This window comes from Ammospiza caudacuta, chromosome 2 (assembly GCF_027887145.1).
Source record: "Ammospiza caudacuta isolate bAmmCau1 chromosome 2, bAmmCau1.pri, whole genome shotgun sequence".
In the NCBI taxonomy this organism is placed as follows: domain Eukaryota; kingdom Metazoa; phylum Chordata; class Aves; order Passeriformes; family Passerellidae; genus Ammospiza; species Ammospiza caudacuta.
Genome location: NC_080594.1, coordinates 31,250,639 through 31,392,697, shown reverse-complemented (window position 1 = coordinate 31,392,697; position 142,059 = coordinate 31,250,639). Strand labels below are relative to the sequence as shown.

Sequence of the window (142,059 nt, the reverse complement as noted above, 5' to 3'; positions counted from 1 at the left end):
AAGGTCAGAGCCAGAACAGAGTTAAATAGATCCTTTTGGACTCTTCACTACTGAGCCTTGAGAAAGTGTAGTGATGGGAAAGCAGTGTTAGCCTGCCCTGATCTTGGGCCTCCCAAGATCCACAGACTTGGACTCATGGATTGTGGCACCTGTTGGGGAATGTGTGGCAAAGGGGGATTGCCAAAAGGAGACACCATGTTCTGAAGAGAGGTGGTAGTACATGTTAAAAGGTAATGAAAGCCCTACTGATCCTGTGCCAGCATATTTAGCTGTGTCATTACACTTCATGGTGCTGTGTATGAAGTTGCTGTACTGTAAACTGAGTTAATCCTGTGCTCTGGCAGCTCATAACCACGCTATGCCTGTGGCATTGGTCATGAAGGATTGCAGTCTTACATGACTGAGTTAGTAAAACGTGGGAAGGGGGTTCTACACTGTGCAGTTGGTTGGTTGGTTGTTTTGGGGTTTTCTAAATAGCAGTATTTAGTTAATTATAGTGAGTTAATTCAGAAAGAAATATTTAATTTTCCAAAACATAAAGCTGAGGACTGAGCGTCTCCAGATTTGTGCTGAGACCTGTATTTATTTGTTAGGGATCTGAAGAAGAGAACTGCCATGCAAGAGCTTGATGATGACAGATTTTCTAAAATTAGTCAAGACTAGAGAAGCAGAGTGGATGGAGACAGACTGATTGGAACCAAACTCAGTGTAGACAAGCCTAAGGTAATGTCCTCTGGAAAGAATAAGTATATTCAAAAATTGTCCCTGGTTTTAAATATACTGTAGTGGATAAGGAAAGAATATGTTATAACTGTACATATTTATGTAGTTTTACAAAACTTTTTGTCAGTGTAACAGCTGCATTAGAGCACTAAGATGAAAAATTAAGGTACACAATTACTGCTGCTTCCTGAGTTGGCATAAAATGTTTTCTGTGGTGCTTTTTAAACAGATTGATTTCTGCAAAGGTCCCACAGTATGTACCTTGAGAGAAGCTAACACTGTCCTCATGAAGACTCTGAAAATCTTTATTACTTGCATATCTAGTTTCTACCTGTACCTCTTTTTCACTAGCAAAGATAGATGCATATATTCAAAAGACAACTCAGAGTTTCAAGGTCTCTTTACACTTCTGATACTCAAATCACCTAATATATAGAGTTGCCATTCAACACACCTTCTCTGCAGTGGAAGGAAAATAGGAGCATTCATGGGAGAAGTTGACACCAACAGGTGATTTTGGTTTGTTACTTAAACTGTTCTGAGCAATCTTTCCAAAACTGTTAGATTCTTTTTCAGAAAATCATGTAAGTAGAGCAAGAAAACAAACTTCAATAGAGCCTTTTCTTGGAGGTGAGGATTTAAGGCGTTACATATTTAGCTGTGTTTCAAGCAAATTCACTATTTTGCCTCTTTTTCAACACTACATTGGGGGTTTTTCCTTTCCTTTCCCCTGTCAGTCAAACAAGTCTTATTTGCCTGAGCTATTTCCTAACAGTAAGGAAATATACTTTTTTTTTCATCTTCAGAAAGGTTAAACTTGTGTAAAATGAGTATATTAACCTACTGATGGTTGACTAAGCTTTTCATTTTAGTTGTTCCTGTGGAGGAATTCTCAAAATAACATATGTTTGCCCAGTGAAATAATCTTGATTTCATTAACAAGCACGATCTTTAGAATCCCTTGAGAGAAGACAACAAATGTAGATGTTTGCAGGTATCTGTTGCCTATTTCAGTTTTCTTAGAGCATGTTTTTTTCTGCAAAGTTAACCATCTTGGCACTCAGGTGGTTTAGCTGAGTTTGAAGCAATGAGTTGATTCCAAGCTACTCTCTCCTCTTCTACCTCCCTGTTTCCCTTTGGGAATGTCTTATAAGCACCCATTCTGTATAGGGTTCTGTGGCAATGTTTACTAAGGAATGCAGTTGAGTTGGAATAGCTGTTTAGGGAAAAATTGTTGGAGAAGACGTGATGCTTTATGTTTCATAGTTATTTGTTTCACAAAAATTTGTTTCACATAGTTATTTGTTTCACACAAACTCTAGTGCTGGGGATTTAATGTTTGTTTGCAGCAAAATAGGTGCACTCCTGAAACACATTTTCATCTTTGTTTTTTTCCGAATCACATCCTCTAAGACTTCTCTGTGATGTCAGCTGAAGTGCAGTTGGTGGGGAGTTTCTGCAGAAGCACACTCCCCATCCCAGCTGCAGAGTGGTAGAGACATGCCCTGTGTTATTGTGGGAAGTCACTGTAAGGTGTTCTTCCAGGACAGAGTGAGAAAAAGATCCAAATATATATTTCCTAATTGAAGTAAAAAGAGTCAAAAGGTGGAGAGGTATCCTTACCCTGTGCTGTGTAGCTCACTGAAGAAAAGGAAGCAGAAACAATGATCCTTTATTTAGAAGGTATCAGTAATTTGTGCCTTAGACTCAAAATCTCCTCTTTTGCATTGCTGTATGTTAGTGCTCCTGGCCCACTGCAGATCCCAACCACTACATGTGTGTCAGACATAGCATCTCCTGGTAAGACTCACTCACCTTTAGAGATAAAACATCAACTCCACAGTGAATTAGTTGCAAAAATCTAACAAAAACATTTATACACTTGAGACATTCATTTTTCCAGCTGGTTGTTCCTAGGAAGTCATGATATCACATAGTGAATCTCAGCTCTGTGCTTTCGGTTTAGAGCACAGGGTTTACTGAGAATTTTAGATTCAAGAACAACGTTTTCTGCAGCAGAGATTCCAAATGATGGTTGGCCCCATAAATTAACTCTGGGACTGCTCCAGCATACGTCCCTGCCTCAAATAGTTGAAGTGCGTGGATATTGTACATTATACTGGAATTTAATTGTAACTCTTAAAGATGATACTTAGTTTTCAAACACCATGACCTGGCTTCTCAGATTCCCCAGAAGGCTTTCTGCATAGTTCTGATTCAGTGTGTGTTTATCTACAACCAGTTCAAGCACAGCTCCTTTGCAGGATTATTGCTGCATCCATTAAAGACTAGAGAATTTATCAAAATGAGCTGAAAGTCATTTCACTGAAGGACAGTGAAATGGGATCCTTGGGGACTGACCTGCATCTAAATGTTTTGGGAACCGTAGGTTAGCAAAGGAAGTGTTTTCTTATCCTTGGTTAGGGCCATTATGATCCTGCCAACAGTGTAGCAGTAAATACTGCTGATGAAAGTGTGTTCTTTCAGCAGTCCAGCTTGGTTAGATTTACGTTCAGAACAAGGGATGGATCTTTCACCATTTTGATCTATGCATTTAAGCTCCTGGATGCTGCCTACCTTTTTTTTTTTTTTATGACTGGTGGACTGCTGCACAGAGAAATAGTCTAGCAAGTTGGTGGAGGAAACCTAGTGGAAAAGGGGTTTTGTTCAGGAAATATATTGTCTGTTCTTGACAGGAAAACAAAACCCCTCTTTCTGCTGTGTTGGACTGTCTAATTTCCTTTTAATTATTTGATCTGTTCATTCTTTCTAGGTAAATTCAACAGTAGCTGCAAGAAGAATGTCAATGTATTGTGTAGTCAAAAGCCTTGAAAGGACCCATACATCTCTCATCTTTTCTAAAGTCTCTTACATAGTGGGGCTTTACTGTTAGCATCAGCCAGTTTTGCGAAAAATGCTGCAGCAAAACTGTAGTCATATGTGACATTAATTTATGTGCTTAAAGCTTTGGTGTTTTGGTTTGGATTTTTTTTTGCTCACTCAGCTGTGACAGAAGACTTACTAAATATTGAATTCCCAATGAAGCTTTTTATCACACAGTTCTGTCCAGATGACAGCTGAAGTAATGGAAAATTCTCTTTAATATCACAAAAGATTCTGCTCTGATTCTGTCTTTTCTGTTATTCTGTTGGTTGTGCTAATGGTCATATAGTGGAAAGTTTGACATGTAAGTATTTATTGTGTGTCAATAAGAAATAATTTTACCTGCAACAGTCCCATATTGTTATGAAAATGGAAGATTCACTGATCATTTCACTTGTAGGCAGCTGCCTCGGTGTCACAATTATTTTATATAAAACCAAATGCCAACCTCCTGCACAGGTAAAGTAAATAGTTTAACACCTGGGAAGATGTTCTGCCACTGTTGTAAATTCCTGTCACAGAACACCATGACTGAAGATGAGATTATCCACTGCAGGAGTGGGCTCGTGCTGCCTGTGGACATAAAATTAAGCACTGAGCTTAACGTCTGTTGTGCTGTCGTGCTCTCAGCATTCCAGCATGGCTGTGAGATGGGAGCAGAGCAAATCTGTGCCACACCAGAAGGCTCAATCAGTTCCAGATGTGCTGCATTTGCTCTATGTGCAAGATGAAATGTCAAGACAAGAGTTGCAGAACAAAAATCCTTAAAAGTTATTAAATGTTTGGAAGTAACAGCATGCTTGTAAAGCTTGGCTTATAAAGCCTGTGATAGCATGGTCTTAGCCTCACTCATAGAGCTGACAGGAGCAGTCACACAGCTGAGTGTGATGGTGGCATAAGGTAAGCCATCTGCTTCCTCAGTACAATAGTGTAAAGACAGTGTGAGTCTAATTTGAGGGGTTACTGGATTAACCCTCACAGGTGGGAAATAATAGCTTATGGCAGAGCAAGGTAGTACCACATCTCTCTTGTGTCCTGAACCATTCTGAAACCAGATGCTCACAGCTCAGGTGGGGACACAGAGCATGGAGAAGATGCTGTATGGACAGTGTCACTTGTCCCACGTGCTGTTGTATCTATGACTCTGCAATTCCTCCAGTTTCAGTTTGGCGTGACTTTATTGTCATCCACCAATGTGAAATGATGTTCACATGCTGATAAAATCAATGGAACTTTGGTTTAAACACTGGATGTATGTTCTCTACTATCTTTGGTGAAAAGTTCTTTCCTGATGCCCCAGGATTTATAGAAAGAAGTCATTAAGGCAGATAAGAAGAAACTTACCAAAACAAGGCTACTTTCTGGCATTATCCAGAGTTTCTGGTGTAGGTGGTTTCTGGCTTCATTCACCCTGTTTACCTTCATGCTTCATCCCCTAAGCCACATCTTTCTCTGAGTAAAGTAAAACCTGTATGTTCAATGTTGTGAGACTGACTTTTTATTGTGACTGGGAACAGTTTGTCAAATATATTTGAAGAGTCTCTTCGTTTGCTGAATGAATAACAAAGATTTCAATAAGTGCCTCTTGAGTGTTTAAACCAAGAAATAAATATGAGTGGGTTGGGGTTTGCTCTGCCCACACTTACTCCTTCATGGCATGCCTGGCAGATGTTCCTACAGCAAGAATGGGAAAAAGAAATTTTCTCCTTAGGGTTGAAGGCCGAATGAAAACTGCATGTGGCAGTGTGGCATCCATTATTTTTAGACAGTCCTTAACTTTCTCTTATATCTGGTATATCTGTTTGCACACCCCCAAAGCTGAAATTGTGTGAATATTCAGGGGAAGAAGCCCTGGATGTGAATGACTAAACCCATTTCTGTCTCAGAGCTGCTGTCTTTGCTATGCATGAACATTGGCACACAAGGAGGAAGGGCCTTGCTGCTTGGGAGAGGATTCCTGCTGTCACCATTGAGACAACTGATCCAAACTGTGACACTCCTACCGAAGGTTTACCAACATGAACCCCCCCTAGAAGGAAGCTGTGAAGTGGATGAATTTACTGTGTACACTGCAGGCTCTGTAGTGTCAGTGTGACCTGTTAGGAAAGTATCATTTTGGTGTTTAATAACCATTGCCAGAATGGCCCAAGGATGTGCTGAGATTCTGAAGATCTCAAATATCGTATGGGGAAAAGCTGAAGGAGTTGAGCTTGTTCAGCCTTGAGAAGAGATGTCTGAGAGGGGGCCTCATCCATGTCTGTGACTATCTGCAGGGAGGCTGTCAAGAGGTTGGAGCCAGGCATCCAGTCACACCATTCTTGGTGCCCAGCACTGGGATGAGAGGCAATGGACAGAAACTGATGCACAGGAAGCTCCACCTGAACACAAGAAAGAACTTCTTTACTGTTCAGGTGCACGGGAACAGATTGCCCAGAGGTGTTGTAGAATCCCTCTCATGGAGGTATTCCAGAACTGTCTGCACACAGTCCCTTGCCATGTGCTCTGGGATGAACCTGCTTCAGCAGGGAAACTGGAGGAGCTGACCTACTCTGATCCCTGCCAACCTGGCCCATTCTGTGATTTTGTAAATTAGGATGTGTTGCTGATTTGTATGTGAGTTGTTCTGGCTCCCCTGAAGATTAAATGTGCTTTTTTGGGAGACTTATGTCTAATGGGCTTAATTTCTACAGAGATATTGTTAAAATAAACTTTGGAGTTCCAAAATATCTGTGTAGCTTAGCAACAAAATTGAAGTGGTGAGCTTTGCTGCTGTTTTAATCCGCTTTGCTTACCAGCATCACACACTGACAGGAGTAGAAACTCCACTTTTTTTCTTCTTCAAGCCAACCAAGTTCTGACCCAAAGGGCTTCACTCTACTTTCTGCTTGCCTTTGAGGAGGTGGATTAGCTTGAGTGTAAATGTTGTCTTTATGGCTTATGAGGATATTTCAGTAGCTGACGCGTGGTTTGTCAAGTGAAATCTCTGGGTGGCCTCAGAAGATTTAATGGACGCTGCCAGATTTTGGGGAGAATGCTTTGCCTCTCTCCAGTTAAAAAAAAAAAAAAAAAAAAAAAAAAAGTTTAATGTAGTTGCAGATGAGAATTTAGTAAATAGAAAAAATTGAATATTCCCTTTTTGTTTTATTGAATGTATTGCTACAGCTTCATAGAAAACAGCAAAATGTGCATCATAAAGGGTATTTTGGTGTATTGTTTTTAATCTGATTTGAGCCTTTGTTGTCTGCCTTGCAGTTTTCTGTTTTTCTGATCTTTTACTTCTTTCTCTGGAAAAAGAGTTTTGCTCTTTGGTTAAGCAAAGAGAACCTAAAAACATGTTTTACTTTTTATTTCTCTTTTGCTTTTGAGCAGGATGCTTAACTTAGAGCAGGATGCTTAACTTAGAGCAGGATGCTTTGCCTCAGTTTCCTCACTATAAATGAGGCATAGGAGATTTCATTACACATATATTGGGAGACTAAACTAATATTTACCAAACATTTTCAGCCTTCTAATCCAAGATGCCCTTGCTTGGCACTGAGGTATAGTATTTCTTCCTGTAATGCTCTTTTGGTGATACTTATGGTGCAAGTAAACAGTGAAAAGTGCCGAAGGGCAGACAGTTCAGTATAGGCTAGTAAATAATGCATTTAGTGAAAGTATCCAAGTTGTGTGCTTCGCAGAAATCTGTATGCTGTTGATTTCTACCTTGATACTCTTTGTTGTGCTGCAAAATACTTGAAAATGTCTTAATCTTTGTCTCCTCCTTGCAGTGTGAATGTAAGGGCCTCTCCAAGTATCTAATATCTAAAGAAAGGTAATTCTGCTACAGGGACGGGAGACAATAATTACTAAATTTCCTGAATAGTAAACAGTTTGGGTTTGCATTTGAAGTTTTTTTAGGGAGCTGGTCCCTCCATTCTTGGCCCTCTCACTGCTGGTGAGTATCTCGAGGATGGCAGACCCCTGCCTGCTCGCCGCTCCCCACCTCGAAACTTAGCGGCCAGTGGAGACAACTGGGAAGGTGCCGCAGGAGTGAAGCGGCGGTGAGGGAGCGTTTCGGGCTCCGTGTGCGGGATGGAGCTGGAGCTTCCCCAGCGTTTCGGGCTCCGTGTGCGGGATGGAGCCGGAGCTTCCCCAGCGTTTCGGACTCCGTGTGCGGGAAGGAGCCGGAGCTTCCCCGGCATTTCGGGCTCCGTGTGCGGGATGGAGCCGAAGCTTCCCCAGTGTTTCGGGCTCCGTGTGCGGGATGGAGCCGGAGCTTTCCCGGCGCGGGGAGAGCCGCGGGGTCCGTGCGGGCGGGGCCGCAGTGCGCGGCCGCGGGCGCCAGGGGGCAGCGGCGGGCCGGGGGGCGCTGCGGCCGGGGCATCCAACCCCGCTCCCCGGCGCGGCCCGCTGTCCTGCGCTTCCCCATCCCAGCCCGCTGTCCTGCGCTTCCCGCTGTCCTGCCCTCCCCATCCAGCCCGCTGTCCTGCTCTCCCCGTCTCAGCCCGCTGTCCTATGCTCCTCATCCCAGCCCGCTGTCCTGCTCTTCCCATCCCGGCCCGCTGTCCTGCGCTCCCCGTCCCAGCCCGCTGTCCTGCGCTCCCCGGCCTCTCACAGCGCCCTGGGCTTCCCCGGCCCCGCACAGCGCTGCTTCTTCATGGCACGGGGCCGGGAACTGCTTTTGCCTGTGTCCCGCTGCCCTGACTGTGACGAGGGAGCGGGCTCCGAGCTCCGCGGGTTCAAGGAGACTTTCAAGCTAGTCCTCCCGGGAAGGGAACCCAGTTCAGAAGCCCGTATTGCGGGGTGTGTGCGGGAGCATCGCCGCGACGCTGCGCGGCTCTGACATAGGCTGGGCTATGTCTCCTTGAAAGACTCTGCGCACTGTCCGCATCCTCCCAAAGGTTAAAAGCGAGCAGGAGGCTCGTCAAAGGGCCTTTCTAAGCCCCTTAGCCTCTTCCCCCTCCCTCTGGAGCGGTGCTTGCTTACTGCACGGAATGCAGCCTCAGCACTGAAGGCTATCCTGACCTTGTATCCCGGAGGGCTCTTTCCTCAAACAGATTTTAGAGCAGAAGCAGGGGCAGTCCCTGCTCCGCTTTCGAGGTAGTGAAGCCCTGCAGGGAAAAGGAGGCTGACTCTGTCCGTGTGTTTGCCGGCGATAATTCCCCAGCGCTTTCCCTCAGGCGAGCCGTAAACTGGGGATTATTTCAGTGGCCGAGTGGTTTAAAAGGATACGTGAGGGGACTGTGCAGGGACGATCAGATCTGCTCACCGAGGGTTATTTACTAAGCGCTCCCCGCTTCTTGTAACGTGGGAAATACGAGGGCTGGCCCGAGCCATCACCTCCGTAACGTGGGGAAAGAGGGAGAAGCGTGCTATCGATGCCCGAGAAAACTTTCATGATTTTGTTTTCGAGAGTCAGCAATAGGAACGACAGGGCAAAATACACCTGATGCTGCTAACTGGAGAGAGGACAGAACGAAGGCACCGGCAGATAAAAACGTCTGCCCGCCGTCTTTTGTTGCAGTACGAATTCCCCATACACGACTTTTCCTCTTTCTTTCCTTTATTCGTTTCCCGCTACCTCTGCTGGGGCTACTTCCGAAATAAAAGCGGAGGCGTGGGGTTTGGAAAGCCATGTCTGATGCAAGCCCAGCCTTGAGCCTCTCTCAGGCTTGCAGTGCGGTGTCAAAGCTCGCGTTGGCCCTGCATCGCCTCGCCTCCGCAGGCTCCACACCACGGCGAGGCAGAAGAGTGATGGACGAGAGGAGCGAGTCCGGAGCCCCTCGCATCTGCTGTGCCCCGTGGGCTCCCAGCCCGTGGGTGGGCAGAGTTACACGGCTCTGTTCCATCCACGGGTTACGGGAGGGCTCAGAGCAAGGCAGTGATTGTTACGGGCAAGGCGAGCGTGTTCTGCTGAGGCAGGGAATAAGTCTGTGAGTTCCCGAGCACCCCGTCATGTATTATTGCCCACACTTCGGGATTAGCTAGAGGCAAAACTCCAGGTTCAAGTGGAAATGCCCCGGAGACAACGTGCGTGGGGCAAGCGGGGGGCAGCAGCAGTGTCGGGCTGCAGTGCTCGCTCTTTTCGAGCATCTCCGCGGGGAAAATTGCAGCAATTTCCATATAACGAAAACCAAGTTAGGAGGGGACAGATAATTGAAACAATTAGTGAGTGAGTTGGCGCGTTTCGAGAAACGAAGCCTTGCGCGTCCGGCACCGCTCCGTGAAGGGTGCAGCGTCGGCTGCCGTGGATAAACCCCGCTGCTCATGTTCATTCTTGTCTCGGCAAAGCCTGGCGAATCCCGCCGATCCCCTCGCCTTTTCGTCGTGTGCTGAAGCCCGGGCAATGCCGGGGGCGGGTAGCACATCACTCCTGCGTCTCCGAGCCCCCATGGTGCTAACCCCGAGCGGAGAGTCTCCGCTCCCATCTTCTCCCGAGGTCCAAGGGATCAGCGGCGCCGGGTGTCTTTTCAACCTCTTTTATTCCAGGCGACTGAGGCTCACACATCACCGATTTTCCTAGTGCCTCGCAAACTCTTACCTGGCGTTATTGTATCCCAAATAAATTTTCTAAACGAGCATTTGCTTCCCAAATACGGATATAATCTTAACTGGCTTTCTTGTTAATGACTTCCATTGAATCGATGCGGCAAAGCTCTTTATCTTATAGTGCAATGCAGAATGAAGCGTTGTACACATATGGTTTAGTTTTTTTCCCCCCTGATTCTTGCGAGCTGGGCAGCTTTCAGCGGGGAAAGGCGCACTTACACATATTTGACTCCTTGCACATTCTAATACACTGAAACGGTACGGGATGGTTTGGGGGATATGTTTGGGCAGAGAGATTAAACTAAGTCTAGGCAAATGCACTGTTAAAGCCGATTCCGAATAAGTCTATCCTTAAGACAGAGCTAAAAATGCCCTGGACATTTTTATTGCTGTTGCTGAAAATAGGCTAAACACGGAGCGATCAATTGCCATGGAAAACGGATCAGGAGTAAGGGTTGAGATCACTTGGGGGGGGGGGGGGGGAATATATATATAAAGGGGAAAAATATCTAGAATGAAGGTAGGTGTAGAGCCTTTATAGGGGAGGATGCGTGCAGAGCCGGGGGTGCTGTGAGCGTGGGTCTGGTGTGCAGCGCGTACCCTGCCGGGGTGAAGGCAGAGAGCAGGCGAGGGGGGAAATTGTCTGGCAGCCTGCCCGGAGCCACCCCAGGTACGGCCTCCTCGGAGCCCTGGTGGAGCCGGCGGCTCCCCGCCTGGGGAGGCGTTTTTGGGAACCCCGCGGCCCACGCAAATTGGCGCCGCCGGGTCCCTGCAACCTTTCCCTCTTTCCCGGCCCCTGGAAAGCAGCGGGGCTGCCTGGGTTCCCCGCGCCCTCCCGAAACTTATCCCAGCTTGGAGCCTGCACCCAGGGGCTCGCCTGCCTCTCACGCCGCGTGTGTCGCTGTGTCTGTGTATGTGAGTGTGTGGGAGCGTCCTGTGTGTGTGTGTGTGGAAGCGCTGGGCTGCCGTGTCCGTGCCTGCTTTCTGTTTGAAGGCATCTAGAAGTGTTGTCTCTGGTGTCCACAGGACCCGCTGGCAAGGCAGAGGGGGTGAGTATGAGCCCCTGGTTGTGACCCCTCTTTCTGCTGTGTCTGAGATGCCAGGCCGTCCAGTCTGGAGTGTGGTGTTTATGTTCATCTGAGAAAGAGCAGTTTAGTCCGCGTTCTCCTTATTCCTCTGGATTTGACAGGGAAGTGTAGGTGCAGTTTTGTTTCGATCAAAGCAATGCCTGCAAAAACTGATGTGTACTTCCATCCAAACTCTCAGAACTGTGGCCACCCCTTCCCAGGCTGAACTCAAACTTCTTTTCTAACTAGCAAAATCTGTTCGTGTCCCTGCTTGACAGTCTGTCCAGCTATCTGTCTGTCTATCTTCCTTTAGGGTTGACCTTTCTGGGAGAGGCAGCCCAGGTGGGATTGTCAGGTATGTGTCCAGTCCTGTCCAGTTTGATTGGCGTGAGTTTGCCCTCAACCCTCCCTTTCCCCCGAATTCGTTCTTTTTTGAGTAATTGGACAGGGAAAGTCTCATCACCCTTCCGAGCACCTAGGGTCACCAGACAAAACCTCAATCACAGTACTCAAAATTTTCAGAGGGTTTCTCTGAAGAAAATATACTTGTACTTATATACACGAACACACCCGTAAAAAGCTTTCGAGCTGCGCCAGCGTGTAAATGAGGTGTCAAATCCGATTATGTGAAAAGAGATAACACTGATCTCCTAGGCATATTTGAAATAGGTTACCAGTTTATTGTTCGTTGGCTTGTTGTTTGGGATCTTTTTCTCCTGAAATAAACATGAATTGATTTCTGAAATAGTTTTCCCCCGTGGGGTTTCCCCCTATTCTGTGATGTATCTGCCATTGTAAACGGGAGATGAGCAATTTCTAAATCTGGGATCAGGGTTAGAGGACCAGAAGAGTTAATGCCGCCAGCCTAGTTCTGTTTGTAGACACACATGTTTTGGGATATGGCGATCCGCTGACGAAAAGGTGCTCTCCGAAAGGACGAGCCCCTCGGCGTTTAGCCGGGAAACCGTGTAGGACGGGAACTGCAGCTGCGGAGATCGGGATCCCGACCCCGAAAAGTTTGTTCTGTAGCTCTTTACAGTGATTATTTCTAGGAAGACTGAAGAGGTCAAGCTCTTATTCCAGCTCCGCACGGGTTTACGGCCGCAAGCCGTAAGGGACGGTGCTGTAAAGCTCCCAGGAGCCGGTGACACCCCGGATTTTCACGTTTTGTGTGGTGCCTCTGAGGTGTCTTCTCTCCAGCGAGGTTTTGGGACTTGTGCGCCGTGACGGTCTCTCGGGGAGAGGGAAATGGTTGCTAAATTTGTTTTCCAATGCCGACGTTAAAACGAAAAAGCGGCATTTGAAGCGTCTCTTTTAAGCCGCGCCGTGCAGACCTGGAAACCAATTCGCCGGGGACCAGTCGTGAAACCTAAAGAGGGAACGGGGAGCCTGCAAACCTTTGCAGCCGCAAAGAGAATTAATCGCATAACACCGGCTAGACGGCGTCCGCCCGGGCCGTGAGTTTAAAAATCAAAAGAGGGAGTAAAAACCCGATGCGAAAACCAGAGAAGATGCAGCTACAATAAAAGAGGGTCCGTAAAGCCTACCCTGCACAGGCCGAGCCGCATGCCCGGTGTCAGGGCGGAGGGGGAAGGTGTGACCCCAAGGTGTCACATCTGTCGGCGGGGCCGTGGCCGGGGTGCCCCGGGCAGGGGAGGCGGCGGGCGAGGCCGCGGCCGCCAAGCGGAGCCGGGACTCGCTCAGCTCCAGGCGGGAGCAGCAGGCACTGCGAGGGGAAGGATCGCCTGCAGACCTGCAGCCAAAGGCCCCGAGCCCCTGCCCCGGCCGTGCTCTGCTTTTTGGCTTCTGCCGACCCAGCTCGGCCTTTTTTTCCTGGTGGACAGGGGACGCCTGGCTTCTCTCGCTTTTCCGAGCAGACGGCAAAGAGCTGAGATTTCTCTTCTGCGGCTGTCTGGGTGATTCCTCCTCCCGCTTTGCTGTCTTATGCTTGTCCATTATCTTTAAAAACTTGGCGAAGGTTTCTGTTCCCGGGGCTCCAGATACATCTCCTGACACGCAAGAGTCGCAGTCGGCTTTTTCCCTTTCGCAGGAAACCGCCCTGCCAAAGGGGAGTTCTTCTCTGCTCCAAGTTCAAAGGCACAGTCATGAAGTAGTTAAGGGGGCAAAAGGGACAAACGTGGGGGAGGCACCGGGTCAGGGGCGCGGGGTCGAAGCCATTAGAGCGTCCGCCTCTGCGGCCTTGCCCTTTGTGGCCTCAGCATTTCGCTGCGGGCACCGTCCCCACGCATAGGACCGAGGGGCTTGAGGGACACCGCGTGGGGAAGGAAAATGCCCTGGTGCTTCTCTTTGCAAACACTAAAGAGCTGGCACTGAGGGCCACCGAGCCCAAAAGTGAGACCGGCAGAGAGCAGGGCTTGAGGAGAGCGTGGTTTTCCCACCCGCTCTCCTGCCTGCTTGGCATCCGCAATCACTGGGGTACCGGGGCAGGCATATCCTACTGTTACACGGAATAATAATTTCTCTGCCGCTCCTGGTACCTGCTTCTCTCCTTCCACTACATCCCCTGTCAGCCCGAGGGTGCCTGCTGGGGAAATCTTCCCTCGCCGCTGCCCTCTGCTCCTTCCCTGCGAGTTATTGGGTTACACTCGGCTGCTGCGTTATTCGGGGCATGTGCTGCGTTGTTAGAAACCTCTATAAAAGAATAAAGACTTCGTGGCAGCCCGCGCCTGAAACTCGTTTACCTACACATTATAACACAGCCCGCAGAGGCCGTTTAGAAGAGACGGGATTTGGGCTTGTAGAAAGACGAGTCTCCCACTATTTCTATTTGATCGAGAGAATAAAGCCGTGTAAGGTGCTTCCTGTCTCCTTGAGATTTTGTGCGGCAGTTTAGGCAGGTTATTTCTTTGGAAAACAGCCATGGAGCCCATTGTCTTTATCTGATGCTTGAAAGATTGGGGAGGAGAGGAAGAAGAGAAATCATTGTTAAAAAAACACTTTGAAGTTGTGCAACTGTTGCTGCTCCAATTTTTTTCTCCAGTTTCCAGATGCACCAGAAATCGTTACTTTGATCTCACAAAGCAGCAATTTATATTTTTTAATTTTTTAAAAAAATGGGTTGGGTAACTCAAAGCGTAATGGCAAACATGCCGGGGATGAGGTCATCGGGACGCGCGGGGAGGCCCGGGGGGCGGGAGCGCAGGAATGGGGCGGCGGGGAAGGACGCGGGGCTTCCTCTGCGGACGAGCCTGGAACATCTGCTCAGAGCCAATCTTACATCCCCGCTCGTTCCCAAGGGAGAAGTGTGCCAGTGCACAAGGGGCTGACTGAGCGTGCGGTGGGAGCCTCCCTTTAACGCGCTTGCCAGGGGCTGGCGGAGGGGCGCGATGCCGCGGAGAGAGGCGCGCACACGTCGAGTTGCAAGGCGCCCAGGAGCTATTAAAAACTGCGGCTGGAGCCGTGGCGAGGGCCAGGACACGGCTTGGCAAATGGTCCCGACCCAATTTCGTCAGAGCAGGAGGGAGATCACAGGGAGGGAGATTTAATATACTGAGTTGGAAGGGACCCGCAAGGATCATCGAGGTGCAATTCCTGGCCCTGCACACGGCAGCCCCATGAATCACACCATGTGCCTGAGAACGTTGTCCAAATGCATCCGGAACTCTGTCAGGCTTGGTGCTGTGACCATTTCTCTGGCTAGACCGTTCCAGTCAGTGCCCAGCCACCCTCTCGGTGAAGAACTTTTTCCTGATATCCAACCTAAACATACCCTGACACAGGTTCAGGCCGTTCCCTCGGGTCTTGTCACTGGTCAACACAGAGAAGAGATCAGTGTCTGCCTCTCCGGCGTATGAGGGCCCTCTGCTTTCACTGGTGCATGGCCAACCCTCTTTGAGCGTTCCTCCAAAATTAGTCGCCCCATATAAAACCAGGAGCCTCGCGTCTGTTGCGACGCTCCCAGCTCATGGCTATACGATGCATAGGCTGGAGTTACCAAAGCCAGCCCGACCCGTTGCCTGAGCCCACTGGGGCGGCTCTCTCCCGTCTGCTCCCTCCGTGCCGGAGAAGCCTGGACGGGCATCCCTGTCCCGGGGTCACGGCCGCCGCCGCCGGGCCGCGGTGATGGCAGGGACAGCGCTAAGATCGGCCGGACGGAAGGAAGCAGCAGGATGACAGCTGCCTCCCTCGGGCCTCCCCCTCCCCGACCGAGCCACCGCCACCTGCCTAATGGCTGGGCTCCCGGGAGACACCCGGGACCCGTGCGGAGGTCACGAGTTTATTTTGCTAAGGAAAATCAAGTGGGAGGAAGGATAAAGGGGAGTGTGTTTGTGCGGTGGACCCGAGAGACGCCGACCCCATCACTCTTCCACTGAAAACGCAGGCCCGTGTTGGATCAGCGGCGTTGACTGCTGGTGATTGTCTTGCTGGGCAATCCCGCCGCTGCCTGGCTTTTCCATTCCAAAGATACCGACCCGGATCAGGCTGCTGACCCTACAGACCACTCAAAGTGTGAAGTGGCTCTCTCGGGAGCCCGTCGTATCCAGTGGGGATGTTCGCAAAGCTCCTCGGGTGCCCGCGCTGGAGAGAGCTCGGCCCGGGCTCTGCTTCTGCCGTGCCCTGCGGGTTCCGCTGGGATTGCGCGGGGGCTGCGCCCTCCTCCCCCAGCGCGGTGGGAACGGCTCCGCAGCAGCCGCATCCCAGCGGGATTTCGCTGTCGGGGCGCCCGGACCCACGCGAGCCCCTGGCAGCAGAAGGCTGGCCCTGATCCCGCTGCTGCCAAGGGGCGAGACGGCTCCACCGCCGGTGGCCGGCGAGAGGGTGGGACACGTCCCGCAGGGTGGCTCCCGGCACGGGCTGGCGTGTCACCGCCCCGCTGCCCCGCGAGCGGAGGCTCCGGTGCTGCCGCCGTGCCCGCTCCGCTGCGCGGTGAGCGCTGCTCGGTGCCTCCCCCGCTGCAGGGAGGGGTGCGGGGGGAGCTGCACACGCCAGCGGGAGGCGAGGTGCCCTGGGGGACAGGAGACCTGCCAGCTGGCGGCCAGGCACACCGCCGCCCCTCTGCAGCCTGCGGGCAGGGAAATAAATCTGCGGTCTCCAGCGTAGGGGGCAGCCCCGCGCTGCTAGAAGTGTCCCTCCCGTGGGAAATGGGGCCGGAGTGACTCGAGGGTGAGGTGGTGGAATCTGTCGCGACTGTCCGAACCCCTTATTTTTAAAAGGGAAGAAATGCGGGGGGAGGAGGAAGAAGAGACAGAAATGAGATGCTGACACTGAGGAGTCGCAGGGAGACATCAACAATCGGTGCCTATAGACCACATCAAAGCACTGCAGAGCAACAATAAAATGCCTTGAAATACTTCTTAATGCAATGTTTGCATTGGGCAAGTCCACAGATGACGCCGAATTTGCCATCACAAGAGAAAAAAAGCAGCAGATGAGGTTTAACCAACATTTCTCTGAAACCCGACTATAGAGGGAAAAGAGAGGAAGGGAGAGGGAGAGATTTTTATAATCCTGAAAGGCAAGAGGAGAAACCACATCAACGCAAAGTGAGTAAAATGTGGCAGGGCAGGATTACTAAGGCACAGGGGGATCTTAACAAATAGACCAATATACCACAAAACATCTGTAAAGAAGAAAACTTCCAGTCAGGATTGCTAGGGAGGCACATTTGACTCAGAGGCTATTGCTCGGCCCTGCTATTTTAGAAGAGGCCATACTCGTTCCCCCTGGAGCTCGCGTTCCCCTGGCGATATGGGGGCACACACAACCTGAGTTTTGTCCCGACAGCTGGAGAGCTTTTCTGGGCGGGATGGTGAAGAAGGACAACGGGGGCGAATGTGTGTGCTGGCAAGGGGAAAGCCATGGGGTTCCGGTCAGTCTCTGCCAAACAAGCAGTCACCCTCAGATGAGCGCTTAATTGCTATTGTGTTTTTGTTTTCCGAGGGCAGGACTCCTATTCCCCGAGCGCGGCTGCAGTGTGGCGCAGGCTGGCTTTGTCTGGTTGCTGCGCGGCCGCTGTCGTCATGCTGGCCCCGCCTGATGCAGCCCAAGGCCGGGAGTACCTATTTAGCCTCCTGCCACCCACGCACGAGAGAATGGCTGGATGGTTGGATGCAGGCTGCTGAACGCCCCTCTGCCCTGCAGCGAGGCTCTCCCTCGCTGACTGCTCATTCCCGAGGAGAGGAAGCCCCGACCTGTGCTGAACCGCTCTCAGTTTGCCTCGTTGCCTTCCCCCTTGGGCTGCCCCCTCTGAATTTGGCTCTCCCACCTCACCCTCTGGTCGGCCTTGCCAGGCGAGACCCGGCACTGTCTTTCCCTGAGCTTTCCGTGCTGTTTTCGCGCAGAACCTCCCCTTGCTGCGCCCACGCCGGGCAGCCTGGGGAAGTGCTGCCGCTGCCCTCCCTAGCTCCGGCTGGCCGGGGCGCTCCGCTCTTCGCTTCCCTGCTGCGGAGATGCGCCCGCGGTCCGGCCCCTGCGGACAGCACTGGCTGCTGCCCACCCCCGCCTCAAAACATTGTTCTACGGGAGCCTGAGAGGCGGCATTGCGGCCCTCGGGCCCCTCCTCCGAGGGTGCCACACGCCGCTCCCTGACCCGGGGGACACCGTGCCCGCAGCGGCAGGGCCCGAGCCCAGCGCGGGGAGAGAGGCCTTGAGGCGGGGAGAGCCCCGCACACGCTGCCGGGCTCGCTGCTGCCTGGTGCTGCCTCCCCAGGGGATGGAGAGGGAAGATAATTTCACTTATAGAATCATGATAGAACGTGACCCCGACAGGAATGCGGCCGGCACCGAGACGGGAGCGGGGGGATGTCTGCAGGTTTCTGCGGCTTTGCGGGGAATTAGCGGGATGAGCCGTGGAGAGCCGAGAAAGCTGAGCTGAGGGAGGGATAAAGGTTCAGCTGGATCGGGGGGTATCCCACGGTGTAATCGCTCGTCGTCCTCCGTTCGATTCCAAGGTTTCTATCTTCCAGGCAGGAGAAATCCCTGCGAGGTGTGGACCATAGATAACGCTGATAAAAAAAGGGACCACAGATACCAGGAGAAGTTCCTCCCGCCAGCCCAAAATTTCGTCCTGAGAGAGCCCAGTCCCCGCCAGCTTTCTGGTTACTAGAAACTAATAAAAACAGTATTAGAAGCTAATAAAATCTCGTTTAATAATAAATCTGGGTGAATTCCGGGCGCGGAGCAAGAGCGGGAGATGTTTGAGATGCAGAAAGAGAGGACGGGTCTGGGTCTGGTGGCTCATGGCCACTTTCGAGGGGCTTGGAGCCGTGTCTGGCGTGCCTGCCTCACACAGCACTTGTGTTTCACGTGGGTCAAAATGAGCCGTGTTTGAAGTTCCCGGGTTGTGCCACGAACGTATCTCGTGAGGAGGCCGGGGACCGCTCTCCTGCTTCTGCAGTGGTGCCTAGCGCTGATAGCGCTGTTTTCCATAGAGGGAGGATTACATCCGCCGGCCACAGAATAGTCCCATCTTTTGAATAGTCCCATTAAAGTCTGCTTCGTTTTAGGCTCGGCCCCAAACGGGATTGTTTACAGTATAACACATCGTGTATGAGGTAGGGGAGCCCAGAAACGTCTCTTGGTTCAAAGAGTCGTGCCTTGAAAAGGGAAAAAAAAAAAAAAATCTCCCTATATTTATTTTTTTTACCGAACACACATTGAAATGCTGTGCGCATTCCTGCTTTCCTCCCTGGAAAAGCGAGCTTAGGATCCCGTCTCGGTAACAAGGGGCCGGTTGTCCGCCTGCAGCGCCCCGAACGAGAACTATTGTACAAGGGCAAGACCCACAGCGTTTTCTGGGGAACACCATTTTTTCGACGTGTATGGGGCTTGGGAACAAGAGCGGGACAAGGAGCAGCGTGGCTGGGTCCTGCCCGGACCGGGGCAGGTTAAAGCTCCCTTGGCTTCTCCCTCTCCTCCTCCCCGGGGGCAGCTCAGGCTGAGGCGGCTGCAAGGTACCGTAGGCCCCGTGTCTCCTGATCTCCGCACTGATGGCACTCAGTCCTGTGGGTTTGGGAGCCGAGGGTTGCATTTGGGCTGAAAAAATAATCCAAAAAAAAAAAAGGGAAACAAATCCCAAAACGTCACCTCTCTCGAATGATCCCAAATTATAACAGCAGGAATTATCTGCGAAGAAGCAGGTCTTCAACGTGCCTCTGTGTAAAAACTGCTTGCTACCCACTTTAAACTGATTTCTTTTACTTTTCCGATGGAAAAGTAATCAGGCTCCCTGCAGAGAAGAGTCACCTTTCAGACTAAAATCTTCCTGCCGAGACTCGCGCGTGGGCCGCCCCACGCCTGATCCCGGCCCGGCTTTCCCGGTGCTCGTCGTGGGCTGATAAGGGAGGCGATAACATCCCGGTCTGGGGTCACAGGAGCGCCGAGCCACGGCAGAGCTGAGCCCCTCGGCCTCCGGGAGATGCTCGGCCCGCGACCTTCTCGGGACCAGCTCTTGTGCCCTGACTCTGACAGTGGATCTGGTATAAGTTCTTGCCCTGGAGTTTGTGTAGATACAGCCTCGCTGTGTCTGTGTATGTGAGTGTATGTGCGTGCCGGCTTTTCCTCGCTCCTCCCGAGGTCTCCTAACCCTCTAGAACACGGAAATTCCTTCAGGGTGGTTTATGTATTGGGAGAAAATAACCAAACCAAAACAAAACCCAAATCAGCCAACAAACAAACAGACAACCAAACCCAGACCTATGAACCGCTTTGAAATCTCTCTGGGTCCCGTCTCGCCGGCTAACACCCCTCCAGAGTCCACCTGCAAGCAGGGCAGGGGCAGGAAGAAGGAGGCCCCGAGGAAACCTCAGCGACCCGGTGCGGGTGAGGCCGGGGGGGCCCAGGGGGGCAGCGGAGCCCAGGACCCCATCTGCCCCTTCTCCTCGGCACCAGCACCCTGTGGGAGCGCCTTCGGCTGGCTTTGCCGCCTCTCCTCGGGGCTGTGAGTGTGCAAATAAGGCTGTCAGGAAGGTGCTGTGGAGGGTGGCATGGCTGATGGGACGCCTCTGTTCCGCATGGAGCCAAGCGGTGCACAGGTTATTTTTTGGGGGGAGGACAGTGGGTGTGGGGGTGGTGGTCAGCCCTGCTTTCCGATGGTCTTGCCATCCTCTGCTCTCCTTGGAGCTGCCTCCTGCCTCTCGCCAGCCGAGAGCTGCAGCCACGAGGATTCACCTGTCAGCAGAGACCTCAGCACAGGGCAGCGAGAAAATCAGCAAAAGAGGAAGGAAAAATAAATATCTTATAAAGAAGCGGGGCGGCAGGAGCGGCCGGGATTGGGTCCGGGGGCCCGTGGGTGTGAAGCCGGGCGGGCGCGCCCCCAGGCTGTGCCCTGCGGCTGCGGCGCGCACGGAGCGTGGAGCGGAGCAGCCGCCCGTGTGTGTCTGCGGGTCCCACGGCAGCAGCGAGAGCTGAAAGCGGCAGAAACTGCTGCCGACAAGCAGGCAAAGCGGGTCTGTAGTCTGCACATGAAGAGAGAGATCATCTAGTGCCCCGCTTATCGTTCCGGGTTGTTCTCAAGTTTGGCGTGGTAAATACGAAATGCATGGCTTTTAATCCTGCCTGTGTTGCCCCAAGTCAGTAGCTGAGAAGGCAGAAGGGTCTCTAGCCGGGACTGTGGTCTTTGTTTGCGAGGGGAACCTGCTCTGTGTGAATTATTCGCCATAATTGCCTATTTCCAAGCAGCTCCGCGGGGAGGCTCCGAAATGCAATCAGGTCTCACTGGTGCCTGGAGAAAAGTGACGTCCGGAGCCACTGGAAGTTCAGGGACAATTTTAAGTTCCCGATTCTCCTTCCCACCGGGAACGCTGGGGCCGGCATGGGGCTGAATAGGGGGAGAGGCCCGGGTACAAGGGACTTTTTGTTGCCTTAAGCCCAGCAAACGTGCCGATGCGTCTCTGCTCTGCCTGGTCTCCTTCTGCCGCCCCGAAAACAGGAGAGACAAAAATAATATACGCGCCGAAACAAACAGGAGAGAAGTCCTGGTAAAATGGAGGGAAAAGTAGTGGCTGTTTTTTATAGTCCAAGTGTATAATCGGATTTTTTTTCTGTCCTGATAGAAAGCAGATAAATTTAGGAAGGGAGAGCTAAGAGAATAATTACAGGGTGAAGGTAGTTAAATTTTATTTCGAGTCCCAAAGGCAAAACCTGACATTTTATTGCAAACATCTGGAAGGCTTAAGAGACTGGCATGGTGTTTGTTTAAACACTAATAGAGATTTTTATTCTGTAAAACACAAACAAAGCCCATTTTAAAACACTTGAGACTGTAAATATTTTGCGGTGGTTCAATTCTCAAAGCCTGAGAAAACCGGGGGAAGGGGAGGGGGAACGAATCGACAGCATAATAGGGGTATAATTATGAATTAGTTAATATACGCAACAATACCGTTTGTGCAGACCATAAAAATAAATTGCAGGCGTATTTTTTTCCCCCAGTCACAGTAACTGACCCCGCGCAGCACGGGAACATCACCTCGCTCGTGTTTCCAAGCGGCGACTTGTGCTTACTTTAAACTTGCCTCTTTCTAGAGAGCCAGCCTCGAAATCCTCGATCCGTTCAAAGATAATCGGCACTGCGTTAAAGCGCAGCACATCGCTCGCTCACGTTATCAGACAGCCTGGTTTTCACATTGTTTTCGATTGCTAACTTTTTAAAAAAGAGAAATAACAATAAATCCGCGGGCTAGATCTGGGGAAACCTTCGGAAAGGTTTTTCTTGCTGTGGAGAAGGGTCTGAAAGTGGCCCAGCCCCTGCAAACAGCACATCTGGACAGCACTCCCGCCCAGCAGCCGGCTCCCCTTATTTCTCTTTTTTTCCCCCCAAATATTTCCATACATAAACAAATATTTTTCAGGCTCGCTCTGCGACAACTGGAAAGCAGAAGTGAATGATTTCTTTATAAACCCCGAGGCCTGGCCCTGCGACCCTTGCTCCTGCCACTTTATTCCAGGGAGCAGTTTCCTGGATTTAATGGGAGCTACCCCTGCGAGTAAGAGTCTGGAATAAAGAGCAGGCAAAGGGGCGCATTCATCTCTGGCGGCCGGGGGTCGGAGTGGGATCTGAATCCAGATTAAGGCCAGGCCTCGGGCAGACTCGAGGTTTGCGCCGCTCGCCGCGGGGAGAGGGGACCCGGCCCCGGAGCCGCTGGGCTGAGGGGAGCCCCGGGCCCGGTGCGGGCGGCGCGGCCGCGTTCTGCTCGGCCCGATCGATCTCGGTGCAGAGGCTCAGCCGAGTTCCCATCCCCCGGCTCGGGGAGAGGAGGGGGTTCTCTCTGGGCGAGCTTTCCCAGCGCAGGGGGCAGCGAAGGCTGCGAGGGGGCAGCTCTCTGTGCCCCCCGCCCCCCTCATCCCTCCCCTTTCCCCCGGCACGTCCAGTGTACCGCAGGGTCGCTGCAGGCGCTGCGCTCTCTCCCCGCTCGCACGGCGGAGCGGCGGCGCCTTTGTGTTTGCCGCCTTCGCAGCGCCCGGCGCGGCCGGGCACAGGGAGGGCGAGCAGTGCTAAACCTCCCGGGCACCGGGATAGGGCCAGGCAGGAGGGAGAGGAGCAGCCGTCGGGGCCGCGAATCCATCCCTCCATCCATCCATCCATCCATCCATCCATCCATCCATCCATCCATCCATCCATCCATCCATCCATCCCCGCGGTGTCCGGGAGCGGTGTCCGGGGCCGCGGGGAGCTGCTCTCCCTTTGCTCCTGGCAAAAGGCTCTGCTCCCTGGGGTTTGACAATTAGGGGCCCTATTGGCGTGGAAAGCGCCCCGTGTCTCCTGTCGGTGCTGCAGGGGCTGTGCTCGGGTGCGGAGTGCTTGGACAGCTCAGCTCGCAGACCTCGGGTGCCACAGGAGAGAGCCCCAAGGTAAGAGACCCAAAAGGGTCGGGGCTGCTTTAAACCATCCACCCGTAAAACCACACTTGCTGCTCTGGAAAACGTATTTCTGAGTTCTTACATCAGTTCCCAAAATTCGCTTAAATCTCCCTGCCTTTCCAGCACCATTTCTTTTCACTAAACCGCTATAAATAATCCACTGTTTTCTTGGGCTCTTTTGCTAAAATCTCCCTCCAGCTTCTTTGAAAGCCTTCCCCGGTGCCTGCATCCCAGACAAGTGTTTCCGAGGCTTTCGGAAAGAGGGAAAAGAGTTTTGATGGGGTTTTTGGGGGGGGGTTTAATTTTTTTTTTTTTGAGACATTCCTTCGCCTGGGAAAAGACACACAGCTGGGGGACCCGCTGGAAACACGTGTGCCCTCCTCCGAGTCCCCGCTCCCGCTGTCGCCTTCTCCAAGCCCCTGCCTCGGTCGCTCCTTTCTTGTTGCTGCTCCTGCCCGGCGCGGCTCCCCGCGGGGCCGGGAGCGGGCAGAGCAGGGTGGGGAGCACACGACATCCATGCCGTGTGGCAGCGCCGCTGTGCCCGCGGAGAGCGACCTGTCAGGGAGGTGCACTGGAGGGGAGGGGAAAGGAGCCGCGGGGAGGGGGATGAGGGCTGCAGGGCGGGTGATGGAGACGTACAAAACCTGCTCCTCGGCCTAGATAACAGGGTTTAGCCGGGATTTCCGAAGAAACGGCTTATTTCCCGTTTTTCATCTGAAATCCGTTTCCGTGCGTGGGAACCCCGGCGGGCTGCTGTCAGTCGGCGCTTTAGGCCGGGGAGAGCGGGCTGAAGGCTCCGCCGTACCGCGCCGACGTGGGCACCAGGGATTCACTCGGAGCAAAAGGAATTGTCTTTTCCCCCTACGCTCCCACACAAACTCCTTTCACTTGTTTGCAGCCCCGTAGAAAAAAAATTCGTCTATGAAAAAACCTGCCCTAAGCAGCTCTGCACCTTCGGGGAGCAGCCGAGAAGCAACGGACAAAAATAATCCCTTCCTGAAAATTTGTGTGTCTCCTTACCCGCTTTCCCACCGCGGCTCGGTCCAGGCTAATCCCTTCTGGTACTTTATAATTATTCATATTTTATTTTGAACTTGTGTCGAACTAATCCCCGCTGTATTTTCCGTGTACAATGTTTCGCTTGATTCACCTATTTTTCCGGGGTCCCACCAGCTCATGGAAGCACACGCTTCTGTCACCTTCTCAAAAGCCTCCCTTGCTGCTTTTCACTGCGCGCCCCCCCGCGCCACGCGTGACTGAGGGGCGTGGGAGCAGCTGCGGGCCCGCCTCAGCCGGGCGGATGTCAGGGCAGAGCGAACAAGAGAGCAGAAATAAAATGCTGAATATTATCCAGGCAAGCAGCCGGGATTTGTACCTAGCGGCTTTGTTTTCGCTGTAGCTGGAGTGACAAAAAGAAGCGGGAAAGGGGGAAAAAGTATTTTTATCTAGATAAAAAATCCCTTCCCAAAGAGAAGGCGCTCCCCACGCCCGGGTGTGTCTGGGTGTCCCTGCCAGCCCACGCCGCCCGCTCGGCCCCGCCGCTCCACGGACACGCATCGTTTTGAAGTGAAATTTCAACCCCCTCGAGACGTTGCTTCTGCTTCTGCCAAGCACCGATTCCGCCGGCAAGGGCAAGTAATACATGGCATAAATGAAGTTTTAAAAACACCCGTCACCCGGCGCCGCTGGGCGGTAAAGCACCTCTCGGGTGCTTTGCGTGGGGATTGGCCCGCAGCGGCGTTTGGGCAGCCTGGGTGCGGCGCAGAGAAGTGCGGGAGTTGTTACCTCTCTGTGTTTAGAGTTATGGGTTTCCTACTGGCTCCGCGTTCTTCAAACAGTTAATTCTCCCGGCCGGTGTTCCAGGACTCAGATGGCCAAAATTCCTCTCCCTCAAGCCCGAGTCTCCCTCCCTCCCTATTGGGTCGCAGCTTTTGGGTCTCTCCCGAGCTCTCCCTCCTATTGGCCGGGGACATTTTTTTTTTTTTTTTTTTTTTTCCTGACAGGCGCACGCAGCCTGGCTAACTCTTGGAGAAAAAAAAAAAATCCCAGAAGTTTGGATCAATCAGAGAGAGACAGAAGGAAAGGGGAGAAGAAAAAAAAAAAAAAAAAAAAAAAAAAAAAAAAAGAAATCCAGCCTGCTGCAACCCCTCTGAGCAAGTGCTGGGACCTGGGCTGAGCACACCCTCCTGGCTCTGCCTGCGGAGTATCTGCAGCCTCATGTAGTGCCTTCAGGAGACTGAGGGCTGGTTCTTCTGGGGGTGCAGCTGGGAAGGGGTGGGGGGGGAGACAGAGGCGAGAGGCTCTGCCTCTGGTCCCCGAGCTGTGCGCTCCCAGCCGCTGGTCACTCCTGTGCCCACGGGTCTGGGCTGGGGGATAAGATGAGTGAGAGGCGAAGATCGGCGGTGGCCCTCAGCTCCCGAGCTCACGCTTTCTCGGTAGAAGCCTTGATCGGGACAAATAAAAAGAGGAAACTGCGAGACTGGGAGGACAAGGGGCTGGATTTGTCCATGGAAAGCCTCAGCCCCAATGGCCAGCTGGGGGACAATGAAGACCCGACTCAGTGCCTGGACCTCAACCCTGGTTAGTGCGACTCCTTTCTCTTCGGGACCCCCCCGCTCCTGCCCCGCTCCCTCCCAGCTTCTCGCCCTGAGTCCTGTCGGGAGCTGCCCGCCGGGCAGCGCGTCCCGGAAAACATCCGAAGTTGGGAGTGCAGGAAAAAAGAAGCGGGAATTTTGCGGAGATTTCTTTTTTTTTTTTTTTTTTTTTTCCGTGTTGTTGTTTTTGTGGGTTTTTTTGTTGTTTGTTTGGTTGGTTTTTTCCTTTCAGTTTACGGGAACTTTCTCTTACTCGCTGTGTCTCTTTCCCCCCCACATAGCTCCGTGATCTCCCGCGAGGGACGGCGCGTCCCCTCTGCTTCCTTTTTAACCCTCTCTCCTTCCACTCCCTCCGTGCCTGCCGATCGCGATAGTCCTTCCCGGGTGTCTCGGGACACGCGTTTCGTTTTGCCCCAGTTTCCCGAGCCCCAAGCTGGAGTTGCCGGGTGGGCCGGGGGCAAAGGAGCGGGGTGCGAGTTGCACCCCTCTCCTCTTTTCCGAGTCACCGCCGCGTACTCCCCGCGGAAACAGTGACGCCCTAAGCCGAGGTTTCGGTGTAGGAGGAGGATGTGGGCATCCGGGATCAGCGCTGCTCCGGGGCGAGGGTCGCCGGCTCTTCGGAGCGATGGAGACACGCTGTGTGCTGCCGCAGCCCGGGATCCTTCTCCGGGACAGGACCCGCTGTGTGCTGCCGCAGCCCGGGATCCTTCTCCGGGACCGGACCCGCTGGGTTCCCGCTGGCGCGGCCTCGCCCCGCTCCCGGCACGGAGCGCACAAGCCGCGGCGGAAGCGCGGGGGACACGGTGGGGTCCCTTCGCTCTCCGGAGGGAAACGCTCCCGGCAGGGAAAAGGAGCTCGGCGGGTAAGGGGCACTGAGAGCAGTCCAGCCCCGCTCCCGAGCCTGGCTCCTCCCGGGAGCCGCGCCGGGCCCGCGGCCCCAGGGCCGGCGGGACGGGATTAGGGGACAGCGAGCACAACACTTCCCTCCCGGTGTCCGGGTGTACTTTGAACTTTAAACTCTCGTTTGCTTGTTTTTATTTAAAAGGAATCCAGTAGCTCGCAGCTCTCATTTGGCTCAAGCCAAACCCTCGGTCTCCTCCTGTCCCCCCGGCCGCTCCTCTCCGGCCTAAAGCGAGGGCTCCGCAAACGCAGCCGCGGATCCGCGGCGATCCCGAGGGTGAAAATCGCGCCGGGCCTCGCTCCCCGAGCTGTCCCCGCGTCCTTCTCGCCGTCCCCAGTCCCCGTTCCCCAGGGCCTTAACAAGGGACGGAGGGAGCGGCCCCGCTCTCACAGCTGTAGTGTGGGGAGAAAGAGAATTTTAGGTGATTTCTCTTTGCTTTTAGTTCTCAGATGGGACAAAAAGGTCAAGCGGTTTCTTTGCGCAGCCCTAAGAAAAAGGGCAGAAATGTCCTCCAGTCCTGCCAAGTCCATTCCGCTGCATTTGGAGCACCTTTTAAATTTCGTTTATATTTATTTCGCGTGACATTCCCTGAGCTATCAATTAGCATAAGCTGCCCAAAACTAAGAGTAAAAAACCCCTAAACCAATAAAACAAAAACAAAAGGAGGAGAAAAAAAAAAGAAATAATTTTAGATCGAGGTACCAAAAATATTTGCTGTAAAAAATAATATTTAAAGTGTTTTTGAAGGGAGCTAAAGACCATGAAGACCTCGCCCCTCTACGCCCTCAAGGAACCGCATTTCAATTTGCTTTTAACAGCAGCAGCCTTTCTCGGTGCGGGTCCTAAGGAGAAGTAAGCAATATTTGCTGCTAGGGTCGTCTCTCTCAGCGGAGGGACGGGCATAAAGGAGAGGGGACAGCAGCGATCAACCAGTCAAAAAATAGGCTACGGCTTCAGAGGCTTCCCCGTTCAAAGGAATAATTACGTGATCGTAGACAAAAAACCGCTTTCTAATAACAGACAGTATCTGTGCATCAGTCTTATTTTTTTCTTTTTGTCCCCCCTTTTTAAACAGTTTTTCTTTTTTTTTAGAACAGTTTTTCATAATATTTTAGCCTCAATGGGTTATGTTTTAATACAGTCTCAAAGTTTAATTTGCTTATTTCTCAGTGAATTCGAATTGGAAAATTGGAAAACTCTCCATGCACGAGATTGGAGAGCGGGAGAGAATGGCTGCTAGTGCCTGAAACCTCAGAAAGTAAACGTGATGTTTTTCATAAAGCAAAGGAAATCAAGAACAGTTTGAGAAATCATTTTTAGGAGGTTGATAGACTTTAAATAAAGTCCGCGACTGTAATTTGCACAGTCACTTCATTAAACCTAATTCCTCCGCGGTGTACTTTTGCTGCTGGGTGAAAATTGATTAGCGGCTCTATAATGACCACCAAATTCCATCTTTACAAGACCTAATTAAGAACAAACTTTACACCTAACGTATTTTAAACTTGCCAAATCTCCAGCGATATAGAAAAAAAGAAATTAGAAAAGGGAATTTTTATAGCGTCCCAAAGGTTCAGCGCTCAAAGCCGCTGCCCCGAGCAGGGACGGGCCGTTCCCTCTGCTGCGCTGCTGCTGGGACGGGGGTGCTTGCGGGGAGGCCGCAAGTCGTACAGGGGCGCTGGGAAATTATGTCCTGATTTTCGTGGGATCACCTAAATCGGTCTAACCCCATTTATCGATCTTTTCGCCTGAATTGCCTCTATTTCAGCGCGGCAGGGTCTGAAAACTACTTCGTGTGGGGAGCTAAACGCGGCCACAAGTAGAGCAAGGCTTTGCTCTCCTTTTCCCAGATATTTTGCGTGCTAAGGGCGCGTATGAGGATTTCTCTCCCAGGCGCGGGACGCGTCTCCTGGCAGGGGTGAGGGGGAGGCGGCGGAGCGGCCCCGCTCCAGCCCCCGAGTGGGTGCGGGTCTGCGCTGGATGTGCACAAACCGCAGGGCCTGGCAGGCAGCGCTGCTCGTTTCCCCGTGTTGGCGGAATCCCTGACCCCTGAGGGGCCATCTTACAGCCGCGCCCAAACCCTTCGGCGACGATATTGGCGAGACCGAGTCTCCCGAGAGTCCTGCCCTCCCTCCGGGGCCGCATCCTCCCGGGAGAAGCGAGGTGGCAGCCTGGGAGGTGCCGGGTCGGGCTGTGGCGTGGGCAGAGGTGAGGAAAGCAAGCCGAAAAATCCCCCAGGTTTGTAAGGAACATCACCCGAGCATCCGAGTTATTTATTTATGTCTCAGCCACGAATTTTGTCGCCAGAGTTAATGTGCTTTTTTTACGAGACTCATTTAAAAGGGGGATAAACCTGGATTTTAATCATGTGCGGGTTCAACCACGAAGTTGTGAAAAGGAATTCGGGATTTCAGCGGCTCTCACCTTCTCTTTCCCATCCCGTGCCCTCGGGAGCGCCGGGCCGGGGCAGGCAGAGCTCGCCGGGGGCTCCGGGAAGCCTCTCCCGCTGCTCCGCCGCCCACGGCCGCGCTCCCGCATCCTCCCCCGGCACTCTGCTCCGGCCGCCGACAGGCCGAAGGAGGAGGAGGAGGAGGAGAAGGAGGGTGGCGGGACGCCCCTCCGTCCTCTTGGCAGGTTCGGTTTCAGAGGGCAGCAAAACAATGGGCTCGGATGTCTTGTGGGTATTTATAGATTTAACCTGAGCAGCGGAAAGGTCACGGGGGCCCCAGGCGTTGCCTCCCTTGATGAATATATTGTTTACCGTCCTTTAGGGCCGTGGCATTCGTCCGCCCGTCTCTTCGCCACCCCATGGGCGCAGGGACAGACCGAGACAGAGCCGAGCGCGCTCCTTTCCTTTTCGAAAGTTTAAGACTTTTAAAAATTTTTTTTTTGGAGAGCGTGGGTGGGAACATGTTTCCGTGGACGTGTTTGCCTTCACAAGAATACGGCTGCTCCTTCGGGCGGTCAGGGTCTCTTCACGGCGAGACGAGCACAGGCGCTTCAGAGGCAGAACAAAACGGTGCGGCAGCTAAACATAGACTTTTTCGGCTTTGGGACCGTCCTTTTCCTCGCGAAGAAACACACAAGCCATTTTGTAAACGAATTTTTTCTGCCAGTGAAGTCTTTGTAGCACACGTCCATCCCACCGGTATTTTTGGTTGCATATATTAAAAGAGCACCTACCGGTTAAAAAACTCCAAAATCACCCGAAAACAAATAAACAACCCCAAACAACAAATTAAACAAAGGAAAGCAAGACATTTTAGAGAGTTTAGTTACTCGTTCCTTGTGTTTAACTGAGTCTACACTGGCGAACTATTGCGAGCCTCTGCAAAGACAGAAAAAACACGGAGCACATTTTAAGACCCACAATGTCTTTATTACATGTGCTTATCCGTAAGATTAAGATGCGGGAGTTTGACAAAGCCTTCAGTGGCTGACAAGAGTAAAACCTTCAGCTCTTTTAGCGCGGCGTGTTGCTTTCCTGCGTCTCCCGGGAGGTTGCATCCACGTCCATCCCAATCCCGCTCCGCCGCGGGGCTCCTGCTCCTCCTTGCCCGCGGGCAAACTCTCTCCGACGGCGGGAGTGCAGGAGCCACACAGCCCGCCCACCCTCCGGAGAGGTAAAGAGATTTTAAGAGCAGGAGAAAATGCCATTGACCCTTCTACTTCCTTTTTAAATTTTTAAAAATTTTTTTAAATACCCTTGCTTCTGAATGCTTATATTGATGAAGTGCGTTCCTCGAGCAGTGGCTGTTAAACCCGTGAAGAGGGAGTGCCTCAGTTCGGTTTCTCACTTCAGCTTTTGTTTGAGTGCTCGGTGGATGGGGCTAGGATTTCAAGAGCTGGCAGAGCAATTTTTCCCGTTTCTTTCCCTAGGTAGAGCACATTGGCATACATCGTCCTTTGCATGTTCCTTGAGGCTCGTAGACGAGCAATGCTCTGTGGCAACCAGTTGTAAGACAAGAGAGTGTCAGCTTTGCCTTGCCTTGGCACTGGGCGTTATTGATGAGAAGTCTTTCTAACGAATTTGTGTGTGACTGGGGTTGTATGAATTCATTCCACCTGTTGGATTATTATTTTGCCTCTTTAAGACGGATACGGAGCTCAGTTCCGTTGCTCCCTTGTGTACACGATGGAAGGAAATGCAAAAATCTGCCCCTCCTAATACCTCTGTTCCCCCGTACCCCAGCAGCAGAGTTAATACTCTCATCTTCCCCCAAGGAGACAATTGCAGGAGGCAGATGGAGTTGTCCAGATGAGAGCCAGGGGAGCCGAGCCCTGTGGGGGCTCGGGAAAGCGCTGTCTCAGTCAAGTTCATACACCTCTGACCTCGGAGCCTGAGGAGACAGAGAGTGAGAAGGATTTGTTCCTGTGGTAATATATGCCTTACTGAACTGGGGAGCTCCTGCTGCTGGGTCTGTGAAACTCCTCCTGCAGAGAGGCGAATTACTCACACTGTACTAAGAGGGCAGGTAATAGAATAATAGAGGCAAACCTTAAAGAGCAGCAGAGCGCTGGGAAAAAGGTGGTGTGTCCAGCAATTTCTTTCTTTCTTTTATATGTATTTTAAAGCTGCAGCATTTTTTACGCAGGTTTATCCTATCTGCTGGTAAGGGGAAAGTTGCTGTTTCAAAAGATGTTTCTTGTCTTCGACAAGAACTTTGGGAAAATCCAAAAAGCGTCTGTTACAAGCAAAAGTCAAGTAATTCCTTACGAACCATCAATCACTTCTCCCTCCTCCCATTTGGGACCAAGCACTTATATCAAATATCAGCCCAGCTAGCCTCTCCTCAGGCAGAAGTGTCCTGCTTTATCCGTATCTGTCTTTAAGGAAAACTGATGCTTTTCTCAGATGGAAAAGCTGAAAGATGCCTTCCAAGAGCACTGCATTCAGGAAAGAGCATTTCCATTGTTTTACAGCACAGTCGGTGCCATTTGAGTCACTTCTATTCACGCAGATAGCTGTTCCTTTTGTAATCCGTTGGATTCCTGAATCAGTCTTTGCTTGAAGTCTTAGGTCTTCAAAGACCAACATTTCTTTTTTTTTTTCAGAGTTTCTTTTTTCTGCCTTCTGGTCTAGATTAATAAGGTTAAAATAGTTTAAATAATGCACTAAAACCAGTCTGAGAGTACTGAACAAAATCCCTGAATATATTGAGACACGATCAAATGGCATTTACATTGTCCTTTTTTGTAAAATAAGTAAAATCCATTCAGGTGTGATTTAAATCACCCCAAGTGTCCATATTGAGATCTATAGTTTACCCTGGTGATGCAAAATAAAATTCAGAGAAAGAAACTTTAATTTTCTAAACTTGACAATGTTCCAGAGATCAAAAGAGTTTCCCAGAGAGGCTGAACATGCTAATGCCCATTGATGGAGTTTCGGGATTTTGTGCTAATTCTTAGCTCTCTGATATCATCTTAAACAGTGCAATTAGTTGGCAGTAATGGGATGGGACCTTCTGTTAAAATCCTGGCAGAAAAGGCATCGTGGGTATACAGACATGTGGGCAGTGTCTGTCAGCCCGGGAGCTGTGTGGCTCCTTTGGGAAGAGCAGCCATGGGCACCTGGGTGCAGGGAAAATGCAGGCAAGTGGGATCTTCCCAGTTCTCCAGTTCCTGATCCTGTCCAGAGCAGCTCTGCATAGCAGGACGTTGAAAGATTTTGCTTCCATAGCCTTTAACTCGAACTACAGTTTCCTCAGATAGAGGGTACTGTGCAGCAATGCTGAGCCTTTTTTTCCAGAGGGAAAAAACCCCAAAGGTGCACCTTTCTGCTGCCTATTTCCAGTATTGTTGAAAATAGGACATGACTGCAACTTTTACACCTGTGAAACATCTGCTGTCTCAAAATACAACTCCCTTGCATTTCCTGTGTTAAAAGCTGTAGTGTGCTCTGGTGAGAAGTGCTAGGGAGAGATAACATCGTGCTATGGCAAAATTAAATTGAAATATCTTTGCAAGCACATTGAGAATTTTTGAAACCGAGAAGAAATGTGTGCCAATTGAAATTCTAGTAGCAATTTGCATCCTGGGGGCATCTTTTAATTGCACATTCTTCAAGGTCAGAAAACAATGAATCAGTAAATCAATCCCACAAGTGATAAAAGCACTTGTTACAGTAATATTTACAATAATATTTCCATATACCCTTTGCCTAATTGAGCTATTGATCTGAAGTGTTGTGAAGATGGTGAGAGGATGGTCTGAGTCAGGCCCCTGTGGCTCTCCACTGTTTGCTGAGTGTGTGCAAGTGCAGCTGTCAGAGGGGGGGGATCACCTCACGAGTGGCTTGGGGCAGCACACGCTGATTCACAGCAACAGAGGCTGTCTGAGGAGGATTTTCATTTTGGAGGAAAAAAAAAGTGAAGATGGTGAGGATTCACTTAGATTTAGTTTCGTAACATCTTTAAAAAATTTTGTTTTATGGAGAATCAGGAAAACTTTGGGTTTGGCCTGTCTTTAAGTATTTATTTTTGTATCATCAAACTACCTAATGATTTTAAGTTGTGCAACCATTTTAGAAATAGATCCCAAGCCTCCTTGTTTTGATTAATTAAAAAGTAGTTTTAAAATAGGTCACAGAATTAATTAACAAATAAAGAATAAGGCATTTTTATTGATATAATACTCAAACCAAGCATTTGGACGCTCAAAACTGCTTCCCATTTTTTCTTTTTCTAGAAGCCAAAGGTCTTTGGCAAATTCTGCAGGATTTAATGAAATTTTAATTTCTTCTAAGCTGGATTTTCTTGGTTGATTATAAAATTAAGAAAGGAGTTCAGTTGCATGATAGAACTCAGTGCCTGTCATAGTGATGGCTTCACTTCACTGCCACTGCACCTGTTCATTCTTCTCAAAGCTTTTGCTTTTTGGGAAAGAAATCTTCCAGTATTGTTAAATGGACATTTCCAACTATGTCCACATGTGTAGCTCTTGGAAAGGAGCTTGGGAAGAAATTATTGCAAACCACCTTTGAAAGAATCAATTTAGAGTTTCTAAAGAGTACTTAACCAACTGGTTAAAAGCTGACACAAATCATATTAATAATCAGCACATTTATATGAATGCAGCCACAGCAAAAATTGTTTTAAAATCAGCGGGCCAGGGCACACAGAATAGTTATGAATGACCTACAGTTCTTTGAATTCACTCAGGGGCTGGATGCACTCTTGGCTAACACTGACATTTTTCCATGACCAATGAATTAACAAACCCGAGCTTCAGCTTTTAGGAGCTTCAGGAGAGAGAGAACTCCCTGATCAGAAATCTCCCCCAAAACCAGGGAGAAAATTTAAGACATTGAAGTGTCTTTGCTTTTAATAAGAGTGAAGAACTGTGAATCATAGACTTCTTAAGAAGCTGCTCTAGTAATAGCAATATCCCTAAGTAAGATATCAGAAGTGCTGCTTTCTTATGATGCCAGCATCAGTGTGGATGCCTATGCAGAGAAAATACGAGAGCGTGTTGTAACATTTAGAAATGTTGGTTGCATATGATGTGTAGGGAGGCTTTAAAAATAGGTTCTTCTTGGTTTACCCCTGAAATGCCTGTAGATCAGTTCTGTAAGGCTAAATTTAGTGAGGAAGAAGGAAGCTTGGGACTAGATGGAGATTCACAGATAGATTTTTTGTTTTTCACCTAATCGCCACACTGGATTTTCCTCAATCCTGCTCTAAGGATCCTATTGAAAGGTCAATTATTAAATGCTCATAGGTGCTATTGTAAACACATTTAATGACTTTTACAAGAATTACTTTCTTTGTTGAAGAAATTATCCTGATTCTGCCCTGTCAGCACCCTCTTTCAGCTTTGCACTTTGCGCAGAAAAAATGGAAATGAATTTTAATTGTGCTTTAGGCAGCCTGTCTCACCAGGGTGAAAAAACAGTGGAAGCAGAACTTATACCCTCTCAGACTTAATGGAAACATTCCCACTGGCTTTCTTAAAAGCAAACTTCAACCTTCAGGTTGTGCTGGACTCTGCTGCTGCATTAATTTGTAATTAAATGCCACGCAGGAATTGGGACTGGCAATACCAAATCTTTAGTTGATGCATCCTAGCGTGAAGGCTGTGTGGAAGCAGTGCTAAAGGAGGGCCCGATTCTTTGACATGCCAAGTATCTGCACTTCAAAGGATTATATGGTGCTGATTTTCAAGGGTGCAACTTCTGTGACCTTATTTTCAGTGGTGTTAAGAATGTGTAATTGCCATGGAGATCTTAACCTCTCCCTTGGTTTCTGCTCTGAGACACCCTAAACAGGCTGTGATAGCAGAAAGTAGGCTACTCCTCAGTGCAACAGCTGGGATTGAAATAATTTGGGGGGGATTCCTTTTTCTTCTTCTTCAATACCATGTAGGAGTTTAATAGTCATGAGTGAGCTTAATACCTTGGTGATCATTTTATGCTATAGCTGGATCATGTTTGCTCTTCAGATTCAGTGCAAATGCTTGATAGCATGAAAACAATCAGGTTGGATCTTCTGCAGGTTTCTGGATTGTGACTGTCTTTGCAATTTCTAAGTACTCCTGCCATAGAGTTGTGTAATACAAGAATACAATGCTCCACACAAGGCAACAGGGCTGTTATTTTTTTGCTTCATAAAGCTTAATCTTTTTATGTCAGAAGATTGCAGCAAGCTATGAAAATACAGAATTCAGTCCATGGCTGTGGGTGCTTAATGGTTTTTATTTTGCTCTGGAATTTAAAAGATAAATAGAAGATTTATTATCATAGGATTTAGGGGTTTCCTGTGCCAAGCTCTTTGGAGCAAATAAAAAAAAAAAGTTTTCATTTACCATCAAACAAGCCTAGCAAAGTCTCTATGTGCCTAGTGGCAAGGCAGTCACATTATTCACTCCAGGGCTTGGAGTGTTACCACATAAACTGCAACATCACAGTGCTGCTACGCAGGTCCTGCAAACGCTGCCTCATTAGAGACTCCCTGGATTATTCTGTACAGTGCAATTCTGTGTGCTCCATCACTCAGGAAATTGTGCCTGAGCTGGGGAAAGGGAGGGCAGCTGTGGAAGTGCCTAGCAGTGTGCTGTTACAGAAATGGACAATAATTAATAGCTTTTGTGAAAATATAGCCATAAAATGCAACTTCAAGACAAAAATAAAAAAAAAACACCTCAGTCTGCTTCTTAGAATGAAAGATTCAATAGTGAATTGGCTGGTTATTAAGAGCATTTGCTCAAGTTACATTAAGGTGCTGAGCATCATTCATCCAGGGTAATGCTGGAATAATTGATGTAGAAGAAAATGAAAAGAGGTTGGATTGAGTACATACAGGGCACATAAGAAAGCAATCCAGTGTGGTCACAGACTGCCATAGAAAAGCAGTTCAGCCCCAAAGGGGGATTGAAAATGTCTGGGGCATTTTTTGTCTCTGTTCTGTTGCAGTGCCAGATGCCCTGCTCCTGGTTGTGCTCTCAGACACCTGGAGCTCTGGAATGTCCACAGGATTCTGTAGGTGCTGGCTTGTCCTTGGGCTGAGAAACGACAGAAAAACAGCAAATCAAGAATAATAGTGCTGGAGCTTGGCTGGATGAGGGCTGGGTGTCCTGAATCCTTCTGAGGGGCTCACTTGGCTGGGACAAGGGAATGCACCAGGGGATGAAGAGAGTCTCCGTTGTGTTCATGTTGAGTCATGGGTGTACATTATCCTCCTGGGAATGAAATGATGCTGAAATCAGGAAGAGATGAGTTAACAGTGGCAAAGGAGTAGAAAACCAGGAAACTGATAGAAAACAGAGAGGGATCACTGTTGGGAAGGAAGAGGAGCATGAGGTGGGAAAGGGAGAGGTTCAGGGCTTCATTTCCTACTCACCAGCTGCTCTCAGCATGAGGAGAAATTAGAAACTATTTTCAGGCTTTCTGCCTGCATCTGGGTACCTTCCTGCATTGTTTTTATTTTTATTTCCCCAGAATAATGAATAACATGGTTCCTATAGATGAAATATACTATTCATAATGGTTTCTGAAGACAACTTAGGACATTATATGAGTAAATGTAATAATTTGCTGTACTTCAGATATGTAAGAGAGGGGAAATGGAAGACCTCTCAGTTAAGTAGAAGCTGAAAAAGAGCAGGATTTCTTCCCATGATCTTTGTTCCTCCATGGTTTAATGCAAAACATTAGGAATTTCAGGAAAAATTAAAAAGACTCTCCTAGAGGAAATAATTTGTCTTATAGGCAGCTTCACAGGAGTTTTTAGAATAATATTTAAAATCCTGTTTGCAACTTTTGCTACTTTATTGAGGTCTTTGTCCTTTTTATAATCAGTAGACATTATACATGGGGTTCAGTCTATTTTATTGTGCAGTTGCATTGGCTGAATATTATGGATTTCCATTGAATATAAACATAATATATTTCAGTGCTTGATAGTATTAATATTTAAATTATCAACATACAGAAGTTTTTTATGTGCCAGAGAGAGTATGTTAAACATTATCGCAGTGAGTGTAGTTATTTATTCCATAGGTATACCTAGAGGCAATTTCTAATTGCTAATTAAATTACACATAGCACATTTCTGATTGTTAAGGTCATAATTAAACTAAATTTATAATAATCAAGTACTTCAGATAATTTAGTCTTTCCCCACTATGCCAAATTTGTACTTGTTATATTATTTATTTGTGTGTTTTTCCTGGGGGCATGGCTGGAAAGAGGAGGGACCATCTTTTCTGCACAGCAACAGAAGTTTTTTGAAATGCCATTCTGGCTAGGACCCCTGAACTTAAATGAAGAATTATGTATAGCAGCAAAGGTTTCTTGTTGCAATTATTTGCAGTTGAATGAGAATATATGTTTGTGAACTGGCCCTCAGTCATTTTATTTGTGAATATTCAAAGAATTGCTGAGCATTCATGAGGACGCTTGACAGTCATGAATTAAAATATAAATAATTGTGTCTCAGACAGTGGCTATTTGCTGTACCATTTACAATTATGTTTGCTGTGCAGACAAACGGGAAGAAAAAACTTATTATTATGGTCATCTAATGAAGTGTATAATATTTGTTCTGCATTTTTTCCCTGAAAAATAAGCATTTATTTTTCAGTCTTTTCCATTTTTTCTTTATTCCACGTTCACAGTTGTATTATTTTTGACCTGCCCGTGTCGTGACTTCCCTCCCGCGAGTCAAGGTGTGTGCCCAGCTGTGTCCCCAAAGCAGGAGGGCATTCATGGGTGGCACTTGGCTCTCTGCACGTACCTGGGCTGGCGGCTCCTTTGCTCACATTTCACAGCACAGCACCAGGTCCCATCCAGGGCCTCAGGACGCTGCAGTGTACAAAGAGCAATATTCTGAAGGTGTTGCTGGTCAGTCACCCCCCCTTTCATGAGACAACATTCACACCAGCTCTTCACACTGTGGTTGGCTGAGTTCTTTTCCTGTGTACACGCTAAATGTGATCTTCACTGCATGTGCCAGAATTGCCCCTTTAGCACAGCAGGCCTAACGCTCCCAACCCTTCCCTGATATCTCTGTCATAAAGGGACTTCAACCAGGATTTGTCATTATTTTACTTGTGGTCTGAGTTTGATATAATTTAATAATAAATTCCAAAGAATGGTCAATGATATTTGAGAAGGAAATCAGATCTCAGTACAGGCAAAACTCTAAATGAAGAATGAAGAAATAATAAAAATAGAGTTTTGTGAAATAGAACAGAGGTTGTGAAGTTTTTGGTTTATTTTTTCAGTACACAATGAATTTCAGTCGAGATATCCATTTATGAAGGGACATTTTGTGAGAAAAAATCCCAGAAATTCCTGAACTATGTTTCTTCTTTGTCTAAGATACTGTGGAAAAGCCCCTTTACTCTTATATATCTTAACAACAAACAGGGGAATAGAAGCAATAATTTCTCCTTTGTGAGGGCAGAGGAATCTGAAGCTTGAGGCTTAGTTTGCAGAGTTTGTAGAGCAATTAAACATATCAGGATTCCCAGTTCAAATTGTTGGCTCAAAATGCATCCTGATTTAATAAGGAAAGAACAGGAATAAGTCAGTGATTGAATTCCTTGAAAAAGGGATTTGCCAAATAACGTTTTCCTTTTCTTCAATTATATTTTGACTACCCTGAGACAGATAAAAAAGGTTGGTTTTTTATGAGGACATGACTTTCAAAAGTTATTATAAAATGTTTGTATGTTTTTCTTCAGAAGAATCTTTAGATGCTTATTTGGGGCCAAATTCAGCAAGTGACTGAGAACTCTAGCCCATCCATTTTCTGCATTTAAACAAAAGCATAACAGTGACAATGACTTTAATATTCCACATTTTTGGTGAATGTAGTTCTCCCTTTCATTTTTTGCTTTTGTTCTCAGATTTTTATTAAGAACTGAGGATTTATTTTTTCAGTGAAGACATTCCTGCTACTCTTACCAACACAGAAAAAGTGACTGTTTAATATTGGAGAGAGTTTGAATCTCATTTTACTTGCTATATACTTTGTCCACATCATGTGCATGTACAAGTCTCTCCCTCTCTAGATAGATCTATAATATGTACACGTATATATTATATATAAATAAAAGTATTGTTTTATATATATAATATATATTTCATATAATATTAGTATTTTTGATATGGTTTTTGTATAAGAATGTAGTATAATCTTTTTTCTAGGGACATTAAAACACTGTATTTAAACATTTAATATATCTTAGGTATTTTAGAAATACCATTTTTCTCCATTCCCATTTTGGACTTAATTTTTTTTTATGGTAACAACTGCTAGATTCTATTTTTACATTTGATGGCTAAAAAGAAGAGAATTTGCAAGAGAGGTTTAATGTATTTTGTAGTGAAAACTACTTTCATTTTACAATGGAATTTTCAAACATGTTTTTGTATAGAGCAGGCAGCAAAAAAAGGCCTTGCTTTTTAATGGGAGAAGGATTGTTTTGTGCATAGATTTGTCCAATTAAATCTGCAGCAAGTAGGTGATGTTCAGGACGTGAAGGCAGAACTGCCTGCTGTCTTGGGTGAGAATCACTCAAGAAGAGCATTCCCCCTTTTCCAGCGGATATATTTGTGGCAGCACTGGTTTCCCTCCAGGCAAAAGTGGATGTGAAATCTTCTTTTAAGGGGCAATTCAAAAAATTCGCAGTGTTAAACAGAAGTGCAAAAAACTCTCTTAATGAAAGACAGATTGCAAGCGTTTGCCTAAGATTATCACTCTGCTAAACTGAAGCAGAGCAGCTGAAATTCCTGCATCATTTACATCCCATGAGCAAGGAAAGAGCAAAAGCTGGAGGAAAATATTTGATAATGTGCGAGCAAACAGCTGTGAGGAAAAAAAAGCTGCACTTTCAGTCACTGAATCTCTTGGCAAATGAAAACATTTGCTCAGTCAATGCCAAACGAAGCAAGCCCTGGGCTGTGCCAGGCCATAAGTCCTTAAAGGGACACTCTCTCCTTGGATTTAAACAAAAAGAGATCAGTTCTGATGCCTTCCATTTTCTCCTCCTTTTAAATACTCTGTCTATGCCCTTAAAAGTGTATGAGAGTTTAATTTCTGTCCATGGCATCATTCCCTTTCTTGTGTTTGCAAAGGTGGTTTCTGTTAGCCTGTTTCCTCCTTGCTATCTGAAGCCCCGATCCTGCCAAAATGTATTCATGTCCCTCATTGCAGTGGGTCTCCCATCCAAATCCCTCCCAGCAGGAAAGGTGAGCTCACACTTATGTGTTTGTAGGAGCAGTGCCTAATTGTAGGGGAAATGGAAACTGCACAGAGTTTTGTCTGTGGCACAAAATAAGCAATAGAGACTATGGAGTGAAGTATATTTCTTTAATGCTTCAATTATAGATGTGCTAGATGTGATGTGTAACTTTAGTAAGGGACAGTCCCTTCGGAGAAGAATGTAATATATCACCTTATAACTACATAGTTTTAAGCAGAAATATATATATTAAAATAGTATATATTGAAATTATTTCAGTTGTGAGGTGAGGAATCAGGTTCTTGATTTTCATCCTATATTTTCATTTCAATGTGAAACTGTCAAGTCCTTTTGTTGCTTGTCATGGAACTCCAGCGGGACTTTGATTTTATTTCCCTCATGCATGATCTTGTTTTGCACATTTAGCAGTTCTGATGCTGGAATTTTAGGTAAGTCCATTCAGAAATTGCAGCACTTATTAAACTACCTTGTATGGTGTCAACAGAAGACAGAATGTTGAACAAAATTAAATTGTGACCCCTTATATGGCCTTATTCAGAAAAATACTCTCACTGAAGTCCCTGGGAGCTGCAAAATGCATCAGATGCAATTCAGGCATTTACTTGAACTTAAGAGCCTAAACTGCATTTGAAAATGCATTGGGGGGGGGGGGGGAAGTGTGCTTAAATTATTTACATGCCTTCAGAAGTATATCAAGTTTTAAACTATAGTAATGACCTGCATGAGCATAATTGAAAAATGTAGCCTAGCCATAACAGGCTATTTCACCTTGTGCTAGAGGTGGCTGAGATGGACTGCAAAGCCGCTGTCATCTAACAGACCTTGGTAAAAAATCACTGCACAAACAGCTGTTAGACTCAACATGGGGAGTGGGAATGATAGAACACTGAGCTGTTAGGTGAGAAATTATCTTTCTTTCTTTTTTTTTCTGGCTAACAACCAGTGGTAAAATTTGGGCAAAGGTGTTTTGCTGTTACTCAGTTTTTGGACTTCAGTTGCAGGAAAGTTATATAGAAGAGAGGTGATTTTTATTTCTTGTTCTGACCTCTTGCATGCTGGTGCAACTATTTTACTGAAAGCTGTTTACAGAGCACAGGCAAGATGGCATTATTTAGATTTTGTAAAATGAAATGTGAACAAGCACGTATCAGCACTTCAGAAAGATTTCATAAGCATTTTCCACCCCAAAACCCTGGTTTTGCTCTTCCCCTGGGCCCTGAACTCTTGAAGACTTCTAAAGGGGGTTTCTGTGAAAGAAACAAGCCTCTTGCTTGTTTCAAGCAAAAAAGCAGCTGGACAAATGATTTGCATCATATTCTGATGCCACCAGAAATGTTAGTTCTTCCTGCCCCTTCCTCAATGACTCTATCTGTTGTTCACCAACATTTTCAGCTCCTATACATTTCCCTGAACATCTCACAGCATCCCAGGTGCAGGCAAATGTTTTCTCCATCTGGATCCTCTCTGAGGATGTTCTCCTGGGCTCAGCACATAGAGCAAGTAGTCAAGAGAGTCTCTTCAGTGAAGGTGCTAATTTGGTTTTGATTTTCACAAAATGTGTAGTATTGTATTTAATTTCACACTACTATCCTTCTGTCAAAGCTGTTAGAACCTGACCAGTGAGTCAGTTTGAACCAGTGGGTGAGAACATTAAGGAGAAAAGGAAAATTTACCAACTGATGGCCTTCTGTGGGTTAAATTCCTAAGAAATATAGCTAAAATATTTGCTATGTAGACAGGCAATCTGTCTGCTTATTTTACAACCCAATGTTCAAAAGAGCTGCTTTAGGCTAGAGTTATTTTATGTGCTTATGAATAGATGGTGAAAAAATAATTTTCCACAATTTCACACATTTTTTGTCATTTGTATAGCTTCATTCTTCAACTTTCAGATCTGAGTGCCACTTCAGGAAACAAACCCAACTGCATAGAGTTTATGCACATGCTGTAAAGAGGTGCTGATTCTCTGTGCCCCTTTGCTCCCAATAAAAGTTTTTTAAACAAATTTCCTCTCCTTTCCCAAAATACATATAAGGAGGTAGCTAACAAATTTCAGTATATCACCATTAGATACAAATTACTGCCTGAAGGTGTAAATAGAACATCAAACCTCAAAACTGCTGGTTTAGAGACTGCAGATTCACACAATCCATAGGGTGGCTTGTAGTGTTTGGCACCTTGGTTTAAAGGAAGCTGCACTTCATTTTTCCTGAAGGAGATTTGAGTTGCTGCACATTCAACTCATGTACTGAAACATTACTTTAATTCTGACTATGGAAAATTATCCAGAAGCATTTCATTGCTGTGCCTCAGCTACTGCCCCTTTTCTTGGGCTCTTTTAGAAGCCCTGACAACTCAGAATGAAATGTTACCCCTTATTTGGTAAATAGTAACATTTTAAAATGATAGTTAATACGCAATTAACCTTTCATATTTTTTTCAGTGGTTTGACATAAATAGTTACACTCTCTGAGTAAAGATTTGCCTGTTAGGGAACCCAGATTAAGAGCCCATTTACCACATAAGAATAATTAAAACCCCATATAAAGAGTTCAGTGTAGTTGGTTGGCTCTTGTGTGGAACACTGGATATGAATTTCATCAGAATATTTATAGAAACAGCATTCCTCCTTTGTATCACCATCTGCTCACCACCTCTGACTCTGTAGCTGAGCTTCAGGGTCTGTACCAATGTCAGCGGAAGCTTTAAAATCTGCCATTAAAATAGAAACAACAGCAGAGATCTGCTATTAAAATAATAGCAACAACATCCCTCTGTGGGATGCTGGGGAACACACAACTATGGACAGGCCTGATCCTGCATTCCTTTTCTGCCCTGGGAGCTCTTTTGGGGGGTAAAAATAAGAAAAGAAAGAATGCACAGGCTGAGCCCGTTTGTGTGCAGATAGATGGAAATGTGGAACTACTTTCTCCCATTGTCCTTCGAGCTGAACACTGGGGAGAGATTGGAACAATGCATGGAAATGCCATGGACAGAATGTAAAGAGATGCTCAGCAGATGAATTCAATATAAACAGAGCTAAAACCACTGATAAAGTTAATTTATACTTTTTCCAAATGACTCTCCAAGTAATTGTGACTTGGCCAGCTTCTATCCATATTACAGCTAATGGCAGCAGGGTTACAATTAATAGGAGCAGTGCTTATACTGGATTGCAATGGAACCAAACTTTGGGGTCATGTATGAAACACTCTGAAAACACACACAAGTAGAGCTGTGAGCAGGAAAATGATATGTGAAAATGAAAGTAGTGAATAAATGTTAGCTTTGCAGTCTGGCAAATTTTTAGTTGATTGTAAGGGAAAACCACTGAGCAGTGTCATATGGTTTGGTCCATTAGTTGTTCTTTTATTTCAAAGAGCCTAAGTGGCCATGGTATGGTTGAGACATATGCCTGGAGACATATTCCTTCTAATGAATTCACATCATGTTCATCAGCACAACTTCTCGGCACATCTTCATGTGCTATACTAGCAGAACTTCAGACACAATGTAATTCCTGACAAGAAAATATCATGTGGTGGCTAGAATGAAAGAAAAAGGTGATCACAGTGAGCAGTAGTATTTCTTGAGAGGCTTTACTTTTCATATTTTGATGGTGCTTTAATGAAAAAAGTAGTCCTAGATGCAACAAAATGAGCTTTTTCTAAGAGAGAGAAATGAAGGGCTTTAAAAATTACCTTTTTCAACAGAAGAATAATTTTGGACTAATGAAGTGCCTTTGGATGATTTCTTATCCAGAAAAAAGTATGTGAGTACCCTTTGCAATGGATGTTAACAGTGTAAAATCACTGTTAACAGTGGGGTGTTTTAGGTGCTTGAGGTGGGATAGGACAAAGTGCATTTCTGGTGCAACAAAACCTGTGAAGTCTCATTCTTCACTAAACAAAATTACTGTAGTTAGTTTAAATATATAAAGAGGTTTGCTGATTTTGATGCAATAATCTGCTGAAGAGCTAGGCAGAAAAATAATTCTGTGTTTTGAGGTGCAATCACAGGGAAGTGTATTGCTCACTGGAGGAAGCATGAGGAACACAGTCTGGAGGACTGAGACTGTTATTAAGTGTCAGCAGCATGTAATGAAGAGACTGAGCTGAATATATTAGTGAAAATAGATAACTCATCAGCAACATTGCTAAAAGTAAAGCGTTCAATCTCTAAAATACTCAAGGTCCTGGTCAGCTATTGCAAGGCACACAATAGACTTGCGGTTTCATGGTGCAGGAAAAATACACACAGAATCAATTAACAAAGACTAATGCAAAATGGCAGCATAATAAACAATCAATTAATGTTTCAACAATGCTGAAGTATAGCGGGAATACAATCTTTGTGCACAAGTTGATTTCCTCTTATACTGTGTAGGATTTTTTGTCTTGCTTCCCTTGTGCATTCAGAGTTGGTTAAGTGGAACATCAGATGAAGGTGTGAACTGCCTGTGTCTGCTGTCAGGGGGAAATGCTGCCGCATTTTGTTTTAATCTAAACTGTGTGAGTCTGCCAGCAAGACTGTGTGGAAATGAACAGGAGACCAAAACAAGAGGGCAAAATAAGAGATCTCTATGAGATAAGAGAACCCAATTTATTATTTTTAATGACAGGCATATGGAAGAGACGAGTATACCACAGTAGTAACAAGAGACAGCCTACCATTTAATAAAGGGAGAAGATAGCATTTATTTTTATGGCAGGTCAAGAGCCCAATCCACAAAACAGATGAAGTTTTACTTTCATGAGCTCAGCAGGCCAAACCCATTCCATGCAAGCCATGACTGCAGTTGGACTGGCCTTTGAAGTTAGTTGTATCTGCCTTTGCAGTATCAGGCACATGAAGCCCTGGAACGTTACAGGAAAAAACCTTTAAAAATTACTCTAAAGGGGAAGTAGCATAAAGGGGGAAAAAATGTCAAAATCCACATTCTTGTGAGTATAAATCAGTTCCAGTGGCCTGAGTGAATTTTCCCTTTTTGATACTATGTGAGGCTGACCCAGCAAGACAGAAGTATGAGTTCAGTAGCCAATTGGGCAGAACTCCAGTGAGATAAGCAATATCTGTGTAATCTGAGATAAATTCCTTTTACTTTTTTCAATAAAGGTAAGAACTGCACAGTGCAAACCATAGAGAGGTCAGACTGGTCTGCACCTTTGCTGTGTGTCAGTGACTGCCTGTCAGTAATCTACAAGCGCTTGAGGCACGGGCTCAGGGCTTGAATTTGGTCTCACACATCTATAGTCTTTTACTTCCTTGGTCTGTTAAGACACTGAAGGATTTCTCCTGGTCACTCTGGACTTTGCAGAGAAGCAAACTGGGATGAAAAGCATAGAGAAAAGTCTGCGTCTAAAGATACCTTTTCTGTCAGGGATGTATCTGCCTGAGCAGGAAGAAATAACAGTTTATTTGGGTACATCAACCCTGATCCTTCTTGCTTATTTCTGGCTGCTTTCAGCTACTTTCTGTTCAGTTGATTTTTCACTATCTCTTCTCCAAGTATCCAGCTTCTCCCTTTTGTTTCAGAATCTTGTTTCTCTGCTTTTCTCTAGAAAACTCACCATACTCATTCTCTTAGACTATCTTGTCTACAGGAACATTACTCTGATAATTCTCCCCAGATGTTGTTTGGCACATGATCGTGAGGCCAGGCCCTTGCTAAGCTATTTACCTTCCATTAAATAAATAAAAAAACCCAAACCAAAATGAAAAATGATTTTCTGTTTAGACAACTAAAAAGCTCCAGTCCAAACAAATCTGGAACACACAGAAAGTACAAAACAAGATATTCAAGATTCATAAGAGCATTAACATGATACATTTCACTCAATGGAAGTATTCTAGTGAGTAACAAATTTAAAGAAAAGTAGTATGTGAATAGTGTATGTGCAATATGTAAAGAATCAATATTACTGATAAAAAATATCATGAATAGGAATTTGGGCTTGGTCCCTGCTGCATTCTCTCTCTTGTTCCCTATGCTGAGGTATCTATTTCTCTTTAAAATTACATGTGTTTTAGAAACTATTCCATTTTTCCTTGAGTTCATCCACATCACTTGCTCCAAAGTACAAAAAGGTGAGATGAGAGCTTGTATATGATTACTGCTGATTGCTATTGCTGATAGAAAAGAGGACTTCTTGATTTGTTAGTATAAATTTTTAGTGTTTGATATCCACGTACAAAAGGTTAATCTAAATGGATGACAGCTGTCATAATGCAAGGAGAAATATTAATTGGATTGAGTGAAGAATTCTTTATTTTTAACCCAAATGGTAAAGAGAGAAAGATGAAGGGAAAAGAGTATTTTCCTGCTTACTCAGGGAAGGGCAAGTAAAGAAGTGGCTTTAATTTTAATTTTTTTTCCTTTCTTAATCCCTTTCTTATGCAGTACTCATCTCAGAAATTTTCTCCCACCATTCTCATTCTGTATTAGTCTACAAATATGGCTTTGTCCTCAAGTATAAAGCATCCTTCAGCTGAGTTTCTTATTTCAGCTGAGCTCTGTAACAATGTGCTACCCTTTCAGCCCTGTAAGATTTCCCATTGTGGGAGGCCTTAATAATATGGAACTGTTTGTTTTTGGCTCTGTCTATTGCCAGATGAAATTAATGACAACAGCTTTTCAAGTCTTTAAAGTGCTGTCTGGTGCACACACAAGTATGTGGTGAAATGGGAAAAGAATGTGAGAGAGTATGTTCTTTTTCACAATTTCTTTTTAGCCCATCTGAGAAATCTCTGTTCTTACTTAATTTCTTAAAGTTGCTGAGGACTTGAGATATGCAGGTATTTAATTGAATCTTTAATCCACTGGAGTTTCTGGGCTTTTTTAAAAATTTGAAAACACAGAAATCAAACACCTTCCTTTTCTCTTGTCTAACAATTTTCAGTTCGGAAGCTGAGCAGTATGAGGCATCCCATGCTCAGTGCTTCCCAGAGAGTTATTGCATGTCCTGCCTCTGATCTGCCCCTCACTTGCTCAATTTTGAGAATTCTCCCTGATTTCTCATGGCCAAAATGAACAGCTGTCAGCTGTCAGCAGGGCCTCATCAACTGTCTTCCCCTTGAAGACATTCAATCCAGCAATCCACAAACAGATGAGCTGTAGGACCTTTACAGGGCATAAGTGCCAGTCCTTGACATTTCTTCAAAATCATATTGTTTCTGCCATGACTATAAAGTTCTGTTGCTTAGTTATCTCTGCATCCAGAGATAAGAAGTCCAACCCACACAATTTTCAAGCTTTGAAATTTCCTGGGTTTTAATATTTTACTTATTTTATCTCTCCAACAGAAAATACTGTTTTATTGAGCATGATCTTGATAAATAAGTCTAAAGACACTGTATTTGGTCATAAACCCATCTGTTCCTGCTGCCTTATTTACATTCAGACTTTCTATGATAGTACTCACTTCCTCCTTTGAAGTGTGTTATCCAAGAATTCTCAGTGCATACATAAATATGTATATGTGCATGTATTTATTTTTATTTTTATTTTGTGGTTCTGTGGGAAAGAAGCCCCTAAAGGAGTTTAAAAGTTGTTGGCTTTTGGAGAGTTGAGCAATATATAAAACCTTTTGGTCTCAAATCACCCAACATCTCTTCTCAGCATGTTACCATATGTCCTTTGCTGTCTCTTTTGAAGAAACTGCCATATTATCTGCTTTCAAAAGCCTGCCCACCATCTTTCCCTTACATAATACTTTGGTTTTTGCATTTTTGAGTTGGTTCTGTTTAACAGACTTGCAGGAAATCCACTTCTCCAATCCCTGTGGGTTTATGCATATTTTAACAAAATCTTCAAGTAACTTTCTGTTTATCTCAGACTGAAAGGGATTCACCAGGACTTTTCTTCACTGATTCTTGATTTTTTAACATGGAAATCTTTACCAGTACCTTTGCCATTTACCCTCATCTTTCAAGCACCCTGCAGAGGTTTCTTATCCTGGTGAGTTTTCTGGGCTTTTTTTAGAAAATTCTGGTAGGAGACACATCTTGAATTTGCCTGAATTTGCATCACATGATTGACAACAGTAAGAGCATCCCCCAAGTTAAGACCTTACCACCTCTTGAACATTACCAGCATCTAACAAGATGACTACCTTTAAAATACCTACTGACCTGCAAATCCTGATCACTTTCCTCTACCAAGGGCTGGATTCATGAACTGACTACAATTTTCTCTTCTGTCCTAAACTTTATGGAAAATTCTTAAAAAAAGGGGAAGTGATATGAAAGAAGCTTGTTCCTGTGTGGAACAGTATGGAGTAGGTACTCTTTCAAGTTACCATTTTAGAAGTCTTTGATCAGAATATATCTGCCATCTTCAAACACCAAGCTTTTAGGATGAAAAGGAGGTATTTGACTAATAAAACCGCCACCCTTTCTCCTGGTAGCCTGACAAGCAGTATGGTGTATATTCTCAAATTGCAGCTCAAGAAGCTTTCATTGTTGGTCAGCTTCTTGTAGTTGCAAGCTGTGTTATGAATTTAAAAAAATAATTAATTGCTTATAAAACTCATTGACCTAAGCTGGTCAATCATTTAACAGTTAAAGACATAATTTGAATTGGTTCTCCTGTTCTGTTGACTTTCCAGGTGCTGCTTTTCCAACAGTAAAACTTGCAAGTTTTTTTTTAGTCCTTTTAGCTGATACTTTCATAAACAGTTCAGTGCTGCCTGTTGCAATAGCCAGTATCCATTTTTATTAATAGAGGAGATGACAAAACTTCAGATAACTTTTCAGGCTTCATGATACCCTCACTTTACTATCTTGCTATGTGCTCTGTACTATACCACTACCCTAACATTCAGTAACTTTAGCCATTCTGAATTTCTCCTGTCTTAAATAACTTACTGCCAGCCTTCTGGGTCTCCAAGGACTGCTGTTCCTGTGTCCTTTGGAGCACAAATGCAACTTCAAGTGACCAGAAATTGCCTTAATAGAAGATACTGATCATTAAAGTGGGAGCATTTGCATCAGAGAGATGCTTGGAGAGCAGGGAAGGGAGGACATCATTATCTTAAAAACTCTGCTGGCCTGGCCAGGGGGGTTAATTACTATCATCCCTGAGAGCCTGCACAAAAAGCAGCTGTTTGCCTGCCAATCTGTGTGAGTCACTCAAATCAAAAGAGGGATAAGGTTTAAAGCACTGCCTGGACCCGAGCGGCGAGGTTCAAGATGGTTCTGTTCAAGACGGTGCCGTGCATGTCGTGCACCCACTGCCAAGACAATGGTGTCCACCAGGAGTTTTATTTCTTACATATGGAGGGGGCCTCACCAGCCAGGGTAACTTGGCAGCACAGAAGTCTTTGGGTGTCCCCAAAGCTTTTGCTCTCTTTGAAAGTCAAGGCAAGGAAGGCACCCTGCCTCGCTGGAGAGATTTCTGCTGCCCAGACGGGGGAAGTGCTGCTTGTTATTAAGCCTCTGGAAACTGGGAGCAGTTGTGAAAGCATGTTTGAAAGCAGGATATGCTCTACAGTGATATCCAGGGCTCATAAGAGATTTTAAAGGGCTTTAAAGAGGAAATCAGACCTGATCAAGAGGGCTTGAAGATGGTAATTTAACAGGGGAACTCTGTATAGTCTGAGGGTGTTGCTTTCCTGTGTATTGATTTTTCTGTGATTCTGAATTGAAAAAATGCATTGGGATATTAAAACCAGAACTTCTGGAGTAAGTTTGGTTGAAATCATGAAGTGGGAGAATGTGGCAAATTTGCCCCCACAAAGCCCAGTATAAGCTTTTCCTTAAAAAGTCACATCAAAGCCATAAACATTGCAAGATGTAAAGCATGCCAAATGTGCAAACAGAAATACCTCTCCCTGTTCTTTCCTTTTGAGCCTACAGAGGAGTGTGCAGGATAGGCCAGAACAGTTAACAATCCAGGATGCAAAAGGAACTAGCAAAGAAACCGAATTCAGAACCTAATGCAAACATTAGATTGCTCTCACAGGCTTTGCTGCAGATTTACTGTCACATCCATCCATTGGAGAGCTGTTTAGTGTGGAAGTGGGTGCAGATGGCACTGTTGATAATACCTCTCCTGTCAACAGAGATCCTCTGGATTCCTGCCACTCGCAGGGAAAGTGAAAGGGAATGATGGAATTCAGCATTATGGAATTTGGCCCATCTGCCCCATCTGCACTGGAGAAAAAGGATGTCGCTTTATGCTTTACCTTTTTTTCTTCTTTTCTTAGTTTTTTTTTTTTTTCAGCTTTACTTCTGATTCAAATTTTCAAATTGCTTCTGCTTTTGAAGCTCAGAAGAGCTGAGTAGGGCAACTAACTGCTCTCTTCTGTGATCTCTGCATCCTCTTTGCAGTGAAGCTTAGCAAGTCCTTTTGGCTTTCTAGCTTTGATAACATTTTTATCCCAATAGTGACTTTTCTTAAATGAATACAAATATTTGTACTTTAACACTGCAGATCAACTTTTCCACTAGCAGTAGGGATGTGCTGTAAACCACAAGAAGCATAGACTGAATATCTTTCTGCTGGATAGCCATCCTAGGCCATCCTAGTGGCCTTTATAGGATTTACTTCATGTTACACTGATTAGCTATAGTGTTTTACAGTTTTCTACCAATGAATAACATTAGCAGCTTGTATTTTGTTTTACAATGTAAAGGGTATTCACTGTTTTTGTATTTGCTGTCATATGATAGGGAAAAGACATATACTGAGCTTCTATTTATTTATTTAAATATTAAGAGGGTCACACAGAAAAGGGGTGGTGAAACTCCCTTGAAGTCATCATCAGAATCATAATTATCTAAAGACAAAGCTTTTTCCTTTTGAATGCTTTAGTATAAAAGCCTTGAAGTTGAATCAACACAAGGACTAAAAGAGTTATTTCTTAGTGAGATCTCCTGAGATGCCTGTAGATTTGTATATCCTGGTGGGGTAAGGAATAGTCTTTGGCATAACAACATTTTTGCTTACTTTGATGAAAATCCATGGAGACCTGTTAACCTTCTAATTGTGATGAGGAGCAGCAGTTTAGATATATGGAGTTTAAGGACCAGAGAATCTTAGATTGCCTCATTACCTTTCCATCTACCAGAGATTGCAATATCTTATTCAGTCAACTTATTATTTGGCTAAAGGATATCTTCTAGAAAAGCGCATAGGTTTCTCCTGAAAGATTCAGAAGCAGAATTCAGCACCACCTGCAGCAGGAGATATCCTGCTGCTAGGAACATGTGTCTTCTTTCCCTCAGAAAGGAGCTTCAGCTTCCTGTATTGGTTCTTGTCAAGCCTTCCTCCAGGAAATGAAAGAATTGTCTTATATTTCATGTTTTTACTGTAAGCACATTCCTGCATTGTAATAAACTCACCCTATCTTCCTTTATGAATATGAAGCAGGCAGTGCTCCTTGCATCACCCTTTGAAACACATTTTTCTCAAAATCAGAAGTAATTTTGCTCTATCCCATTGAACTTTTAACCATCCTTTAAAAATATATGCACAGGACTATACATAGCAGTCCAGTAGTAGTATCTCTTCCTTAAAAGCTTTGAAAACCTAGATTTAAACTACCTCAAGTCCCACTCAGTACTCCCCAGTTTAAACACAGTTACATGTTTTTTCCAGAGCATTACACTGGAAGTTCCCATGGTGTTCTTGTCACTGTGACACCTTATCCCTTTTTAGGCACACTGCTGTTCAAAACACAAGCCTCAGTTTGTTGGTTTGGCTCCCACTCTTTGTTCCTAAATACACAACTTTGCATTTGCCTGCTTTAGCATGCCCTGTTTAACAAGATTTATGTTCCATTGAAATATATGGTATGGCTTTATTTATATCTTTATTCTTTGGCTTTTTTATGAATGGGATCCCTTCCCGACTTCTGCATTTTTCTTGCCCAGAAGAAATACCAAGGCTTGTCAGCTGAGCTCTTCTGTTCATCCCATCCACTTAGCACTGACACTGCTCTAGCCTTTCAGTGTTCCCCTGCATTTCCAGCGAGCATTCAAGACCATCACAGCAGGTCAGAGATCTCTTCAGCCAAGTCTCTCAGAATTGTTATGCACACGTGGCCTTGGCCTGCCAAGTTGAATGTGCTTACTCCTAGGGGGCTGATCTGAATTTATGTAGCTTCCTCCTCTGTTACCAATAAATATAAAAGTTCTTCAGCTTTCTTACATGTTGCTGTGTTACTTCTGAGACCTAGACATGAGTAATTGTTAATTTTGTATTTATATTAAAGTATCTGAATGCATTGATCTTAATAATTCAGCATTCTTAGTTTTATAGGCTACAAGCAAATATTTATTGCTGGTTTCTGATGAAGAGTGTTATGCCTGTAAATCCCTGATACTTTTAGCACTTACTAATGTAGACTTTCTTGCTGGTTTTGGCTTGACTTATTCAGATAAGTTAAAACTCGGTCAAAATTGTCTCCTTTGCCTGTTGCTTCCTGCTTATTTTGTGTTCCTATGGACCCTTACTCCAAAATTGTGTTGGGACACTGAAATGGATTGTTTCGAAGTACAAATACCCACGGATTATTAATCAGCGTTCAGGTCAGGCTTGAGAACACAATTTGACCCTTAAACTGTTGACCACAAAAAGTGCTAATCTTCTGCCCCCACCAAGCAAACTATTTTTATGAAAGCGATTATGCGGATGGAAGCGCTCCCACCTGCTCTCAGGAAGCCTTGGTGCGTGCTGATAGTTTGCTGTAACATTAGAATTGCAGCTGCTTCGGGCCGGGGCGTTCTCGGCCCCGCTGTCATTCATGCAGACACGGGGCTCGCACTCTCTGCTCCTGTGACCTGGCTCGGTGGCTACCAGGCCACTGCTGTTGTGTTTCAGGGTGCTGCCTCCATCTTCAGTCTCTGGAGGAGATCCTGATGTTTGCTCAGTTCACAGAACAAAACATCATTTCCGTACGTTTGAATTCTTCCTCCGCCTGCTCTTCCCACCGACAACTGGGAATCAGGGTACTGCTACAATTGCATACACTTAAACTTTTGTGGGAGGGGATAACTTTTCTTTAGGTCAGTGTGAAAAGAAAATAACAGGGGAAAGAAAGAAATAGGGCGAACATTCACAACCAAAAGCCACCTGAGGGATGCATGTTAATTTCTGCTCAATACCCCTCAAAAAAAAAAATAAAAAATTGGTCATCCTAAATAATTTTTGACAAACAAGGCTCCAGAGGCTGGGAGACTGAAAAATTACAACTACTCAGTGTAGAGAGAAAACATATATACCAACAAATGAATAGGAGACTGAAGGTGAATTTTTGTTTGTAGCAACACAAATCCAGGGAGACAAATTTAAGCGCAAAATGCCTGGTGCATGTAGCAGAGATCATTAGTGAAGTGAGGGTTTCCAGGTATATCTGCTGTAAAAAGATCAATACTTGCATAATACACAGAATAGAATTATGGTTCAAAATGTTGGCATGTGACTGTGTGAAATATCACGAATTTTGCAAATAGTATCATATCAAATATCATATATCCCATCATATAAATAAATAGGTAGCACCATTATTTCTAATCCTAAAACAGAAATCTCCTTCTTTTCCTGCAGGCCTGTAGGTTAGAATAAGAACTGGACATTTTGCAGAGAGAAATTTCCATTCCACCAGATTTGGTGCAAATTAACACCAACTCATGTTCATTTAAGTTTTCTCTAGGCTTGTCCCATGAACTCACTGCTTTGGTGGGCAGAATCCAGCCCTACAATTCCTTTACTGTGGCATGGGAAGGTACCTGGGAAGATGCAGCAGCATTTCCCTTTTTCTAGGAGAAAGCAAGAACTGGAGAAGGAGAAAATGGGTGGTACCAGAGCTACTCTTGCATTCTTTGGTCTGAGCTGGATATGTGTCAGGGCATATGGATATGCATACATTTGCATTTGCCCAGAACAGTGAATTACAGGGAAACAAGTGGATTTTCTGAGCTTTTTTTTCCTGAAAAAGCATTAGCCAATTAACATGAAATTCCTGAGTATCTGTTTTTCAGAAATGAAGTAAATGAAATCAGGTCAGTGTCATCTTAATTCTCAATAGGGATTTCCTCTTAAATACCTTTTAGTATTTTAGAAAATCCACTTTAAATTACCAGCTTTGTTGGTTTAGTATAGTTTTCCTGAATATCTTTGTGTAGATAGTGCGTTGAAGAATTCCTGTAAAGGTAGCAAGTTTAAAGCAGCATGGATATTTTTTCATCTTTGTTGAGATTGTCTCAAAAAGTAAGATTGTTCAGGGTGAAGTGAAATAATTTATCCTTTACCTAGCTTGAAGAGGTCATGGTAAGGTTTAGTGCTGGCTTGCTTAGTATCATTGCTTAAATAATTATTTCTAATAGAATCTTTCTAAAGCCAAAGAAAAAAGTTCTTCAAACACAGACAACACCCAGGCAAGTTTCTGGTGATAAAGAGGGGCTAATACAAGCAAGATGGGGATCTACTCAGTCTGCATGGAGCTGGAGGGAGAAGGTTAAATGAGACATTCTGCAGAGTGCACTCGGCAATTAACTGTCCTGATAAAGGAGGCATGAAAACCACTGTACAGAAGTTTTCACAATGAAAAAAATGGTCATCAGGGAAAGAAAAATGATGTAATCATAAAAATAGTGGAAACTTGGGGGGTGGGGAGATTGAAGAGCAAAACTGCTTCTGCATAAGGGAAACATGAGGAAGGCATAGTTCAGGTCACAGTGACTTTGTAGAAATGAATTACTGAGCAAACCCAAACCTGAACTGGAAACATTTTCTAACTATAGCAGTGGATTCTGATGCCTCTAAATTGGAAGTCAGTTCTAGCTAATATGTTGCTAATTTTTTCCCCATCTGTTAAAATGTTTTTCATTTTCTGGTGTGCTGAAAATATCTCTGAATAGGACCTTACAAATATATGAACTTCTACCACAAACTGTGCAGGCGGTGGTACAAAGAATGTTGGAGAAAATTGCTTTCGGCCTGCGGGACACAGAAGACAATGAGAAGTTTCTTTAAAAAAACCCAAACCAATCTAGTTTGCATTTTGTTATGGAGCAGAGCATAGGACCTGGTTATGGGAATCATCCCACACAGAAACCCAGCCAGCATCTCATGTTAACAGATTTGCATCGTGCAGCGAAAGATGAGTCCACGTTTTCTGAGGCTTTGGTGGGGGACAAGGAGTGTTAAGTGAATGGACTATCACATACTGCTCTACAAAGGGAGGACAGCTTCACTCCTTCAGCCTTCCAAGACAAAGTAAAACACTGGAATCCTTCTGTCCTCTAGAAGAGGCAAAAAATCAAAGGAGAGCCTGCCTACTGCATTAGAGCTAGGGAAAACACTGTGGCGTTGGAAAAAATAGGAAACCAGGAATTAGTAGCGAGGCTATGCAGTACGTTGCCCACATAGATTTTCAGAACACAATATGTTTTGCCAGTGTTCACAGAAGAGGTATAACTGGCATTTAATGGGAGCAAAAGCTATCTGGAATAACTACTGTATAGTGACTAAATATGCAGCTAAACCCAGACTTCAGTTCCTGGTTGGAGCAGCCAGGTCAAGCAGTAGAGCTGGGAGGGGTGGAGGGAAGAAAACCCTGGGAGCCCCTTTGAACCTTCTCCACACATCCCCACAGTCTCTTTTGTTCCACACAGCATCTGAGCAGGCCCTGTGAGCAGCAATGTCTCTGTTCACCCTCCTTGCCACCTCCATCTGCATTTTCGCAGGGCCCCGCGCAGTTCTGGGTTATCTCCCTTTGGCTCCTTTGCATTGAGCAAGGCCAGTGACGATACTGGGTGGGGATCTTTGGCCACCAGTAATGAAACATGACATTTACAATTCACCAAGTCCCTTTCCAATCAAATTTCTCTTTCTGAAAATCTCTCATAGCATTGTTTCTTTTCTCTCATTTTCCACTCTGATTTGCTCTTTCTATTTGGTAAATACCTCAAGCAGTGTTTTGTCAGCCTGGCTAACAGTTGCTTTCTCTGTCTTCTACATGTCCAAGGACTTAATCCAATACTTTGTGTCTTTTTCTGGTTTTCATCCAGGTGTTCTCCAGTGTTTTAAGAAAGGTGAACTGCCCACCTTGTATGGTCTAGCCCTCATAGTCTGAAGCTTCTCTTTAGATGTTGAAAATCTAAAAATGAGGGCAAAAAACCCCTCTTCAAAACCAACTTCCTCAATGAAAAAATCAAGGGATAAATTTTTCAAATCTGCCTGTGGTATTTTTGGAGGAAAACCTGAAATGCTCTGCATGTGTATTTGCTTTGCATGGTATTTTTTAGAATTCTGAGTGTTTTTCCTAAAAAATGCAATCCCAAGTGCTGTACAGGCAGAACATTGGTTAGATATGAAATCCTATTTTATGTCTGACTGCCTTTGGATGCAGTCAGATGAACTGCAATTACAAATAATTGTATGGCCAGCACACTCTGCGGTGCTCAGAATCCAGACCACAGTGTTTGCCTCTGAAATTCTCTCACTTCACTAAAAAAAAGAAAAAAGAAAAAAAGAAAAATAAAATAAAAGGTGAAGGTACTGTTATGAATTGAACTGCTTGCTGTAAGCTGCACCGTGTTTCTGTTCTGTCCTGGAGTCCTTAAGTGCAGCTTCTAATGACACTGCTCCAGCTGCAGGAATCTGCTCAGTGAAAGAGGAGGAGGAGAAGGAGAATGGCTGCTGGCCATTTTTGTTTTCTAACATGCATGGGTTGAAGAAAGAAGAATCCCTCATGGGATTTGATTTAGATGGTTTTGGCAGCTGTAAATTACTCACAGCATGCTGCAGAGTTTGTGCTACGAGATATTTTCAGTTCCGTTGAAATCTCATGCTAAAAAAAACCAGCCTCACAAAACTCGAACAAAAATAAGGCAGCAGGACAGAAGATTGCTGCAGATGACTTTCAGCTGGCTCATGCCTGCCTGCTCCATAGGAGGAGTTTTAAGGAGCTGGATTCAGCACTCATGGAATCTTGAAAAAACAACCGTGAATGACACTGAAATGTTGTTTTTCTCCCTTAATGGCAAAGAAAGGGCTTTTTTAAGACTTTGGATTACATTAGGTTATACTTACTCTCTGTCTTAAGATAATGTTGCACAGGTTTTTAGAGGAATTTAATTAGTACTTTCTAAAACATTGTTTTCTTCTGTGGTTGTGTCCTGACATTTAAGAGTGAATCTTGGTCAGAGAGCAAAACTGCTACTTATAAAATCCACCTCCACAAATAAACAAACAAATAAACAAAAACTGTGCTAAGATTAAAAATCTCTTGTAATCTTTGGAGCACTGTGTGCAAATACCTCTTTTTTTATGAAGGGCTGCTCTTAGAGGGAAGTGAGATTACTTTCCATTCAGAAAGGTGTTGCTGAAATGGAAAGAATAATGTATTTTTCAGTGGAAGGGAACATCTTGGAACTACTCAGCTTAGGTTTCACATCCCAGGCCAGTTTGCAAGGTTAGACTTCTCCCAAAAACATTTGAGAAATTGAATGGATTTCACCTAGATATGATGGAAGAGTGGGCAACACAAGGTATCCTTGCTGACCCTTCTGTTTCTCGGAGCAGTTGTGCTTTGTCTGGACATCTCACACTGTAACAGGTGTGGGGTTGTACCCCAACGTGTGTGGGGTTGTATTGTACAGCCTTCCCACACCATGTGGGGCCTGCAGCAGTGCAGGGCACCTGCAGAACTGAGCTGTGGAAAGGGAACAAGAGCTGCTCACCTTTCCTCCCATCATCTGGATTATTCCACCATCTGTTCTTCCAGATGCCTGGTATCTACGTTATTTTTCTGTTCCCTGCATCACTACACATAGTAGAGGGGAAAATACTTCAGTAAGTGGGAATATGCAAGACATTTCAGAAAATGATATATGGACTTTTTAATATTGACATTTTTGCAAATGTCAGTTTTTGGAAATGTGTAAAAAGCATTCTAATCAAAATGAAACAGAGAATTAGACATAGTTTCAGATATGAAACAATATTAATACCTGTTGGATACACTTCTATTTTCACAAAGTAGCTTATTCTAAAGAAAAACTGTTTCATTAGCAGGTTTTGACAAGTTTCATAGTTTCATTTTTCCATCATTTTCTCAGGTAGAGTAGAACAACAAAGAGTCAAAAAAATACTGGTATCTCGTGTTACTTAATTAGTGCTTATGAATGTCCAGGCCCCTTGCTACCCTCCTCCTTTTGGTGGGTCCTTAGGTGCAGATACAAATGCAGACACACCCACACACACAATCCTGAGGCTAAAGCCAGTCTGCTTTGGGTTTTCCTTAATAACCAGAGCTTGGTCCATGTGCTCTCATGTCCACCTTCCTCTCTGTGCCCTCCCAGGCAGATGGAGGGGCACCGAGGAGGAATGTTGCTGGCCCTTGCAGAGTTCTTCCCCAGGCTGAGCAAAAAGCCAAAGAAGAAATTGCATGTCAGGTATTCATGCCACGATTTCCCCCTGGGGCCAGAGCAGGACTTCTAAGGTTACTTTGGGGTTATGGTGGCTGTGCAGGGTGAGCAGGGTCATTGTGGTCCTCAGGTCCATGGCTCAGCACTGTGCTGCAGGTGCATGGATGTATTAAGATCATTTTAGCATTCTGGATCTTTCAGTCACAATCTGCGTTTTACAAAGGCTCCTAAATATCTCTGCTGCTGAGAGCCCCCATATGGTGCAAGAAGGAGGCATTTTTGAAGGGGTCATGGTTGCCCTGTATACTGGTAAAACACCATGATTATACACTTCTCCTCAAGAAACTGATGTTACAGGACCATGGGACCCAGCCAAGCCTTCTGCTGGCAGCCACTCAGCCTCCTTTGATCAAGAGGCATTGGTGGATGAGGAAATGGGAAAAACAACACGGATATAAACACAGTAAATTCTGTTGTTAATACTCATTTTATGCAAGGCATCTGGACCAGCTCTCTCTCTACTACCAGGGGAATTTTGAAGGTTGTGCAAAATGTTTTCTCCTGTTCCTGTGCTGGATTAACAGCTGCAAAAACTGGACCAGCTCAGCAGTTTTAATCCCTGGGTTCCTGTGTGTACTTTCTGATTTCAGAGGCCTCTGTTGGTAGAGAAGAGAGAATTCATACCTCAGTCTGGGGCCAAATGATATAATAGTGGCTATGGGATGTCATCTGTTGTCTTACACGTGATCTTTGCATGTTTTCCCAATCGATCCATAATTGCTTCTATCTGAGCTCCCACAGGGTGCTGTGGAAAGTCCTGACCTTGGCTGTCTGTGAGTCCATTCCAAGGTCCTCAGCAAGAGCACTCTAATTTGTGATGGAGGTGCAGGAGTGTTCTCTTTAGTATATTACACTGCAGAGTTTGTTCTCCTTCATTTTGCTGTCTGAGCTATATCTGTCCAGAAAAAGAGCTCAATAGAGAACAATTAAAAACCTCTAGTATTGCTGGAAATGAGGAAAAATGCCATTGAAGTAGATAATGTAACTGTTGTGATTGAGGTCAGAGCTGGGATTCATTTGTACTGAATTAAAAGCACACAGAGAAATACAGTAGTGGGTTAAGATTCAGTATTAGAGGAGTGTCCCAGATTTCCTCTGAAATCCAGTTTAAGTGGCTTTGTGCCCACCTGCACGTGGTTGTCTTTTTCATGCAATGTGGGCACCTCACAGAGGAATAAAAGTTATACCTGGGGAGCACTGGTGAGGTGTTAAAATTCTTTCATATGTCAGAATAATTTCTGAATTTCAGCTTGACTTGCATTTTCCATAATCTCTTTCCTCCTTATGTTTTTTTTCAAGTTTTTATGCCTTTCTAATGTCCTTTTAATGTCTTTATGTTTATTTTGTGTTATTACTTGCACTATGCTTTTTTAAAGCTGTGCTCCATATTTACTGTGTTTTCATCTCCTAATCTTTTCTCCCACTGATTTCTTTAGCTTTTCCCTTTTCTCCTTTTCCTGTGTTTTCTCCCCCTTCTCACTACTGTAATCTACAGAGTTTCTACCTGTTTCCTCTGAAGACATTTGAACTCAGGATGGTCTGAAGAGTTTCATGGGTGGATATGAGTCAACAGAACTTTTAGGGAAACTTACAGTCAAAGCCTTAATTTTAGTAAATAAAAAGTATTCCCTGTGACTGGAGAGGTGGCTCCTGAGTGTTTTCAAGCTACCAAGCCACATAGGAAATTCTTGAGAATGTTGTTGGTGATTTAATTTCTCAGTTACTAAGTCTGCAGACACTGAATTATTTTGAGTATGCATGGGCAGATTTTATTTTTGGTTTATTTTTCCACTATTCCTTTATTTCATTAAGTCTTTGGCCTATTGTTTTTATTTTCTTTTCCTCTTTTATAAATTGTTTCTCTCCCCATAACCTCACCACATCATCTCTTTCCATCTCTGTGTCCTTCCAGGTTGTTTTCATCTTGCTTCTTGTATTCTTTTTCTCCTTACCTTCTTCTTACTGTTATTGTCTCTAACAGATTTTATCTGCTTCATTTAAATCTGCTGAGAGCAGAGAGCACTATGCCTCTAAAGGAACAGGTTTTTGTGATATTAAAAATTAAAATGGAGTGTTTGGCTTAGGAGGTCAGAAGATTACCTTTCCCAGGCCAGTAACTGAATTGAACCCCAAATTCACCTGTGTTTCTCCTGTAACATCCTCTGCTGGAAACCCTGATTTTGGGAGCAGAGAAAGGAAACTCCCTGAGGTGCCTTTTCTTTGTTAAGAACTCAGGTAGAGTGCAGCCTTCGAGAGCAACAGTGACTGCCACTTGCCATTGCCCCTGGCAAGGAAGGATGGAGGGCTGTGAAGGGACACAGGCTGGGAGAAAGGATTTGCTGAGCAGCTCCTCTTGTCTACAGTTGCCAGTCCCCAGACACTGTTGGTGAGCCAGCTTCTGGGTGAGGATTTTGTGTCTGAGCAGGAGGGCAGCCTGCCCAGTGGTGCCTGCTAATGCATTGCTGGGGCTTTGAGACAGCAACCATGGACTAATCATGGCCTCTGGGAGGGAAGGGCTCAGGTTTGAGCAATTGTCATGAGTGTGATCCAGCTTGGTCCTCCCCAGGATACTTTTAGCACAGCTGAGCACAGGCACAGGGAAATATTCCTGGCAGGATGTTGAGGACATTGTATGTAAGTAGATCTGTCTGTCTTTGCTCCTGCATGTGTGTAACCCTTATGTAAATCCCCATCAAAAACAACCTCGGTCTAAAATAAGTAAGAAATTGCTTGAGCTCATTGAAGAAGCTGGAATATAATAGTTTTCTGTCAGAAATGCTGCATAAAATGGCTTTAAATTGTATGTGTAAAACAAAGCATTTATTGGGACATTGGAATCTGTACTAAACCAGCCTGTGCTACCATAGAGGTTTTTGCTTTCTGATTTGTGCTGTCAAGGCAATCATGCTGCCCTATAAAGTTTAAAAGCTCTTCATTCTTAGACTGTGCTGGCCTGTGTGAATGATTTGTATGAACTGTAATACACTTTTTACTCTAAAGCTGTACATTTCTGGCAGATTCTTTTGAGTGCTTTTCAAACCTTTGAAATAAAAAGCTGAGGAGCAAATAAATGGGAGGAAATCACATGCAGTAAATCACAAGGAGCGCATAGACAGTTTCAGGACTGAAAGAAACAAGTGTGAAATATCAATGATTCTGTAAGAGATAAAATAAAATCAGAGAAAACAGTCAGGTCAGGTGCTAAGCAGCATGAAGGCTGCTTTGCTCTGCTCCAGCAGCTCAGTATAGCAGTTAAGCAAACATTTTATAGCTGGAAGTAGAGACACTTTAGTTCCTCAAGCTGAGTGCTGTGCCCCTCTCACTCTGAGGGTGGAAGAGCAGCACACAGTCCTTACTTGCACTGACAGTCAGAGCTCATTTAGAGGGTCAGTGTGAGGGGTGGGACAGAGGCAGTTCTCACTGGATGTGGAGTTCTGCAGTCAGAGCTCCTGTTTAGTTCTCTGCCAGCTCCCAAGCTTGCTGTGCTTACAGCAAGAGTGGGGGAACCCCAAGTTTATCCTCGCAAATGTTCACAAATGTAACTGTTTAATGAAATTGTTTAATTATCTTCTTGTCTAATAGCCAGTAGTACTGTGTGTGACATGCTTTAGGGGAAAAAATTATTGTGCAGAAGTAATTGTGGCCAGAGAGGAGTGAGAATATGTGAGAGAAATCATTATGCAGATACCAGGGCTGGTGAAGAAGAATGGGATGAGGTGTTACAGGTGCCAGAGCTGAGATTCGGAGGTACGCAGGGGAGCAGAGACTCACTTATAGTACATGGAGAACCCCATGTCATGGCAAGTGGAAACCTGCAAGAAGGCTGTGACCCTGTAGGAAGTCTTGGCACGACCCGTGGACAGTGAAACCTATGGTGGAGCAGGTTTGCTGGCAGGACTTGTAACCCTGCAGGGGACCCATGCAGGAGCAGTCTGTTCCTGAAAGCCTCTGGAAAGGGACCCATGCTGCAGCAGTTCCTGAGGAACTGCAGCCTGTGGGAAGGACTCATGTTGGAGAGGTTTGTGGGGAACTATCTTCCATGTGAGGGAGCCCATGTTAGAGCAGGGAAAGGGATCCATCCCCAAGGAGGAGATAGAAACAACATGTGATGAAGTGACCATAACTCCCATTCCCATCTCCCTGTGCCTCTGTGTGGCGGAGAACTCTTGCTGTTGAATGAGGGGTTATGTGCAGGGTAGCAGGACTGCAGCAAAACCAGCTGGTTGCAGAAGGCATGCACTGGTGCTTTTACCCTGTGCTGCATGCAGGGGAGATCCGTGGCCTTTCCTGGGATGAGGGAAGCTCTTTGTCACAGCCTTTGCAGGAGGAGGGGGTTGCTGTGGCTCCGGTTTCAGTGCAGGGGACAGCACGTGCCTCCTGGTTGTGCTGTGGAATGGGGCACCCTCTGCCACCTGTCCCTCCAGAGAGGAGGGACAAGCACGGTCTCTTGCTGCTTGGAACACAAGGGACCTGAGAAGAACAAGGTCTGGGGGAATGTGGTGAAGGCAGTGGGATACTTAGGTTATCCCAGCAACATCCAGCCCAGGACACTTGCCCTGTGCTCTGAGGGCTTCTCTGTACAAGAAGTTCTTACTGAATATTTTTTTGATTGGCAATCGGTGTAAGGAATTCTTTATTAAAGAAAAATCACAAAGCTGTGCTTGCTGAGTAACCCTATAAGCTGACATGGAGATGCCTTCCTGGATTTAGAAATGCCACAGTTATTACACAAAGCATGTCCCATGGATGTGACCTTCCCAGTTCCTCCCACTCAGTACACAGAGGAATTGGTTATTCTCTAGCTGTGTCTTCCTTTCAAGAAAAGCACACTTTTTAGAGTAAAATTCACAAGTTAGCTGTTTTTCTGTGAAATATTCAATATAATGAGCTTGTGAGGGTCTTGCCCTGGTTGCAGAGAAAGACGCAGAGAGGCAAGGGGATGTAATAGATGCAATGTCAGATTTGCTTTGCTGCCTTCTGGGGAAAATCCATTGCTCCTATTTTCAAGTGAGGCCAACAAATTTCATTAGTTTACCTTTCTGTAAATATCCTAACTTCTTTTAGCAGCAGAAAGGTAACTGTGGCTGAAAATGTGGCATTTTGCAAAGACATCTTGAAATTCAGCCAGGGAAATTGCCATTCAATTTCAGCCAGCCACTTTTATTTTCTTTCACTTTATTTGGTTTTCTTTTCCTTTTTTAAAAATCTCTATTCCTCAGTGGAACTTGCCTGCAACTGCTCTGTGCAAATGTGTGAAAGCATTTTAGTACTAGCCTCTTTACCCCTAAAGGCCATAAAATTTATGTAAAAACCAGATTCTCAGGAGCCAAAAACAGAATGCCAGTCAGGATTCTGGGTGCTTTATGCAACAAAGAGTGTTTTGTTGAAGCAACCCCACATTTCCCTATTGCATTAGTGTTTTCCTCCATCATGAAATGGATGTGAGCAAGAAAGCTGCTGAGATGGGTTAAGAGGTTCCTCCCTAGCTGATGCACACAGGAGGAAATGAGGTGACCAGCTCAAGCAGATCAGCCCTGCAGCCAGCAGTACAAAGCCAGACTGACATGAGCTGTGGAATGGGAGGGAAGGGATGGTGTGGCATCCAGGACATTAGCCTGGCTCCCTGCCATTCCTTCTGCTGGGTTTTTTGTGAGAAGGTGTAATGCCCCCTGGACTGTCCTTTCTTTACAGCTTTTGCTGCCAGGAAGACAATTCCACCCAATAAACCGTCCTAATTCCCAGCCTCTTCCTTCTCCTTTCTTACCCTGTACATTTGTTGTACTACTTTTCTTCTGTTTTAGCCTTGTCCTTTCCCTCCCTGTCTGCCTTCCATGCTGCATCTCTCTGCAGAGCAGCCCAGCTGTATCTCAGACCCTGCTGGGCTCCAGGCTGCTGGGGGGGTGGGTCAGAGATTCACTTTGAAGCATCTCTGTGGGGCTTCCAAACTGTACTGGGAGAGGAAATTGCTGCCTCCTCCCCCAGCCACATGGTCAAACTCAGCAGCATCAGACACAAGCCCAGGCTGCTTTTCACATCAAATTTTACCACACAAGAAGAAGGTGACAGAAGTATGATTGAAGGGAAGGTGGGGAGAGGGTTGGGGAAAGTATGCTCTTCTGAGACTATCTTCTTCTTCTCCTCTTTTTCCTCACAAGAACTGATGGATCCCTTACTAGCTCAGTGTTTCTCTCCAACCACTTCATGCTGCAGAATGGGAAGGGCTGAAAGGAAGTTTTGAGCCACAGATGGCAGCATTTCAGCAATAAGGAGGGCACGGGAGGATGCACAAGAGCATGAGAAATAATAAATTAAGTGATGAAATAATATGTTTAGAAACCAAATAAGGAATGTGCTGTCTCTCTGCTTGCGCAATTACGCCCCATTCCCAATGAAACCCCAATGACAAACTAAACTCTGCTTTTCTTCTGTGTTCTTCTTAAAGTGAGCAGTAAGATAAACCTGCAGCAGGGTCTGGGAAGGTGGTGAAGAATCATCTTTATGTCAGAAAAGTCACACACTTTTCCATTAAGACCTTTTGTGAGGAATATGCTAAATGGCAACAAATACTGATAGGACTGACAGGCACTGAATTCTTGGTCTGATGGTGTCTATGGAGGTCTTTCAATCTCTGGCCTTTAGTTTGAGTGATTTTGACTTTCCATTCTGTGCATTTTCTGCAGTAGCACACGTTTCATTTACTCTGTGCCGCAGTTGTTTGTGATAGAAACCTCTAAGTGAGAGAGGAGTGTCTCAGTGTGCAAGCTCCAAAGCTGGATGGCAGAGTGAGGTTGAACAGGGCTTTTTGGGAGACATCTGGAGACTGCAAATTTGATGTGCTATCTGTTGATGTTAGTTTAAACTCATATCATGAGGGCTAAAGTAGAAGTTAATGGTGATGTAAATTCTAATTTTCTACTTCAAAAATATATGCAATATTTGCATTTTTAGTTGTAGTGGAGATTGAAAATTTTGAGAATTTTGTAGATTTCCTTTCCACATGAAAATGTTAATCCTTGTATTCTAAATGTAGTAATTCATTAGTGTCCTTTGTATTTCTTCTTCTCATTTGCAGTAAGATAGAGTGAGCCATTTTTTCCGCTCCCAAAAGACGAACTTTTTAGAGAAAAGATGGTTGGAAAGAACCCTCAGCAAGCTCAAAATATGCATATAATTTTCCAAGTGTAGTACATGCATTTAAAGGTTTTAAAAGAATGGGTTATGAAATAGTTTAGTTCTGCATGGTTGAAAATGTGTGGGTATTCATACACAGAAAATTACTGGCCCTGTTTTTTACATCCCTAAAGGGTGCTATCTGAGGTCACAGAAACCAGCTGCTTTCTGAGGACACCACTGCTGCTTTGACATCACTCATGGGGGAATCAGGCAAACCTGAGACTTTTGTGACTTCAGTGCTTCCAGACCATGCAATTCCCAAAGGACATCACAGTGGGGCATCCTATTGTTTCTAGAGTGCTGAATTGAGAGTCAGGCAGGCATGAGCATTCTGAATTAAAGTATTTTTCATAAAATACCAAACTATCAGGAGGTTTTGCCAAATTCTCCTTGAATATATCTTTTATATTAGATGTGGATGAGAGAAACAAAGGCAAACAGACTGGAAATTTCCAACATTCAGAAATGCTGAATTATGCAATCATCAGTTTTAGTCTTAAGCAGTGGGATGTTTTTAATTTAATAGCTATCTGGAGATGATTCTCCACTTCCTTTTATCAGTTTTATTCTGGCACAGCTTCTAACCAGAAAGTGGAAAAGTGAGCCTCACAGTAGGTAAGGCACGTAGACACAGGTATGACTAAGAAATAGAAAAGTGTATATGTAAAGTTATTGTGTGCAACACCTGTGAAGTGTTTATGTCAGAGCCATTCGTGCCCTGTTTTCAGAAGGGCTAAATAAGTGCTTTTAGAGTAAGTGCAAGTGATTGGTTGTGTTTCCCTCTGTGTGCCTGTAAATGCCACATTAAAAGCCCACACTTCTTCCAGCGAAGTGAAAAAGTTACACACCTCTTCAGTTGTACAGATGAAGTGTTTGTGAGTTCTGTAAAGATGAATGAAGCCCGTGGAGTTTTTGCAGTGAGCTTGCGATCACCAGATGTTGGAGTATGTGCGTGAACGCACGCTGGTGCATCTGTTGTTTGGATGATAGGAAATACACGTGTGGGACAACTGCGCAGTGGAGGTGTTATGGCACTTGGGACCAGGGCTTCAGCAGGCGTAAATCAGGGTGGCTCAGTGGAAGGAACAAAGTGCAGCAGCGAGCGCTTCCTGGAAGCAGCGTGTGTGATGGCATGTGGGGACTGGGACGTGTGGGATTGCGGTCGGCAGAGTGTGTCGGGATGTGACCGGGGGAGCCTCAGCTGAAGACAGTTGCTAAAAGGAAAGAGAAAAAGCCAAGCCACAAATGCACATCTAAGGAGCACGAATGTTAAGGGAAAAGGAGAGAATGCATTCACTGAGGCTGAACCCTCAGGCTAAGTCACCAGTTTTGTGCTGCTTTTCCTCTGTGGAAGTACATGGGAGCTGTGGGATTTTAGAAGTATTCTGAGGGGAAATTCAATTTAGGCCTTGGCAAGTGTATGTGATATTTCAGATTACAAATTAAATTGAGTTTATATGACACAGTTGCTTTTCATAGCACAGGCTTCATTGAAGTTCCTAATGCATCTTTTCCAGGTCCATGCACCATACTGTTGTAATACAGCCCCGTAACCTATTCAGTCACTTGTGGTTCTGTCCCCCATGAACTCATACCAAATCCATCCCCCATGTTGTCACTTTTAAAAAATATTTTTTTTTTTATTCCTAGTTTGATCTTGAAATGCTAGAAGCTAATAAAACCAGAACTGTGCTCAGGTTCTTCTGGGGAATCTTTTCTCTCAAGCCTACCTGCACGGCTCCATCACCAGAAAATTGGCTGATTTGGATGAAGACAGTTGTATGTGAAGGAAATAAAAGGAAAAATATGTTTATCATTTGTGAAAATTCTCCAGAATCATTGCTTAGGAAAACATCTGGTCACTCTGCAGAGATGATCAAAACAGCAAACAGAGCATTAGATTGCAAAACTTCCCAATGGAAAGTACCATTGAAAATACTGTAATTTCTGCTGTGTGAGCCATGGGCAGATCACTGATTTAAACCCCAAATACATTTTTAGGAACTCAATCTTATGCATGTATTGATGTGTCTTTGTGTTTGTGCGTGCACTCATGTATGTAATAAAAATAGGACAGATTGAGCAAGCGAGCAATTGCAGTGTTTAGAGTCAAGGAGAAGCTTTGTTATGAATGAAATCTGAAGGGATTTGGATTACAGTCAAGAAGTTTAGATAGAGGGCAATCTAAATTGTACAAGGGCAGATAGTCTTGCAAAGTCTGGCTCAGAAAAGGGATGTGGGAGGTCTGACAGACAGCTTGGCTAATGTAGCATGTAGATGAAAAAAATGCACTTTAATGATTTGTTGAACTATTACAAACCCAAACAACAGTTCAACAGGACTAGCCTGATAATTACTGTTTTCCCAAAAGAAAATTGTAGATTGTGAATGAAATGAACAACTCAAACTTGAAACTTCAGCCTAATGGAGCTGCATTTTTCTTGTGAAACCATTCCCATAGAAATTTCCTAATGATTTCCTTTTGAAACAGTCTCATTTAGAAAGGAAATACATAGAGTGGCATATATCTTGTTACAGCACTGAAGAAAATGGACAGTCATAATATAAAGGCAAATAAAAAGTACTCTTTCTCTTCTTGTGTGCACAGTTACATGGTGGGACTCACTGCTGTGTGAAAGCAGTGCCAAGAGTTCAAAAGGACTAATGGAAATATAGGATCCTTTTTGTTGTTAAGATACCATCTAGCTCCCTGATACTACTGTCATGATAAAAATATGGAAACCTATATAATGTCTCTTTTCCCGTGGCTCGTAGGCCACCAAGTATCAGCTTGCAAATATTTAAAATGTTAAACTTCTTCTGTTTGAGCTGTGTTTATGCCTACAAAAAACTTTAGTATCATCTGGACTTCAGAGTCATTTTATATTTCCCAGCGATTTCACATTGGTCTCATGGAGAATGGACACCTCTGCAGCCTTAATCTTGTGCCATGTTTTCCTTTTTTATGAAGGATTTTTCTTTTCCTCTCTGGCAGAGAGTAGTCCTAGCTGCAGAATCCAGAAACAGACTGTCCCAGAGTTGGTGCCCCTTTCCACAGGGAAGGGCCTGCCACAGAGCTGGGATCTAGTTTCAAACTCCTGCACAATTTGTGGTTATTTAGAGCCAACATTTTGGTTTGAGTTGCTCTCTAAATATTTGTTGTATGGTTTTATTTATAAGAATAACGACTCTGTGTTTACAGGCTACAGCATATAATGTATCTAATGCCTGGTCTCTTTTTTTTTTTTAGCTTGCTCTAACTTTCAAGTGCATTTCCACTCTTTAATTTTACACAAACTCTTGGACATTGGCCAGACAAATTCTTTGTAGTCTGTACAGTTCAGGATCTTGGCCAGATTAAAGTTGTCATCAATTTCACCTCCCTCTTCTTTTAATAACATCCCACTTTTCTCTCCTGTACCTCTCATGTTTTTAAAGGTAGCCATTCTCTGCATTCTTCTGTACTTTCTCCAATATTATACTCTTTTATTTTTTCTTCTGATTTAACTGAATCTTACTTTTCTGGAAGCTAATTTTAAATTCCTGTATAATTTTAAATATGGTCTTTATAATTATTCACTACTCAGCAGTGTTTTTGTGAGGCTTTACTGGTGATTCCTTGTCCTAAGCCCAATCTGAGTGACAGCTGCAGAGAGTCTCCTCAGGCAATTTTAGGAATCTCTCGGTTTCTTCTATACTGGAATTTTAAATTGCTTTTTCCTCAAAGCTAGTCTGACATACTGAAGGCCCAAGCCATTCTTGCTTTCCAGAAGACAATAATACAATATCAAACCCCGAGTCCAACTTTTGCTACTTCAGAGGATTTTGTTCTCCTGAAATATGATTGCCAGAAGCCTTTGCTGGGAAAAATTATGCATATAAAATTCTTCTAAACAAACAAGATACCACCATCCACAGATGGGAGAGTTTATAGAACAGGTTTCTGGTTGACATCTATTTGATGAGATATTTTTAGTTGTGATAGATAGTCTAAAGCATGGATTGATGACTCGCGGGCAGTTTTACTCAAAGAATACAATGGGATTTGGTATGAAGTCTACAAAGAAAGCCTACACTGTGGTACTACTCAGAACAATCTTGGTCACCTAGCTTATGCCTCTGTAATGAGAATTTGTACTTGCCAAGGATGAGTTCAGAGCCCAGCAGTCAGCACCTCCACCTTCAGCTGAGGCATTTCAAAACTGGAGCTGGTGTCTTGGATGTCTGGTCCTAAACCGAATGTTGGCATAGAGTACAAGTTCTGTTTTTCTCAGCATTCTTTGAAAAATTGCAATAGATTGTGAGATAAAAACCCACTTTAAAGTTTAACTGTGGCCTATATTCTTTCTTCTCGCTGGAGCAAAAGTTAACTATTAAGGGCAAGCCCCCAGGGCTGAGTATACTAGTAAACTCCAGCTGCTTTGTACTTCTTTGCCAATATTGAGAAGTCATAAACCCAATTTAACTTTCTGGTTAAACCAGGCTTACAGCTGTTTTGCATTGCTGGAGTGGAGCAGAGCAGCTGGAGTATACCCCTGAATCAGGGTGATTTTTTCTTTGCTGAGTTTTGTGTCTCTTTTTTCAGTCTTACATAGAATAAGACAAGGCAGAGGCAGTCAGCTCTTGGCAGTGCACAGTCAAATTGATGCAAGACTTGCATTTAGAGCCAAAGCCACCGTGGGTTTTTCGGTGTCTTTCTGTTTGCTTTTATATTCTCCTACTAGCTGTGTTTGCCATGGGGATATAGATGTGTGATAACTGTACTGGCCTTAAAGCCAGTTTGGGTAAGTGCAGCATTTTTTGAGTGGGCTTTGCATGTTTTGTCAGCTCAAGTCATCTTAATAAAACACCTTATAGCACTATATATCAGGAGGATGAAGAAGGTTTTGAGGTTTGAGTGCCAGAGGAATTCTACACTTCAGAACCAGCCTGTCTCTATTGGTGCCACTTGTGACAGTCAGGTCATTCCACTTGTCCATGCCGCATTTCTCCATCTCTACATCTTCCAGTTTTGTCTTTTTGAGTCTTGCTGATATGAATGCCATTTTGTGGTTTCATGGTCTTAGGCTAGAAATGAATTGCTTGAATGCCTCTTTTGGCTGCCTGAGATTGCAATGCAGCACGAGTATAGATGAAGTTCTTGGTTTGGACAGGTTTGCGCTTTCTCCAGATCAGCAAATCCTGATGCTGGGTGCAACTTGCAGTCACGAATGCAATAATAATAAGTATTACTGAGGGATACGTGAGATAAATTTTAAAAGGTATCTTTGACCAAAAAAATAATTCTATGACTCTATTATTAGTAATAAACAGGTTATAAATTCTAGCTGTATGTAGTCAATAATGAGCTAATGTTGGAAGAAGGGATGATTAATGTAGTATGGCCTGTGACTGAATGGAAAAGTTCAGGGGAATAAGATAATCTATAAGAACACCTGCAGAACTATCTTTGTGTTCTTTGTTGTGTGCAGTATGTCCATATGGTTACAATCACCAAGTGTTTAGAAACCTTTGCCTACAGCAAGAGCAGTTGCTGGATCAGCTGTGCAAAATACACCGTGCTAATTTGAACAGCTTCCTTCAACTCCAGACTGCTTCACCTCTGCTGCTCCTGCTGCCTTTGCCACAGCCAGACCTCCTGTGTGTTTTTGACATTACTGAGGTCTTTGGTTTAGCTTCTCCCCAAGTGTTTATTATCAGGGAAAACAGTCGTGTACCTGAAGTTGTTGCACCAGCAGCCACCACCCCATGGCCAGATAAGTTTCCACCCTTACAAACTGTTTGGAATTACTGAGTTTCTGTTCTGTCACTTTTATGGGGCTGTGACATTTTGTTTCTAAATTCCAGTAATGTCACACTGCTTTATGCATGGTTCTTAGGCTGCTGATCTTATGGGGTGGCAGCAGCCAGTTTGAAAATCATAAATCTAAAAAGAACCGTGAGATCTGTCTGCAACCAGCAGCAAAGGCAAGGTGTCCACTCTGCTAATTTCAGCTGAGTTCATAGGAAAAAAAAATTAAAAAAAAACCCCAAAAAGTTACCCAGATTTTCTTTGTCAATACATGTTCCAGATTTTGTACCTTCTTTGTAATCTGCAGGTCCTAATGACCAGCAAATCAACTGCAAGGGAGAGGGAATGACCACCTGTTGCACTAAATATTCACAAACCCTGCAAATAAAAATAAACAGTAAAAGACCAAACCCCTAACAGCTTGTAACAGCTGTCACATTCCACCCAAGAGAAATCTTTATGCTAATGGAATCTGACAGGATCTACATTAGATATCTACACATACGGAGGAAAAAAACCTAAAAAAAATAAGAAGGAAAATCATGACAGAAAGAGAATAAATCTGTTGGGTTCCTCTGAGTAGGTGATGTTTTATGTATGTAAGTCTTTTGTCATTGTTCCCGCTCCTGTAGTTTACATTTTTGATATTTGAAGTAAAATATTTGTTGAGTGCATGAGCTGCATGATGTGGCCAAGGACTAAACTGAGCTCTATTTTTTTATTGGTTAAGTAAGGGGAGCAGTATCCCTGCTGTGCTCCAGCTGCAGCAAAAAATTCTGCTGAAGATTCATCTATGAAGATGCATAGAAAATATTCTTTTAATATCTCACATACCACTTTGTGTCTCGTACCAAATTGATGAAAACCCAGAAAATTTACACGAGGAATACTGGCCAGCTGAGTCATAGAAACAGGTCAGGCAGGAGCACCTTGCTGATTTGTGTGGGACAGTTCTGATCCCAGGGCACTGGTGCTGGAAACTGGTTGGGGTTATTCTCTATCATCTTGGGGCACTCAGTGCAGATGCTGACCTCAGAGTCACCATGCTTGTCAGAATGATGTTTTCCTTCCTCTCTGCCAACAAGAAGCCTAGGGATTTGTGGATCAGAAAAAAATATAAGTTGAGGATTTCCAGGGTGATACAGAGATAGTAGAAGTGTGAAAGTGATTAAGAAAGAAAAAAATCTGAACTACTTCAATTTTGTTCTATAAGCTCAGAAATGGCCTAGAAGCTTTGAAAGTGACCCTCTGGTCTGGTTGGACTCAAGGGTTGCTAAAAGGGCTGAGAAATTTCTTGTCCTCCAATTCAGCTGAACTGCAGTCAGCAGCTGGATGCATGGTCAGCGTGGCAAGAAGGGATGGTTGGAAGCCATCCAACGCGGCAGTAGAAAAGGGAACTCTTTTTGCTCAGTGACAGTGAAAGAGAGTTATAGCCTTCAGGCCTTAGAGACTTTTTTTGCACATTGAACCCAGGGATCTTTTCCATTAAATTTATGGTATTTTCCCATTAGATAGTTTAGACCTCCTTGAAATGCAGTTCTTGCAATAACCTGTCTGGCTTTGACAGATCAGTGCAGGTCCCATGGTCAAAAACACTTGGTCAGTCTGTTTGTCCAGCAAGTTCCTGTAACAAGGGAGAGTTTTTTAGTATTTCCTCTGTATTATCTGTAAGGAAAAACCTATTAGTCTGGCAGAGCTAAGCACTGGCATTTCCCTGTGGTCACCATGTCTGTCTCCACAAAGACTAAAATGTTTGTGTTTTCTTCTGGCTACACATCACTCCATAGAACAGCACGAATAATTGGTGGAAACATCAGAAAAAAAACATAAGGAATGAGCAAGAATGGAAATAGATAGTTTTAGAAAAGAGTTGAAAGAATGGGGAAATGAAGTAGGCAGATTGATACGAACTGTGCAGTCAGCGGTAACTTTGGAGATGTCCACCTCCATAGCTGTGGTGCAGCAGGAAGGGCCTTGCTTCAATCAGAGAGGTGAGAGGAACGACTTCGTGAAAAAAACATATAAGATCAGAAAGTGCAAGGTCATGGCTTCCTGTAAAAGCAATAAGGAACATTTTGACCTGAGACAGTCCCAACTGAAAGTCCAGAGAAATACTGTAGGTCTAGAAACCTCAGTTGCATCTACTCCCACTTTTGTTAGTGGCCAGTGATGGATGAGCTGGTTGTGAAGTATTATTTCTCAAGGACTGTTACCTAGCAAGAGAAAATAATAAAATTACTTTAATTGTGGCTTGTTTAACTTATGCCTAAAGTGGCACAAATTAAAGATTTGTGAGGGTTGAAAGAGACCTTCAAAATCATCTACAACAGTCAAACTAGCGCCACCAGAATCCCCCCTGAACCATATCCCTGAGTGCCACAACCAGACACAGTAGGATTGCAGCCTAACATAGTGCAGGAGAGTCAGCATTCCTGGGGCAGTATTCTGAGAAGGTCTTCCCATAGGAAGCCATGTCATGGGGGATCTGCATTTCCCTCTGATGGCACCTTGAGTTCAGAATGTGGGCTTTTGTATAAGGCACCTCTTAAAGGAGAGACAAATGCTCTTATCTTGTCACTTCGGAGCTAGAAGAAACTACAAGTATCTTATCTTCCTCAGAAATCCTTCTGTTTGTCCTTCAGTCATACACAATATGTAGTACCAGCCCCAGGCTGCATCTCTGGATGCTCACAGTTTTGTAAATCATATTGGGGCTTCAGGAGATATTGCCTGCTTTCCCTCTCCTCACACCGAAGTAAAGTAAAAGTAATTTCTCTGAGTTTAGCAAAGTTGCATGTGCATGAAGAAATCAAGTGTCACTAGGGTTGAATTTCAGATGCACTTAATCTCCCCTGAATCCCTGGATCTGGACTAAGTGTCTCCAACTGGATGACAGCATTCAGGAGAGCTTAGCTCAGGAAAGGCTGAAGAAAACAAAAAACAGGTCTCAGTGCCTATTAAGTCTGAACTAAGAGCAACAACACTAGTAACTCTCAATTTCCCAAATTGGAAGAAGGAGAGGTAGTCACTGTTCTGTACACTAACTTGGGGGTAATAATAGTTCATATCTCAGGGCACAAAGTAGTATCCCTGGGGGTAAAAAAGTTCTATTCTGCTTTGTATGGTACCACATATTTGGGTAGATACTGGCTTGTCAGTAATTAGTGAACTCCTTTTGCAGTTTTTGATTTTTGCCAGCTTGGAAGATTATGGCTCTCCTTTGACTTCCATGAATAAATGCCTCTCTAGAAATGTGTAAAGTCACTTGGGATAATATCAGTATAAATCAGTGAGAGGGAGCTTAAACCCCTGATACTTAATTTTTTGCAGCATGCTATTCCATGGTATTCCCAAAGCGCCAGCCACATGTCCAGTTTGAAAGGCTGTCCAGGAAAGGCTGGAATGAAGTGGGGACAGCACCCAGCCAAGTGCCATCTGTTGGCCATTTACCATACTGCCTCGGAGGACGGTTTCTGAGTGCCTGAACCAAGCCCGGATGATGTGGTCTAAACCCTTCTCTTCAGACTCAGACCCACAGTTTAGTACCTCATTGCAGAAGGAGGGCTCTGTTTTTTCCTAGATCCAGTCCCTTCAGACCCCCAGTGTAGTTTATCTTTAAGTTGGACATGAAAAAGAATTTCTTTACAGAAAATGTGGTTAGACATTGGAATGGGCTGCCCAGGGAAGTGAAGGAGTCACTGTCCCTGTTAAAGGAAAGACTGGATGTGGCACTTAGCGCCATGGTCTGGTTGACATGGTGGTGTTCAGCCATAGATTGGATTTGATGATCTCAGAGGTCTTTTCCAGTGTAACTGATTCTGTATTCTGTGGTCTCAGAGAAGGTGTAAGACTTCTGGTTAATGGTTTAGGACATGAGCAGGTATACAAGCAAATGTTACTGTGATTTGTAAAGTATCCTCTCTCATTTTGTTGAAGGAAAAAATTGATTAACCATTCCTAGGGAGACCTAAGCATAGTGACCCTTTCTCATGATTACTTCTCCAACAATTTGAGGTTGAATAATTTCAGCTAGAGGAAGAAGATAAGATTTGCTCCAGTGTCACCGGGGTAGTGAAGCAGGGAGCAAATGTCTCAGCCCCTCTGTACTGTAAGGCTGATTATCTGTCCCATGGCCACAGAACCCCAAGAGATTATCCCATATTGTCTGGAATCACCCTGTGTGTAGGATATTAGTTTTGGATGTAGGACTGGTCTCCATGTAACAATCCTCTATGCATAAGTTTGCGCTTCTTTAGAGGAATAGACCTATTATTGCTTCAACCTAACTTGGAAGTCCATGGCAGACATAAAGAACTCCCTTTTCAAAATGGATTGGGAGCAATAAGTACTGAACCTTTCTCTCCTGCAGAACTTCTACATTGTCCTGGCAGATTGCCTAAATAACTGACAAAGCTTACTGAAAACGCCCCTCGAACAAAATGTCCACTGTCCAGTGACATCACCTAGGGCTCTCATAAAAGAGAAATATTTCCTGACGATCCTTGGGGCTGGAAGTTTCTCATAAACTATCAGTCAAAGAGTTTATGTCCATACCACAGCAAAATGGATTTTCCAGAAATGTTTCCATGTGGCAGGAGGTGAGGATGGTGGTTCTGTGGGTGGTATTTTCACTGCCTCCTTCTTCTTAACTGTAGCCTCTTCTTGACCTGCACTGATGTGCAGGCTGCTCCAGGAGACATCTCTCAGAAACTCCATAAACTTCAGACTCAGCCTCCACAACCTCAGGGTTGTTAAAGAGTTTCTGGCATTTCCATGGTATGGAAGTAATTTTACATGCCATGATTTAATCACATTTTTAGCACAGATTGTTACTTTTTGTCTCCTTAGGTTTCCATTGCAGACAGAGATAACTCTTTCTTTCTTCACGTGCAGAGAACACATGTAAATAGCTGTCTTGTTTATTCACTGGGATGCTTTTACTGGTGTGAGCAATGAGGACACTCTAAAATATTGTTTCTGTATGTTCTTTGAAACCCACAAAACTCTTCCTGAGCGATTTGATGGAGTGTTTAATGTAATTTTATTATTTTCCTAAATATAATCTACATAATACTTGTACAAATCTATTAAAAATAAGGTTGGAAACATAAGCACATTGCTTTGCAGAATGTATTGTGAATTATTTTGATGCAATGTGGGTGTGCAACACTGCTATTTGCAAAATTTCATCTTAGCCCTCTGTATGAAAATGAGGACTAAATATATACAACGTATCTACCTAATAAATACATTAAATATTTTTGCAAAGAAATGGTCACCTGACTCAACATGCCAGGACTTTTAAACTAGTTGAAGCTCACTTGTTTGTTTATTTTTTGAGCAAATCTTCTTATTCTCCCCCATATAGGTGGTACATGGGATCTTTTCTGCAGTTTGCTTCAGTTGTTTCCTTGGTATCATATTCCATATGTTTACTATCACCTTTTTTTGTCCTTTAGTAGCCTAGAGCATTCTCCTCACCAAAAGATTAATGGGTATCTTTCCAGGAAATATCATTGTTCAAAAAAGTTTTATAGGAGCAAATAAAACACATTTCCAAAATAGTGCTGCCAAACAGAAAAACGTTCATTGTTTTTGATGACGAAGATATTAAAGAGAATAAAAAACTGTGTTGTTTAAAAATAACCAACTCTTTGATAGTACTGCAGGAGAATATTCAATTAAATGGTATGTAGTTTTCCAGTAAGCCCACCTTATCTTAGCTTGAAATGATAGGCTGAATTAATTTTTTTTCATTTCTGTTTCTCATCTATGTTTTGCACTCCTGCCATTGCTTCCTACTATTTATATTTTATGTTAAGGTTCCTTTTTTACAGATGTTTCTAAAATTTTGCAAAAGCAGCCAGATATCATGTTGGAAACTCAAAGCCTCAAATCAGGCTATAAATCACAAAACCCCATACATATACATGCCATATAAAAGGCCACTGTAACCATTCTTTAGCACTTCCTGTGTTCACTTTCCTTCTCTTCCCTCCCCTTACCCCTCACAGCAGGTAGAACTGAAGGGTCTTACCTGGCTTCTTTACTTTGCAGACTCAGAACAGAGCACTGGGTCAGACACAGAGGTGCTGGCAGAAAGGACGTCCTGCTCATTTGGCTCCCACTCTGACCTTACATCTGGTGGCTCAGGCCCTCAGCCTCCTCCACCTTCATCCATGGAAGAGATCCAGGTAGAGTTGCAGTGTGCAGACCTCTGGAAAAGATTTCATGACATTGGGACAGAGATGATCATCACGAAAGCAGGCAGGTAAGACATCTCTGGATTTCTGTCTAGTTAAAAAAGAAATCATAACCAAAAAACCCAATTTTTATTTAATTGGTTCTTAAGAAAGTTTTTTATTCCTTCTTATAATCCAAAGGGATAAACATGCATAAAAATTTAAATGGCTGTCTGAGTTTCTCAGCTGTGTTTCCTATTAGCTTTCTTAAGACAAGTGAAGTTGTTTCATATGACTTTTTGAATAAGTGGCTCCAAAGGAGAAGTGGCAGCTGCAGGAAACCATTGAAGATAGTTGTTCCTTTGAGCAAATAAATCAGGAAACAATCATTGTACTGTTGACTGTACTGAATTTAAGATGAGCTATAAATTTGAGGGTGAGCCATTTGAGTCTCCTTTCAAGTTTCCATAGCACTTCATGAACTTATTGATTTAATCTCAAATATAGTGAAATTCAAACTCACCTTTGCACCAAACGAATGTCTTCCCGCCACTCTAAATAGTGTAAAAGACTTCCTGTATAAAAACCGTGCAACCTTAATGCTTTCCTTTGCTATTGCAGTGATACCATGACAGCTGAGGTTAGAAAGAGCCACTAATTAGCCAGATTTTTTGAAAAGGAAAACCTCACCATGACAGGTTAGCCAAGGGAAAGATCTTCACTGCTGACCCCCATTTAAAAATGGCCAGGAGTCTGCCAAAACACAACCTAGAGGCAGTTGTACATTTATAGATGTCCCAAACTAGGATTTTTTAGGCACGTTTGCATGAGCAGGCCGTTTCCTACCTTCACCTAATGAGGTTTGAATTCCGATTGAAGCGGAGAAGGCGAACGTCAGCACCACGGACAGAGCCCGCCACGGCGAGCAAACGCCGGGAGCGACCCGGGAGCTGTCCCGCCTGTGCCGCGGAGATGCAGCAGGGAAATTTTACCCAAGTTTTGGGGAAAATACACCGTGCTCTATTGTTTACAGGGTTGTTTCATGTCTGAGCTCTCAATTTTTTTCCAGAAAAGCTCGACTTGTTGTTTTACATTCTTGTGAAGTGAGTGCTATTGCTCTCTAGTCCCAGAAAGTCCAGATAATCCAAGGAAAATTACACTGGACAAATAACCCAGATCATCCCTGAAAAAGATTATCAGAGCCAGATTAGCTCCCAGTTTTAGATTTCAGTGGCAAAGGAAGCATTTTTCACCAGTACAGAGTGGGCTGCTGGTTTTGACCTGCCTCAAACAGAAGAGGCAAAGTAACAGGAATGATATCACTCACTATTGTGCAACACCTCCTCTCTGCAAATGTTAAAGCAGACACAGAGACAATCATTATTATCTTCTTTTCAACAGTGGTGACATTGAGACCTAAACAGATTAAAGGATCTGTCAAGCATCATTAAATACGGCACTGGAAGAGCCATCTTCCTTCTTTCTGGATTAATTGTCCTGGTGCCTGGACCATGCTGTTTTCAGAAACTTAAAATAAAACATTATTGCCTGTTAGATTAACTATAATGAATTCTCCGATGATACATGGAGTAGATTCTTAAACCCAGCATAAATATGTCCTTGCTCACCAGTTTGAATGAAAATGGCTGAAATTTAGTGGCATGAAGAGGATCTTGGCAGCTCACACATTTCTGAACAAAGTAGCTGACCTTTCTGACATCTTGCAAGCTCCAGTGTGGATAATTTTCTCACTTACAGAAGATCATGTATCACAATAGAGTCATAACTGCCCATGCAAATAATATATTCATTTTAATCCTAAATAATATCCTTTCTACTTGAAAGGAGATGCTTGTGATTACTTGAGTCCTGATAGCCAACTGTCACATTACTGCCCACAGTAAATCTATGTAAATACTAAATAGATGTGTTTTTTCTACTTGATGATGTTCTTCTCCAGAAGTGATGTTAACAATATTGGAATGCTGCTGGTTTTTTCTTTTTCTGTTGACTACATTTGTAGGTTAATCATTGCAAACCACAATGAAGAGCTGGTCAGTCTTTTTAGGTAATACACCTGTTTATTGGGGATAGTCTTTACTGGTGTGATAGAATTTGCAAATTAAATGGTTAAACAGTTCAACAGGTTAAAGAGTTTTCTCTCAGAGAAGATGTGTCTGTGATGGATGAGAGCTGGATCTAGCAGTCCTGTTTCTCCATATGGGATGCATGATACATGATGTGTCCCAGAGATTACATTTTATTATTTCTGGCATAAATAGCAGAACTGGTGTTATTTCCTGAAGATTTCCTACTACTTATTCAAATTGTTAGAGACACACAGAGTAATTTGCATCTGCTTCCTCCCCCACAGAAGATTTTACTCCTGTTGCTTTCTCTTTGGAAACCCTGAATCCCATAAGGCCTTCTTGTTTTGAAAGCCATTATAATTACAGACTTAGTTGCCTATAACTACAGCTGCTCCTTAATTTTCTATGACTTGTAAAGCACTGCCTGGTTCCTGCCTGTCCCCACAAGATCTCTCTGCTCTTGCTGTGTAATGCTAATTTCTAACCTACGTTCTCATTTCAAACATAGTTATGGGGCTATATCCTGCCCTGCATTTTTTGACTTTCAGACTCCTACTCTCACTCATTTCCAATTCTGCTTTGTTGTTTTTCTTTTCTTGATGCTGTATTTATAGATGTCTTTTTTTTGTCTGTTTCCATAAACCTACTCCAGTCCTCTTATAACTCTTCCTTTTTCCTTTCCATCAAAGAATTTTTATTTAGATTTTAATCAGATGCTTATAAAAAGACACCTTTGTTCCTTGTGTAAAAGATGCAAATGGCTGTCAGCTGCAGTCATTCAAATATGCAGTTACCTTCATCTCCTTTTTGTTTGAAAGCCAGCCTTGGACTCTGTACAAAATAAAACAAGTTCATCTTAAGCCCCAGGTCACACTGATTTGAACAACTAGTCCTAAAATAATTTTAAACTCTTTTTCTCTGCTCTCCTTTACTAACAGTGATCATAGTGGTAGCGTCAGTGGATGAATTTGAAACATTTCCCACATCCCTGCAGTCCCTATTTAATGTGTGTGATCATCTGAGCTGCAGGGGTAACTGTTTGGTAACTGATGCATAGGAGTGCTGCCCAAAGTGGGGGGAAATTCCTGGGGGAATACCTGCAGGGAGTGCTTGGAGTCCTCCCCTGGAAGGGAACAGCTGCCTACTGTTTATGGAGGTGCTTTTGTGAATGCTACCATGCATCCCAGCACATCCCAGAGGTATTGTTCTGGGAACACACGTTCTACCTGTAACAGAGCTGGGACCTCACCTCAGCAATGGGGGGGAATGAGCTCATCTGCCATATCACACTTATCATATCTGTGCTCAGGAATGCTCAAACCAAAATGCTGATGGCCAGGATTTGTAATAACACTGGAAAAAACCATCAGTGAGCGAAAGAGGTGACCTTGTCCTCTCCTGACTTCTCTGTGCTTCCTGACAGGTTAAGGGGTACTTTGCCTGCAGTCTCTTTGCTTTCCTGAAATAATGAGTCTGAGTCCTTCATAGAATGTACTCAGGGCTGTTCGCATTACCAGGTGTTATTTTTCCTTTCCAGTGGAAAGAAAGGTGGGTGCCAAAGAGCTCCTCAGTTAGAGAGAGCAGAAGAGATTTTGTAATCAAGCTCTGTTGATGCTGAAAGGGGCCATGGAGAGGACTTCTCATAACAACCTATCAAACTGATTTTTAGAGTTCCTGGCCCTGTGGGCCAGATAACCTTGGTCCAGGTTCCAGAAGAATGTCCCGTTTGGGAGCTACTGAGAAGATCTTCTGGTCTCCTTCTCCTTCATAAACAATAAATCCATTTGCTACCAAGCCCTGCCCTCAGCTTTTCCTCTCAAAATACAATCTCTACATAATCCCGTGCTGCAGAGGGAAACAGAAGGGCATTCCTCCACTGCCTTGCCTTGCCTTGCCTTCCTTTCCTTTCTTTCATTCCTTACACATTTGTTTCTCTAAAGAAATCTACATTTGGCTTCAATCTTAAATGCAAGGAAATATGAGATATGAAATAACAAGGATAACTTCATGTTTCCCTGTAAACTCACATACATTGTAAACACTGTGCATGCTTAATCTGCAGACCTAAATCAGATTATTTTGCAGAGTTTCTCAAGTGGATTATTTGTATGCCTGGGAAATGACTATTCTGTCTATTTCTTTTGCTGAAGTTGAAGAGCACATCCCTTCATTTTAGGGTTTGCGTTTAATAGATGTCACCCTTATACAAATCTACTCTTATCTAAGTTCCTAACTTAAGGGTAAGAAACTGAAGCTTTATTCTATTGGGAAAAAACCCCAGTTTGGGGATATATCTGTGATCCTCCTCCTATGACCAGTTTTTACAAAGTAAAATTAAACTGTATTTTAAAAGAAAATTTCGAATACCACCACCAAAAAATATACTGCTAGCTGCCACAACCCAACTAATTTTTTTTTTTGTTCAAAGTTCCCAAAATTGGTTCTTAATATGAGTACACTCCTGTGCTGGCAAATACTTTTAAACTAAGTTCTAGAGCTATTTTTCTACCATCAGTTTTCTTCACATTTGATGTTCATAAACTCCAATCTCATTATGGAGAAAACCAGAAATTGAGTACACTGAGGCACATTGTTGTTGCTAAAATGTTTTTTAAACACTTCTAAGTGGTCCTAAAGCAGTAGTAATAAATTATTTCATATCACATTATATTTCCTCTATAAGGGTACTGTGTAAGTTCACAATCTTAAGTTTTGGAGGACTGTTTTCCTGCTGAGTGGTAAAGCTAACATATAAATAACTTGATCATCCCAAACTGCTGCTGATATAAAACCTCGTCCTAAAATATATCAGATGTCATCACATGTTCCCTGTGAAAACAGACAGCCCTTGTGTCTGTAGCTGTTGACTGAAGCTGATAGCTTTCTAGATGAAAGATTCTTGACTGTTTATTAATCCAGACATATCCAAATGGCCTGAATTCCTTCCAAACCTTTGTTTTTTATAAGGCTGGTGCCTCTGGGCAGCCAAGAGCCAGCCAAGAGGAAATGCAGAGAACAGGGACTTTACCAGGATTATACACGAGCACATCCCTAAGCCTCCACTATTAGCCTCTGCCTTTTCCATTTCCCTCTTTCCACACAGCACTGCTGCTGTAGACCTGCTGTGACAGTTCCAGGCTACATCTTTATAGCAAAGAAACCTAAGTTACTTTTATACCCACAGAAAAAGAAAAACAGCAGTAATTTACAAAACTTGAAAAATACACTTAAACCTTAGAGAAAGTAGTGGGTTTAGCCAAGCTCTCTCCGATCATTTTAGAGATTAGCCTCTAAGCCTGCTGAATGGTCTGTGGTAATCTTTTACAAGGCATTTCATAAGCAAACAACCCCACAGGCTATACTGCAACTTTACACGGGGCTGCAGATTTGGAGAGAACTTTTTGGGACACACAGCTCATTCAAAACACAGTGTGCAGACTTAGACCCAAAGAGACTCTGATTTAATCCTGGGTTTCTCATCAGCCCTCTGAAACATGACCTACCTCTTTAGCTGCTCCCAAGCCACCTCTCTCTAATTAAAGAGAGCTGGACTGTAAAATGCCACATCCTGTACCCATTTGGCTTGGCAGATTTAATGAGCCATTGTGGCAGAAACAAGGTAATGCCCTCAAGCCACTCAAGACTAATCCATTATTCCTTCCCCACCTCCCCCCCAGTCATTCTACTAGCAAACTCACACCATCAGTTGCACAAATTGCTCTCTCCTTGAAGGGTTTCTGCAGACGATTTTTCTGACAGTTTTACGTCTCTCATAACTCGGGTTAGCTGTGCTGTGGCAGCTGTGGGGCAGTGCTCCCCCACCCCCCAGGATAAATGCCCTTTTCCTAAGCAGATGCAGTTACTAATAGGTCAGCTCTTATCTTCTCAGGGTGGCCTGAAATGAAAGAGCTGTGGGCAAGGCAAAGGCTGAGCATCCTCTTCCTCCCCACACTCTTCTGCATGGGGCTCTATGAGGCTTGCCTGGGAAAGAATGAAATAGATCCTCATGATCACATCCCTGTAGCGCAAAGTTTGAGAGACATGCCTGGAGATGTTGTCACTGTTTTCTTCCTCCTCCAGGCTGTGTTCACTAGCAATACTCTGAGAAACAGAAATGTTGGAAGGAGAACTAAATCTTCTCTGACATTTCACTGTTTCTCATTAAATAGAAGAGAAAGTGTCACGATGGTTTGTAGGGATGACTCCTAGAAACATTTCTTGTACACTTTCCTACTATTTTGGCATTGTGATCTTAAATTACCCTTTAATATCCTCCCTCCATCCACATACTTCCATCCCTCAAGGATATGTCAACTTATCAGAGAAGCAGAATATGATCTTGCATAATCATGTAGTACTTTTGGGGTTTCTCCTACCAAAGCTCTGTATTTTCTAGGCAGAAGTCATTTAATTGAGTAACACCATCCTGTAGGACTTGAGCTTAAGTTTTTCTCAGATAAAGGCTGAAAAGCCACTTAGGTAGAGCTCAGGTCTGGGTTAACAGTCAGTGAAACAATGCAGGATTTCCTTCAGTGCTCTGCTCTGATTTCAGTGTTGCTCAATTCCTCCTGCACCTCATTCAGTTCGGCTCCTCAGATTTTATGAAGGTGTAAAAATACCACATGAGTTAGAAATATAATACGGCATAAGTAATTCCCTCAGCATGCTCTTTGAGGGAGGTGTAGAATAGAAATTGGTCTACTGGCCACCATAAAATTTTTAAGAAGGAGAAATTATGCCATAGCCACACTAACACTAACATGCTTTAAGGTTAAAATTGTTCTGATCTGTTCTCTTCTGAAATAATTGCCTAGCTACAAACACTTCCACAACAGTGACTGTGTTTAGCAGAGCTTAACTTGTGCTCAGACAAGAAGAAAAAGGCTGGGAATTGTTTCTTGTTGGTTTAGAGTTCCATACCTTGTCTATCAGGAGAAAATGCTTAAGATAGATCTGGATCATATGGCATAGAAAAGACAACACCTATTAAAAATATTGCACTACCAGGAGTTCAAGGAAGCCATGACATAATGCCAGTGTTTCTGCTGAATGTGAAGTACTTTCCTAATGAGCAGATTAATTTGAGGGGTGTTTTTCTTAAATAACTGCAAACATGAGAACCACAGGATCTTTCAGGATGATGCATTTACTTCAAATGTTACCTCAATACTGTTAAACTCTTTACTGAAATGTGACATTCCCAAAAAAAGAGAACTAAAGTGATCCTGCATTTAATGGAATATGAGAGAAGAATTACAGGTGGATGGCCAGTGGGAAAAACACAAGGTACACTGCCCATCCTAGGAATGCCTTAGAGAGGATGATTTGTGTGAAGCATAGCAGAATTGTCTGCTAGAAACTGGGAACAGAGTGCTTGATTGTGAGTATTTTATCATTACTTACAGGTTGTTATCCTGTTACCCCTTTTTCAAGTGGGAAAAACCTGAAGATTCAAAGCACTGCCAGCACAGTCTTTTATACCCACACCAAGCCCAGAGGAGTCATGCCAAGGACTGGGCTGTGTAAAGTAGCACACTTCTGGTGCCAGAGAGCACAAGGAGCCTCTTCAGCTTCCTTATTCACTATTTTCTTCCTTATTTCTACTCTTATGTTCCTAGGAGAATGTTTCCAGCCATGAGGGTGAAAATTACAGGCTTGGATCCCCACCAGCAGTATTATATTGCCATGGACATTGTCCCTGTGGATAACAAGAGATACAGGTAAGCTTTTCAGGGGCAGAGGAAGGAATCTTGTACCAGCTTTACTGTCAATGACAGCCTAGGACAGACTCCTGCATTAAACACCATTGCAAACATGGGCTGGAGGAGACCCTACTGATTTACACCAACATAGCTGATTTGACCAGCATCTTTAGACACCAACTCAGAGTTTTAATACATTCTCTTGCACTTTTGGAGTGAAATATTTCTCTTTTCAAGTAGCAGATTTAATTGAGGAGATCTCTGCCATGCATTTCCTGATTGACACAATTAGCAAGGACTGTCTGAGGGAACTGGAGTTACCAATGGGGGTTATCTCCAGGGGCTGAGTTATCTCCAGCCCCTAAATCTACTTCCTCAAGAAAGGAATGGGCAAGGAGCAGCTTGGAAATAAGCCAGGCCCTTCAGGTCTGGCCTGAACTGGATTGGGTGATCTCTGTTTCAAAAGTGCTCACTGTCCAGCACAGCAGCCTCAGTGAATATTGGTCCCTGACCTACAGTTTGGAGTCACTGAGAAACTTCCCACGGCTGAGCTAAAGACAGGAAAAGGAGATTTCTCTCATATTAATGGGCTTCTGATCTTAAAAAATACTCTGGAAAACTCATGATCCTCTGCATCCCAGAAAACTCTCCAGACTGATGTGATTTATGTATTCTTATTAAAAGACCCCTGAGAGCAAGACTTTTCTTCAAACAGTCTTGACTGAACCACATTTGAAGGATTCAGAATTGAACCTCCGCTTCAAATGCTAAATACTACATTTTTGTTCCCAAATTGTACAGAGTTTTTTCTCAGGAAAAATGCTTTTCCTGGGAAGCAGAAAGACAGTGTTTGATGCTCAGCTGGATGTTTTTCCTCTTTCTAAGAGTGTTGTAGCAACACTGACATTGAAAATACATTTATTTTCTTACCCTGCTTGGTTTGTGCATCCACATAGAGCAAATTAACAGGAAAGGAAAAGAAAGACTCCTCTTATTTTTTTCTTTTTTCCCCCCCAATTTCTTGTGCAAATACAGGAAATTAGTCACTGTTTGTAGGTAAGGACTGGAACATCTTAGCAGAACTGAGTAGAGACCCAAGGAGGGGCAGCCCAGGGCAGAGCTCAGAGGTGTCAGTAGAACTGCTTGTGAAATGCCTTTGAGGGAAAGAACTGCAGATCAGGAGAAAAAAATTGTCTAGATAAAGCTGTGGTAGAAAATTTTATGGTATATATAGGATGGCTAGAATAGGAACACAAAAATATTTTTTTTCTTCTAATGCCAGTGTATGTAATTCTATATGGAATTTCCTTTTTTGCAACATTTCAAACCAGAAATTCTGTTTTATCAATTGTTTTACTGGTATCTATTGGATATTGCCCATTCTGGGTGTTTTCCAAAGTCTGGTACGAGATACAATGCAGATTTCCAGAAATTGCAGGGTATTTATTAATATTTTCAGAGAGGACTTTGTTTACCATATTTTCCAGCCTCTTACTCTGGCTCAGAGAGGGTTAAGGAGTTGAGAAGCCACATGTGGCAGAGTTTTACAGGGCAAATAACTGCAAGGTGGTTTTAATAAGGAATCAAGTCTGAACAAGTGGCTCAGGGGTAATCTGGTTTTCATTTAGAAGGTAGGAGGTTGCAATAAAGCACATTCTCCCCTGACTGCAAATGAGAGCTTGGGGTGCATGAGGGTGGCAGGGGAGGGGGAGCCCTGGATGTGTTCCTGCAGTGAGCGAGTGAAAACCTCCCTTAGCCACCCACCCTTCCTCTTTCAGATATGTGTACCACAGCTCCAAGTGGATGGTGGCTGGCAATGCTGACTCCCCAGTGCCCCCCAGGGTTTACATCCACCCTGACTCCCTGGCTTCTGGAGACACCTGGATGAGGCAGGTGGTCAGTTTTGACAAGCTCAAGCTGACCAACAACGAGCTTGATGATCAAGGCCATGTAAGTTAGAAGTTAATCCTGGTGCCTGCTGTCCTAGCCTTGCTCCTCTCAGACTTGAAAGGGTGCTGCTGCTGCTTTGATGCTCCTGTGTCCTGTTGGGCACACGTGTCTGTGGTTGCTTCCAGATTTATGGAGGTTTTTGCCCTATTTCAGTGCTTTTCTTCAAAATGTTGCCTGACCCTATAAAGCTCTTTGCTCAGAGCACCGACTTTGTCTCATACATGCTTGTAAGAAAAGGATAATTTCCTCCATATTAACTCTTACTCCATCCCTGCTTCCTTATACATCTGGATGTTGTGTAAAATATTTTGGGGGAAAAAAAGTCCTTTTCTTTTTGTTTTCTTTTCAGATAATCTTACATTCAATGCATAAGTATCAGCCTCGTGTTCATGTCATCCGCAAGGATTTCAGCAGTGATCTCTCTCCTACAAAGCCAGTTCCTTCAGGAGATGGGGTGAAAACCTTCAACTTCCCTGAGACTGTTTTCACCACAGTGACAGCCTACCAAAACCAACAGGTAAATCCTTCATGCTCCTTTTATGTTGTGCCTTCACAAAAATAATCAGAGTGCTCTTTGTGACTGAGACGCTAACTTCTCTGAGAAGCATAGAAAAGTTACACTTTACAAAAAAAAAAAAAAAAAAAAAGAAAAGAAAATGCTTGCTTGCTCTGGGGTATTGTGTAGACATGAAGTATCTAGCTAGGAAACCACTTTGAAGATAAGACGGATGTAGCTTTTATTGTAAAATCAGTAACTAAGAGCAACTGTAAAGAGATGTGTTGTGTTCAAATTTCCTTGTTACTGCATGGTACAAAACTAGAGTGCCCTGTCCTCACTATAATTTTAGGGCAGTAAAACTATAACTCCAGATCAGTTCTCTTAAAGACAAAGCAGTTGGGTTTTTTATAGCAGTGAAGGAAAAAGTTTTGAAAAGGTCCAATCTCATCAGTTTGTTGACAAAATAAGCCTTTGAATGCATGCATTGCATATAAACTGAAATTCTCATGCATGCATGTCTTGTGGGATAGGGGTCAGGTAAGGGGTCAAGTTATATACCTGAAATTTAGGAAAGTAAACTTCCACTTCTGCAAGGAGATGGTCATTAGGATCTCCTGGGAGCCTGCCCTTAGGAACAGGGCATGGAGCAGAGTAGATGTGGCAGATCTCTAAGGGAGTCTTCCATACAGGCCAACAACCAGGAGCCAGAAATCAGACAAGGAAGTCAAGAGAGCAGCATGGCTGAGTAGCGACCTGCTGGGAAAGCCAGATGGAAAGAAGCAAATGCACAGGCAGTAGAAACCAAGACAGGTACCCCGTATAGGGACTGGGTGAGGAAGGCCATGGCAAAGCTGGAACTAGACATGGTGAGGGATGCAAAGCATAACAAGAAGGGATTCTACAGGTAAGTTAACCAGGAAAGGAAGGTTAAAGAAAGTGTACCTCCCCCTGATAACCAGTGCTGGAAAACTGGTAACATCTGATGGGAAGTCTGAGGTACTTAACACCTTTTTTTGCCTTAGTCTTCAAATGAATGAGTCCTCTCTTCTCATATATCTTGAGAGGATGGACAGCAGGATAGAGACTGGGTAAGCAAAATGCTTCCCACTGTAAGTAAGGATCAGAAAAGAAGGCTTTGGAGTGACATAATTGCAGTCTTCCAGTACCAGAAGGGAGCCTACAAGAAAGATGGAGAGACTTTTTACAAGGGCATGTAGTGACAGGTTAAGAGGAATGGTTTCAAAGTGGAAGAAAGTAGGTTTAGTTTAGATATTACAAAGGAATTATTTACGGTAATGATGGTGAGGCACTGGCACAGGTTGCCCAGAGAAGCTGTGGGTGCCCCATCCCTGGAAGTGTTCAAGGCCAGGTTGGATGGGACTTTGAGCAACCTGGTCTAGAGGAAGGTGTCCCTGCCCATGGCATGTGGGTTTGAACAAGATGATCTTTATGGTCCCTTCCAACCCAAAGCATTCAATGATTTTATGATAATTTGTAATTTTATGATAATTATGATAATCCCATTTTATGATTTGGGTCCTGCATAGTTCTCAGTGATGAGACTTAGTATTGCCATAAGGAAAACATGTCACCACAGCAGGATTCTTTCTCTAGGGACCTTGACTTTGTTAGTGATCTACACTTTTCTTAAACTAGACTTCAGTCTTCTGGAACTGAAGGACAGACCCCTATTAAATCACCTTAAGGCAGATTGCAATATTTGACCAATTTGTAACAATTGTGAATTCTAACAATTTAGTGAAATGTGTTAGAGTTTTTTGTTTTGCAATGTATAAGAGAACACAGGTGCAGACCTTGCTCCCATGACTGCTTCTTTTTCTTCCCATGACTCCCAGCTTTTATTTCCAGTCTGGTCCCCTTGAGCTGACTTAAATCAGGATCCAAAATGCATCAAAAACATTGCAACACGCTGGTGGGTTTGCTATCATTGCAGTATGGGAAACTTCCTGCTCCCCTTGTCCAAATGCAGATACTCCATAAATCTTGACTGTAGATTAGACAAAGAAGGAGGATAGGGAAAAGAAATTACAGGAATTAAGCCTGTCATTCTTCCTTAATTACTGGAATTATAAGACATAATTACACAGGGAGGGAGATGCTAAAGGAGGGATCCCTGTCAGGGATTGGCACCATAAGCTGCCTCACCATAAGGAAACACTGACATTTCTGTCTCTCTGAATTCCAAATGTTTTGGAATTTTGTTCAAAATGATCTGGGGGACACAATCACATTTTTATAATACCAGTAAGGAGATTCTGGTGGGCTGGAGAAACATTTTCATTAAAACCAAATCTAAATCCCCTGAATCTGCCTGCATGCCCTCCAGTGGCTGCAGAGTGTTGCCTTACTGGGAGAAGCGTCTCTGGAAACAATTGTAAAATGTTAGCAAATCCACCACAGGGATTCCCTCTGCTGTAATTCCATCCTCCACAGAACATATCTGTCTCTGTACACACAAGTCCCAGGACAGCTGCAAAGTCAGGCTAGCGGAAATTAAGTTCACGAATTAAGCTTCTGCAAAAATAGGAGCTGCATTCCAGATTTGAGGTTAATATCCAGAGTAAGGGCTTGGTTCTGACAGAAGCAAAACACCTGCAAATCCCCTTCAGATCAGACTGCATTAAACTAGTCCCTTTTGAGCAGTTTCAGCAACACCACCTCAAATTTGGTAGGATCTGGAGATCTCACTCTTCTTTCATTCCAAACATAGAATCTTTAGGACAAGCTGAGGCTGGCAGAGGGAAGCTCTTGTGCTACACTGGGTTGTGGAATAGCCAACAGGCTGCAAGATCAAAATCCCAGTGTTATAGCCCATATTTACCAACTTGGAATTCATGCTTAAAATTAAAGCACGAAGGAAGATTCCCCCAAAGCACTCAGTCTGGCTGCTACTTCCTTTGTTTAGAGGAGGGAAAAAAAAATTAAAAAATTTACTGACCAGAAAACTCTTAAGGGCTGCCTTGATACTGACCAGAGCAACAGCGACTTGTATGTGTGACTGGGTGGCCACCCGACATCTTTGGGGGCTGTAGCCTGTGCTTTTCTCTTCAGCATTGTTTGAAGGTCCATCAGTTGCCTCCAGCTGCTGGATATCTGGAGTGTTGAGGCTGAGATAACTCAGATAGCAGCCAAACTTGAGCAGTGTGCCTGCTTCCCAAAGCACGTGGCCATTGATAAATAACAACTCCTGGGGCTTTGCAGCTGGTGTACTTCTACTCCAGGAACAATTTCTCAGCCCCAGCACTGTGCCAGGTTTCCTAATGCTACCATGATTTCTGTCTCTGGTGACATGTTTTGGTAAGCAGATTATCTGTTCATGGATAATGGAAGGGCACATTTGACAGAGGTCTGGGGAAATAAGTGTGAAAGATCATTGTAGAGGTGGCTTGGGCAAGAATGGAAATAATCCACGTTTTTCATTTGTTGAAAGAAAAAAAATTGAATATATCAATTAATTCTCTTTTTCTTCCTTTTAGATCACCAGATTAAAAATTGATAGAAACCCCTTTGCCAAAGGTTTCAGAGATTCTGGGAGAAACAGGTAACAGAAGCTTGTTTGTGTTTCCTCACTGATCTCTTCCCTCCTTTCCCTGATGGGTGCACAGGGAAAATGTCTATGGTTGAGAAAGGCAAATTTTTCCTTTTAAAACAAAAAACAGAGATAGAAAGATAGGGGATTGCAGATTGTAAAACAGACAAATAGGTTACAGCTAAACACTGTATGTACACTGTGTTAACAGCTTAACACTGTGCAAATAATTATTCTTTATTATATGTAGGGTTGTCTGAAGGACATTTTAAAATTTTAATTTTCACAAGAAATGCCAAAACTTGGAGAGCAAATGCTTGCTTTATGTTAGAAGAAAAAATTAGTTTTTCATAGGTGTGCAGGATAAAAGAGCAAAAATGTTCTAGTTTCAAATAATTTCAGTTTTTATTCAGCAGTGTAAAACGGTTTCACTTTGACTGTGTTGTTTAATTTTGTCTTTCCCATAATGATTTTTATGGGAAGATTAGGTACAATGCCTTAAATATTATTTAGAAGAAATTATATTTTAACAGCACAGTAGTTAAAATGGAGCTTTAATCAATCCCCCCATTGTATTACTGAAACACATTACAGAGTTATCAAAAAAGGTAAGTAATCAAAAAACTCAAGAGAAGTTTCAACTTTTTCTGCCATTCACGAATCCTGCAGCAAAATGTGCAGCAGATCTAAATATCTCAGATCTAAATGATGTAGGTATCTTTTAAATCAGTGTAAGAAACGCTTTAAACCTTAATTATACAATTAGACATATATGACTACATTACAAGAAGCCTAGGGTTGCAAAGCAAAGCTCTGAGTGTGCAGCCCAGGGAAAAAGTTGTGTGCACAGCCCTCATTTGCTGTTCCCATGGGTGCTGTAAGTCAGTTTTACTTGCATGCTCCTGTTGTGTGTGTTTACCAGGACTGCTGTCTCCTTCATAAGGAGTTTGGTGAGGTCAGTGCTCATGGATGGGCAACTGCCCTGTGTTTTCCACCACTCACTTCAGTGCTGCACTCTCCATCATCCCAAAAAAGGCATTCAAAGGACCTGAGCTCAGCTCCTCTGCTCTCATCTTATTGAATTCATGCATGAAGATGTTGCCACTCTCATTTAATCCCCACTGTGATCACCAGTTCTCCTTGAGGCATATGTGGCTTTTATTCTGCTCCCCTCTCCCGTGTGGGGAAAGCCAAGTGTGTCCTGGGTGTGGGATCTTCCCGGTGTGCACAGATCCAGCTGCACTGGGGGCTGGGTTTGGGAGAGGGATTGATGCAGCTCCAGGTACATGGTGGGCTGTATTAATGTGGAAGGCATTAATAAGGTCCTAGCTCAGTGAATTTGGACAGTTTCCTGAAAAGGTTGGGAATTGCTGATCTCTGTAGCTCATTGATTTAAGAAAGGGCAGGAAATTGCTACACGGCTGCAGCTGTGGGGAGGGCTCAGTAAGGCTCTCTGCTGATGTAAAGAGGAATTAAAATCTTTAAGGTATTACACATCAAAGGGAGTAGCCTGAGGCTTTAGGAAGAAAAAAACAGGCGAAGGTATTTGCAAGCATATATAGCAGTCAGGCGCCTGCCTCACAAGCAGGGTCTGGCTGCAGTTGCACTGCTGTTGTCAGCTAGGGGAGGACACAAATGCTCAGCTGCCTCCTTCCCAGAGCACACATACACAGATATTCCCATAGGAGGGAGGAAAGCATTGAAGTCCAAGCTGTGTGTGGAAAGGACTTTCCAAATGGGACTTTCCTTAACTGTGCTGGATGGCTTTTCTCTCCCTTGTGAATCTGTAATCTCATTAGGATCACTGGTCAAAACCCAATTGTGATACTCTGCAACTTCCCACGTCCTTCCCACAGCTTCAGTCAACTGCAGTGCCTCAGACTGTGGCTGGAGAGGATCCTGCTGAAAATGAAAATTTCTCCTTTGCAGAAGAAATAGGGTAATTTGAAGAAGGGCTATTTGTGAATCAGGCAAGCGAGTAGTACATGTTCAAGAGGTTTTATGTATAAGGACTTAAAAGAAAAAGTAAAGGTGTGGCAACAGCAAGAGACAGAGACAGAATTCTGAGGCATCTCCAGGACATCCTATTCCAGAGACATTGGATACTGAGTCAGAGCCATGGTTAGAGTTTGCCAGGAAATGATGGAGGAAAGAACTCCCAGGGAAAAAGCAGTGCATGGTGGAAGATAAGGAACTCTTAAGCCACTTCTTTCCTAGGATATTTCCTTTCTGCTTTATGTTGAGGCTCTTCCATTAAATGGAGATGGATATTTTTCCTCCACTTATTTAATGTTATTGTTTCACTGTTGTCTCATGCTGCAGAAATTGTGGAGGTGACTGTTGTTTTTGAAACTAGCTTTCATTTTTGATCTTTCACTTCATCTGCTTGCAGCCTGCCCCTTTATTTCCTGTGATCTCCCTTCATCAGTGCAAAAGGCTGCTAAAACTCTGCTGCTCTGGGGATGCCCCATCATGGTGTCACTGACTGTATCCATATGGGGGAGCAGACTTTTCCCAAATCCTTTCTTGGATCTCTGTCACTTATTTTCATGAGTGTCTCTCTCCAGTCCTTACTGCCTCAGCCTTTGAGCTGGGAGAAGGAGCACTGAGGTGTTTCAGAGGGAAGGATGGAAACAGCTCAGCATCTTGCTGATGTTAAGCAGCCTTTGAGCACTCAAACCATGTTAAGCAATGGGGTTCAGGAATCTAACCATGAGCCTTGTGGGATGGCAGAGGTAGCCTGTGATTGAACGTCAGTCCTAGCTCGTGTTTATTAGAGATTCTCTCTATCTGAGTTTTGGGCTTTCCTCACTTTTTGCAAAAGCACATAAAGTCTCTGTAAAAATGCAACATGAGAAGTTCCTGATGTTGAAAGAGAAGTTTCCTGGTGGTGAAAGGATACCCACATAATGTATGAATAAGGCAGGTTATTACTTGGTTGCTTTCCTGGACTTCAAGAGATTGAGAAACCAGTTTTTGACATATGGAGATGAGCTAGCCAAATGTTTGGGTAGTGAGGGTGCAGGTTTAATGCCACAGAGGTTATTTTTAGAGACTGGGTAAAGTTCATCTGACAACGGGATGCTTGCAGCAGCTCCTTATCCAGGAGGAAGCCAGAAGGGAAAACAGTCAGGAAACTCAACAGGGTGATGGAAGAAAAAGACCCTAGTGCTGAAGGAAAAGCCAGCACTTTCCTTTCAGATGTGGGCAGCTGAGGTGAATAAAAGTTGTTTGTTTGGAAATACTCTTTGAGCTTTGTCTAGGTTAAGAAAGCCAGGAGGACACTTGGAGCCAATAGTTTGGCTTCCCCAGCAAACAATGAAGTGATGGCCTGAATCCTGTGTGCAGTGGGAATGGCAAGATCAGCCATATGGGATGGATTATGGAGGTGCACAGATAGCTCGTTTCATTTTTCAGACAATGGAACTGTTTCATTTATTGCCTATTATTAAAACTTTATAGCACTAAAATTAAAAGAATGAATGAAAAAGAGAGAGCAAATTTTGGATACCTTTTAAAGCACTGACCTTATTAAAAAAATGCTGGCAGTGAGACCTCTTCTGATACTTTTTTTTTTTTACTTCCTTCATAAAGATGGTGTGAGAGGGAAGGGTTTATGGCCTGATAGATATTTTGAAGTTAATTTTTCAGTGCAGTTCTTTGGAAGAGAAAGTAGATGCCACATGGATAATGTTCAGCACACTTGGTATCAGCAACCCTCAGCAAAGGCCCTCCAAATTTCCTGACATTTCAGAAACACTGAAAACAATTATTTTTTGTCAACATTTATTATTGTCCCAAAATGTCTCTTCATTGGCCAGGTGGGGATCCATTTCCTTGTTAGGGGGTGGAACACACACACAGAATGGCACTCCAGTATTTCTGCTGACTGTGGGAGCACACCAATGTCATGAACTGCTACAGGAGAGGCAGTTATTAGAGTTGACGGGGATTAAACTTCATGATTCCCATCTCATCCCCTCAACATTTTCCTTCAAAAATAGGAATTCATTGCAGACAGAAGAAAGGTTGGGGCTAGGGCTGTAAAATCAGTACACAAAGGTGGTGTGCCTTCTCACCAAGAGCTGTTTTTAGCATGAATTAATGTTTTTTCCTCTGCAATACTCCATTCATAATGTGGTAGGTGCCTAGCAGGTTAGCACATGAAGCTGCCGTCTCATGGCTCTTGTCTGACACCTGGAAGGATGTGAAAATTCAGTAAGGATGTCTTCTGCTTAGAAGCTGTTTCAAAAGCACCCACAACAGTTTTTCTGCATGAAGAAAAAGAGCACCCAAACCCAGAAACCAAAGATTAAAAAAATAAACCCCACAAACTAATGGGAAAAAAGGTTGGTCTAGTATATAGAGGCTTAAATTTGTGCGTAGGAGAAGTGGACGTAAGTTTGATCTCTGTCACCCACATGCTCAGAGAGGATATTTTATACACATGTTCAACATATGCAAACTTGTGGGGAGTAAAGGACTCACATTTGGGGCAGGAAGAGCCAGCTGTGGAGTTTGACATTCATTTTTCAGGTACCAGTGATACCACGCTGCCCTCAGCTTTGCAGGGCAAGGCCACACTGCTGCTGCCAGCAGTCATGGTGTGGAAGGGGAAGGGTGGCAGGAGCTGTGTTCACAGCAAGGGGGATGTTGTAGAACTGCTCCCCTGGAGCAGGAGGAGGTAGGTCCCTGTTGGTGTTGGCATCTTTCCTTCCTCTGACATGCAGGGCAGTAATAGAGCAGCTTTACAAGCTGCTCTGACACTCTCAGTGCTGCCATTTACCCCCTATCAGCTCACAGACACAGTCAAGTCCAACCCTTGAAAGCAATATATTATCCCCAATTTACTGTTTTATTTCTTTTTATTAAGTCTTGGATATTCTCTTTTTTTCCTTTTCTTTTAGAAACAGAAATTATATGGTGCCTGTGAGAATTGTATTGATATAGGGGAAAGTGTTAGATGGAGAACTAGAAACCTTGAATTGTGAGTCAGTTGATGAGCTGATAATGATGTAGGGAGAGGCAAGGGTAATAGATTTAATCTACTTTTAGTGCCTCCATGAGCCACCTCCTATTAGGGACAGGATTTCACTGAAGTGAGATGTGAGACCAGAGCTAGAGCGCAGTGCTGGTGCAAAGTGGGGTTGTGTACCTGGGGACCTAAGGACTGAGCCAGACTGTGTGTCACTGCTCTCAGTGAGTTGGCCTCCCTGCTTCTCCACGCGATCCTGTGGCAGACACAGAGCAGCTGGAGTAGCACAGCTGGAACTTTCAGTCTGCATTTCTGATACATTACGTGGTTCTAATCATCAAGGCAGGTTCTTTCAACAACAGGTCTGGCTGCACTGCAATTTGCTCAGGGCATTTTATGCCCCCTGGATATACAGTACCAGAAAGTCTTCCCTCAGTGTTTGGGCTGGGGATCATTCTTGAGGCTGCAAAAAAGGCACTGTTCTCTTCCTGGCTGTGTGTGTTGAGAAGCAGATGGAGTCTGAACATGTGTGACTTTCACACACAGGGAGCAGAGGAAATCCTGGGGGTGGTAGCGGTAGTCAAAGGGCAGCTTCGGCACACAGAGCACAGCTTAGCTGATGGGCTCAAATTCTGCCCTGCCTTGTTGCATCTGAGCTCCATGAGCTGGCAGAGGCCACTGTATTAACCAAATAGTTTTGTTGTAATGTGCTCAGCGCTAGTGTGAGACTGCTATGCAGAGATGTCTTCTGTTTCTACTTCTAACAGCTTAGCAGCTAATAAACACCATGCAACAACCTCTCTTCTAAACCTCCTCTTAAAATACAGAGTTTGGTTTGCCAACTCCAGTGTATTTAAAGCATCCAAGCTTCCGGGGAGACTTTGGAAAGTTAACTGAGTGAGTGGAGGCATGTGCAGAAAGACATTTTCAGAAGGAAAAGGCAGCTCCAGTGTCAGCTCAACATCTGATGAGCAGCTCTGGGGATGTTGTGCCTTTTGCATTGAAAGGGGATATGTTCTCGCATTTGATGAAGAATCTCTCCTGGTATTCAGTCAGTGCAAGGGCTGTAACCTACTGTGGGAGAACAGGCTGGGGAAGGTGAGGAATGGGGAACAGAGCGGTGTACAGCTTCCACTGAGGAGAGCTTTTCCTGGGAAGAAACTCCAGTGGGTTTGATAACACACCTCTGTCCTCACTGAGCCTGTGTCACTAAGAGACTTCCATCAGAGCCAGGAGTTTGTGGTGACAACAAGAAAAAAACTGAGACCCCAGCCTTTCAAGAAGAAAAATTCTCAATCACTTTTTGGCTTCTTCTCTTTGATAAGTGTTTTTGGTGAGTTAGGGACCCAAAGCAGCTATATCACTGGCCATTTAGAAAGAGCATCTTACACATTTCTGGTCGAAGTTCAAAACCAAGAAGATTCCCTTTTTGATGGCTTCTCATAGCACTTGGAACAGTGTCCAGAACTGTGAAGTGGCAGGGAAAGGCAATTCGCAAAATCTCTCTGATTAAATAGTCTGAATCCCAGGCCTTCTTTATTTGCATGACAGCTTACATCCAAAATTGTGGAGGGCCACTCAATGATAAATTGAATACGCCTTAAGGAGCTGACAGTTGTGTGTCCTCTGGAAAGCAGACAGAAGGCTTGAGATTCTTGCTAGAAAGGAAAAAGGCATTTAGAGACCGCTAGGAACTTTTGAAATCCTGGGCTGGGGAAATTTCATTTTACTCTCGTGGCCAGCACCTGTGCGGGAAGACTCACTTGAGGAATTCACAGATGCCAAGGTGACCTTTCAGTGGCCGCTGGCAGCCTGCCAAGCAAGGTCAGAGCCTTCTTTCCTCAGCACCTGTATCCCCAGCTGGTTGACATTCTTATTTACTCCTTATTTTCTTTCCTTTGCACAGGACAGGGCTGGAGGCCATCATGGAGACCTACGCCTTTTGGAGGCCCCCCGTGCGCACTCTCACCTTTGAAGATTTCACTACCATGCAGAAGCAGCAAGGTGAGTGAACAAAGAGATGGCAAGAAAGATTGTTCTTTCTCCTGTAGAAAGAGTAGGAGAAGAGGGCATAAAAGCAGCAATGCACACACTTTGCTGTGTGTCCAGCGAGTGGAATGGGGATGTCACACATTGTTGAGCTCTTGGCTGAAGTGAGAGGACACAGAGCAGAAAGAGGGATGGAAACAGTGGACAGGCCATGTCTTATGAGGTGCAATGGAATCGCTTGGGTTCCCTGGTCTCCCTAGAGCTAGAGTCCTAAGAGCTAGAAGGAGGAGCAGGAAGGATTGTAGGGTTGGGCAAATCAGCCCAAGTACACAGCATGAGTTAAATGTGAAGAGAACACAGAAAGATTGAGGAAATGCTCAGCTGTGTCAGACACTGTTCTCCATTTACAGTTTACATTTGCTATTTGTATGCAAACACAAGGGGAAGTAGTGGGGTGGGGGTGGGATTTGCCCTCTGGAAGTTTTAGGAGACCAAGAGTATGTCTCCCTTTGAGGTCATGCTACCCTGATTTCAAAACACAGTGGCCTTGCTGGAGACACTTTCTGCTAGTAAGACTCTGGGAGGAATTATTGGATAGGCCAAGTGTTCATGCTGTGTCTTTTCATAGCTTCTGCCCTTTACATATCTCATTAGTTAAGTAGGGCTTTCATCTCTGGTTTCAGGCCACGTTGCTATTTTGCTTTTTGCAGAGGTAGATCTTTCCCATTCACTTTAGTGCAGCTATTTCTAGTTAAAAACAGTGATCCCTGAGAAAGAGTTATCAAGGCAGCAACCTGATACTTTTTTTATTACAATGTACATGCAAGAAAAGAGACAATTCAAAATGGTATTCAAATGTGACACCAGCAAAGGTAAGCAATCAACACCAAATTCCTGCCCTGTGTAGCAGATCTCCAGCCTCTCACATTCAAGCTTGACATCACCCCCAAAACTTCCCTCCAGACCTTGAATCCACCTAGGGATGGATGGCGTGTTCTCCTCGAGATGCAGGGAAGCAGCGATGGCTGTTGGTGTTGCCCATCACCGAGGCAGAATCAGAATCAGAATCAGAATCAGTGTTTGGCTGAGGAATCTCTTCTTGCTTGTTGACTGTCCCCCATGCCAGTTCCACATGCAACACCCCAGGGCCCACATCACCTGCTAAATAATTTTTCTGATGGCACAGCAGAGAAGTAGGACAGAGCACACTCCAGCCAGCTCTGTTAGACTCCCCGTGCATGGTCTTCACCTGACCACCCAACTCCTCTTGAATAGCACACCATGGGGCAGGAGGGACTTTGCACAAGCTCAGGGGCTTGTGTCGAGGAGCACTTGTGGTGGGGCACGTGGTCAGAGATGGGTTAAAGCAAGGGTTTAGAAATGTTTTCATCACCCACCTAAATAGAAACATAACAGTCTCTCCTCCTGGTCACAGTCACTGAAGCAGCCTCTCTCCAATGTCTCACCCCCTATCCGGGCTCGCCTGCCTCCCTCCCCTCAGTTATCAGATAACATCCTAGTGCCAGGTCCAGCTACTGCTTACGTGGTAAGGTAATATTAGGAAAGGAAAATATTTAATGTATTTTTAGCTTGTTATAATATAGTTTGGCAGCTGAAAAGCCAGAAAGCAAGCCAGTACCCTGTAACCAGCAGGCCCTGTGCACCACCACCACTGCAGCAGAGACAATAAAGCCTAGGGCAGCCCTTAACTGAAGCTGTGTTCGTAGGTTGATCTCAAAACCTAACAACTTGTTACAAAAGGGTTTTTGAGCTCTGCATTTAGCCATGTGAAATAATAAATCAGAAATATTCCAACCCTCACAGTGCTCATCTCTCTGGTAACTGCTGTAATGAGCTGACCCCTGGTCTCAAAAATAGGTGCAAAGCTAAGGTACAAACATGCTCTATTTTAATTTCTGGCTGCTGGGACAGCCCCCTAAGGCAAGGACAAACATGCTGGTATGGAGTCCTTGGAATTGCTGACAGAAAGAGCAAAAACTGCTGAGGTGGCTTTAAGCCACATGTGATTCCTCCCTCCAAATGTAAGACAACCAGGATATATCATGCTCACACCTCTTCATCCCCTTGTTTTCAATCACACGAGCTGGGTGACAGGTGAGTAAATCACTGCTGTTTAGGAGCTGACATCAGCATAAGCCATTGAACCTCTGATCCTCTGAGACTTTATGTTGATGTGACTTGCCCCAGAGTTTCCTCCTCTCCCTCATCTGGAGCTTCAGTGCTCTGAGCTGCATGGTGTCATCTCATACCCTTATACATTTATGAATTAGAAACTCTAGTTTTGTTTTTTATTTTTTTAATAAACTGATATTTTAATTCCAGATCCCGCTGGTTTCATCAAAGCTGGGTGGATATCTGACATTTCTGAATAAACATTTGAGGAAATGCAAGCTTTCCTTTTATCCCCTGAAATGTTTGTTGGGAAATTGCATGGGGGCTACGGGAAAGTTTTGAGAGTAGAGGTGTGCACTGCAGCTAAAGAACAGTGAGTTCTCACTGCAGAGAGACAAGATGAGGACAGCAAGAGTGGCCACATGCCGAGACTGATGAGGAGCAAGCCATGGTTATCCAGCCTGTGAGGAGAGAGAGAATAGATAAAAGTACTAAAATAAGATTGCTGTCTGTGGTGATAGGAAAAAATACAGTAGGTTCTAGTTACATGAAGTTTAAGGATGTGCTGTAACAGCTTCTCTGTAGGAACTGTGGAATTCAGTTTTGATTTTCCAGAGACTGATCCATCCTACTGTAATAGGAAAAATTACACTCTCTGGGGCAAAAATTTGGGGCATCAGCCGCATAAATATGGTGTCTTCCTTGCTTTCAAGCTAAATTCTTCTGTGCTACCTGAATTTTCCAAGATAGTTTTGCCTAACAAATCAACTGAATTATTTGGCCAGGTTAGAGATTTGACTGATAAAAATAACTGTATAAATGTGATTTTTTTTTGGAGAGCATTTAATTTACTGCCACATGTGCCAGTTTCAAAAAGCTAGTGTGTATTCTGAAATGAGGAGCTGACTGATCTCCAAGCTGAGGATAACTACAAATATGCCCTCCTGTAAAGACAAACCCAGTATTACTCTGCAGAGTCTGGTTCCAGCTAATTTATCAAAATCTAAATGAATTAGTGCAGTTCCTAAGAGGTACAAACCCCAAAAATGCTGCAAAATGGTCAGTAGTGATGGGGACAGAGGTAGCAAGGGCAATAGAGATTGCTTGGTAAGCTGCAAGCATGCAAACATGCGTCATTTAAGAGACTTCAAGTTTTCTGATCTAACTAAATGTTTATCCCTTTTTGTGGGGTGTTAAAGAGCTAAGGACAAATTTCCCCTCATCCACCTTCTTCATACATTTAGTTGTTTCACAGGTTTTTATCTCCCCCTTCTGTGCCTCTCAAAGTGAATAGAACCAATTGTTTAATTTATCTTTTAGTGGGAACTTTTCCAGATTCTTAATAGTTTCTTCAAATACAAGTCTGCACAGAGTATTCCAGACACATCTATGTGATACAATTATCTAAAGATACTACAATTTTTTCCACATTATCCTTTCTGCCATTTGACCTGCATCCTAGTGCTTTGCTCATTTGTTTGGCCCAAGCTTTATGCGGAGCAAGGGACGCACCAAAATCGATACTTGGTGTGCTGGATGCAGCTGTTTCATGCAGGGATTGAATAACTTTCTAATCTGCACAATGATGGGTTTCAGCTGCCAGGCAAACTGGAGGGTTTGATGTCGCCCCCAGTTGCAGATGCCTGGTGCAGCTGAATCCCGTGGTCCATGAGCTTTAGTTGCACGTGTTGCACTGAAGGGCAGCACATCAGCAAGTCCTGGCAGGTCTGTGACCTGAGTGGTCACCATGTTGTCCTACCAAGGGAAAGAACATGCTGCTACTCTTAGTGAAATCCCCTGGCTTGAGAACAAAACCTCTCTTTTGGAGCCCGTAATCCCAAAGTATCCGCAGCTTCGCAAGAGTGAGCACCATGCTGGACACAATCACAGCAGAGCTGCAGCCAGCTTTGAAGGAAAAAAGTCTCCTCTGAGAAAAACCTTTGCACGAAATGCTCCAAAAACAGCAATCCAGGAGCAGCTGACCTTCTGGGGAATGGTATCACCCACACTGCAGTCTACTTACTGCTGGTGAGAAAGGGGGCTTGGTGTTATTGAATGCACATGGCAGTGAGACGTGCGGAAAGCCAAGAATCTATTAAAGCCTTTAATTGGAATATATTTTCAAAATTTAGATTGAACCTCATCCAGATTCTCATTATTAAAAATTTGTGGCTCAGTTTCTTGATTTTAAAAGGGAACATAAAAAAAAAAAAAAAAAGAGGGAGAGAAAAAAGAAAATCAGAGTTCCAGTAACTCTGCATTATGTCACTAAGAGTAAAAAGAGATGTTGCTGGCTCACTTGTGCTATCCAGTTTCCCACAGGATATTGTGATGAGCAGATCACTATCAGTGACTCTAAGTTTTGTGAGGACATAGAGACTAAAAAGGCAATATTAGAAGAGTGATGAGTATCTAGTCCTTCCTACAAAAGCCAATGACTTATCAAGAATTAAATCAAAGGTACCCTGGCAGCTGGTAGGAAGAAGTACCTCCTAAGCAGAACTTCAGGACCAATGTGACAGTCACATGATGTGATCTATCACTAGGCTTGCAGCACACAAAAATTCACTTTGTCATTTAATTATTGTTTTGATGCATGAATAACAAATACAAAAGAGTCAAACATCTTAAACATGACTGGGCAGCTCTCAGGGCAGCTTTCCTTCCAAATGGGCTCTTTTCTTGAATAAGTGCTTTTGCCAGGGATCCAACAAAGGGTAGATGCAGTAGATTAAACCCCTTCTGCATCAGCTTGAGCATCTGCATTGATCTTGGACTGGAGGTAGAGAGTAGAGAGCACACCTCCTACAGGGTCTGCAAAATTGGCATTAATGGCTCTTGAGATCAGCGTTGGCAATCATCTACAAGGGCGTTGTAGGGAAAAAGGGCCGTGTTCCTTGCCGGTGAGACAGCTGGTGCTATCTCTAAAGCAGCATGCATGTACAAACTGATCGAGTACAGGTCCCACTGTCCCCTTCTGAGAGGGGAATATCTTAACCCTGCAGTCTTGTGTCAACAAGGATAGGCACAAAAGGCTCCCTCTCCTCGGTGTGGAAGAGATTCAAAGGTCTCATTTAGTGCTGGAAAGGAGCAATGTTTTCTTGTAGTAACGATGTTTCCAGACAGACCCTAAGTCTGCACGGGCTATCAGCAGATGTGAGACAGATACCCCGAGCTGAGTTGTTGCTGCTTTTCCAGCTTCTCTGTCTGTAAACATTGCCCTTTCTGGACAGGCATCACCTCTCTCTTGCCAAAGTTTGTCTGTACTGCCTGTAACTTATTCAGTATAATACTCTTCCCCCATAGGGGTGGTGCTAAGAGAGCTGCCCTGATTGCACTCATATGAAAACAAAATCCTGAATACACAAATGTGTACTGGTGTCAAGACTGAGCCCTCCAGAACTTCATCTGAAGGCATCACAGGGGCCTGGAGAAAGAAAGAAGTGTTTAACTGTTAAGATCCTTTTGGCTTTATCTGAGACCCTAGATCCCAAAAATAGCGTCTCCCAAAAGAGTGGAGCTCTTATGCCAAGGGAGGTTGAACCACCTACAAATTCATCTGATGGGCCGGCCCCTTGCTTCCCAAAGGCAGCCTTCAGTTCTGTCAGCAATGCCACCAGGATAATCTGGATTCTGCTTCCCTTTCAAAATCAATTGTAAACAGTCTAGGCTATTGGCAGAGGTCAGATACCTGGGTGTGGACTCAATTATCTGCTTGATTCTTTTGACCTTGAAGAGGAGATTGGAAACAGAGCATTTGTTGCCAGAGTTATTGGGATCAAGCGCTGGTTTCTGCTACATACTTCCAATGGCTCGTAGATTGCCTCATTCAAACAAAGCACCAGGGAAAACACTGTTCCAGTTTCTTCTAGGTTCAGCTGCAGACAGTTTTCCTTTCGAGAAGGGACATTTTTGGTGCTTCACTGGAAGCACCAAAAAATGCCATCCCAGATGTGACACAGGAAGCTGGAAGTCAAAGCCTGTGCCACTTCCCGATGACCTGAAAGGAGCCTGAAGTGCTCTGTTACTCCAGAAAATTGTTTGCCCTGAGTTCCAGTGGCTGAAGCCTAGCTCTCTGTTATCTGGTGAATGGTGATCAGATTTTACATGAATGACTAGAGGTGGGCAATGATACTTTGAAGATTTGAATGGTTTCCTAAGAGTAGCACATAATTTTCTTATTAATAAAAAATTACATGTTCCTTGAACTCGACACAGTACTTCAATATTTATCCTCACCTGTCTTGGTGCTCTGGATATGGAAGGGAATGAAAATCACATCCCCTGAATCATACTCTTTGTCCACATTAGAAAAGAAGGTTGGTTTTTACCATTAGATCTTGAAAATATTTCTTCTTGGAGGATGACTGAGGCAAATTAGAAATAAAACTTTCTGACTGCTCAGACTGCCTAGAAGAAATTTCTAAGATGTAAGGGGAAGTAAAGTATTATTCTGAATTGTTCTAGATCTACCGTTAATTCCAATGATTCTTGTAACTTGAGGCAAACTTATTTAAAAAGTCCTTCTCTATAATTTGCTAACCTTAACCAAAATTTCCTCTCATTCCTCACTTTTGTGCCATACAGTACATACTTTCCCCCTTAAATCTATTGCTGTAATTATCTTCTTTTTTTTTTATGTGATCTGTGAGCTGTATCCCAAAGAACTACAAAGCACTCTTTATGTTTCCTCTACAACCCAGCAACTTGGCATGCAATAGGAATTGAGTCTCATTTGGGCCTTTTAAAGATTTTACCAGCGGATTCATAATTTGATAATTGGCCAAGGGCTCTAGAGAGAAAAAAGGCAGCTACACTCTGTGAAGACAGAAATGGCTCCCATTCCCATGAAAGTGGGAAGTTTTCATTCCTAAAAATTGAGAAGGAGTGAAGAGAGAGTCCAGCATGTCACAGACCAGGTGGCTCTGCCCTTTCTTGGTGAGAAGACAAGGAACAGGCATCAAAGCCATTTAGTTTTCTAAGGTGGTGAAGAGGGAACTCAGAAGGGTAATAATGGTGATGAAGAATCTTTCAGTCCTTCTGGAGGTTTTAGGTTTGAATTTTGGAGAGCTAGGATTGGGAGCAGAGACCTTGGGCTGCCAGTTATACTTGCAAGGAAAAAGTTGCCATGATAGGTAAGAGCAGGAGTGACACCTGATATTGTGGCATTTAGATGTCTGAAGGCATCAAGCAGGACTGAGGCATGTGCTGCTTGAAGCAGAAATGGATCCAGGTTTGTGCTACGCCCGGCTCCAAAAGGACATGAGATCAGATAGTTACAGTGGCACACTCTGGCCTCATAATCTATCTGTCAGACTGCCTGGCAATCTGCACAAACCCTCCCTCCTGACCTCATTACTCCCTCAGATTCCCATCCTTGGGCAATGAAAAAAAAAAAAATTTTTATTCTGCTACTAAAGGTGAAATGGCTTGGAGGGTGGAGAGTAAATTTCATATGCCAAACTTAGTGTGCCTGTGTGTGGAAGTGCACAGAATGATAGTAGGATTTACCTTTTTGTGCAAATTTGTTTTCCTGCATACATGCCATTACATTTATTTACTGTTGTGTCTGAGGATAGGACACTGCAAAACACTGGTAAGAGCTGCTCTTTCCTGTTCTTTAGAAAAACCCTGTATATATGTATCCAAGACTGTAGAGTCCTCACAAAAACCAGACCTTTTAGAAACGACTTGGAGTACATCTGCATGGGCAGGCTCCTCTGTGCTCCTTGCTGGCCAGACACATGCCAGCACCTGGCCAGCTCCATTTGGAAAGCTGGAGAGTTGCATTAGCATGGCTCTGTGCCCAAGTGAACATAAACTACCTCTCAGGAGGGCTTATTTGCCCAAGTTAAGTGCCAGGAGGAGAGCTGTGAGCCAGGTGAATGACTAGTGGCCACAGTCCCCTTTTTCTGCACCCTCAGGTGCTTGGACACATGCCTATCACATGATGAAGATGCCAACATCTTGGGCAAGTGTCAGAAGAGGGTCTGTGGCTCCTCCAGGTGAGATTGTGCACCTATCAATCCAAGCATCAGGTCCTGTTCACATATGGAGGTGGAAGGAGATGGCTGGCTGAGGCTGTGGGCTGGACACTGTCCTGTGGGCTCAGCACAGCCTGCAGGCCGTGGGCTGACCATGCTGACCCTGTGGTTCATGTTTGGCCACAAGTTAAACCAGTTTGTAGGCAGGAGGGGGCTAAGCTCTTGCAGTCAAAGAATAACTTTGTGCTGCCTGACCCGTCAAAACATAAAATCTTAATGTAAACCACCTTGCTGCTCCCATCCTTGTCAGAAAGTAAAGCACAAACTCTGAGGACATGCAGTCACATCTGTTTGCAATGTGACAGTGAATACCAGGTCACCCCTGTGTGAGACCAGCCATGCTGAGAGCTGCAGGCTGTGACCAAGTTGCCCAAACTTCTCTAAAGCCCTTGTCTGTCTGGTGAGACTCTGCCATTGCACAGAGTATGGCATTCCTGTCCAGGTATGTTGTGCTGATGGCAGCTCTGCACTGAGCAAGGACTTCAGGGACCAAGAGGTTTGTATGGAGGCACTGCAGGTGATGGTAGCATCCAATGCCTGGAAACATTAGCAAGGAAAATATGCTGCAGTGGAGGCCAAAGTTTGATTTATGTGTACCTTTCAGATAAAGGAGGTTGGGATAAGTTGAGGGTCGAGTGAATAATATGGTGTCATTTGTAAGAGAGATCCCAGAAATTTTTCCATGCACAATTGCCTCAGACTCCCTTGGCACTGATGCTCTCCCCACTATCTTGCTGTTGCCAGAAAGCTCCTTTGGCAAATGCTGGCTGCTGGCAGATGCATTTTCTATCTACACTGCAGCATTAGAAGTTCTCTACGTGACCTGCCTTCTGTGGGAGAGGTCCCTGTAGCATTTCAGATGCCCTGGCACGCTGAATGTTTCCAGAATATTCCAACCCCTCATTTTAAGGCACATCATACCTTATGGACTGTGTATGCTTGGGCTGCAGTTTGCCCTGAAATTGTCCTTAACACAAGCTCAGTTTAGGTAAAAGCAAAAGCAAGGGTTTATTTGGGACATACAGGAAGACAGCACCATTACTGTGGCCTAGATGAACACATGTGACAGGAAGGAAATGCCAGTCCTAAGCTATTTGAGATGACATTTTAATGGCACCTCTTGTTGATACCCAAAGGAAAAGCTGTAATTTCTTCCCTAAGCCTTGTGGACATGTACCTGATACTGGTGCAGACAGCATTTATATTTGGTGTCATAAGAGTGACAAGAAGAGGAAAGTTTGCCTTTACATCCCATCCTTTCCACATGGTCTTCCTGTCTTCCACCATGATTTCATTCTTCTTTTTCCCTACTTTTTGGTCCCAGTTCGCAAATTTTGACTTCTCTTGCACTTGATCATTCTCCAGTTCCCCTCATTGAAAATGCTTCTGTCCTTTTGATAAGGTCAATTTAGTTATCACTTGTATGCCCAGAGATGACAGCATTGCTTGGCTAAACCCTGGGCAGAATAGCAGGACACTGTGAGGACAGAAACTTTCCCCTGCTGTGTGGGGCAGGGTTCACATACAAAGGAGGGGCCTTTGAAATTCTGAGCCTTCTATGTTATACAAATGTGGCTCAGTAACGGCACATATGTGGAACCATGTGCCTGCAGAGCCAAAAAATCATCTTCTAGGGGCTGCTCAAAATAGTAATTAATCACTCTGGAGTCATGGTAAGTGTGGAGGTGAGAGATACTGTGACATTGCTAGTAAATACTTTTGGTGTTGGCAACTATTTCCAGGGGAAATGGTGGGTAGAGAAAAGGAACAGAGGGCAACTATCGAGGGATTCATTTTATACTTGCTTAAATGTGGTTTCAGTTGACTTAAACCAGACCTAACATAGTTTTGTGTATCAGTTTAACTAGATTGGTTTCTATCCATGCCTTCCATTGAAATGACACACACATCTGTTTTTCCAAGACTGTGGTATGGTGTGGATATATTTACTGGGCTTGCTGCCATCTCTAGGGGTATTTGGCTGACTTTGTAACAACTACAGACCAAGTTATAACTTCACAAAAGTCCAGGTTGTGTATGGCCCACACTTGGTGCTGCCAGCAAAGGTGGCTAAGAAATGTCCCTCAGAGCAGAGTGGAGCTGGTCCCAAGAGAATGAGCTGAGACAGGCCTTTCTTTGTATTATTTCCTGTTCCACTTAAAGGTGTAAAGATTACTCTGCAAATGATCAGGAACTTCTTGCTTCTGCATTATGCTCTGTTGCAGCCGAAGTGTGGCATGTCCTGTGCTTGTGGTTGGCATTGGCAGCAAAGCATTCCTGAAAGAGACTTGTCAGGTTTGGTACTTGCTCACATTGATGGATCTCTTACCTCCTCATCATTTTGAAGTTACAGAGAAAAAGAAAAATCTTTTTTACTCTGTTTCCTAACCGTTGTGTTGTTACTTCAGGGTTTTCCTGTTTGCCTGCAAATAGGGATTATTCCAAGTAGAATCACTCAATCCTTCTTTGCAGGTGATGTCCAAATGTGCAATGTGGAGGTGACTAAAATGTGCAATTCTCAGTTTTGGAACTATTAAGAAACCCTTGAAACTGCTAAGAAGCAAAACTTACTCTGTGTAGCCAAAGCCTCAGTTGTGGGTACAACTGGATTGTAGCTTCTCAGCAGATGAATAAAGTCTAATGACACCCAATTTAAATGCAAATTAGACAAGCAGATCTCTCTGTACCCTCATGTCACATTTTAAGGATCCTTATTCCAACAAGCAGGATGAAGGACTCATCTCTATATTCTTTCTAGATTGTCTTCTGACTATCTTTGACAGCCATGTAAGTCACAGGCTGTAATATATCCTCTAGAGAAAGTGAGAGAGTGATATATCCATATCTGTGAACATGTTAAAAACTCAAGGCTTCTATTAATTCTATTAGCTAGAATTAATAGAAAAAATGAAGAAAACATAAAGCTTTAAAGTTTCAAAACAAGGTTGGCAAAGTTAAGAACTTGCTTGTTAGGAAATTCTTGTAAGCAAACATATTTGGAAAATTCAGGAATAGGTAGGAATTCACAGTCTGAACCTGTGCTTTGTAACATTGGTTGTTCAGTTTAGTAAGGGAACTCACAGCTGGCTGTTTACAGTGGTAAATAATGACATCTCTCCCTGGTAACTGGTGTGTGCACTTTTCTCCTACTGAGTTGATAATGTTTAGCTCTGGGGCAAAGGAAGACTGAAATTAAGACATTGTATTTAATAATTTATTCTATATATTTTATTTCAAACATTATTAAATACTCATACATGTATAAATATGAATTTTCACTTATTCTCCAGACACTATCAGCAAGGGAGTCACTTTCTGCAGTTTGTTCATGAAATAAATGGTGTAAAGAGTCAAAAGCAGGATTACTGTGGGCTAAATATATCTCACTTTGTGCTGTATTTGTTTTGTGATTGTTTGATCTCTATACTTTGGTCTTGGGTAACTAGAAGATGGTACATGCATTCAGCTGTCTGCCTGTTCTCCCTGTTAGAGGTTGTGCTATTTACTGCAGGGCTAACAAAAAACTCAGTAGTCTGAGTCGTCTGTAGTTGTGTTCAATCTCGCCTTTTTCAGCAATTTCAGCTAAAACAGACTGGAGTGGAACTATTTGTGTAAAAGCCAACCTTCCCTTCTGCTGATCCTACTGCAGTATTGACAACTTGTGAAAGAGAGACAGAGACAAAGGCTGAAGGAGGTGCCATCTTTACTTACCACAGCCAAAATAGCCCAAGGTTGTCTGACAGAGACATTAAATGAACCAGGAAAGTGTAGCCTTTAAAATAAATTCTAAATAAGAAACTTACACAACAAGCCTTTGAACTCTGGAACTAAAATGCGTAAGCAAGTTTGAACATTTCTGTATTGTCAAGAAGTGAAAGCAGAGTCCATGGTGGCATTTGAAAATTCAGTTTCTGTCATTTACTTTAATGGAGACTTGATGCAATGCTTCTCTTTTATTCTTTGGAATGAATGACAAAAGGAGTCAGTGGCTCAGCAATAACTCGTAAGCATTCCTCCCCATGGCTGGTAATGGGAAGACTGCTCTGACTTGGCAACACAGAAATTTGCCTTTCTGTTAGAGCTGCCTGGATCAACAGCCATCACTCCAGGCTGTGCTTACCCAATGCTGTTTTTCTTATTTTTTCTGAATCTGGGTTAAAAAAAATTAAAATTAAAAAAAAAATCACAAATATTATTACTGTCTCAAGGTTTTCACTCCCCATTCTATTTCACCCTAGATGTGTCAGAAAGAGTCAGATATAATCTCACTTTAATTTTCACCATCATATACTGACACAGAACACATCTTTCTAGTGCATCTCTTAACACCTAGCATCACCTATTCTCTTTTCATCAAGCAACACTGCATTAAATTCTTCCTTTTTTTTTTTCTTCAGCAGCAGACCTAGATTGGTTTCAAAATCCTGCTGGATTTTTTCCATGTAAGATGATACAACAAAAAGTTGTCCCTTATTTTTGATCCTCAGTGTGCAATCTCTGCCTTGGTGAAATTTCACCTGCCCATTCAAACACTATCTTTTCAATTGCCTTTGCCTCTCATCTGTAATCTTCTACCTTGTTGGAAATGCTGCTTCCCAGTACCTCTGGGTCTGTTTATTCCCTGGTCAAATTTTTTCACCAGTACTTCTTTGGTCATTTTACAAGAGTCTCCAGTGTTAGTTGCCCTAATGCAGAAAGGGAATCTTGTACAAAGAGAATAATCAAATGAAAAGAAGAGTTTTCACATCAGAAAACTCAATTCTTTTAAGCACAGAACTGATTTTCCTGGTTTTTCAAGGAAGCTTCCTCCAATTCAGAATGTTGCCTATAAATAATCACTTCTTAAGCTCAAAATTATGCCATCATCTTTTTCATAACACTTACTTTCAGTTTGCTACCATTTTTGGTAGTATTACACAGTATTATTTTCCCAGGTCAGAACATGTGAGCATCCCTGCTGTGCAGAGTGGTCAATTCCATCATTCGTAGCATAAATATTGTATAACGCGCTGATACTACTGACATGCATATATATCAATATTTTGTTAACATCAGTGGTACAACATATGGAATCCCTTTTAAATTTTACGCACATGATTGAAAATCCTGACACGTCCCCTTTCTGCACTCTGTGGAGCAGGATATAGCTTGAAACTGTGTCCCTTCATTTTAGTGTTACTTCTGGCTTAAATCAGTGCCGCTGCACCGTGAGCCAGCTGACAAAAATGCTGAATAGTGCAAAGTCCAACACGCTCTCAGCCACTTCCCACCGCAAGCCCCTGAAAAGATGATAAAGCGTGTTTGCAGTGGGACCATACAGTTCACTGACTGGGGATCTTCCTGCAGACCAGGAGAGAGGAGAAATTACCAAATTACCTTTTTTAATTTTTTTTTTTTTTTCTCCCGAAAGATAACTAGATAAATATGCCTGGAAATGGCAGATCTCTTGACTGATGGAACCATCATTCCTCGCAGCTTTCCCAGCGCTTTGGGTTACTCTGTGGCAGGCTTGCTTCCCTCTCCCATTTTAAAAGGGAATAAAATGTCTGTTGAAATACAAAGTTGTAACAAAAAAGCAGAAAGAAAGACTGAGGGATGCTATTAATAAAGCAAGGGCCCTTGCCAAGAAAGGCTGAGTTTTCCAGCGGCCATTTTACCACCCTTGCTTCTTTATTGAACTAAGCTTTCCAATGAGGCTGTCTCAATTTGCAGATGTGGTTCTGGGTGCTGAACATCCTCCCATGTGTTTTGTTTTGCAGGAGGCAGCACAGGAACGTCCCCGACCACCTCCAGCACGGGGACCCCATCACCATCCGCTTCTTCTCACCTTCTCTCTCCATCCTGCTCTCCTCCAGCCTTCCATCTGGCCCCCAACACTTTCAATGTTGGCTGCCGGGAGAGTCAGCTTTGCAACCTCAACCTGTCTGATTATCCTCCCTGCGCCAGAAGCAACATGGCAGCGCTGCAGAGCTACCCAGGGCTGAGCGACGGGGGCTACAACCGGCTGCAGAGCAGCAGCGCTTCTGCCTCGCAGCCCTCCGAAACCTTCATGCCTCAGAGGACTCCCTCCTTGATCTCAGGAATGCCGGCTCCTTCCTCCCTGCCCAGCAACAGCAAGATGGAGGCGTACAGCGGCCAGCTGGGATCTTTCCCCAGCTCCCAGTTTCAGTATGTCATGCAAGCAGGCAACCCTGCCTCCACCTCCTCCTCCTCACACATGTTTGGTGGCGGCCACATGCAGCAGAGCTCCTACAATGCCTTCTCCCTGCACAATCCCTACAACCTCTATGGATACAATTTCCCTGCTTCCCCCAGGCTGGCGGCAAGCCCAGAGAAACTCACCACCTCCCAAAGCACTTTACTCTGCTCTTCCCCCTCCAGTGGGGCCTTTGGAGAGAGGCAATACCTTTCCACGGGGATGGATCACGGGATGCACATGATCAGCCCTCCCTCCAGCAACCAGCAGACAGGGGCGGCCTGTGACAACAGGCAGTACGGAGCGGTGCAGGGCTCCTCCTCACAGATGTCTGTGCACATGGTCTAACAAGCCTTGCCTCTCCTCGGCATCAAAGGCAGCCGGACCTTCATCCTTCCCAGGGGTGAACCCATCCCAGTACTCTTTTGCCTTCAAACTTATAGTGGAACTAGCGTTGTAACGATAAACAAGAACATAAGCCATCTAGGTGTGTGCCCCAAAACCTTCTGGAGAGCCTTGACTGACAGCCATCGCCGCTTCTTGTAGCCCAGGGCCTCCAGACTGGCACGGAGCATCTGCTTTTCCTGGACATTGCAGAGAAGAGGGCATGACTTTAACAAGGAGCTGGAGAGAAGCAGCTGAATTTACTGTTTTATGCATTAACTGTAGGCAGTGTGAGCTTTCAGCGTGGAGGGATCCATTCCCTGTGCTGTCTCCTCCAAGTACTGAAGAAGGGCAGTCTCCCAGGGCTTCATCCTCTGAAGCTGCACTGCCCAAAGGTCAAAAGACCTCCCTTTTCCCAGACAATTTCTCATTGCCAGAGTGGCTCAGGCCATAACTGAAACCAACAAGGCCTGTGGGTCTTCCTTCCACTGTAGCACAGGAATGGCACTGAGGAGCTGCAGCTTCTTCTGAAGAGGCTTCTCATTCTCACCATGGCTCTGCCCAGCCGGCTGTTTCTTTATGGAGGTCGAGCTCACCAGCACCCAGCCTGCAGATGGAGGTGGGAGAGAGAGGAGAGAAAAGCTTTAGCTCTCAAGTGAGCCTCAGACAGAAGCGGGGATGGAACTTTGGGAAGGTGAATGGGGGGAGGGGGCTCAGCTCCTGTTGGCTTGACTGGAAGTAACGCAGCGAAACGGAACGGATGACAGCCTTTGTGGGGAATGGGTGTCTCCCACAGCACTCATCCCACTGGGAAGAAACTGTCCAGACTGAGCTCATGGGGAAGAGTGATGAGAAAAGAGAGCTCTGCAGGAGTGCAGCTGACCTTGCATGCGAGAGTTGCCGTAGAAAACCATTAGCATTTCAGAAACAGTGAGGTTGAGTATTTGCCAACCTTCCACCTGCCACATGGTCTCTGTTTAACCAAATAGATCATTGCCTTTTAACATCTTTATTTTCTGGTTTTTTCCTTGTTCTTTTTTTTCCCTTTTTTTCTCTTCAAATCCTTTAAAAATAAGAAAACAATTGTAGCTTGGTGCAAGCTATGCATTTAAGTTGTGTGAAAATGCAAATACCAAGTAACAGAATACAGATATTATTGAGAGTTGTTGTGAGGTGTTGTAGATAAATGTATTTATATGCCTAGTGGGGTATTCAATATTATGAATATAAAAGAGGGCAATAAAAATGGTATGTAAAATATGTATGAAGAAAAAGCTGTATAAAGATTTGCCCTATGCACGGAACTCTGTTTCTAAGTGCCAAGCACAGAAAGCGCTAAATAAATCTTTGCAATTGTTCCTTCTGTGTTCTTCTCTGTCTGTGAGGCTTCCTCAGTGGTTTTCTTGAGACAGACATTTTAAAAATACTCCCACATGTGTTTGCACAACAGAAGGGGTGAAGATATGGTGCCAGATTGTGAAGTCCAGGCAATATTGCGATAAAAATAAAAATTCTGTCTTCTCAAGAAATTTTAAAAATTGAGTCCTTGGAGTTTGTAAGTTGTCTTCTTCACAGGAAGTATCTCTTAAAAACAGCTTGAGTTGTTACCTTGATTATTGAAGAAGCTCTTCAGAACAATTTTTTATAGTTAGTATAGTCAATGACACTTAAAAATAGCAATATAATTTATTTATAATATAAAAATAATTTAAAAATGCAATTTGGGGGTATGTGTCAGTTTTTTATTTGCACTACAATTCTAATATGAGATAGAGACATTAATGCTGAAAGCTGTGGGAGGCTGAAGCCCCTTTAAACCTGGCTGTAAATTATGGCTGCAGAGTTTACAGCTTTCCTTGTGTCAATAAACTTCTTCTCCTCTGAACTGAAAAAGCACCAGAAAGGTAGAAAGACCTTTAAAGATCAATTCTGCAAGCATTTCTTTATTTTTGTTTTTACAAGGGAAGATAAATATACCAATGCCATTCCCAGCTCTGTGCTAGTCTGTCTGACTGTATTCTGACTTTTACTGTGTCTGGCCTTGGATGCTGCTGAAAAGGGTAGGGGGCATTATGGGTGGGGACAATCTGTCCTTCACCTTGTTGGCTTTTGTTTACCCCTAATAATGAATTATTGGTTTAATCTTGACCAGGGAGTTTTAGAGCCTTTCTAAAATCCTTTCAGAATCTTTTAGAAATGCTCTTCAACCTGTGCTTTGATGTTTGCTTTTGGGTTAAATTTCTTTTTATGGCAGCAATTTCCACAGGTTAATAGTATGTTGCATGAACCAGTATTTTCTTCTGCTGGCTCTTTGCATTAGATTGCTCTTTCTTATTTAATCAATTTAAGTCTTTGTGAGTCAGTCTGTATTTCAGCTAGAAGAAGAGACTTAACAAAATCAAAATCATTGTCTGCATCAAAATACATGTGTCTAATTTGGATTAAGCAAAAAAAAACCCAACAAAATAAAAACAGAATAAAAATGATCACTGGAAACAATAGCTCAAAAAGCAAAATACATATGCAGGTCACAACTTGAATATTAGTGTGAAGAACTGGTATCTAAATTTCCACACATTTTCATAGGAATCCATGGGTAAGAGCTTTGGAATGGTCACCCAGACTCTTCAGCAGTGTGATCCTTCATGTTACTGAGTACTTTTTCCCCTGATCCAACCATATTCTTCAGAAAATCTTACTGCATTAGTACAAATTGAAATTCCTTTTGATATGAAGCATATTGACCCCAGGGTGAGCATTCATGGACCTTATTTCTAGACATATTTATTTAACTCTTATGAGGCACATAAATAAAATGAGAGATCTTAGATATCTAGATAGTAGTTATTCCTTAGTGTTTTGTTGCTGCAGGGTCAGAATAGTCAGCATCAAAACTGAAAAAAATAGGAAAAAAAAATGAGAGGCTTCCCTGTTCCAAGATGTAAAATTGTAGGTACTCAAATAGTACTTGGTGTGGAAGTTGCATTGACAGTTTATAAGGATTAAAAACAAGGTAATAGTGAAATGGGTAAAAAATATTACACTTTTTCCTTGGCAGTCACTGTGCAAAGTGAAACCAGAGCAGTGTTTGTAGGGCAGTATCAGAAATAATGGGACAAATTTGTTAAAATTATTTATTTAGTGCTTGTTTAGGTGCACAAGGGTAACACTCCCCTGAGCAGATAACCTGCTTAAGGCCTTGACACCACCCCAGAAAGACGACGTGAGCATTGTATTTGAGGTGGATCCAGGTGTGGGTCTTCCCTCCCTGTCACCCAGGTATGGCCACAAGGCCCTGAGCCATTTCCCACTTCTTGCTGGGGCTTCCCAGAGGGAGGTGATAGCATGGGAGAATGGGAGAGGTGCCCTGGGATCAGTGTGAGATCACCCAGGTCCAGCTGGCCTGGTGGGCAGCCCGGGTTGCGGAACACCCAGCAGCCACCCCCAGCAGGCTCCCCTTCCTTGGGTGACTGCCCTGACCACAGGGCTTGGGAGCCCTCCTGGCATGGTCCTCTCTGATCCAGGAGCCCTTTGATGGCTCATTTGGACAGCATGTGTGTGTGGGTGGCAGAGGCAGCAGTGCTGTGGTTCCTGTCCCCTTCCTTCCTTCCCTACTTCACCATGAACATTTGAATGCTTTGGCCAGCTTTAAGAAGCTTTGGGATGGAAGCTCTCACATGTTTCTTTAGAACAGACAGTGCAGGAGGGCAGGGACCTTATTAATTTTCCCAGTCCAGGGAAGGCCACCATGTAACATCTCATTCAGAGAAGCCACACAAGGAACAGGTGTCCTGCATGCAAGTCCCCAACCACAAGTTTCCTCTGGCATATGGATGTTATTAAACACCAGAGGATCCACCCAGAGCTGCAGAAGCCAGGGGGTTTCAACTCCACCTCTCCTGGGCTGGCCCATTGGGCCTTAGCCCATGCAGGCCTCTGGTTTCCAGTCCAGGAGAAAAGAAGGCTCTGTATCTCCCAGTTTGATGCTGCAAATTTAAAAGGTCAAATACCATGTACCTCTCTACCTCTCTGAAGAAGCACCCCTTTGTAAAAACTGAATCCAAATCACAGAAGGAGTAATGGAAATGATAGGACAGCCCTTATCTTATAACACAGCCTGTTCCAAGTGCAAACCTGACAACTTGTAACAGAAATGAAAAGAATGGCACAAAAATAATCAGGGTGGGTTTGCAAGCTCTACAGAATTTATTTAGCTTCATTCCTTAGCACACTGACAGGCAGAGGACATAAGTATTACCACAGTCAGTGCAGCTCAGCAATGCCAGGACACTGCAAATCAGAGTAACACAGTGTTCCTGGAGGAAATGTAAGCACTATGTGCAAAAGCAAAATGTTCAGGGCACAAGCATAAATGTAAATTAAGTTGTACAGGCTGTGACATTCTCTGAAGAATGTGACAGGCTGGAAGCATTGCATTCTGTGTGTGTGTGTGAGGGGTAAGGACAGGTTGGGTCTTGCCCTGGAGAGGGGATGCCCTGCCCTGCCCACCCTATTCCTAGAGCCTGAATTCCAGCCTGGCAGTGGCTGTTAATCCCTGGCACACCAGAGGCAATGCATTAATCTCTGGAGTCCCTAGTCCAGCTCTACAAATGACCAGAAGTTCCACATGAAGGAAGGGCCCAGGAAAGCCAAAGGATATTTAACTTAGGGCATGCAGCAAGGACGTATCTTGACCCTACATCCTCTTGTAACTTCTATCAGCTGAACACTGCAGGACCTGGAGTGGTGGCCATATTTGTCCTTTTCTATGTCTTTTTTGTCTTTCTTTCCTCTTCTAATTCCCTCTTAGGGGAATTTTGAGTAACTTAAAATTGAATGGGCTTAGAGCTTGCTGAATTGAATTGGCAAAGTTAATGCTTTGGGAAGTGTTTTCTATTTTTGGGGGCCTTACAAGACACTACAGTAAAAATTGCAGAAGGTGATCTGCTACAGCGCCTCATTTATTGCATACTAATTGAAGCTTTACTGAGGTGGGTGAGGGCTGACAGATAGCATCTGCCATTAAAAAGTCTTCAGATTATTTTTCCCCCAACTGGAATAGCTGCATTGACCTAGAGCAATCCCATGTGAGATCAGCACTAGCAGATCAGTTTTGCTGGATGCTGCTTGTTGGGCATCACTATAAATGAAACAACAACATGAAAATGCATCCAAGGGCTAGGCAGAGGAATGCCTGAGCATGCCCATTGCATGCCACAGATGTAGTAGAAATGCAGCTATAAAAGCAATGACAGGACTTCATGAGGAGGGTGCTGGTGTGGCCAAGGGACAGTTTCCTATAAATAAGCCAGTTCCTGTCCTGGGAACATCTGACTCCTTCAGCACTTTTTCTTCTACAGAGAGGCAGACTGCAGGAGCAAACTTTCTGGCCAAGTCTGTAGCCCAGCATTTTGAATCCACAGATGCGACCGTTTCTGAGAGCTTCTCTGTGGGTCAGCTGGGAGGGGCTTCTGTAGCCTCATGCTGACCCACAAAACTTCTGCTGGAAAAGTGGCTCACTCAGTTTTCTCACTGCTTCTTATAGTTCGTGTGTAATTGCTATCTAGGAAACTGCATAGAATATAACTAAAATACATATAACTCCTTCCAAGGGTTACTTCTCCATATCAGTCACAGTTGCTTATCACCCCAGAGGCGTGACATGGCCACAAATTACAGGAGCAATGTACAGCTCTTCAAATATCAGCTCCTTTCTGCTATAAAGCCCTCCAACAGTTCTAGCCTGTCTGAACAGAGGAAGAGGCTGGAAAAGAGCAGTTCCCATGGACACTGCACACGGTTATGTTCTGACAGCACGTTGGTGAGCGTGGCTTCTGTGCTGGACAGTGGTCAGCACCAGCTGATTTTGGGAGGAGTGATAAACCTCCACAGTGGGGTGAGTTGTGCAATAGCCCATCTCTGGAGCACTGGGCTCGCTTCTTTTCTGACTCAGTGTGGAACTCATTGCGTGCTGTGGGGGAGAAGGATTAGGAGCATGTAATTTTACACTGGTTGATGTTCCTACAGATGCTGTTCTTATTCCAGTAATGTTCTGAATTTGTTGAGCATTTTGGAAGCTCTGACATTGGATAGAGTGACTTCTGTGGACTATCCTCAGATGCTTCCAGGAGCAGTGCTAGGCTCTGTTTAGCCGGGTCTGCCCTTAAGCATCGAGCACTGTGCATAGCTCAGGGCACTGCCAGCAGAGACCATTGCCCTTCTTAGGATGATGGAGAGGGTGCTGCTGCTTCAGCCAAGAAGCTGGTTCAGCTGTTAATAAACCTAGAGCTGTGCTCACATAGTTATTGTCAGTGAAGGAGCCTGTGGCTGGAACTTCTCCCTCCAGACTACACTGATGGCAGCCCTGGGCACATTCTGCAGCACCCACAGTCTTCCCAGTGTTTCCACTGTAAGAATCAGGGGTGCCCAGTGACTTGCAGGGAGGCTGACATGGTCTTGGGTTCTTTTCCTACCTGAGCTGGTTTATAACATTTCCCTTAATGTGCAGTCAGGTAATTGCAGGTGAATACAGTGCATTAGGTTGGTGTAACCAACCCACGAACAGGCACAAAGGAAAACTGCAGTCACTGGGCTATATTAAAGAGGTGATGTGGTTTAGTGATTGCAGACATGATGTAATCACCTGCATCTGTCTCTCTCAGTAAAGCTAGAACAAGCTGCAGTACAATTAACCCTGCATAAAATGGATTTATCCTGCCAGCCATCCAAGCCAGGGCCAGCACTGTTCTCTCTGGTTTATATTATGTTGCCATGCAAAAATCTGTATACAGAAATACAAAGATTCATTAGAAGGCAGTATGAATGCAGAGGGGTGTGGAAAAGCATTAGAGGAACAAGAGAGCAAGGGTGCAAAGAGTGGCCTGTAATTTCTGATAGCCAGGGATATGATCAATGGCAGTGAAACTGGTAAGCTCTGAGGAATGTGTTGCTTTCACCCAAATCACAGCACAGGTGGCTCACCAGCAGAAACCCTGCAAGCAGCAATGGGAGAGTGGCAGTGAGACTGCAGGGCACTGCTGTGGCATTTCTCTCACTGTAACCCCAACAAGAAGTCTACATTTGTTAGCAAGCTACCCAAATTGGGGAAGGAGAAGACAAGTGCAGCAATGTCACCCAAGATTTACAGTGGATAATTAACAAAAATTCAAAGGTTAAAGTTCAATACCTGTGACTCCTGAAATATATACAAGATCTGTCCAAATGCCAATACGTTATCACCAGCGAAAAGAAAGCCAGAAGATGAAGATGTTTCAATGGCAATCACTCCAGAATACTTGGAGACATAAATTTTGGAGCTTGTGGGTTCCATGTGTGAGTTGGCAGTGTAATTTTTTTTTAATAAATAAAAATCTCTTCCACTTTTATACAATATTGTACTTTTTTACATGAGTTCCTACAGCTGTAGTATTATCCATAAAATACTCCAACTCCTAACTCTGTAAACATTACAAAGTCAAGTTTTATAGGAGACCAAAGGAAACCAACACAAAAATTTGGTGAACTGAGAAAAGGCAAAAAACCCCCCAAAGATTATGTAAAAGAAGCTTGGTCTTACATGAAGAAACCTGTATTTAAAAAAGAGAAATATAAAGTTTATGCATCCAAACCAAGAGATAATTTGCTATGGTCACATAGCAAAAGGAACAGCATAGTCTGAAAAGATATTCTGTGAGTAGCTCAGTTACTTTTAGATAATGAATAATAAGCTGCTTTCTGGATCCAAGGAGCTTGAGATGCTCTAGCTTCTGACCACACAGATAAAAGTCATATCAACAGAAAAATGAACCTTTGAAAGGAAACACAGTCACTTCTTCAATGTGAAATGTGTTGTATTATATTTGTTTTTTATGCTGTACACACAATTTCAGGCACTGTTTATCACAACAAATCATTAGACACAATTGAAAGCACAACAAACTGGTTACATTTCCTATACACCAACATAAATGGTTTTAGGCAAAGCCTAATTGTTCTTTCCTTATTTAGGGTGACAAAACCACCATGAAATGTTAGGACTCATCTACTGAGATGATGTCTGCCCCTGTGACTTGGAAAGATTTTTCCATCACTGCCATGATCTGGGAAGGAAACAATCTGATCCAAAGAACTTGTGGAGATAAAAATCTGTTTTGTAATCGTTCTTGATTTATCATGCTTCCTTTCTGTCAAAAAATATGAAGACCCTGACTCCTGTTGCAGGTCTACTCATGCAAAAATCCAAACTGGGGAGCTAAATAATTCTGGAACCTGTGTTTCCCACCCCAAAGAACATGGTGGGGAGGTCCTGTAATGCCATAAGACAAATGTAGGGCTGGAAATATCTGCCTAACATGACCATAGATCAAGCTGTCAAGTCAGGCTTATAAATAGCACAAAAAAGAGGCAGAGAGATGGAGCAAGGCTTAGCTGTCATACGGCTTTAGTTCTCTGGCTTCTCCTTTCTAATATCCAGACCATATTCACCCTATGAGTGCCATGATACCTGATGGGAAGGGATCCTTTGATGTCCATCTCTTTCAGGTCTGAGCTGGAAGACTATTCCATGTTCATTGTATTGGCACCAGTGAGATATTGGTAAGAAATGCAGTCACAGCCTCATGCAAATCCATGTGACCCACGTTCAGGGCAGCCCCTGACACTCTGTTTCAGCAGTGATTTACTTTTCATACTATGCAAGGTGTGAAGAGAAGACAGAACAATAGAAGGGAAAGGAAATGCAAGGGGAATATTGAATAGAATGGCTTTTCAAGTTGAATTTAGCTGTGTGGAACAGAGTTGCAGCTGTGAACCTTGGGGAAGTCTATGGGGTCGGTCAGTCCTGGGTGGGCTGTGGACCTGGGTGGACTGGATGCCCAGTGCTAGTGCCCAACACTTCTACAGCAGAAGGAGTGACAGCACCCATGGGTTACCCTTACAGGGCAAGCAGGCATGCTCAATTTCAATTGAGCTTGAATCCAAGCTTAAAAATTCTCTGTGTTCATCCATCCATAATATCTATGTTATTTTCTCCCTTCATCTGTTGCCACAATTGTGCCACTGGGGGGTTCCTTAAACTCAGTTCTGCTCTACTTTTACCCATATTTCCCAGAATGCTGGCAGCTGCAATATAATGAGATTATTTATGATTTTTAAATATCATCTTCTGATGTATCTCCCAGGCCAGCAAAGCAGCAACCCAGCAAATCCCATTGAACCAGAGCTGCCTGTAGCAATCCCAAAGTGTCCAGCCATCCATTTCCATTTCCTGATTTCACTGGTTTCTTACTGCATTTTTTCAGATTTCCTTATGGTCCTTTTTAAAAAATTATTTTCACAGCAATAATGGAAAGAAAAATGTTATTGGCTGCCAGTGTTCAATCCCATAGTCATTGCAGACAGAGCCTTTTCCCCACGAATATTTTGGTGGTGTACAGAGTAATATGGAAGCTCTGTCCTCAACAATGTCCTGAGACATGGACAAGGTGTCCTTGACCCAGCTGCTCCTGAGAGAGAGTCTGCAGTGACATGAGTGGATGTTCTCCCAAAGGTGTCAGGTCTCAGCAGCTGGAATGTCTTCTATTCCTGCATTTCCTTCACCCACCTGGGGCTTTGCCTTTTCACACATAGACATACTTTAGAGTGAGCACATTTCTAATGCAGCAAGTAGAAACTCATCCCCTTCAGTGTAAGAATAAGTTGTTCGTTTTTCAGCAAATTTGTTGGGCATTTATGCCTAAATACAGACTTGCACATAACAACAAAAGAAAATCTTAAAATTTGTATTAAATTCCATTTTATGTTGATAAGTTTTTAAACTTTTTTTTTCTCTCTGTATAGTCAGGGGGAAAACCCCGTAACCTCCTTTTTGTGACAGTGCTTCAAAATTTATCTTCAGCTTTCCATGGCCAAAGCAGTTAGAGAATAACTGTGAAATCCCTGTAGCTCCCTTGCTGGTCAAAGCATTGTATCCCCATTTTACAGTGAGTAAACCAAAAAGAGGACTTGTCCTTGGCTGTGTGTGCCAGTCTCTGCTGCATTATTGCAAAACTGTTATCACTGGCAGAAGCATTGACAAATTCCCCATCTTTGCCAACTTGGCACAGTATAAACGTAATGTAGCTCAATTTATACTTTAATATTAAAGTCAGATGGAGGGAAGAGCATGCTGTGTGATGGCTGACACCACAAGCACAGGTGTCAAGTCTGAGCTGTATTTTTCCCATTACTGTTGCAACACAACCCAGACAAGCAGGCTTAGTGGGACCAAGCTCAGTATTTTATCACTGACCCATGGCAAGGGGGTGGTGGAAGAATTTCCAGCTGAGGCTGCAATGCACAGGCAGGAAAACTTGATCATTGTGTGCTGCTGCAGAGCAGTCCTGCTGCTGGCCAGCAGAAATCTCCTGGATGCAACTCCTGGCTCCTTACGAGACTGTGGAGCTGAGAAGTGCACCCTGGAAACACAACACTTGTGCTGGTGGTGCTCTGCAGTTTGGTTTGATTCTCCCTCTGTGTGTGGGTAAACACAGCCCTGTGCCAGCAGCCACGTGTAGGTGCACAGGGAAAAAGAGGCAGTTGCTCAAACAATATGGAATGGAGGGCTGGGGAAAGGCACGTTGAAAATGTAAAGGACATTTATGTTAAAGGAAGGTGTGAGAACTGCAGGAAGAGCCAAATTACAAAAAAAAGTGAGTACTTAAAGCAGCCAAATTAAACAAGACACAATGGGGGCCAACTTTGCCTCCCAGGCATTTCACAAGCCCACACCCCAGAGTTCAGGGGGTGCTGTGGGGAGAACCATGTGTCCCTCTAGGTCTTATTTAACTTGGCCACGTGTAAGGAACTTTAACTCTTTTGTGACTTGCTGATTTCTACAGCACTTCATTATTACCCTTTTTTTCTTCTTTATTTCTGTGTACTTTTTACTGGATAAGTTTTAGTTCCTTCAGAAAACAATTTCTTTTGGTTTAAAAAAATAATCATCGGAGGCAAAGCATAAAGTCATTTCGGCCATAGTATCTTGGAAGAAAATAGATACAGTATTTTGGAAAGAATTTGAAATGAAAACACAAAGCCTGATGGGATTTAAATGTAGAAAACCAAAAATTGAGTCTTGCCTCCTCTTTTCCCTTCCCCTATCCATGAGGTCACCATTTCTCATCTAACAGACCGTGGCATCTTGCCGGGATCCTGAGGCAGCCACCAGAAAAAATATTCTTGCTCCTGTAAGTACAATGCAGGATCAAACTAGCCAGGTGAAAATAATCAGAATGCCTTATTTGAAGCTACAAAGAGAGAAACCTCATAGAACTAACAAGGAGAAGACATCCAGAAAAGTCAGGGAAAAAACTCTATTGTCCCTCAAAAATTGGTTGCCGAAGCATTTGAGATTAGGTGAAAATGTGTGAAATAGTGGATGTGTGCTGAAATTCAGCATTGCTCAATTGTAAAGGAGCTGTGAGTGTCCATGTGTGCAGGGGGCATACAAAGAATGAGTGTGCATGTCCCTGAGATGTGGCAAACCTCAGTCCAACCAGTTTAACTTTAATCCTGCTTGGAAGCACTTCCCTGTGGCAGCCCGGCTCTCTGAAGAGCAGGGGTTGGTGCTGCTGACATGTCAGCTCTGCTGCTTCTGGGGCATGTGATTTTTCTCATGGCATCACTCATTCTGTCTGTGCTCAGACCTGAGGATGTTCTCCTTCACTCAGCCCTGGCACGGCATGAACAGGAGCTGAGCTTTGCATCCCTCAGCCCACATGAAGAAAAAGTAATCACTCTCTGACACTCTACTGGCCTCATTCAGGTACAGGCATTTACCTTTTCTAATAAACTGTTTTGCCTTTGGGGGTATTTACCTTTTCTAATAAACTGTGATGCCTTTGGGGGTAAACCAAAAGCACAAGGGGAGCAGGGATTGCGAATGTTCTTCTCCCCTTGCAGATTTCTCTACAGCAAGACCCTGCAAACTCAAAGGATTTCCTGGCAGTATTGATGGCTCCTACTTGCTCTGCCACAGCTCAGAACTGTAGAATATCTCAACTTGGAAGGACCCATAGAGATCATCAATTCCAACACCCTGCTCCTCTCAGGAATACATGAAAGTAACAATATTACTGAGAGCATCATCCAGATGCTCTTTCTAGAGGCTTGGTACTGTGATCACTTCCCTGGGGAGCCTCTTCTAGTGACTGAGAACCAGTGAAGAACATTTTCCTGACATCCAACCTGAATCTGAATTTCACTCAATGCAGCTTTATTCCATTCCAATAAGAATAACATGGTTAACAAATATGTCAACTGTCATGGCTCACATTGAAACTTCTCAATGAAAGCAGCAATCTGCTGGTCCCTTGTGCTTATTTCAGATTCCAAAAATTGTCCAACTACACCTATCATAGAATCATAGAGTGGTTTGAGTTGGAAGGGTCCTTTAAAAGTCATCTAGTTTTACCCCCTGTAATAAGCAGGGACATCTTCAACTAGACCAGGGTGCTCAGAAACCTGTCAGACCTGACTGTGAATATTTCCAGGTATAGGGCATCCACCAATAGGGCATCCACCACTTCTCTGGGCAACCTCTCCTAGTGTTTCACCACCCTCACTTTAAAAAACCCAAACAACAGGTCTGCCATATATCTAGTTCATATCTACCCTCATTTAGTTTAAAACCATTGCCCCTTTTCATATTGCAACGGACCCTACTAAAATGTCTGTCCGCACCTTTCTTGTGGGCCCCCTTTAGGTGCTGGAAGGCTGCTATAGGGTCTCCAAAGAGCCTTCTCTTTTCTAGGATCAACAGCTCCACTCTCTCAATCTTTCCTCCCAGGAGAGTTGTTCCGTGCCTCTGAAACACAAGTCAGCTTCTGGGACAACAGTGGCAAAGTGAATGCTTTAACTCTTACCAAAGTCAGGCACAGTTATTTTCAGTGTTATTTTCAGTATTTTCTGAGTTATTTTGTTGTTACTTAAATCCAATGTGGACTTGAGTTGAAGAACCAGTTTAAAAATGTGTCATCATGACAATTCTCCAATACAAGAAAGAAGGAAAACTTACTACAAAGAAAATATTTTTCCCATTAGAGAGACAGATTTGTTGAATTTTGGATCTGAATTGTCCCCAAGGAAAACTGACAGCATGAAGGGCATGAAGTCAGTTTGGCTAGATGGGATATTCCTCTGGAATAGGGGAGATGTGCTCATCAAGAGCATTCCTACTATTCTACCCATACTATTACGGATGTCCAGTGCCAAGGGCAGCAGCCAACCTCAAAGCATGTGAGATGCCCAAGGGCACAAGGCAGCAGGGAGAGGCACAGCCCCTGCCTGGACACCTGCAGAGCTCTGTCTGAGCACCACGCTCACTTTGCTGCTCAGGACAGGACTAGCTCCAGCTGTACCTGGCAAGGCTTCCAGCCTACCCCAGAGTTAATCACATCATTCAGAATAATGTTGGGGGAAACTCCTGTGAATTTTTCCTGTCCAGTCTGAAAGCCTCCACCAACCATGTTCTTTGGGAGCAGCTCCTTGGGAGCAGACAGTGTTCACTGCTGTGCAATGCCATGCAGCACCTTGGCTTGAAGCTGTCCCTGTACACCCCCTGGACTACACACTGGGACTTTCACACAGGTCTGCAGCTCTCCAGTGTCCCTGAAAGCCAAATTATTTATTCTTTTCTCATCCTCTGTTGCTCCTCGTGTCCTGGATCAGGTGGAGCTCCTCAGGCTTGCAGTGATAGTTATTCTCCTTACACCACTTGTGGGAATGCAGGGATGAGCACAGAGTGCCTGGCTCTGACACTGACAGATCTCATACTGCTCCCAGGGAGTTGCTCAAATGCTACAAAGATGAACCATATGGGCAACCCCAGCACTTGAGGCCATTAATAGGAATTTTTAAGCAACTGTGATTGATGAGGCAGCTCTTACAAGTCTGAGATCAATGAAAATGCAACTTGATCTTTTGAACCCAACTCCTTAATTTTTTTGTTCCTTTTTCTGCAGAGAATCCCATAAAACCATTTATGTGCAGACAAAAGCTGTCTGGGACACTTCATGTGGATTTGTCATGCATTTTCCTTTTTCTTCCCCCTCCACCCTTTTCGCAGTTTCATATGCAGTTTGTTTTTGAGTCTTTCTCCAAGATTTGTACAGCTCAAGATTAGCTTTTTCTATAATTGTAAATGGACATTGTCATGAGGGTGGTTTTTGAGATTCATTATTTTTTCTTTTCTTTTCAGTTTAGATAATTTACTCATTATTCTCTGAACACCAGGGAGAAAATACTGGGAAGGATAAAGAAAAGCAAAAGTCATTGAGGAGAGAGGAAAGGCTGAGGAAAGGCTGAGCAACCTTCAGGAGAAAGCAGGGAGCCCGAGCAAAGAACAAGAGAGAGGACCATGTCTAATGTGTCCTGAATTATCCAATATTGATGTTTTTCCCTCAGGATCTGCTGAGGGAATCAGCAATACTAAAACAGCTCCATCTTCCAACCTATGCTACAGACTCTTGACCAACAGAGAGTTGTCCCCAGTAACTTTGGATTGAGACAGTCCTCGGCCAAGATGTCAATGACATGGGTGAGTTTGATAGAGCTTAGAGAAGCATGATGCAAGAAGAGAATAGTCCAGAACGAGGATGTGAATGGCAAAGAGCTGCAGAGGAGATGAGGGGTGCATATCATTGAGGAAAATTGTGAGAAAGATTGAGGGAAGAGCCTTGGAGGGGTTGGGGCTGCTTCCCTGCTCTTGGTCACCACTATTAAGGAGCAAGCCCACCACCAACTCCGAAAAAGAGTCACAGAGGGCATTGATGGGATTGGGAGCACCCAGTTCTTCATCAGCTTTCAAAAGTGCAAGAAAAATTGAAGATGTTCCCAGAGTCCAGCAACACAGCTTGGCTTTGGTGACAGCTGGTCACCAAAATAACCTGTGAACTTACTCTATGTGACAAAAATTCCAATACACTCTGTCTCTCTTTTGCTAGGGAAAGAGTAAAAACTTTCCCCCGACAACACCTGGGATTCCTCCTTCCATTATCAGGTTTCCAAGACTAATCCCTGTAGGACACCCTTGGCAGGCAGAGGGATGGGTGGTTGCAGCTGCAGGTTAGAAATGGAATGATGGGTCCAGCCCACTCTGGAGCTGGCACCCACTTCCTGGGAGAAGGATAAGCAACTGCTAAGCAATGGGAAATGCTCCTGGCCTCTCCAGATCTCAAACAGCCCGAAGTGTTCAAGCACTTTGATACATTCTAGCAGTGGGCACAGATCCATCTGCAGCTGTATGCAACCCAGAGGTTTATATCTTCAAATGAGCCCTTTGATGGTGTCACAACGTGGGTGACTCCCAGGGCTTTTCCGTGGTATTCCAGAGTACCCTTAGCTCTGGCTTCCTCTCCATGTTTGCCAATGTGCTATCCCCAGAGATGCACTCACACTAGATGAGTTATTCCATTGAAACCTTAATATTTGCAAAATTCAGTGCTCCCTGAACAGAAACATTACACTCATTTATCTGATAGTGGTGACTCTGACGTGCTTCAAGCTCAGGAGTGTGCCAGTAGCAATGCTGCAAACCTGAGTGGTTTGGGCGTCACAGTCTTTTCTTTGTAACTAATCCCCGTGATTAACATTTTCCTTAGAAGCAGTCAGTGGAGCAGTGAGGAACACCAGGCTGGCAGCATTAGAAACTGGAGATGGGTCCCCAGAGAGCAGATGTAGGCTGACAGAGACAGGGCCAGCTTCTCACACCCACACAGGGCTCTGGCCACACAGCTTGGTGTCACATCCAGCTCAGAGTGACAGCTTCGAGAAGTGAGTGGCCAGCTCAGTTGCCACTTCTTTCTCAGACTCTGCCTGTGATTACTGGGGCTGCCAAAAGCCACAAGAAGGCAGCCAGATGCCCTCCCTGCATGCTGGCATGGTTGTCTTGTAGGAGCACCTAGAGAAGCCCCCACTTCTCTCGGTCAGCTGCAGCACAGGGCTGAGCTTTACCAGGAGACCCAAAACGGCCACCACTGACCTGTCTCATCTCCCCTTGCAGACAGCTCCTCAGCTGGGCACTGCTTGAACCCAGGTGTTTCCTTCATTAGAACACCAACAGGGTCTTACACAGTCTCTGTGACTGCTCATATTAACCTTTTCTCTACCACCAACATCAGAGAATGCCTAAATGTTTGCAGGGAATTTCCCTTCAGTCTTGCTCTCCCTGAATCCCTGTTTATTTCTTTCATTTCTATCTTTTATTCCACTTTTAAAACTTCCTTGAAAATGACACTGACTCTTCTACTTATAGCCACTGCTCTGGAGCTCAATCAGCCTTGTTGATCCCCAGCTGCAAGTGACAACACTTCTCACTCTTTTATATATCAGCTTAACAGCCTGATAACAACTGGGCAGGAGAGGATATTCCTGGCACTCTGAGCACACTGTGCAAGGCTTGTGGTGTGGCACCAGCTCTACTTTGCTGTCTCTTGCTCCTGAGCTGTTGCCTTCCGACTGCTTGAAAATTACTTAAAAGGTTCATATGGTCCAAATTAGGTGAATGGCTGAACACTCGTGATGCTGTAGGTTATTTAAAGGATTTTAGGCAGAATTTTAATATTTCATTTTATGCCTGCAAACTCCTGAGATTTCTTAGAAAATAAAATGCAAGTTTTGCAAACTAAATAAATGTTTCATCAGCTGAGGATCTGAACCCCACTTCCAAGCTCATTTAAATACCTTTTGTAGCACACTGCTGTTCATACAGATCTAAAGCAAATGATTTTACAAAAACATTGTTCAGTTCTCAAGGGCATTTCTCCATTTTCATATGCTAGTTTAAGACTAGAATTGTTCTTCAGCCAGTGTACATTTTCATTAGGTGTTCCTTTAAAACACATGCTAAGTATCTACAGGACATTGCCATTATCTTGGGTTGCAGAAGATGTTATGTGTCTGAAAATATTCATTTTGAGCTCTGCCTGGCGGAGTCGTCTCTATTCCCAGGAGTTCTTTTCCAATCCATCTGAAGAGCATTTCTCCAGCCACTGTCCCTACTCTTAGCCTACCCACATCTGCAGTGCTGGCCCTGCCCTCCTGCTCCACCAGCTCTTCTCCTCATCAATAAAGCAATGCTCAAGCATGTTCCAGAGCATGTTTGGTGATGTGAGTTGCTGAAGGACAGGCAAACGCTGCTCCTGGTGTGCAAATTGTTACTGCATTCTACAACACTTTCTCTTAGAGCTGATGCTAAGTATGTGGGTGAGACTCAAAAAGCTTAGGGCAAAAGATTTGGCTTCTCTATTCTCCATTACCCTAGACCCCTGACCTGTGTACCATTTTGGGGGGCTGTACTTTTTGTCTTGGAAGGCATCCTTGCAACTCAGAGTTTCCTGTGTAAAAAAATTTATTATTCTCTAGGTCTTCATTCTTTGAGTCCCCAGCACTCCCAAAGGGAATCCCTTTTCAAAATGCCTTTAACACTTGGACTGTCCTTTTTAAATTTTAGTGAAGGCTGGAGGGTTTGCCAGTGGTTTTGCTTTCCCAGCATGAGCCAAACGTGCCTGCCAGATTTCTCAAGAGGGGATGTAAGATTTTCCAATTTCTAAATAGGCCAATGAAGCATTAAAATATCAAAATGTAAAATAAATGTGTTTTATGAAAGGTTTCTCTGTTGTCAAGGAAGGAGGGCTGGCTAACACCTGAGGGTGCCGGGAACTTCTCTGCTCTGTGACCTGAGGCCTGCGGGAAATGACCTTTACCAGCCTGGAGGCACAGGAATGCGGTGGTGCCAAACTTCCCCTCCACGTGCTGTGGGCAGCTTAATGGAAAAACCTGTAAATATTGCAGAATGTCACTAATTGTTATTGGTATCACTGTGCCTTCAGGTAGAGGCATGTGCTGTGCAATTTATCCTCTGTAACTTGCTTTTCACAACAGCCAACCGCTGTCTAACAAGGAAAGAAAAGTCAGAGGTTTCGTGCTTACAGGAAGTATATGGTGTTGATGGATTTGCATAGTATTTAGAAGAGCTAGAGTTACATGGCAGTGACGCAGTTCTACAGCACTTGCTAATTCCCTCTTCTCCCTAAATACTTCCTCCTGCCTCCCACCTTTGGCTGTTTGGGCCTACCCACCCTGTTATTTCTGTCTCTCTGGGCTGTGCCTGGAGCTATAGAACAGCTGCACCAGGTGTGGTCATCCAGACTCTCTGGATGGGAACTCCAGAAATTTGCCTCTTGATGTGTCTTGCCATCTTCCTTTCCATATCAACTCTTTTTCTCTCCATTCTTGTGTCTATTTCAGCAAACCAGGTCTTAAAATCCTACTTGATTGCCTAGCAAAGCAGGGCACAGTGTTCCCAGGAGAGTTTGTGCAGCGGTAATCTCTACATCAGACAGGACTTATGTTTGTCATATTTCTATCCAGAATTCAGGTTTCACACAGATATTGCCCCATCCTTACACAGATTCTTACTCTGCAAAGTGCCTGACAGAAGCAGTGCAGCTGTTGTACCATCTTCACCTCTGATTCTGGTGAAATGGCAAAAGCCTCCCATGAACCATCCAACAGTTTTGCAAGGGTGACCCTGGAAAACTCCCTGGAAATGCCTTTTCCTCTTTCCACCTTGAGAGCTGGTTTTAATTGCTCTCCTTTTGTGGCAAATGGGGGTAGAGGTGGTGACATCAAGCCCTTCTTGGCAGCTCCCTTTTCACAAGGAAGCATGCATTCAATTAGAGGATTTTAATTAAAATACTTTTCTGTAGCATCCTGTTTCCAGGCCCTGCTGTAAATTTAACTTGACGTTCTCTCATTTAACAGGTGGGTGAGATTATTGTGAGAGCTGCCAGATGGAAGAAAGCAGAAACAGGGCCGGCTGTTGAGATAGAAGAATGAAGAGAGGAAGAAAGAGAGAGCAAAATAAAGGAGTGGGACAGATATCTGCTGCATATCTGTCAATATTTACTGTGCAACATGCGATCCTTTTCTGTGATGGTTCTTTGCTGCCATATGCGCGTGACTTCTTAAATGCCTTTTGAAGGATAAAAGCAGCAAACCCGGGATCAACACAGTTGCATTTGATTTCCTTTCCTTTTGGATCAGAGCAGTTCAGGGATAACCAGGCAGTTGATGCAATATTCAAAATACCCTCAGAGCTATCCCCCAAATAGGAAAAAAATCCAAACAACCCCACTCTTTGACCTGGCAGCTGAGGAGCAGAGTGAGAGCTTGTGAGGCTGCAGTGGCAGCCTGGGAGTGGGCAGTTTGCTAGAGGTCCCTTCTGCCACCGCAGCTGTGTCACCACCAGCTTCCAGATGCAACAGGTTAAAGGATATGGGAGAGTAAGAGATTGTTTTCAAGAGGTTAAAGCTCTGCAGCTAGAAGGAGCAAGGATGAGGAACGTGGAAACCTGCCACAGTTGGGAATCTCAGAGGTAGAAAGGATGGGGACAATGGGTGGCCAGGAAGGAAAATGAAAGGAATCAAAGGAAGAGATAAAAGGTGTAAAGAGAGTTTGGGAAGGGGACACCTTAGGGAATGGGAAGGGAAGAACCACTCAGCGTTTCTGAGGATAGGGAGAAGACTGAAAGCCACAAAAGTAATGAGGAAACAATGGGGGTGAGAAGGAATGGGCATGAAGAGGAACAAGGACCCTTACGCTCTCCTTTTCCCCCTTGAAAGCAACAAAACTTACAGAACCTAAAGACCCAGCTTCAAGCTAAGGTGGATGTGTAACAGCACGGATGTCCTTCCACTGGGCTGTGTTGGGCTGTAGGGCTCTAACCCACCCAGCACACAGCACGTGCTGCCAGGGGTGAGGCCTCGGGGACAATGCAGGGTGCAGGCTGCCGGTGCAGCCGCGAGCTGTGGTGCCAGCAAGGAGCGTGCTACTAACCCTCAGGAGAGGGTTAATAACCTGCACACTGCTGCCAGAAGTCACAGCACTACTGCAGCTACTCTCATGCTTGCGTTGGTTGCCTGAAACAGCTGTTTGCAAAGGAGGCTTTTGCAGTAGAAGACTTAGCAGATAAACTACTGCTGGGGAAAGTGCCTGGTAAGCTCTGTCTTTCCCCTTTCCATTTGGTATAGATTGGTTTGGGCTCCAGCTTCAGAGGCCTGGAGCTTTCAAAGCTGTTGATTTTTTCTTTAGATTTGCTGTTCTAACTCCAGAGGCCTGCTAAGTAAATCCACTGTCTGAATGATTTTCTTGCAGATCAATAAACTCGAAATTGTTCAAGTAAGCACTGAGAGTCCTCATGATTTCCTCACAAAGAACAGGATTTCAGACACAGCTATGGTCAGGCTTTGCCTCCATTTAGCAAACTGAATTATTTCAATACACACCAAAACTGAAACATATGGTTTTGATTCTACAAATGGGAAAAATCCTGTACAAAACAAGCTCCCATTAAAAAAAGAGAGAGATGGAGACGGAGAGAGAAACCCCCACAGCTTGAGAGGAAGATTCTTTACCAACAATTGTAGACATTTGTACAAGATGAAGCTTACATCAGAAAGTTATCACACAAAATCAAGTGCTTTGGCCAGCAAACATACTTTTATCAGTCACTTCATAATCATTCTCTAATAAGAGATGTTAATTTTTTTCAACAAGATTTTCTCTCCATATTATGATACCACTGCTATTTATTTGCATCAGTATCCTTTAATTCCTTACCAACCATGTCTTCTATGTGTCTTTGTACAATTTTCCCTGGGACTGATGCCAGGTTAATGAGCCTGTCTTCTCCTGAGCAATCCCATTTGTCCCCTTGAACACAGGAGCCACAATGAGCTTTTTTCCCCAGTTATCTGGAACTGTCTCACTCTTCCAGGACCCATGAAATAGCAATAGGAATAGCTCAGAGCCCTCTTCAGCAAGTATTTTTAAAGCTCTTTGGTAAAATGTATCTAGTCTGTGGACCTTAAAATGTTTACTTTTAGTAATTGTTCAGAACCTTCTCAAGTTATTTTCACAGACTGACAGGGAAGAAGGGCCCTCACGCTGTCTGCTGAGACCTCCCATGCGTCACTGACTGTGGTACACATGTTGTCTACATCACTTCACATTCAGTTCCAAGGCCAAAGCCTGAACAAAGCCAAGAACAGGGCATGGCAGAATCTTCTGCCTGCATCCCAACAGGAGCAGGGAAGGTTCCCTGAACACAAGCAACAGCCCTGCAAACAAAGTGTGCCCTGTACTGCAGAAGGGGAAATCACCTCCAAGACTGCGTCAGCCTGAGCTTGGGGAAGCCCCACTTGCACCCTGAGCAAGCCAGGGACTGTGGCCCTGAACACAGGGTATCACCCCCAGGCACCTGCAGCAGAAGTGCTTTGGAGCACAGACCAGCTCCCACTCAGCTGCCTTTTATTTTCTCTGGTTTCTCAGCCCTCAGGAAAAGAGCAAAGCAAGAAAACAAACCTTACTTCTCACTGCAAAAGCCTGAAAGCACACTGGAACTTGCCTGGCCAGCAAACACCAAAGAGAAACACACTTCTGATACCTGCAGGAGGGAACAAGGCAAAATCCAGATAAACTGAATTTGCTTTCAGCTCTTGCTTGTTCAGTTATACAGAACTGAGGGCATTTGCAGCCTACTGAGGGCAAAGGGAGGTAAGTCTTTTACTGCGAAGTTCAATGCAGTGACTTTCTCTGAGCCCTTGATTTACAAACTGTGGGCTCTCATCCTGGAAACTAAGGCATTTGGAAGTTCCAAAGTTTTCCCATAGCTCTATCATTTCCTATCCCCCCTCGCAAATGAATCCTCAAAAACTTTCAAAATTTCCCAGATTCACAGGATTTGTGAAAAGAGTATGACTAAGGAAGTTCAAAAAACTTTGTTTTTTTTAATTAAGGTAGCTTCTGTCTCATGCCTTCCTTTGATACAGACTGCAAACTTTTTACTCCATCCATAATATCATGCTGTATTTTGTCTTTATAGCAGGAATACAATGTGCACTGAACACTCTGGACTTTACAGTTTTGCTGTTAAAGAGACCCCTATTCAAGCAAGGCTTTGTGGAGGGAGTATTAGGTATTGTTTCTTAATTACCTTTTATCATTCAGTGGTTGTTGTTGTCGTTGTCATTGGTATTATTGTTATTACTGTTATTATTATGACTGTATTGATTAACATTGACCTTTAGGTTATTTATTAACTCTTAGTAAATGAGATATAAATATAAAAATATATTTATATATTTATTTAAGTATAATAAATTTATTAACTCTTAATAAATATCCAGAGTTGGTACTGAACTATCTCATCCAGGATGCAGAACCCTGCATGTAAAGAAATTAGCGCATATTATTTTTAGAAACTCTTAGAAGTTTTGTCACTAGTAACATGAGAAGTCCAGCAAATACTCTCCACGTTCTCCTAGGCCAGATGGCTGTCATTCCCCATCCTTAGTGAAACCAGCTGACCTTTATCCCACACGCATTCAAATTTTGTGATTCTGGAAGAGTCACTCTTGAGCACATTACAGCCTCTCTGCTGCCTGGAGACACAGCCTCTCTGCTGCCATCCCTGCTGGACAAGGTGGCTGTGGATTTCACTGACTGCTTGGTTATCATGAACAGGTGAGATAGGGAACCTTTGATCCAGGCACACAGAGGCATCCCAGAGCTTGGACCTCATCCATGGACCCCATCCATCTCAAATGGTTTGAGAAAGGTGCTGCAATGTCTCTGCTCTTGCTCTTTGCCACTGCAGAGTGTACAGTCACCTCAGGTCAAACCCAGTCACCATCGTCTGACTTGATGCTCACCCATCTCCTTTGGAGACAGATCTCTCTGTGGGCAAAGCTCAAAGGGACACAACTGGGAAGATTTCTTGTAGCTTTGTATGTACAAATGTGAGCTGAAGTTGTTTTTCGAAGTTTATGTGAATACGGGTTATATTTCTGATGTTGTTGCTGTAGTGACATTGCCTGTAGGATTAGTTACTCCAGATTCTGCCAAGTTTTAAACATTTGGACTCTGTTTTATGCCACAGAGCGCTGCTCAGACCTCTCCATCTCCCATAGTCTTTCTTTTTTCTGAGAGAAAAAAAAAGGCATAAAGTGATTTAAGAAGAGTTAATACCCCCGAACAGATGCACCAGCAAGAGATGTGACAAAATGTCAAGTGGAATGTGCCTGAGGGCTTGGAATTTGGCCATGGAAGCAGCAGATGAGTCCCCAGGATGGCATGTCCCCCAGAGGCCTGGCATGCTTTGGTGACAGCTGTGATTTTTATGACCCAGCTTCGATGACAGTTTGGGAGGGGTCAGCTCTGCTCTTTTCTGACAAGAATTTGGTTTGTCATCAGATTCTAAAATCCCTCTGATTTATGGTATCAGCCACTGCTAGCATTTTACTGAGATGCAGGTCCTCTCCCCACTCCCTGCAGACTGAGAGGTTAAGGTGCAAACCCTGAAGTTCAAATTAAATTAATCCTGAAGAAAAAGGAAGTGGTAAGTCATGAAGTGACAGGGGACACTGAAGAGCGAGCTCCAAAAATCTCACATTAAGAGCACTTCATCTGAGAGCAGGCTGCTCTTCCACCTCCATCCGAGCACCAGCTCTTCCACTCACCTCCACAGCCCACAGCCTGCCAGAAACCTTGGTACCACATTGCCCCGTGTTTGCCAGTGACAAAGCAACTTCCCAGAAAGGTGATCTGCTTGGATCAAAAGCGATTAGGTGCCAAATGCCTCCAGCCACACAGGGGAAGGGCCATGTCAGCGCAGCGCTCCTCAGCTTCTCAGCTCCCGCTCGGTGTGACCGTGGTGTGCATTTCCATGGTCACTTAGCACCCAGCAGGGGACCCAGGTGGCAATTGCAGTCAGTCATTAAGGACACAGGTAGTTTCTGTTTTCCTCCTGGGTTTTCTGAACACCAAATTCGTTTTTTTTCTTTTCTTTTTCCCCAGGCCTGATAAGACATAGTAGCACAAACAGCTCTCCTGCAGGCCAAGAGCCCAACCCTTACCTCCACCACCATTCAACTTACATCTTAAAGGAAATGTTATGGCAAAAGGAGGACAAGGCAGGTCCATTCTGTGACTCTCTCAGCTCCCTCCCAAAGAGAGGTTGCTTCCCCCAAACATTCTCATTCTTTGCTTACCTTACAGGTACAGCTGTGTTGCCAGCCAGAGGCATTGAATTTTTCCTGCTGGAAAACGCAGTTCCATTGAGGCCTCCTAGCAGCTGGAAGATCCAAAGGGGTGGGATTATCCTCTTCAGAGGAAGCTGAAGGAGACCATTTAAATATCTGAAACAAGAGGAAAGGACTGGCTGTGAAGCAGCCTCCCCACAAGGGTAAGAAACACTGGCCTCAGGCTAATGCAGTTGTGATCACAGAATTAATATAAAGTCCTAAAATGGGCGCAAGGAGTGACGGGTGCATCCCCACATAAAGCAATGAGGGTCTGCTCCAGTAATTCTCATGAATTGTGCTATAAATGTGTCTGCACAGTCCTGGGACAGAGGATGGAAATTTCAGGGATCACTTTTGGTGGAGATGACTGCAAAACATTCTAAAGGACCAAGTACCCTGTGGCCAAAACACGTGTGCTCCATGGGATCAAGAGACAGAAATTCTCAGCACGGAATTTGAGACTCTTCTAGCAAAATATATGTATTTTCTATTTGAATGCACCACCATTCTTGCTTGGAACCAGCCTGCTCTTGAGTCCTGCACATTTTCCTCCCTCTTTCCTCCTTATATTCTGCCACATGGCATTATTAGCAGGCCAGTTAGACATTCCTTCCATTCGCAGTTCTTTGCATGTTTTTGAAGGCAGAGTCCTACTAACTCTCCAGTGGTCCACTGGATTATTATGAAAGATGTCATTTTCTACTGTAAATTTTTAATAAAGTGAGTAAAAGCTAAAGAAATTAAAATTATGTATTTAACTCCATCAAGCACAACTCAAAGGAATGCCAGACTCAAATTTCTCACAAAAAGTTATCTGACCACAGGGTTTTATGGGGTAGATCCTTTCATTTCTACACAACTGATTGAAGGGATTTTACATTAGCATTCCCACAAAATTTGCTGGAGATGTTTGGCAAGTTTCTATTTGCCCAGGCAGAGGAGAAAATAGAAATATTCCCAAAAGTAAGAGAAGCAATTCAAATCCATCAAGTATTTTTTCACCAAAATGAAAGTGCCTGGGAGAATCATAGCAGAGCAACGGCAAGAGGAAATTCAACTCAGATCCTTGCCCACAAAGGATGCAGAGGTGACACAGAGGGTCCCAAGAGATCTGCCACAACTCCTGAGGCCTTGCAAAAAGAGATGAACTGGCCCTTGCTGTGGAAACATTCCTGTTCAGTCTTGTTATTTTTTTATAAAACAACTACAGTTTTGATCTGTGGAAAAGCATTCATCTCAGTAAGAAATGTCGGGCAAAAGTCAGTCGGGATGTCTTGATACTTATGGTGCAGTGGCAAACTGTATTTTGTCACCCATTCAATGGCATGAAAAATATTTTGAAATCTCAGACTTTTCTGGTGAGTGGTTGCTACAGCTCCCAACTGTGTTTATTGAAAGACAGTTTTTTCTCTGTTTGCCATCACGGGGCTCTAGCACTCCTGTTACAGCACTTTGCACAACCAGCTCTGTGTGAGAGATGGATATGAATGGCAAAGCAAATCTATTCCAGAGGGACGGTTCTGTTTCCTTTATGGCTATTTTGGTTTATGTTCCAGTTGTCATCCTAATATGCAACTGCCTAATCAGATAGCAAATGCTCCCTGGAGACCTCAGGATGTTGCATGCAGTTTGGGGACAGCACTGGGACAGGATAGGCCAGTGCCACATGACATAGAAAAGTATATTTTTTATTAATAGTATTTTTATTTTATTATAATAATTTATTTATAGTATTTTCCCCCTGGTTTTCAAGCAGCTGTGTTCAGTAGGGACAATTCTCCTGTTTCCTCAGTTAGAAGGACAGCAATGCTGAAGCACAGGCTTTGGGACAGGAGTGGTCCAAAAATTGCAGGGAAAATAAATGACCAAGACCAAACGATTATAATTTCTAACACAATCAGAAATATTGTTCTGAGGCCCCAAAAGACTCCCAAGCTCTACAGTCATTTGAATAAGGAACCAGAGTTTCAGTGCCATCTTAGACTCCACAGCACTTCACAGATTTTTTTTCTGTGCCTGAGAAATGTTTTCCAGATTTCCTCTGTTTCTGGTTCTTGCCAGTGATGCAAATACCACAAGAACAGTCTATCTCAAAAGTGTTCTGGCAAACAATTCAGGTGCTGGCAAAGACTCCAGTGTGCACTGGCTACATTAGGTTTTTATAATGTGTCAGCTAGTCCCTGATAGCTACCATGTGGTGATAACGATTATTCAGTCCAAGCCCTCAACGAGATGGAGAAAGAGCATGTGTGAAGTGGGAATCCATCTCTGCAACCATGCTCTCATTTCTACACTTGATATATTTCCTGGGAAATGAGTCAATCCAGAGTCCTGGGCTGTTACCACTGAGAAAGGACCTGCTCTTCCCAGCCTTGTATTTATGGGTTCATCAGCACTATTTGTCGCCTTTTTATTATGTCTTCACCTTTTTATTTTTCCCGGCTTAGTGATGCAGAGGTTGTGGACAGCCTAATGCAACTCACATCTCTCTGTAAAGCAGGTAATGGTCCCAGTGACTGCTGGAGAAGATTGATTGTGTCGGAGCAAATGAGCCACTGCTGGCATGATGAACATCCCTGAAGTCAAGATTTGCACGCAAGTGCCGATATTTTGGCATTGCACTCCAGGCATAATTTAATACTGGGAACCCAGAAGTGTCTGACTGGGCTTCAGAGAGAGCCCAACCACTCTGTTCAGCATGTCAAATTAACTACCCAGTAGTGAGCTACCCTGGCTAAATGATCACCCATTGGCCAGGTGCCACACCACAAAGCTCCCCATACAACCGTCTCAAAAAATGGAAACTTGTTATTCTGGAGCTGCCCTGTGAATACCCGTTCTGTCAAGGCTGGAGGGAAATATTTGGGGCAGGCAGGCTGAGAAAACAGAGAGGTGTTAGGTGTCAGTATTGATTTAAATGGGTTGCAGCTTTGCATGGGAGCAGGGGAGCTCAGCAGCCAGAGGATGGGAGGTAGTCAGGGTGGGGGGCTCAGGGGCAGAAGAAAATGGGCTAGATATAAGATTCAGATGCTTGAGAGGGTCCTTTGGAGCCAAAGACAGACTGTTCCCACTCCACTTTCTAATCTTCACAAGCACTCAGAGGTAGCAACTGCCTGCTGGTGAACCAGTAGAGATTCTTGGGGACTTTGCAAGTAGAACTGCCAGCAGACCTGGTGAGTGTGAGAGTGACAAATTCAGCCTTGGCAAATGTTACTGACCCTTGTTTGAGTCAGTGTGGAAGTTAACAGTGTTTGGGAGGCCTTTCTGAGCAGTTCTTGAGGGGCTGGGCACTTCTGTGTGCTTCTCCTGCGCCCTAAAACCTCTGCATTATGCAGACCAGGAGAACTCTTTAGGCACATCACATCTCCCTTGTTCTAAAGAAATCAGGCTTGGATAGGGGTGGTGAATATCAGCTGTCATCTGGACATGCAATCAGGTCATAATCAGAGCGTGCCCAGGAGCTGGAACCTGGAAAATTGTAAATTGGTGTCCCTTGATAAATGTAAAACATTAAACATGTCCCTTGATAAATATGTGACCATGACCTAGAATCCTGACAACTTGAAAGTTTCAGCCCAAGCCTCTGCTTAAACAGAGATATCTGTGAGAACAAATCAGATTGCTCAGGGTTTGCTGCAGCTGTGCTGTGTAACCCCTTCTCTGCTCCTGGGAGAAATATCTTTCCTGCTCTAAGTTAATTACCACTCTTGCCCTCTCTTCCAGAAGTCATGTGTTTAATTAAACCTGCAAGTACCAGTGGCCAAACACTACAAGTGACACCAAGATGCCGTACTAGGAACAACAACAGCTACCCAGGTGCACAAAGACATCTAGAGAGATTGGTATGCACACAAAACCAAGTGGCAACACACACAGTCATGAACAAAAGTTTGCAGGAGTGAAACTGAACACGAGGAGCTCCTCTGTCCCTCATAGTGTGTGATGTGACAAACTGTGCAGTCAAAGAGTACAGATCTTCTCAGAAACAGGTGCATGTGCCTGCCTTTTGGTTCAGGTGGACATACTCTACATGACTGTTTTCTTGGTCATCAGAAGGTACCAATTCTTCCCATTTATTTTCTACTCCAATTTGTAACACCCACAGAATATTGCCTCCAATCTATGATACCTAAACAGATTTAATGCCTTTTACTCTTCTTCTGAAATGCTTTCAAAATTGTTTCCACATTTGGCTGTTACCTGCAATAAATTGTTTCCTTTCTACCTTTCAGTAAGCCATTTTCTTCCTAGTTTTACACTAGTTTTCCTCTCTGTTCCACAGCCTGTTACCTTAAGTTCTAAGCATTTTCAGGCAGCTTTCTAACTTACCCCATCTCACAGTAAAACACTCTTTACCATATTTTCTTCTTCTTTTTGATATCCAATAGCATTACGTAGGAGAAATTTTCTAAACCCCATTTTATATCAAGGTAGTGTAAATCTAGCTATACACTGTGCTAATAAAATACATTGTGCTATGTATCACTGCTACATGATTACATTATTCATTTGTTTATAATAATAAAGATAATTTATATTATCTTTTATAATAGATAATAAGATATAAATAGATAAATAAATTTAAGATAATTTATATTATCTTATATTGATAATA

At 44.1% G+C, this 142,059-nt stretch overlaps 1 protein-coding gene across 1 annotated transcript; it reads left to right on the top strand.

The window, feature by feature from the left end:
- The first annotated feature begins 25,266 nt into the window (after positions 1-25,266).
- TBX15 (T-box transcription factor 15) lies at positions 25,267-114,796 on the top strand. The gene is made up of 8 exons (XM_058824957.1): positions 25,267-25,604; positions 77,686-77,899; positions 85,519-85,620; positions 87,381-87,552; positions 87,902-88,069; positions 91,549-91,613; positions 98,483-98,580; positions 112,502-114,796. Exons 1-8 carry the CDS (start codon positions 25,403-25,405, stop codon positions 113,284-113,286), a joined length of 1,806 nt encoding a protein of 601 aa, XP_058680940.1. The 5' UTR covers positions 25,267-25,402; the 3' UTR covers positions 113,287-114,796.
- Positions 114,797-142,059: the final 27,263 nt, after the last annotated feature.

Coding starts and splice junctions, on each gene's coding strand:
- TBX15 (XM_058824957.1), top strand. CDS start 25,403: ATGAGTGAGAGGCGAAGATCGGCGGTGGCCCTCAGCTCCCGAGCTCAC. Junction 77,900..85,518: donor ATCATCACGAAAGCAGGCAG/GTAAGACATCTC, acceptor TTATGTTCCTAG/GAGAATGTTTCCAGCCATGA. Junction 98,581..112,501: donor TACCATGCAGAAGCAGCAAG/GTGAGTGAACAA, acceptor TTTGTTTTGCAG/GAGGCAGCACAGGAACGTCC.